Below are 144179 nucleotides of genomic sequence, written 5' to 3'. Positions count from 1 at the left end.
TATGGCTCTATACATTTCTTGAAAAGTACAGTAGCTTAGTTACAGTTTCTTTGCTGTTCATATTGTAGAGGATAATAGCCATAATTAGAAGCTATATTTTTAGGATTTTATTTGAGAGTTTAGATACCATGCTCATAGGTTTAATGTTTATTTCTTGGAACTGAATAGCTTTGCAGGTTTTGAGTATAATTTAAGTTTTATTTTATAAACTAGAAGTCTCGGATTAAGAAGTGAATCTCCATGAAGTTACATGTGCATTATGTTATCTGTAATCTATAGTTTATTTCTTAAAAAAGCCCAAACCATGAGTTAGATTCTTGGTTTATGAATACTCCTGATATTCTTGCATACCATGTCCTCTGAAAAGTATATCATATGGCTTTGATAAAGGAATGACATCTGACTCAAACGCGTTGGACTTTGTTGGGCTAAACTCTATTTTCCTTGGTATTTTGTTAGATCTCAAACTTGTTTTTGCCCTTCTCGAATATTAATTTAGTGTCTCAAATGCATGCTTATTTATTACGACAACAACAACAACCCAATATAATCCCATTAGTGGGGTCTGAAGAGGGTAGTGTGTACGCAAACCTTACCCTTACCCTGGAGTAAAGAGGCTATTTCCGATAGACCCTCGTCCCCCCTCCAAGAACTCCCCACCTTGCTCTTGGGGTGACTTGAACTCACAACCTCTTTGGTTGGAAGTGGAGGGTGCTCACCACTAGAGCAACCCACTCTTGTCAAACATCGTTTACGTAGATTACATATCTAATCTTTTTCTCTATTCTTTGTCTTGCATATGCACTTGGAGCAAAAATGGAGTCTCACCAATACTACCAAGCATGGAGTCATCACATCCCATATCATCCTCCTTAGAATGCACCGGATAGCAAGAAAAAGAAACAAGCGAAACGCTTGGGGGGTGTCTATGGCATCCTTTTCTTTTATTTGTATCTAATCTTTTAATGATTGTTGATCTATTTAACTGTTTGTTGTTTATCTCAACTGTGGATTTAATCATCTAGGTTCTCTGCTCTCTAGTATTTATATAATCTTTAGGCATTCAAGATCACTAATTTAGTAACCCTTTTCATCTATTTACCATTGGCAAATATATTTTCTACTAAGCTTAATACTATACCTCTAACATTTTTAAAAAGAAGTCAATTTATTAAATGACGCTTCTGAAAACTTTCGTCAAAGCCCATTTCTAATATTGTAAGTTTTGAAACAAGAAGTTTATTTCCAGCCATCTTTAACGAATATAATGTTTCTTTAACAGTTAGTTTCAATATTTACCTACAAAATTATTTTGTGTCAAATGGAGTTTATAAGTTGGTCCTTTTTTATTTTGACCAAATTCTAGGCTCAGAATGATTTTCAAATTTCACTACTAAACCCCATTAGTCTTTTAAAATAAAGAATTAGTTACTGTATACTCAATATGTTGTCCCTAGTCTAATTTAGTTAACCATTTTTCCTTCATTTTCTAAACAACAAAGTTTTCAATCAATTAACGTAAGTTTAGCCGGTTAAGCAGACCATAAAACATAGTTATTTTTAAGGATTACTTAGTTGAAATTGGTGTCCTAGTTTTCCATTAAATTAATTAGGTGGCGACTCTTTTTAATTAATTAAATCTTGGATTTACTAATATGTTATACTCTAATTTGACATGTGTTAAAATGGGGTATAACACATACAAGTAGAGAGAATACGGTAACACGAAGGCATGATAGCAAAGCAAGGCACATAATATCTTAAGGTCTACCCAGATCATAATTAATCACAGTGTAAGCATATGCTCGTCACCACATACGTGCGTCACCCCCAACAACATAGCAAGTATCGTAATCTACGGGAAAAATACCCTCAAACCAAGCTTAGGCAAAAAATTTACCTCAATGCGCGAGAATCAATACTCCAAAAAGCCCTTGCCTCATGAATCAACATCTGAACGGGTCAAACCTAGCAAAAAATAATTCAATAACATCAAAACACGGGTATAGAAATTAATTCCAAGTAATAAAGTTTCAATCTTTATCAAATTGCAAAAAGTCAACCAAGGCTCGTACCCCCGGAACGCGATAAAAGTCATAAATCCTGGTAACCCATTCCGACACGAGTCCAAATATACAAGTTTCATCCAAATCCGAATCCAAATCGGATTTCAAATCCCAAATAATCACTCTTTAAAATTTCTTACAAAAATTCCAATTTTCTCTCTTAGATTTCATCAACCGAAAATCAAAATCGATGATAGAATCATGAATAGCAATCAAATCCAACTTAAGAACAGTATCCAATACAAGTGGGTGAAAATCACCTAAAATATTGCCCCAATCCGAGCTCCCAATCTCACAATATGATAAAATCAATCCAAACCCTCGCTCTTAAACTATGCCCAGTGCTTTCGCACCTGCGACCAAATCTGCCGCTTTTGCGGCATTGCTTTTTCGACAAAATGCGTGACCTCTTCGAGTTTCATTTAATCCCAACCTCTCGCTCCTGCGAACCTTCCTCCGCTTATGCGATATCGTAGGTGCGACAAAAGAGCCCACTTTTGCGCAACTCGCCCAAGCCTGCCTACTCCGCTTCTGCACCTAACACTCCGTGTAACGACCCGGCCAGTCGTTTTGAGTGTATTAGCCTCGATCCCCTATTTACTGCTTTTCCCGTATCTATTCCTGCTTATGTGACTTACCGGGAGGTCTTGTTTTTGGTTTCAGAGTGTTTTGGGACACTTAGTTCATAAAACGGAGGCTTAAGTCTTAAGATTTTGACTGTAGTCGAAATTATGTGAAGACGACTCCGGAATGGAGTTCCGTCGGTTCCGTTAGCTCCGTTGGGTGATTTTGGACTTGGGAGCGTGTCCGGACTGTGAATTTGAGATCCGTAGCTAAGCTTGAAATGGCGAAAGTCGAATTTTTGACCGGGGGTTGACTTTTTGATATCGGGGTCGGATTGGAATTCCGAAAGGTAGAGTAGGTTCGTGGTGTCATTTATGACTTGTGTGAAAAATTTGGGGTCAATCGGACGTGATTTGATAGGTTTTGGCGTCGTTTGTAGAATTTAGAAATTTCAAAGTTCATTAGGCTTGAATCCGTGTGTAATTCGTATTTTTGGTGTTGTTCGAAGTGATTAGAGGATTTGACTAAGTTCGTAGCGGGTTATAAGACTTGTTGGTATGTTTGGTTGAGGTCCTGGGGACCTCGGGTCGATTTCGGGTGGTTAACGGATCAAAGTTTGATGCTGAAGGATAGATGAAGTGTTGTTCCTACTGGTGTAATCGCACCTGCAAGTGGGGAACCGCAGGCGCAGACACGCAGAAGCAAAGAGGAGGCCGCAGATGCGGGCAAGGCCAGGAAGGGCAGGGACCATAGGTGCGAAAAGTCTGGGCAGAAGGTTTAAAAAGCAAAGGTTCGCGATTTTAGTCTTATTTCACCATTTGAGACTCCGACTTAGGCGATTTTGGAGAAGATTTTCGAGGGGATTATTGAGGTAAGCTTCTTGTACTCATTTTTGTTCATAAATCTTGATTCCCCACTGATTTTTCCACCTAATTAGCGAGATTTTGAAGTGAAATTTGGGGGTTTAGGGCTTGAGAATTGGAAAGTGGATTTGGGGGATTTGGAGGACCAAATGATGTCGGATTTTGATGAATTTAGTATGGTTAGACTCGTGAGTGAATGGGCTTTCGGGTTTTGTGACTTTTATCTAATTTCGAGACATGGGCCCGGGAGACGGGTTTGAGCCGATTTCGGATTTTGGCTTATAGTTTCGTGTTTTTCTTGTGGAATTGATTCTTTTAGCCTATATTAATTATATCGTACTGCTTGTGGCTAGATTCAGAGCGTTTGGAGATTTATTCGAGGAGCAAAGGCATTGCGGAGTAGGATTTTGCGCGGTTTGAGGTAAGTAACAGTTTTAAATCTGGTCCTAAGTGTATGAAACCCCTGATTATTGGATTATGTGAGTATTTTTGGAGGTGACGCACATGCTAGGTGACGGGCGTGTGAGCGTGCACCATAGAAATTGGGACTTGGTCTATTCCGAGAAACTGTAAAGTTGAATAACTTGTTGCTAGCTATATTATAGAAATTTATAGAAATTTGTCTGCAAATCATGTAAGAAATCATGCTTAGGCTATGTGATGGTACTGTTGGGACCCGCAGAGGTCGCGTACCTGTGAATTATTTGCTAATTACTGTCTTGTACTCAGTCATGGTTTTACTTGCGCATCATATCTCAGTCTCTTCTTGATTCTTGTTGATACACTATGTTATTTTGTTTGGGCTGATCTTTATGATTTCTGAGAGCCCGTGAGACTAGAGAGGTACATGACTGAGTGAGGTCGAGGGCCTGGTTGTGAGGTATTGATACCGTAACACGTGAGTTTTCCGTGCGAATCATGATGTTTATACTTAGCACGTGAGTTGTCCGTGCGGATTCTGATATGATACTATAGCACGTGAGCTGTCCGTGCGGATCTTTATATGATACGATAACACGTGAGTTATTCATGCAGCACGTGAGTTGTCCGTGCGGATTATAGCGCTTGGACTGTAGGAGCCCCTCCAGAGTCTGCACACTCCCAGTGAGCGCATATACCTATTGAGTGTGAGTACTGAGGGTTGAGAGTCGAGTGGCTTGAGCTGTTGTGACGAGTTGAGTGACTGTCGCCCTGAGAGGATGTACTTGCCTTTTCATTTGTTGACGCACTTAGTTGCTATCTGTAATTGTCGTGAAATTTCTGAAAGATTGTATATCCGGATTTACCTGCACTGTAACTGTATAAAACTGATTTGATTTGAACTGCCAGATTTGAAAGCATGTCTATTCTTTACTGGAATTATTGAAAATGAACTGTATTTGTATAGCTCGTCACTACCTTCTCAATTCCTTATTTATTTCTGTTACTTGCTGAGTTGGTTGTACTCATGCTACACCCTGCACTTCATGTGCAGATCCAGGTGTGCTTGATCACAGAGGTCGTTGAGTCCGTAGACACTGTTTTTATTAGACTGAATATCTAGATGTTTATGACTTGGTGACACCCCGATGTTTGGGCTATCTTTCCGCATTTTTATTTTGAATTCAACTCCAATTATTGTAAAAATTTCTAGTATGAAAAAGCTTTGAATTATCCTTTTTATGAAATATTGAAGTATTTTGAAAGATCGGCTTGCCTTCCATCGATAGGCGCCATCACAACAGGTTAGAGTGTTGTGTCGTGACGCTCCGTATCTGCGATCTCGTAGGTGCGAACCTCTCCTACCCCAGCCATCCTTCGCACCTGCGCCCACCTGTCTGCACCTGCGCACCAAATCTTGCAGGTGCGAAAACACCAGACTAGAACTTCCAACTAGCTCCAAAATGATCCGAAATCCGTCCGAAACACACCCGAACCCCTAGGGACCTCGTCCAAACATTCCAACAAATTCCAAAACATAACATGGGGTGCTCGAGATCTAACTCACACAAAGTAACATCAAAACCATAAAATGCACCTCCATTCAAGCTTAATGAACTAATCAACTTCCAACTTTCAAAACTCATGCCAAACCATGTTTAACCAACTCGGAATAACTTCAAATTTTGTACGCAAGTACCAAATGACATAACGAACCTATTCCAAATGACTTTCAAAGCTCCAGGTTTGTACCATCAACAATTTGACATTGCACTTTCATGTTTTTTCTTGTACTAGACATTCACATGGCAATGAATGTTTATATACAATATTTAGAAAATAAAAAAGTAACATTTCTTGCAGGTGGCCTGATCAATCAAGTTCTTGCACTCGATAATTTTAACATGGACATTGGTCAATAACTTAGTACAAGCACAAGGTGGTGGTAAAGAACACATCTCAAAAGCCAATCACAGATCTCAAGTTAACGATTGAAAATCTTTCAGGATCATTGTGGGAACACCTATGAGCTTCCTTAGTGGATTAAAATACTATCACCTGGTTCAGAACTCATTTTTGTATATGTTCAAGGAGGTGCCCAAGCCTGGGATTCAATTAAGAGCTACTCCTAACTGAAAGATGCACGAGAAAAACCAATTATTATCCAATTTTCTTGAGGCTCTAATTTTTTATCAAGATAAATACCCTTTTCTTTTTTCATGTTTGAACCATTTGCAATTGTAACATGGCATTGAGAATGCTATTCTGAGATCAATGAACTTTATGAATTATTATTGGTTTAATCTTCGTTTTCGTTTGCTTTCTCTTGACTTGTAGCAAGCAAATGCATTTACTTAAGTTTCTACCACGACAAAAGTTGTTGTTTATCTATATCTGAGAGGTGCACAGAGGATTCTATCTCGGTGGTAAGATCCAAGCCTGAACGTCTAGATATCAAGTGATACAGTGCGCCTCATGTGTGCATCACGAGTGTTTAAGCCCGGGTTATTAGAATTTTTCTTATAATGAGTGACCCAATTAAGATTAATCCTAGTACTTTAATATTTAATAATGAACAATTTGCGTTCGCTAATTCAGTTACTTGATGTACATACCAGATTAAAGTTTAATCCTATAAATTGGTCATCTCCCTATCCATTAGAGTTACTGCCTCCATTTGCCTTTTCCATCACTCAAGCCGTGTAAAGTAAGATAATGCATGGAAAGTAACTTATTTATAAATAATGATTGTTGCTTTCTCTACTATTATAACAATATCTTCCGAATCAGGTATGCTTCTAATGACGTATTTATATGTGAGATTATTATGTTTACAATCTTGGTATGTATATTTTATTTATATAATCGTATATATATATATATTTATGCTTACAATTATGATTACATGTGGTATCAGAGTCATTCACTATGCAAAAAATAGAATGGTATATTTTTTATTGTTCCTGAAACATATCTTTTTGATTAAGTATGCCATTATTTCTGCACCACAAAACTTATATTTTTTAATAATGAAACAAAAATTTGAGAACTTCAAATATGATCACCAAAGAATATTACGACGATGATGTGAACGACGGCTTTAACAATTTGGTATAACTCTATGGGAATCTTATGGATATGTCTCACATAAATCCTAACTTACCAACCTCTAGCCATTAATCATAGACTTACCAAAACTAGCCAAGCACATACAAAAATTAAAAATCCAAATAAATAAGGATTCTTTCTCTCCAAAAATCACACGTAATGATCTCCTTTCTATTTTAAAGCGTGATCAGCAAGGTGATGAAATATATAAAAAAAAATACATATATATAAGATTCTAAAATATAAGCAAAAAGGGACATTGTTCACTTGGTATGGTTGAAATTCATTGAAAACATATAGATGTTTCAATATACAAAATTTAAGGAAGATTGGAGGCGATTTAGATTGATTTGGTATCAAAATTCGTAGTTAAAATCGAGTTCAAAAAATTTTTTTGCGACACATGTATCAAACATGTATGACGCATATATATCTCTCTCTCATACACACACGGATATAAATGTGATACATATTTGATACAAATATAATACATATGTGATACACCAATGATACACATATCATCTTTTTTCATGTTCATCTTCTACTTTGAATTTTCAATTCAAACCGCTTTAAAACTCTACGAAATCATCCCAAAACTGAGATTTAAACTCATTAAGATGTATCCAATCTATTCAAATAAAACTCACTTAAAAGAAAGTAAAAATTTAATATTTTTTGGCTACAAATAACTAATTGGCTAATGTTGATAATATTTTATGAATTGACTAATTTTTGTAAGGATGACATGACCGGTAATTTTTGTAGCCCTAGAATCTTACAGAAATGTCCAAAATAAGCTTAAACTTACCAATTTCTAGACATTAATTACAGACTTACTAAAACTAGCTAAGCGCAAACAAAAATTGAAAACCCGGATAAATAAGGATTCTTTCTCTTCAAGAATCACATGCAAAGATCTCCTTCCATATCTTTAAGCGTGGTCGGCAACTGTAACACCTAAATTTCGTTCCTGAAAAATAATAATCAAGACAAGAAATATAGCGACAAATATTATATTTGATTTCAAGTGATGGGGTTATAATCTCTAGAATATCTTAGATCTAAAGATATGTTGTCCTCTGATTCTTCTCCTCACAAACGATGGTTCAAGAACTTGAGAGCTTGATCTCGAACTTGACGGATTTCAGATTGTGGAATGTCACGAACAATTTGAAGATCGTCACGAACTGAAGGTTTGAAGCCGCCAGTCTATGATTTGAGTTCTCCTTTGGGAGTTGACCACAGACGAAGATTGCAGATATGAAGGGAGACCTTGATACTCTTCTTCAAAGCTAGTTTAGCCTTTCCTCCTAATTACTTGATGTCTCCTCCTAGTATTCTCCTTTGACCCCTTTATATAGGTGTGGGGTGGAGTAGCCTCCAAGAAAATCCTAGTGGATTATTGGGTTTGAGGCTCATGGGCCGACCCATTTGATAGAAGACCAACTATGGGCTAGCCTAATAGAATATTGGACCTTTATTTAAGTTAATTTAATTAGATTTAAATAATTGACCCGATCATACTAGCCCATAATATTTATTTTGACTAGTATATATTTAATTTTATGGATTTAAATTTAGTAAAATTTTAATTGTCTACAAATGCCCCCTGCTTCAGGCTTGTCGGGGTATAGACTTGTCGTAACTTGAAGACGAGGCTTGAAGTATCCCTGGAAGAAAGTAACTATTTTTTTGTGAGTGAACTTTTAAGTACTCTTGAGAGTTACTCCTTTACAATAGGCTCGTTGTCATATATACATGTGTCTTAGATTTTCTACTAAAAAAAAAAATCTATTGCCACGTGACTTTGAGATTTTTATGTAATCAACTTTCCTTCTTTACTGTACTCTCATAATATAGTATTGATCCCAATTTAAGAAAGTCAATAGGTAGCCTTTAATGAATTTCATATTCCTTTCCAAAAATTTCAAGTCAACCAGGAAATTTCCTTTTATTCAAGGAATCCTTCGCCTTCTTGCAAAAGAAAATACGAGACCTTGTTCTTTCTTTTTTTCCTTTTGAATTAGCTCATTCTTCTTTGACAAGTAACCCAATTCTATGAGCAACCAAGTAAGGAAAAGTTCAGCAACTTTTTCTCTATAAATTCAGCAACGGATGTTGTGTTTACTTTACATCAACGGTCTTCTAAATTCATAAGGAGAGGACTTGTTTTGAGTTTCTTGACTTCTTTATCGACACCATTGCCATAGTTTCGGCTAATATGTAACATGATGTTTGTGGCTGATTTACGTTCTTTCTTTCTATTTTTTCTTTTCATAATTTTGGCTTAATATTTTTTCTCTGTAATTTTTAGCTTTGCGTATTTGTGTAAAAGAATCCACATCCTGGCATAGGAGTGTCAGAAACACGAGCGGATTGATTCTCCTAAAACAACACACAAAGGGCTGCGACATATCCAAGAATTGGAGCAAAAATCCTTATGTACCATCTCAGGTAATGTTTTGAGTTTTCCTTTCAGGTGCTGTCATGTTTTGGTGTACTAATGTCGAAATTGCGATGTGGTTTGCTTGATTCTACTGATGCTAGATTCATAGGATTACAACATATCAAAATTTCACAGCCAAACTCCTTCTGGATCGTCTGGAACTAATCTTTGAAGTTGATGTACGCATCTGCCTGCTGATCTCGCAGCTTTGCACACCTTCAGAGAAAAAGTTGCATCATGGTGTAGGAGTGTTGAAAACATGGGCCTCATGATTTCCTCGACACTAGACATGGAGTTCTGAAATATATCAAAAATTTGAAGCCAAATTCGGTCTGTACTGTCTTAGGAGTATTTCTAAATCTTTGCTTCAGATTCTGCCACGCTCGATTTTTTCAGCTTTGCGCGCCTTCACTGGCAGATTCATATCTTGGTGCAGGAATATCGGAATCATGAGCAGTTTATAGTTATAAAAACTAGACTCCCTGAACTACGATTGATGTAAATATCATAACCAGATTGCTCCTAGATCGTCCCAGATACTATTTAGAAGTTAGGAGATGAATTCCGACCAGCTAGTTCCTTCAGCTTTGTGCGCCTTCACCAAACAATTAGTATCTTACTATAGGAATGTCGAAATCGCAAGCCGCTTGATTATGCTGATGCTAGCTAGACTCAAAGGAGTAAAACATATCAGTATTTCACATCCAAAAACCTTATGGATAGGATGAAATTAATTTTTGAATTTGATCAACGCATCTGGCCTGCTGATCTCACAGCTTTGTGCACTCTCAGTGAAAATGTCATATCTTGAGATAGGAGCATCCAAATCGCGAGTCGTTTGTGCCATTGAAAAGAAGACTCTGAGAGATGCAATATATACAAAGCTAGATATTCCACCCTCTTTGATCCAGTCACAGTAAATCTTTGAATCAAAGACCGAAATTGGGAGGATTATTCGGGAAGCATACTTCTTTTACTTTTTTTTGCAGGTTTGGCGAGAGAAAGGTTGGTGCCTCCTCATCCTTGTGGCTTTGGTGACAAAATTACATGGAGAACTTCTGTTTGTAACCTTTGGTTACAAAGACCGTGGAGAATCCCTCACCTTCAAGCTTTGGCACGATAACTCCTTCTTCCAACTTGGTGAAGAAGTTCATGGAGAGTTCTATCCTTTAAGATCTGATATGGAATAACCCCTTCTTGTAACTTGGTGAAGAAGTTCATGGAGCTTTCTATTTTTCAAGCTTTGAAGGAACAATCTGTGGAGTATTACATCCTTCATGATTCGACGGAGAAGTACATGTCACAATGATCACCATCCGTATTCAACCGTCGTGTTGCCAACACCGTGGGTTGCGCTTCATTTTCTTATCTTGCAGATTTATAAATAAGCGCAACTAGTCCATATCTGTCCAAGAAGACAAAAGTGATGTCCACATGATTGGCGGGGAACCACTTGGTGTCTCTTCTTTACAATTTCGTGACTTCGGCGAGATACTTGGTATGCCACCTCCCATGAAGAAGTATATTTCACGTCTCTCCTTACGGCTTGATGAAGAGACACATGATGCATCTCCTCCTTGCGACTTGACGAGAAGGAGGTATGGAGTGACCATATATCATCCTTGGCAGGCGAGCACGTAGCCCCATCCTTCAACCTTGTGGCAATGAATTATATGGAGTGCCTTAACCTTCAAGATTTTGGTGTCGAACGACATCTTCGTTCGGTTTGGAGAAGTCCATGGAGCGTCCTATGCTTCAAGTTTTGGTGTAGAACAACCCCTTCTTGCAACTTGATGAAGAACGTAATGGAGTGTCCTAACCTCCAAGCTGTAGCATAGAACAACATCTTCTTGCAATTTGCAGAAGAATTTTATGGAGCATTCCATCCTTCAAGCATTGGACTAGAACAAGCTCTTCTTCCATATTGGAGAAGAAGTGCATAAAACATTCTTTTCACAACTCGATGAAATGATACATATAGTGCTCCATCTTTCTAACTTTGGAAGAGAGCATCATCAACTTCTATTTGTCATCGTGATAAAGTAGATTTTTTTTAAATTTATGTGACTGAACTTAGAACAAAATTCTAAGTTGCCTACGTACCTCTGCAAAGAGGATCAAGTCATTATGCAGTTCAAAAGAAGTATAAGTTTTTTTTGTATGCAGTTTATACTCGTGCAGACAAGGAGTCAACTTGAAGACTTTGCTTAAATTTGAATAGCTTTACATCTTGAGCACTTGCTTAATTTGAAGAACTTTGCATCTTGAAGACTTTGCTCGAACTTGAAGAGCTGTGCAACGTGAAGGTTTTGCTCGAACTTGAAGATCTTTGCAACTTGAAGACATTGCTCGAATTTGAAGAGCTTTACATCTTGAAGAGTTTTCTCCATTTGAAGAGCTTCACAACTTGAAGTCTTTTCTCTAATTTGAAGGGCTTTGGAACTTGAAGTCTTTGCTTGATTTTGGTGAGATTTGCAACTTGAAGACATTGCTCAAATTTAGAGAGCTTTGCAAGTTGAAGATTTGGCTCGAATTTGAAGAGCTTTGCATTGAAGTCTTTTCTCTAATTTAAAGAGCTTTGCAAGTTGGAGATTTGGCTTGAATTTGAGGAGTTTCGTGACATACAGTTTAAGCTCGTGTATCAAGGAGCATCATAACTTGCGGTTTAGGCTCGTGCGTTGAGGAGCATTTTAACTTGCGGTTTAGGCTCATGCGTCAAGGAGTGCTGTAACATGCCTGGACTCTTCTGTTTCATCTTCGGATGAATACTTTCCCTCATTCTCAGCATCGTCTGCTTCCATTTCATCACGAGGCTCAAAGCCAGGAAAACTTTGTCCTCCACTTATAGCCATACTCAATTTAATATCATTAGAACGGGTGGCAACTTTTCAAAAGTTTTAGGCTTTATTCCTTGCAAGATGCAGCGAAGGCCCCAATGGATACCTTGGATGCACATTTCGATGCTAGAAGTTTTGCTAAGATATTCTTTGCAGTTGAGTCTTAAGCTCCTTCAGCACAATATAAAGTCAATAACTAGCTTCTCCTTCCCTTGGTGAGAGTTTGTAAGTTAAATCATGCTCACAATGCGCCTAGTGATAGAAGCGAATGAGAAATTCTTGATCCAGTTGCTCCCAACTATCGATTGAACCAGGTTCAAGATCTGTGTACCAAGCGAAAGCAATTTCTTTGAGAGATCGAACAAATTGCTTGACAAGGTGATCGCCATAAGTTCCAGTATTATTGCATGTCTCGACAAAGTGTGCAACATGTTGCTTGGGATTTCCTTTACTATCAAACTGTTGAAGCTTAGGTGATTGATATCCGCAAGGCATCTTCATGTTGTCAATCCTTATTCTTCAATTGGTCAAAACGAATTTGTCCATCAGAAGAGACTTGGAGCTCTTTGGTCATTATTGCTAGCTTTGCAGAGGACTCTCCTTTCTCTTGAATTTCTGGAAGCTTCATAGGTGCTTGGCTTGATTCTTCCTCTGTCATACTCTCTACCTTATTCATCAACTTGGGAAGTTTATCATCTTGATCTTTCATGTACTTTGTCAGGCCTTCAACTGCTTTTGTCAAATTTGTAAGTGGTTATTCTATGGTAGAAGCTTCAATCATCATCGTTTGCATGACCACCGCAGAGGACGAAGAATGATATGGATCATCACTTGGATAGAGAGATCCTGTGGAGTGACACGAGGAGAGATTGGAGCAAATTCTCTGCTCAAGACATCATCATATTTCTGCATGAAAGGATTATGGGACTGGTGATGGCGTTCTTTTGAAAGACTAAATCGCGCCAAAGTTCGTTCGACCACCTCAACGATGTTGTACCCTTCTTCTAGCATGTAGGAAGAGGATCTTACTTTTTTTTGGAGAAGATGAACAAAAAACATTTTTTGTGGACGACACACTTCAAGCACTTGTTGTCCTAGTATTTCATCTTTTTTGCTTTTGATTTGGCCAACAATCTCCATTGCAACTTCCAATCCGTTTTTGGAGTCAGATCTAGGTTTGTTTTTTATTGTAGCCATCTTGGTGTTCTTGAACTTCGAAGAGAAGAGATGAGAGGTAGAGATCGTCGGGCGTGCCAAAATTTGTAACACCTAAATTTTGTTCCTGAAAAATAATAATTAAAACAAGAAATATAGCGACAAATATTATATTCAATTTCAAGTGATGGAGTTACAATCTCCAGAATATATCAGATCTAAAGAGATGTAGTCCTCTTATTCTTCTCTTCACTAACGATGGTTCAAGAGCTTGAGAGCTTGATCTTGAACTTGATGAATTTTAGATTTGTGGAACGTCACGAACAATTGAAGATCGTCACGAACCAAGATTTGGTGTTAGTTATCACGAACGGAAGATTCGAAGCCGCCCGCCTATGATTTGAGTTCTCCTTTGGGATTTGACCACATACGAAGATTGCATATGTGAAGGGGGACCTTGATGCTATTCTTAAAACTTGTTTAGCCTTTCCTCCTGCTTACTTGAGGTCTCCTCCTAGCCTTCTCCTTTGACCCTTTATATAGGTGTGGGGTGGAGTAGCCTCCAAGAAAACCCTAGTGGGTTATTGGGCTTGAGGTTCATGGGCCGACCCATTTGATAGAAGACCAACTATGGGCTAGCTTGATAGAATATTGGACCTTACTTTAAATTAATTTAATTAGATTTAAATAATTGACCCGATCATACTAGCACATAATATTTATTTTGACTAGAATATATTTAATTTATGATAAAATTCAAATTTCTTATGGATTTAAATTTAGTAAAATTTTTATTGTCTACAGCAACATTAGATGCAAGACGGAAATTATTTTTTTATGGATGAGGTAGCAAAAAAGGTGTTAAAATAAAAAGAAAAAAAAATAAGATTCTAAAAACCTAAGCAAAAAGAACCTTTTTAATGGGTATGGTTGAAATTCAATGAAAATATAGAGATGAGTCAATATACAAAATTTGGAGGTGATTGGTATCAAAATTCGTAGTTAAAATCGAGTTATAAATTCTTTTTCTGCAATACATGTATCAAACATGTATCACCACAACATGTATCTCACATATATATATACATGGATATACATTTGATATATATTTGATACATATATAATACATATGTGATACACAGATTATATACAGTGTGATATACATATCATCTTTTTCCATGTTCGTCTTTTACTTCGAATATTCAATTTAAACCACCTCAAAACTCTATCAAATCATCCCATAATTGAGATTCAAGCTCCTCAAAATGTACCCCAATCTATTCCAAAAACATACTCAAAAGAAAGCAAAAAGTTGACTTTTTTTTGCTACAACTAGCTAATTGGCTAATACTGATATCTTTTGGCTAACATTGGTTAATTTTTATACTAATTTGCTTATGAGCTGACATAACTGGTAGTTTATCTTATTTGTTTGCTGGCACTTTAAAGAATGCTTAGGATCTTCGATCAGAAAGAAGACAATTATTATTGTTTACCTAAAGTGTCACGACCCAAATCGAAGGGTCGTGAAGGGCACCCGGTGCCTGACTCAACCGAGTACAGACGTAACATATATTTCTTATCACACCATCATAAGTAAATGGACCAGAAGGGCCATCATGAGATATTTGGAATAAAACATAAGGGAATATTAGACATAGGACGACTCAACATGATATAGAAACTTATACATGTGACATACGGGCCTATAAGGCCGACATGATCATTTGTACACTCAAAACATAGGCCGATAAAGCCATACAAGTATCCATATATTTGACATCTACCTACAAGCCTCTAAGAGTACATAAATGTCATAAAGGTTGGGACAGGGCCCCGCCATACCAAGCGATACATGTCCAAATCATACTGACCAAATAGGCAACTCCCGAGCAAGTGGAGTGCACCGACACCTTTCGCTGAGTTGATAGCCTACTAGGAGGACTGCCAACCTATCTATTAGGACGTACGGGCATGAAACGCAATGTCCCCAGGCAAAATAAATGTCAGTACAAATAAAATACCGAGTATGTAAGGCATGAAAGAAATATGGTGTAAAGAACTCAACATGTAAGTCTGAATATCTCTATGAATCGTGAAACATTTATAATGTCATGCATATGCGTGTAAATATCATACCATGCATATGTATATGAGTACATAACATCATCAAGTCTCTGAGGGCATCCCATCATATCATCTCGGCCTCTGTGGGCGAAATCATCAACATATACCAGCTGATCAGGTGGTGGTGCGTATATAACGCCGTAACCTTTTCCCATATCCCATGTACACATAATATGCGCAACGCCATCTGGTCATGGGTCAATGTATATGTATAAATGAATGCAACGCATAATAAACTAAGTCAATAAGATCTCTCGGATAAACTTTATCAACTTACGTATTTCTCTAAGACCCGTGAACAAATGATATAATAATAGGACGCATGGGGAATCAAGAACATAGGCACTCCTAGTACTTTTCTATGAATAGAGCCATTTATGAAAGTTGTGTGTTTGCTTGTTTCGTTTGTATCATATGGATCATGCTAAAAGTAAATAAGGGATAGCCTTAACCTACCTTTGTCGTTTACCTAACCACACGACGTCGGTTCAGCCGGTTAGTACTTCAATCTACAACAAACAATAAGGGACCATTGTTAAGCTTACGGAAGCTAGAACTCAACACAAATGAGCGACTAGCTCATCCACAAAATTTTGGACAGCACCTTCGCTTATTCTTTTCACTTTCCTCAAATCCACAAACAATACCAACATGTCCCGAATGTCAACAAACATATATATATATATATATATATATATATATATATATATATATATATATATATATATATATCAATATCTAACCTCATATTCATTACAATACATCACCAAAACAGTCCACACCATCTCACCCAACAACCAAGTTTCTAAGCCTTCTCTTCTTCCAAACACATCAACCACAATATAAATAGTATTCTTAAGTTATTTCTACTGATTTTCAGCCATAAAACGTCAAGAATTCAACTCCAAAACAGTCCAACAACTACAACACTTCAACATGAAGTTCAACTTACTTCACAATTTTCCTTTATCAAATCAATTAGATATACATAGATGATCTTAAATACATATAAGAGAAGTTAAACATTACCTTGGCAGCAAGAATACTCATCCAACTAAGCTTTACTTCAAGCTCAAATAAGCTCTTTACCCCAAATAACAAAGTAGAGGGATAACTAGGTGATCTTGATCTTCTAGGAAAGAAATCACCTTACCAGCTTGTGGATTTGGTCTTGAACCCTAGGATAACTTTGAGAGAGATCTTGGGCTGATATTTTGGAGCTCCTTCACGTTGCAATAGAGAGGGATTATGAATTGTTTTCTAAGTGAAATTGAGATATATCTATGTTTATATGGCCCTATTAATGGGCTTGGGAAGATGGGTCTTGGGCTGCCCCAAGACTTGCCCATCTCTATCCTTTTCCATTCCCTTTTAATTTGATCCACAAGCTCTAAGTAGGTGATGCACCTACTTGTCACCTACTTAATCAAGTAGGTGATTCATGTTGGTCCTTTATCCATTTTGAAACATGTGTCTCATCTTCATTAAATAATTTAGACATGAATCGAGTAGCTCAAGCAAGTAGGACAGAAAGTAAGTTGGTGAAGCAGGCACGTCGGATAAGCAAGCAACTCGTTTTTATTTGTCCAAAATCTCCTTTCTCACGTTTAAGTGCATTCGTCCTCAACCTAGTCGGTTGTATGTTGAACGAAAATACGGGAAGCAATATCGTTAGGTCACTTTATATACTTTTTCAAAGAGAATCTCATTTCCGAGCTTACATCAATTGACTTACGGCGTACTTTCACGTACAAAAATATGGGGTGTAACATCATTCCCTCTTTGGAACATTCGTCCTCGAATGTTGACTGATGCAGTTATCATTCTCAAAACCTATAGATCTTACAAATACTTTAATACTCTCCTTGCCATCTAGGCAATTGTTCTGTGAATAAATCCAAATGCCAGGGCATTCCCCCTTTAGGCCTCTTTCTCACACCACGACTTGTGGTCGGAATTCTTCCAATCTCGTAACTATTACTACCTTCAATCATGCAGTCTGTATGACTTTGTCCTTGTATGTGTGCCTATGCGACTCTTCTCTCAATCTTATGGCTTTACTATATCTAAGTAGGTCATACTATACCATAACTCTTACTTCGATTTATTGTTACTGAGGTCTGCTACCAAACTCCAGGTTACTCTCGTTGCTTATCCTATATGTATAAATCTAAGTCCTTTAATGCTTCCTCATTACTGTTCATCTTAAGAATGGCGGCCTAATCTTATCTCATACTTTGTAACTTTTATCCATCCATTGTTGATTCACCTCAAAGTTAATCTACAATCTACCACTGATAACTTGAAACCTCTTATGTAATACATTGATCAACTTCGTTAACTGTATTTTATAGCATCCCAATGTGATTCATCTTATAGGGGTATTTTAATCCCGTGCAATTCATGAAATCCATTTTCTTTATATCATTACTCAATCAAATGTCTAAATGTCATCCTCTTTTCTTTTACAATTACACCCTTATTCTACTACCATGGCAGCATTCCATCTCTTCTAAATGCTCCTAGTCTTAGACTCCTCTGAGTTCACTCATGTTAGAGCTTTCTATAACTTACGAAAACCATTAGCTCTCTTGTTTTGATGGGCTTAATCCCGAGGACTTACCTATTCTCACTCGCCTTTTCTTATCCTTACTCATGTCTTCCTAAAACCTTGTCTCTCTACTATACTTTAGCGTGCGACCTACATATATCTATTTATACTACTCGCAACCTCCTCTAACTTGCTTGCACCATAGATTTCCTTATGTTATTCTGGAATCTCAAGCAAGACATCACATTGTCTCTAACTCTTATTTACTCTCTTAACTAGACCTCTCGGTACCTAGAAACCATAGGCTGGTAGATATGTCACTGATGACACCGCTATCATTTCTTGATACTGAATCCCAGTGCTTCTAGCCTGCTATCTGAAGTACGAACTATTTACAACATTCTGCACGTGAGTATCTCGTACTTTCTTTAACTTTACCTTACATACCTTAAAATCTCGCATCGTATCTTCCATCTCTTTTATAACCTCCCTTCCACATAGGTATAATTCACATCTACAACTTGAAGCTCTACTATAATACTTGCACCTCTGGTGCATACACAATCTGATGGAAGCTTCATACTAACTTCCTATGAGGCTGGTACTCTTCTAACTAGCTTTATCGTAGAGCAGTTATAGAATATAACTGATGTACTATCTCTCTATTAAGAGTGATTCTACAATGGTTTCAATCATGATTTCTATAATTATCTAGGTCCAATAATCAGACTCGTAATTTACTTAGCTGATGTATCTCTTTAGTTTCCTCTTCTCTCCCAGCCTTTATGTAGGCTTAAGCTATCTTCCGATCTGTGGCTTAGGGTATTAGTTATTACTTTAACCTTTCATGGACGCTATGAAATATCCATGATATACTCTTCTAACAATTCAGTCCTTTGTCTATGACCCGGGCTCAATTCTTTCTTTTAACTTATATCGGAGTCTTCTACGACTGTATGAATGTCAATATATATGCTGCATGGATAATACTCCAAAATCTTAAATGCATTTATAACATAACTAACTCTGGGTCATTGATAAAATAATTCCTTTCGTTCCTTCTCAGCTTTCTTTAAACGTAAGCAATTACTTTTCCTGGTCATTCTGCTACAAGCTGCATGAATAATTGGCTTATCTTATTGCCCACAAATACTAGAATTTCCTGTAACTCATATGATCTCAAATGTCACTTTTGGATTTTTTTTCCACTTCCCATTCATTAGCCAAGGCAGGTGCCACTTTCTTATGGAGTGCATACAATGCTGTAGTGAGACTGTTTTTACATGACCATTTCTTCTTCAAGTTACTATGCTTAGGTTGAAGCCTTCTTCCTTATTTCTTCATCTAGTCTTTCATTGTAGTACTCTTAGGGAGGACCCTCTGTGTCACGACCCAAACCGATGGGCCGTGACGGGCACCCAGTATCTTAGTCAACCGAGTACCAACGTAACGTATCTTTCTTATTACATCATCATATACACGTGACATACGGGTCTAATAGGCCAACATCATCATTTATAAACTCAAAACATAGTCCGACAAGGCCGTACAATCTTTCACGTACACGCCATATGTCTACAAGTCTCTAAGAGTACATAAATGTCGGGACATGGCCCCTCCATACTAATCAGTACATGTTCTAATCATACTGACCACATAAGCAACTCCGGAATAAATGGAGTGCACCAACATCTTCCGCTGACCTGATCACCTACTTGGAGGACTCTCGACCTGTTTATCGAGACCTGCGGGCATGAAACGCAGCGTCTCCAGGAAAAAGGGACGTCAGTACAAATAATGTACCGAGTATGTAAGGAATAAAATTCAGTAAATAATAGACATGAGAGAAATATGGAGTAAAAGACTCGACATGTACGTCTTCATAGCTCTGTGAATCATTTTATTTTTATAATGTCATGCATATGCGTATAAATATCATACCATGCATAGGTATATGTGTTCATAACATCATCAAGCCACTAAGGGTATCCCATCATATCATTTCGGCCACTGTGGGCAAATCATAAACGTATACCAGGTGATCAGGTGGTGGTGCGTATATAACGCCATAACCTTTCCCATATCCCATATACATATATACATACATATATATGCATATATAATGTCGTTTGAATCATACATATCCCATATACAATATATATACGCGTATATAACACTATCTGGTCATGGGTCAATGCGCATGTATAAATGCATGAAATGCATATGAAATACGTTAATAAAATCTCTCGGTACGTCATAAGACCATTATGCCTCCGATTAATATCATGAAATAAATTTACCAACTAACGTATTTTTGAGATCCATGAAAAGATGATAAAATAATATGACACATGAGGAATCAAGAACATAAGCATCTCAAGTATTTCTATGAATAAAGTCATTTATGGAAGTTTTGCATTTGCTCGTTTTGTTCGTGTCGTATAGATCATGCGAAAAAGAAAGAAGGGATAGTCTTAACATACCTGGAGTAGGAAAAAATCCATATGATGTTCTTGGAAAAGGTTGCACCGTACTCCTTTAGAACCGCAAAATTTCACATTGCTACTGTGCTATGAAATCTCGTTGGTTGAAGAAATCACGTTGTAGTGTCTTTGTAGGAACTTGTAGGAATTGATTGTAGTGGTTGAGAATGAAATGTTGTTTGAATTATTTGGTTTCAAGATTAATGTCCGTTGAAGCCAAAATAATCGTTGGAAGTGTTGGTGTTTTGATTCAAGCATAATCTTCTTGATTTTTGATAAGTCTTTTACTAAGTGGGGGTGGGCCCCACTTGTGGCTTAGTTGGCCAAAGCATTTTCCATATTTTGCCACATTTCATGTGAATTCAAGAGTCATATTAATATAAAGTCCTTGGGCTGCCATGTTAATGGGGTTCAACTTTATCCAAAATCATGATTAATTAACCACTAATCTCTTGATTAACTTGATAATCTCTCACACTCCAATAATTATCTGATTATCCACATAATTAAGAATTATCTCAAATTACTTATAATAATACTCACTTTAAACACACCTTATACATCTTACTATCGTGGCCTTGTGGTACCTTGTATGGTACTAGTCCATAAATACCGGGTATTTTAGCTCGGGCCGTATTTTTTCCCAAAATTACCAAATTTTGACGGAACTTATTTTCTTTGATTAGCTTACCCTCTCACCTTCGCGAATTAACTTATCACTTGTTTGAAATAGCATAATGCTTATAATCTCAAAACAATTCTCATTCCCGAACTTACGTCGATTAACTTACGACGAAACCTTAACGTACGAAAATGCGGAATGTAACATCTCATTTTCGAGCTTATATCAATTTAGTTATGGCGTACTTCCATGTACGAAAATATGGGGTATAACATCATTCCCCCCTTTGGAACATTCGTCCTCGAATGTTGACTGATGCACTTATCATTCTTATAACCCATAGCTCTTGCGAATATTTTAATACTCTTCTTGCCATTTAGGCAACTGTCCTTTGAATAAATTCAAAGGCCAGGGCATTCCCCCCTTTAGGCCTCTTTCTCACACCATGGCCTGCGGTCGAAATTCTTCCAATCTCATAACTTTTGCTACCTTCCGTCATGCAGCCTGTACAACCTTTTCCTTGTATGTGCGCCTATGCGACTTTTTTCTCCTTTTTTTGCTCCGGCTTTTAACCAATCTTTTGGCCTCACTTTGTAAACATATACAAAGCTTGATAAGATGTCTCTCTGGACATGTATAGGTATACTGAAGTTCTTTGCTCGTTACTTTTGTCGAACTTACGAATATTGTTATACCTTACTTCATGGTCCCGGTTATCCACCCGTGTGACTTTACTGCATCTAGGTAGGTCATACTATACCATAACTCTTACCTTGGTTTTATTACTATCGAGGTCTGCTATCCAATTCCAAGTTACTCTCTCACTTCTTATCATAGATGTATAAATCCAAGTCCTTTAATGCTTCCTTATTATTGTTCATCTAAAGGGTGGAATCCTTATCTCCTCTCATACGTTGGAACTTTATCCATCTATTGTCGATTCACCTTAACGTTGATCCATAATCAACCACTGATAACTTGACCTCTTATGTAATACTGCCGCTAGGGCCCACGTTTCATCGGGGACATCTGGAGTAATTAGACTGATTCACCTAGGGGCGATACAATACTTCCATAACCGTATTTCATAGCATCCCAATGTGATTCATCTTATGGGGGGGGGGGGGTTCTAATACTGTACAATTCATGAAATCACTACTCAATCGAAGGTCCAAACATCATCCTTTATCTATCACAATTACACCCTCATTCTACACCAGTGTAGTATTCCATCTCTTCTAAATGCTATTAGTCTTAGACTCCTTTGAGTTCATTCAGGCTATAGTGAGCTTTGTATAACTTAGAGAAACCATCTGCTTTTCTTGTTTTCATGGGCTTAATTCTGAGGACTTATCTATTTTTGTCACCTTCTCACTTTCCCTTTTTTTTTATCCTTACTCCTGTCTTCTAGAACCTTGTCGCTTCACCATACAATAGCTCGCAACCTACTCATATCTATTTATACTACTCGCAACCTTCCTTCAACTTGCTTGCATCATAGGTTTCTTTATGTCATCCTGGAACATAAAGCGAGACATCATATCGTCTCTAACTCTTCTTTACTTTCTTAATTAGACCTCTCAATACTTAGAAACCATAGGTTGGAAGATATGCTACTGACGACGCCGCTACCATTCCTGGATACTGAATCCCAGCGCTTCTAACCTTCTATCTGTAGTATGGATTATTCGCAACTTTCTGCATTTGAGTATCTCGTACGTTATTCACCTTTACCTTACTTACCTAAAAATCTCGCATCACGTCTTCTATCTCTTTCATGACCTCGCTTTAACACATGTATAATTCACATCCACAACTTGAAGCTCTATTATAATACTTGCACCTCTGGTGCATACACAATCCGGTGGGAGCTTCATACTGACTTCTTATAAGGCTGGTACTTTTCTAACTGGCTTTATCGTAGAGCCGTTATAGAATATGGATAATGTACTATCTCTCTTGTATTTAAGAGTGATCATGCAATGTCCTCAATCACGAGGTCTAAAATTTTCTCGGTCCAATAATCAGACTCCTGATTTACTGAGTTGATGTAACTCTTTAGTTTCCTCTTTCTTCTGATAATCCTTTTTCTCTCCTACCGTGGCTAATGAACGGTGTACTTTCCGTTCATTAGCCACGGTAGGTGCCACTTCATTATGGAGTGCATACAATATTGTAGTGAGACTATTTTTACAAGACCATTTCCTCTTTAGGTCACTGTGCTTAGGTTGAAGCCTTCTTGCTTATTCCCTCAGCTAGTCTTTCATTGTAGTACTTAGGGAGGACCCTCTGACTCTTGCAAATCTGTAGGCTTATTACATTGTATACTCGACGGACCTTTTGATGTCCTTCCTTGCCTATAATTATCCGTAGTTACTTACTTCCACGCCCTTGTGCTTGTAGGGTTGTTCTGAACTGATATTTTGACTGTCTTCCCAGTGAGACTATCTTTGATTTCCATAACATTCATACGGAACCTTTAACTACCCCAACTCTTATCTGAATATTTCTTAAGGGTCACAATGTCGCATCTGTGAGACCGAATTCACCATATTGGGTTTTACTATGTTTATCTTACACGATCTGCTAACTCATCTATAACCTCCTGTTTAGTCATAACTAGGCTCTTTCTGAATCAATTAGTAACTACTCGTTGGCCCATTCTCATATCAATATTCCGCGTAATCTCTCTTGGGTTATTTCCTTTGTCTTAACTTACGTCTCGCACTGATTCCTTATCTATCAATAACATCTTGGGTAGGGACCCTTACTTCCTTTCCTTGACGTCGTGTTTGCATAATGTTCTGGAATCGTAGCATATCTGTAGGCTTTGAATAAGTGCAATCTCATCCCTTTTTCATTTTTTTATCGCATTCTTCCTTTTCCATTCCATAATTACTAGAACCCCTTAACTCTGACTTAATGCCACATCACTCCATATTCCCCTCTTTTAGGGGAGTGCTAATATTTAGTGCTACAATGATCTACGTATAAATGTTTTACCTCTTCATCTTTGGCGTCTTTTTACATCATCGATAACCCTCATTCGCCTTGCGGTAATCCTTCAGTACCAAGGGTAATAAATTTCCCTACTCACGAGGGAAAAACCTAGTGTAACTGGCAAATACGAGCCTTAAGCTTAACTTTACTCACCTTGCTTGCTTTAGGGAAGCGTCTTCCTGAATGACCTTTAAAGGGTATTCTTCTATCGTCCATTCTATTATCGCCAGAATGAAATATGAAATTCTCATGATGTCGACCATTATCGAATCATTCAGTCCCTAATTCATGTTTAGTTTATCTTATTCACCAGCCCATACTGATTTCTATTACTCTGGGGTTTAACTCTCCCTTCTGGTAGTCGTGTTGGAGTCACGAACTTATTTCTCGAAATGAGGATATGACTTTGTGGCCTATACTCTTTTATTGTCTCAAGGCCTGGCTCCTCTCGTCTTTTCCTTCACTTGACTATATACTCTGTAATACTGTCATGTTTTTTTTCATCTACAGTTGTCATCCACGCATCACATCTTACTCATAATGCTTCATTAACTCTATTCTCATTTCCTGCTAACATTTCTGTCTATCACTTTATTTTGAAAATTTCAACAGGACATTCTTTTGCTTTTAGCTCTTGCTCCATCTACTGGCTCTTCGGGTTGCCTAACATTTTTTTTACTAGGGACGGGAGCCATACTAAGGTAATATTTATCCCTTTCAAGGCTTTTAGTGCCTATCTTTGTAGTACTCATATCCAGCTGCACTATTTTAGAGTGCACCATCTGGGCCAAGGAGATCTATTAGCATATTTGTAATATCCTTCAGAAAGGTCAACTAATGCAAACAATTCATCCACCATTTTAGGTTACTCTAACCCCAACTGGATCCTAATATCCTGTCCCTTTCTTAAACTACACATGTTAGCCCCCAATAGGGTATAACTGAGATGGGTGTGGCCAATTCTACATACATCTGTTACTGTTAAAGGTATGTCACAATGCTTATATTTTTCTGCCGGAGTTGAAAATACCGATAATCTTCATTAACCGGGTACCTCGTACCCTTCTCATCTTGATCATTTTACTTGTTGAAGCTTGTATCTCTCTTCTGAATCTCTCATTGCCCTTCACCATAGAGGTGGATAGATATTTTTGCCTTAAGGCTCCTTATCAAGAAGCTTACACGTAAGGTACACACATGTTCTGCTGAAGACCTCACATTTATCCATCATAGGAATGATGCAAACTCGAGTTCCTCTAACTCAATTCTTCCACATCCGTATTCAATCTCTTACCAACTGGAGGTATCGTCATATTACGGATAAAATAGAAGCTAGGAGTTTGAATTCTTATAAATGAGCTCTACCACACGATCTAGAGTAAGAAGAAAGAGTGACAGTCCTAAATGCCCTGTAATCTCCTGCTTATAAGTGTGGTGCACGACACACCCATAAACAAGACTCTACTAGACATGGCTTGTAGACTCCCTAGGAAAGAACTTCTCTGATACAACTTTTGTCACGACCCAAACCGATGGGCCGCGATGGGCACCCGGTACCTTACTCAACCGAGTACCAACGTAACGTATCTTTCTTATTACATCATCATATACACGTGACATATGGGCCTAATAGGCCAACATCATCATTTATAAACTCAAAATATAGTCCGACAAGGCCGTACAATCTTTCACATACACGACATATGTCTACAAGTCTCTAAGAGTACATAAATATCATAACGGTTGGGACAGGGCCCCACCATACTAATCAGTACATGTTCTAATCATACTGACCACATAAGTAACTTCGGAACAAATGGAGTGCACCAACATCTTCCGCTGAGCTGATCGCCTACTCGGAGGACTCTCGACCTGTTTATTGAGACATGCGGGCATGAAACATAGCGTCCCCAAGCAAAAGGAACGTCAGTACAAATAATGTATCGAGTATGTAAGGAATGAAATTCAGTAAATAATAGACATGAGAAAAATATGGAGTAAAATACTCGACATGTACGTCTGCATAGCTCTGTGAATCATTTCATTTTTATAATGTCATGCATATGCATATAAATGTCATACCATGCATAGGTATATGTGTTCATAACATCATCAAGCCACTGAGGGCATCCCATCATATCATTTCGGCCACTGTGGGCAAAATCATCATTGTATACCAGCTGATCAGGTGGTGGTGCGTATATAACACCTTAACCTTTCCCATATCCCATATACATATATACATATATTATACATATATACATGTATATAACGCCATCTGGTCATGGGTCAATGTGCATGTATAAATGCATATGAAATACGTTAATAAAATCTCTCAGTACGTCATAAGACCATTATGCCTCTGATTAATATCATGAAATAAACTTTACCAACTTACGTATTTTTGAGACCCATGAACAGATGATAAAATAATATGACACATGGGGAATCAAGAACATAAGCATCTCTAATATTTCTATGAATAGAGTCATTTATGGAAGTTGTGAATTTGCTCATTTCGTTCGTGTCGTATAGATCATGCCAAAAAGAAAGAAGGGATAGCCTTAACATACCTGGAGTAGGGAAATATCTGTATGATATTCTTGAAAAAGGTTGCAGCGTACTCCTTTAGAACCGCAAAATTTCACGTTGCTACTGTGCTATGAAATCTTGTTGGTTGAAGAAATCACGTTGTAGTGTCTTTGTAGGAACTTGTAGGAATTGATTGTAGTGGTTGAGAATGAAATGTTGTTTGAATTGTTTGGTTTCAAGATTAACGTCCGTTGAAGCCAAAATAATAGTTGGAAGTATTGGTGTTTTGATTCAAGCATAATCTTCTTGATTTTTGATAAGTCTTTTACTAAGTGGGGGTGGGCCCCACTTGTGGTTTAGTTGGCCAAAGCATTTTCCATATTTTGCCACATTTCATGTGAATTCAAGAGTCATATTCATATAAAGTCCTTGGGCTGCCACGTTAATGGGGTTCAACTTTATCCAAAATCATGATTAATTAACCACTAATCTCTTGATTAACTTGATAATCTCTCACTATCCACTAATTATTCGATTATCCACATAATTAAGAATTATCTCAAATTACTTATAATAATACTCACTTTAAACACACCTTATGCACCTTACTATCGTGGCCATGTGGTACCTTGTATGGTACTAGTCCATAAATAACGGGTATTTTAGCTCGGGCCGTATTTTATCCCAAAATTACCAAACTTCGACGGAACTCATTTTCTTTGATTAGCTTACCCTCACACCTTCGAGAATTAACTTATCACTTGTTTGAAATAGTATAATGCTTATAATCTCAAAAAAATTCTCATTCCCGAACTTACGTCGATTAACTTACGACGAAACCTTAACGTACGAAAATGCGGAATGTAACATCTCATTTCCGAGCTTATGTCAATTTAGTTATTGTGTACTTCCATGTATGAAAACATGGGGTGTAACACTCTGATTCTTGTAAAGCTGCAAGCTTATTACATCGTATACTCGACGAACTTTTTTGATGTTCTTCCTCGCCTATAATTATCTTAAGTCACTTACCTCCATGTCCTTGTGCTTGTAGGGTTGCTTCTGAACTGATATTTTGACTGTCTTCCCAGTGGCACTCTTTTTTATTTCTGTAACACTAATACGGTACCTTTAACTACCCCAACTCCTATCTGAATATCTCTCAAGGATTACAATGTCATAACTGCGAGACTGAATTCACCATATTGGGTTTCACTATGTTTATCTTGCACGATCTGCTGATTTGTCTGTATCCTCTTGTCTAGCCATAATAGGCTCTTCCTGAATCAACTACTAACTACTTGTTGGTCCATTCTCATATCTATATTCCGCGTAATCTCTCTTGGGATATGTCCTTTTTCTTAACTTACCTCTCGAACTGGCTATTTATGTATCAAGTATTCATTCGTACTTATTTATCAATAACATCCTGGTCGGGAACCTTTACTGCCCCTCCATGCCATCGTGCTTGCATAATGTTCTGGAGTCGTAACCTATCTGTGGGATTTGAATAAGTGCAATCTCATCCCTTTCTCATTTTTATCGCATTCTTCCTTTACTATTCCATAGTTCCCTAAACCATATAACTCCTACTTAAATCCATATCACACCATCTTTCCTCCTCTCTTCATCTTTGGCGTCTTTTCACTATTCACTGACTCATACTCGCCTTGCGGTAATCCTTCTATATCAAGGATAATAAAATTTCTTACTCACGAGGGTAACACCTAGTGTAAGTGGCACACTTAGTCCCTTAAGCTTAACTCTGCTCACAAGGCTTGCTTTAGGGAAGCGTCTTCCTGAATGAACTTTAAAGGTTATTCTTTTGTTGTCCATTCTATTATTACCGGAACGCTATCTCTGAAATTCTCATGATGCCGACTATTATAAAAATTTTCGAAAATGTCAGCTAACGCTAACAATCCATCCACCATTTTGGGTTACTCTAACCCCAGCTGAATTCTGATATCCCGTCCTTCTCTTAAACTATATCCGTTGGCTCCCATGGAGCATAACTGAGATGGGTGTGCCAATTGTACATACCTCTATTACAATTGAAGCTAACTCAAAATGCTTATATTTCTCTGCCTGAATTGTAAATACTGATAATCTTCACTAATTGGGTACCTCGTACCCTTCTTCACCTTGCTTCTTTTACTTGTTGAAACTTGTATCTAGCTTTTAATTCTCTCATTGCTTTAAACCGTATGGGTGGATAGATATTCATTCCTTAGGGCTCCTTATCAAGAAGCTTACACGTCTTAGTATACACATGATCTACTGAAGACCTTACATTTACTCATCATAAGCTTGATGCAAACTCGAGGTCCTCTGACTCAACTCTTCAACAGCCACAGTCAATCTCTTACCAGCTATCTTTCTAGATATAGGTATCATTGTATTATGAATAAAATAGAATTTAGGAGTTTGAATTCTTACAACTGAGCTTTACTTTAAGCTCAAATAAGCTCTTTACCCCAAACAACAAAGTAGAGAGATAACTAGGTGATCTTGATCTTCCAAGAGAGAAATCACCGTACCAACTTGTGGATTTGGTCTTGAACCCTAGGATAAGTTTGAGAGAGATCTTGGGCTGATATTTTGGAGCTCCTTCACGTTGCAATAGAGAGAGAGGGATTATGAATTATTTTCTAAGTGAAATTGAGATATATCTATGTTTATATGGCCCCACTAATGGTCTTGGGAAGATGGGTCTTGGGCTGCCCCAAGACTTGCCCATCTCTATCCTTTTCCATTCCCTTTTAATTTGATCTACAAGCTCTAAGTAGGTGATGAACCTACTTGTCACCTACTTAATCAAATAGGTGATTCATGTTGGTCCTTTTTCCATTTTGAAACATGTATCTCATCCTCATTAAATAATTTAGACATGAATCGAGTAGCTCAAGCAAGTAGGACAGAAAGTAAGTTGGTGAAGCAGGCACGTCGAGTAAGCAAGAAACTCGTTTTTATTTGTCCAAAATCTCCTTTCTCACGTTTAAATGCATTCGTCCTCAACCTAGTCGTCTGTATGTTGAACGGAAGTACGGGATGTAATATCATTAGAACACTTTATATACTTTCAAAGAGAATCTCATTTCCGAGCTTACATCAATTGACTTACGGTGTACTTTCATGTACGAAAATATGGGGTATAACATAAAGAAAGTAAGGAATGAACAACAATAGAGAGGGATATCGGGGGCATCTCAGTCACGCCCCAACCTCGAAAAGCACGACCGGCGCTCAACCGAGTGAACCCGGTCGAGCAAGCCTGCTAGATACTTTCTACCCAACTCACTCATGGTCAAGAGAAGATATGATTTCATTAATTAGACAGTAGGAAGATCACATATACAATACTAAATCGCCTCATTGGTTACATCATTTTTAAGTTTCAAGATACACACATTCTTATGATTCGAGTCGAACAAGAGATCAGAACACAACATAATTTGTTTGACTTTTCTAGCACCCATGTACAACCCACATAGTGTCTACGGAGTCTCTAAAAGATACAAAAGAGTGTTGTGATAGTGCTGGCAACAAGGCCCCGGCTAAACCTCAAAACGTGATAATAATATGAACAAAAGAAACAATACATGACCCCGGGATGAAGTGGGGTTCACCAAGTTTGTTGGGAAGAGGATGTACCACTATCGCTGATCAACACTGTCTACTATGGAACCACCTGCATCCATTTAAAGATGCAGCTCCCCTGGCAAAAAGGGACGTTAGTATTGTCGAATAGTACTAATATGTAAAACTAAACACCATCTCAATAGAATGAATAATAATACAAGGGGCAAACAGTCATGAGTTCAATAAGAGCTTCAAACACTACTAAAACATCAAGTAAGGATCATATAAGTTCTCAAGTCAATTTCCATGTTATTAGGTTGGGTGATCTTTAGAGCCGAAATACCATAATTCACAATACCGCCGTATTCTTACACGGAGTCCGATCACGACCCGATCAGCTAGGTCGTCTCATTTGAGACATCACCATAACCACAATTTCAATTAACATTTCTAGCATAGTTACCACCATGTGTGCGGCATGGCGTCCGACCACGGCCCGATCAGCTAGGCCGTCTCACCTGAGACATTACCTTTTTCAGTCAATCATCTCACATCATACTTCTTTCATATCCTTTCGATTCATTGGCACTAGTGGCCATATAAAGTCATTCTTGGCACTTGGCCATATTTCATAATTCCAGTTCCCCTTTCCACATTCAAACATCATTATCAACAACAATAAGGCTTCCCATTCAAGATATTAAATTCACATATGAGCAATTTGGGAATCTTAGGCACATAGGGGCTTTTCATACAAGTTGGCATAACAACCTTTATTTCGATCTTGACTTTAAGTCTTAACATTTTTAACACATATTCCATGTTTTGAACACATTCTCAATGATAAGGTGATATGATGAAGCATTTACAATACATATTGAGCATATATCCTTCAACACAAGCACATTCGGAATAGCCAATTCTATTATGATCAATTTGGGACTTACACCAATTACATGAACACCGTGGGATTCAATTCTAAGAAGAAGGGGGTTTAGCCAATATACCTCAATTGAACTTCCCAAAACTTTTAAAACATTCCAGAATTCCTAGCAACTTCAATCTATTTTAGAAATATAATTAGGAAGATGATCATGATTCTAGCTCATTTGAGAATATTATCAAGCACTAGGTGTGCATTAAGTTTTTTAAGGCCCTTTTGTGAAAGATTCCATCATTCCCCAAGTACGTAGGATAAATAACTGTAGCTATATAGCGATGCAACCGAAATACCTACCCAGAAACTAGTGTCAACAAGTACGTGAGCTCTATAGAATAAATAAGTATAACGGTTTGAATAACGATACAATACTATTTGAAGTACATAAACATTAATAACAAAAGTAAAGGAAAGGACTCCAAGGCCTGCGGACGGAAACAACAGTGCTACCTTGAAATCACCAATAGGTACCTGTGCAACTCTCTATCAGTCATAATACCTGGATCTGCACATAAAGTGCAAAGTGTAGTATGAGTACAACCGACCTCATGTACTCCGCAAGTAGCAAGCCTAACCTCGGATTGAAGATAGTGACGAGATTGGCAAAGTCCTTTACACACTTTCAACAGTCAACAATAACAATAACATCATAATTTTAATAATAAAGGGAAACAACTCAAGAATAACAAGTTCAACATATTCACATTAACAGGAAATAGGCATGCTTTCTAGTCAAATCAGTTCAAGCATCAATTTCAAGATATAGAGTTTTAATTAGCATGAGGAAGATACGTCTCTGTGCCTGCATGACAAGTAACAATGCCAAAATCAATGAGTTGACTGTGAAATCATCAAATAAGTACAATCTCAGCACTATACCCGCCTAGCATAAAACCCCTCACTCACCACATACGAAGTTCCTGCACTCATTGGGTCCAAAGTCTATAGGTTATCACCTGACTCCGAAGGGTCTCATCCTAACCCAAGTATTGATCGGATCAAAACTGTAATGACCCGGCCGGTCATTTCGAGAGTTGTAGCCTCATTCCCCTATTTATTGATCCTTTTGTGCTTTATAGCTGTTATATGACTTATCAGGTTAGTTGGTTCGGGTCCAGAGGGATTTCAGAATGAATTGAGACACTTAGAGTCATAATGGAAAGCTTAAGTTGGAAAAGTTGACCGGATATTGACTTATGTGTAAACAACCCCGGATTTGCATTTTGATGGTTCTGTTAGCTCCGTTAGGTGATTTTGGACTTAGGAGCATGTCCGAATTGTGATTTGGAGGTATGTAGTTGAATTAGGCTTGAAATGACAAAAGTTGAATTTTTGGGAGGTTTGACCAGGAGTGGACTTTTTGATATCGGGGTCGGATTCCGATTCCGGAAGTTGGAGTAGGTCTCTGGTGTCATTTGTGACTTGTGTGAAAAAATTGGGGTCAATCAGACGTGATTTGATAGGTTTAGGCACCGATTGTAGAAATTTGGAAATTCAAAGTTCATTAGGCTTGAATCCATGTACGATGCATGTTTTTGATGTTGCTTGAGGTTATTTGAGGGTTCGACTAAGTTCGTATGATGTTTTAAGACTTGTTGGTATGTTTGATTGAGGTCCTGGAGGCCTCAGGTTGATTTCAGATGATTTTCAGAACGAGGTTTGAAGTTGAAGAGTTGTTGAAGATTTGCAACTGCTGGTGTAATCGCACCTGCGGATTGGGTACCGCAGATGCGAGCTCGCAGAAGCGAGAAAGGGACCGCAGAAATGGGCTGGGCACCGCAGAAGAGTGAAAGGCCGCAGATGCGGTCAAGTGAACCGCATAAGCGGTTTTGCTGGGTAGAATGAAAAACATAAGGGTTCACAATTTTCTTCTTTTTTCAAACATTTTGAGCTCGGACTAGGGCGATTTTTGAGAGGGTTTTTGAGGGGATTCTTGAGGTAAGTCCCTTGTGCTTGTTTTTGATTAATAACCTTGTATCCCCATTGATTTTCCACCTAGTTTGGGTGTTTTTGAGGTGTAATTTGGGAGTTTGAGGTTAGGGATTTGGAGAGTTGATTTGGGGGATTTAGGTGACAATTGGGTGTTGGATTTTGATAAAACTTGTATGGTTGGACTCGTAGTTGAATAGGTTTCGGATTTTTTGAGTTTTGTTGGATTCCGAAACATGGTCCCGGGGACGATTTTGAACCAATTTCGGATTTTTCGGGTCATTTGGAGACCGATTTGCAAGGCAAATGCGTATTGGAGTAGGGATTTTCTCGGATTGAGGTAAGTAACATTTCTATACATGGCTCTGAGGGTTCGAAACCCCGAAATATGTGTTATATGATTGGTGTTGAGGTGATGCACATGCCAAGTGACGGGCGTGCGGACGTGTACCGTGAGAATTGTGGCCTGGTTGATTCCATGGCACTGTATAGTGGACTTATCTTGTTGATGTCCGTGTTTTAATCATGTGATAAAGAAATTAAGCTATTAAACATGCTAGAGATCATGTCTAGGCTATATGCCGGTACTGTTGGGACCCATAGCGGTCGTTTCTTCCTGTTATCTTACTGATTTCATTGATATTTCGTACTTAGTCATATTTATTCATTTTACATCATATCTCAGTCTCTGTTGTTATTTATTGATACATCATATCATTGTTATCGGGCTAGTTTCATTGACATGGTGAGCCCGTGAGAGAGACTGGAGAGATTGATGACTGAGTGAGGCCGAGGGCCTGACTATGAGTGACATTTATGGGATCGGACTGTACGCCGCAGTGGTTATACTCATTTTTGATAGCGCTTAGGCTGAAGGATCCCCTCCGGAGTCTGCACACACCCTCAGTGAGCGCGATTGATTATATTGAGGGATGAATCTTCCTTGGACATGGATCTTGTCCGAAGCATTATATACCTGGGGATAGATCTTCCCCACAGGCTGGATTGGCCCTACTCAGTACTGGGTGACTGATGGTCAGTCGATGTATATATTCCGGATGGATCTTCCCTGGGCCGGGTTGGCCAGATACAATACTGAGTGATTGAGCAATTGAGAGTGTGAGCACATGAGGCTGTCAGCATGGTGCATCACATACAGCATGTGCATTGGCATGCAGAAGTAGAGAAGTTATATTCTTCTTATCATTCAGATTTGATCTATTTTACTATTTTGAGTTTATCTGTTGAACTTGAAAGCATGCCTACGTTTCTGCACTGTTATTTCTATATTGAACTGTGCCGGTTGAGTTCGTCACTACTTTAAGTCCAAAGTTTGGATTTGTTACTTATTGAGTTGGTTGTACTCGCGCTACACCCTGCACCTCATGTGAAGATTCAGGTGCTTCCGGTCACGGCGGCTGCTGAGTGTGGAGTCAGGATCTCGGGAGACTATCGAGGTAGCTGCATGACGTTCGCAGACCTTGACCCTCCGTTATCTTTATTGTATTTCAATTTTTACTCTTTAGACATTGTATTAGACTATCTTCCGTTGTAGATGCTCATGTACTCGGTGACATCTCGGTTTTGAGAGAGATAGTATTGGGTTGCGTATTTATTTCTATTTTTAAAGGTTTTCCTTAAATATTAACTGTTTCCGTATTTTTTTCAAAGCTTTTGGTTATGTTGGAATAGTTTAGTAATTGTCTTGCCTAGTTCCACGATAGGCACCATCATGATGGTTGGTTTTGGGTCGTGACAAGTTGGTATCAGAGACTAGGTTACATAAGTCTCACGAGTCATGAACAGGTTTAGTAGAGTCTTGCGGACCGGTACGGAGACATCTGTACTTATCTTCGAGAGGCTGCCGAGCCCTTAGGAAATTTCACATTCTTGTATTCTTATTGTGCGGATTTGTTGATTCTGATAACTAAACTTTTGTTATTCTATTCTCTCACAGAAGGTGAGGACACATACTATTGGGCAGGAGGGACAGCCAGCAGTACCACCAGCTAGGGCCGCGAGAGGCCGAGGTCACGGTAAAGACCGCGGTAGGGGCAAGGGTGCAGCTCGTACAACAGCTAGGGAAGCACCTGCAGACCCACCAGTCACTCCAGCTCAGGAGCAGGTACTAGATACAGTTGATCCAGTGGGGCCAGCTCAGGCATCAGCTGTGCCCATCGTGATTCCAGGCCTTCAGGAGGCCTTAGCTCAGATTCTGACCGTGTGTACCAGTCTTGCTCAGACGGTCTCTGTTCCGGCCGCAGCAACCACTTCTCAGGCCGGGGGTGGTACTCAGACTCCCGCCACCCGTACATGCGAGCATATGATGCAGGGACTCCAGGCCCCGGGGGCACTACCAGCCCAGCCGGCTGTAGCTGCTCAGGCCCCGATAGTCCCCGTTATGGCTGATGATGAGTAGAGGAGACTTGAGAGGTTTGGGAGACTTCGACCTCCATCATTTAGCGGTGCTGAGTCAGAGGATGCTCAGGGCTTTCTGGATAAGTGCGAGCGGATGCTTCAGACAACGAGTATTCTGGAGACCATTGGGGTCTCGTTCACTACTTTTCAGTTTTCTGGGGCCGCTTTCAGATGGTGGGAGGCTTATGAGATGCGCAGGCCGGTCGGTGCAGCACCACTTACATGGCATGAGTTCTCCGTTCTCTTCTTGGAGAAGTTCATGCTGCAGTCTCGCAGAGAGGAGCTGCGCAAACAGTTTGAGCAGCTCGTCACACAATTTGGTTGGTTCCCACCGATAGGGAGAGGATTAGGAGGTTCATTGATGGTCTCATATATCAGCTACGGTTGCTTATGACTCGGGAGAGGGTATCTGGTGCTACTTATGATGAGGTAGTCGACATTGCTCAGCAGATAGAGATGGTCCGTAGTCAGGAGCGGGGTGAGAGGGAGGCCAAGAGGCCTCGTGGGTCAGGAGGTTTTAGTGGTGTTCCTTCTGGAGGTCATTTCCACCATGGTAGGGGTCGTCCTTATAGGCATGCTCAGACGGCTAGTCCAGTTCACCGTGGTGCATCATCCGGCCATGGTTCGTACAGTACATATCAGGGCCAGTCATCTCTCAATGCCCTTCCAGCTCAGGGTTCATCCCATGCACCTTCAGTTCAGGACTCATCGGCAACGGGTTCTTCTAGCGAGTATTCTGGTGCTTGGGGCTCTCTTCAGTCCCCACCGCCATTCGTAGGGAGGGGTTGATTCGAGTGAGGACAAATGTTCTTAAGTGGGGGAGAATGAAACACCCTGTAAAATTTTGAAGTACTTAAGCGCTATTAAGAAAGTTGATGTGCGCTAATTATATTATTTTGTGTGCAGACGAGAACTATTAATGGGATGGATATCAATTGGATACAATAATAAGTGTACGAGTCATATTATAAGTGATTTGTGGGGTCTAGGGAGAGCCCTAAGTCCAAGTCAAGTTGGAAATTTCATGATAGACTAAAGTTCCAAATGAGTACGCACAAGACCAAACTTTGGACGAGCATATCTATATATATATAAGGTGTTATGTGATGGATGACCTATAAAATTAAAGGTCTTCGAGTCTAGTTTTTAACGCTTCAAACCGTTCGTCATTTGTTTCACTCTAGTTTCCAACGCTTCACACCGTTTGTCATTTAGACATTCTTACAAGAAGTTATGACCAAATTACCAAAGGCTGGCGGAGGAGCCTGCGGATGCGAAGCATCCGAGGCCGCGTCCGAAAGAGAGGCTGGCAGTGAAGTGCTGCCATAGCATCCAGGTCCACATCCGAGCTTCAAAGAGGAGTGAAGTGGGGATGCGAAGCATCCAGGGCCGCATCCGAATCCCAGAAATCTGGGCCTATAAATACAAGGTCAGGGAAGGGGGATATTTTGAGTATTTGGGGGTTAGGGTTCTTAAGGTGAATGGAAAATTTTGAGCTCAAATCAAGTCCAATCAACCAAGGTGACTGTTAATGATGTTTTGGGTTGATTATTACTCAATATACATGAGTTCTAACATCATTCTTACATCCAAATACAAGATTTCATCATCAAATCCTCAAGAACACAAAAATCACTAAAGTTGTGGTTTTTCAAGATTGATTGACTAGAGGTAATTCCAATGCTTCAAACTTGTTTATTATTAGTAGTTAGAAGTATTTGAAGCAATTGTTACAATTTTAATGGTTGAAAGATTGGATTATAAAACTCTAGTTCATGGCATGAATAGTACTTTTGAGAAAACAAGAGAGAAGGTGAATGGTAATCTTGGTGATGAAATTTATGAATACATTGAACCTATGGGATTTGTTACTAATATTGGTCTCATTGGATGTTGTTATTGTAGATTGAAGTTGATTAGTGTAGTGCATCATTGTAGTATCATTAAGGGAAGAATTTGAGGTATGTTGGCTAAACTCTTCTTTAAGAATTGGAATTCCCAATATCCTTGTAAGTCCGAGATGTTGATTATAAATGGAGTATTCCGATAAGTTCTGTGATGAAGATATATGTTCAATTCGTATTTCAAATGCTCTTATCATATTGCATTATAAATTGAGGATGTGTCCCAAACTATGGATTGTGTATGCACATGTTATAATTTCAAGTCATGACTTATGTGATAGTTATTATGCCAAGTTGTATAGAGATTGTGATTGTGATACACCTCCACCCGCATATATTGGGGTGAGGCAGCATGACCGCTTTGTGTAGGGATTATGGTATTGTGGGACTGCACCTCCACCCGCTTACTTTGGGGTGAGGCGGTACGACCGCTTTGTGTATAGTTTTGGTATTGTTGTGTCACCACCACCCGCATACATTGGGGTGAGGCGGCATAGCCGCTTTGTGTTGGTATTGGTATCATTGATGCATTTCCACCCGCATATATTGGGGTGAGGTGGCATAGCCGCTTTGTGTTGGTATTGGTATCGTTGATGCATTTCCACCCGCATACATTGGGGTGAGGCGGCATAGCCACTTTGTGTTGGTATTGGTATCGTTGATGCATTTCCACCCGCATACATTGGGGTGAGTTGGCATAGCCGCTTTGTGTTGGTATTGGTATCGTTGATGCATTTTCACCCGCATACATTGGGGTGAGGCGGCACAGCTGCTTTGTGTAGGTTCTTGGTACTGTGGTTATATATCCACCCGCATACATTGGGGTGAGGCTGCAGGGCCGCTTGATTAGAGTTGTGGTATTGTACGTACACCTCCACCTGCATACATCGGGTGAGGTGGCGGGGCCGCTTTGTGTGAAGATGGTTACATAGGATCTCATCTTAAATCCTATAAATGTTGTTGATAGCTTTTAATAAGCTTGCTATGGTTGAGACCGTTATCTATATTATTCTATTGCCGCACTGGTTCATCATAATTATCTTGTATTTCTAAATTGTTAAATTGGTGTTTAGTTTTCATACTAGTACTATTCGACGGTACTAACGTCCCTTTTGCCGGGGGCGCTGCATCTTTAAATAGATGCAGGTGGTTCCATAGTAGGAGACAGTGATCAGTGATAGTAGTACACCTTCTTCCCAGCTAACTTGGTGAGCCCCACTTTATTCTGGGGTCATGAATCCATTGTACTTTGTGTATTTTTGTTTGGGGTATAGCCGGGGCCTTGTTGCCGGCATTATCATTGTACTCTTCTTTATCCATAGAGGCTCCGTAGACATAGTGTGGGTTGTGTATTTTGTGCTGATAAAGTTAAACTATGCTATGTTTTGGTTGTATTACTTGTCCATTTGAGACTTTAAAAATGATGAAACTTATGGAAAGAAATTGGTAATTTCAGGCATGACAACTTTATTTTGCAATTAATGAAAATATATATTCTTTTTATTCATGAATGAGTTGGGTAGAAGGAAATCTAATAGGCTTGCTCGGCCTGGTTCACTCGGTGGAGCACCGGTTGCGCTCCTCGGTTTTGGAGCGTGACAAACTTGGTATCAGAGCCTAAGGTTTAAAAGTGTCCTAGGATGTCTCGGAGCCGTGTCTAGTAGATTCCTTATTATCGTGTGTTGTAGACCACATCTATAATTAGGATGCTACATGGGCATTTAGGAATAATACCCTTCTTTGATATTATTAATCGTGCGATGAAACTGGTTGTGAAATTGTTCTTCCTCTAACTCATACATTGAGTGAGCTTCAAGGTAAGTTTAAATGCTCTTTTGGTTTATTCCAAGTAATGTTGTCATGTGACATGACGAATGGGTAAAGTTCTGAATATTAAACAGATGGCACATGTATCATGTTGAATGAATGGTATGGCCATATGAGACAAGTATATATTACCATGAGCATACTTTATATGAGAAGAGTGCTAGAAGTGATTACCCACCTCCAAAGAGGCATTGACGTGATAAATGAGACCTAAGCTTAACTAGTACATGTGAATAGTGTGGGAGGATTCTAAAGAGGCAAACCATGTGTATGATTCTAAGATATAAATTTGTTACATAGGCATGTGATATATGAAAGGCATGGCCTGAAGAGTAATGATAAATGTGTAGTTCTCTCACGGGAGACAAGAAGTTATGAAAGGAGAGTTAAGTGAACCCACAATGAGAAGACCCTAGCACTATGAATATTATAAAAATCCAAGGAATGTGCGAAGTGGTGTTACACTCCAAAAAGGATATTGACACGAGGGATTTGGATCCCAGGCCTGTGTGGCTAAATAAGAGTAAAGAACTTATGAGGTTAATACCATGGGGACTTAAATCTCTCTAATAGTCAATCATATACAAGAGGACTAGAGATGTGAAACATGTGTCCGTCAAATTGCTAAATTCAAGACTGATGTCAAAATGTGAAACATTCACCCCAAGTGGGGAGGAAAGGACCATGGTGAGGCTACTTAAGTGCAATAAAACGAGAGTAGGGCCATGTAGCTATGATGTTTGGATATTTTGTTGAAGACATGTGTAGTCTAGAAAAGTGGTAAGGGATAACGTGATTCTTTGAAAGGAAATGCAAAAGATAAACCACTAGTACAAAAATAATGTGGAAGGTTAGGAAATGTAAATTCTTTGTACGTGGCAATATACATGACAAGGTCAACGATACTAGAAAATAAGAGTAAGGTTTGCAAAAGTTTTTTATACTTGTTAAAGAGTCAGGGACAATGGAACCCAAGGAAGTACTACAGATCAAATATGAAAGACTTGCGAGTTCTTAGAATGAGTTAATCACGGATTTGCGATTTAGCTAAAGTTCCAAGGCTTTAAGAAAGACAGAACGACTGGGAGAGATAAATGTGATGTTATAATAACCCGAGTGCATCTGGACTTGATGGAGATTCTTTTAAGAATCTTACAAGCAAGGAAGTGTTAAGTGGTACACAAATGAACACACTTTCCCACGGATATCCCAACAAGTGTCGAGAGGCAAACAGGATGAATTCCCAACTAAGGGAAAAGACCACGTAATGTATGGAAGAGCGCATGGCTATTCACTAACTAGGAAGAATGAGGCGAGAAGAATTGGAAGAAAAATCTATAAATTTAGATGTCCATGGTTATCTCAAAATAGTTCGTATCAGAATGGTGGACTCCCCTAGAGCACAAGTGTTAATAGAAGATATAAAGGATCAACTGTAATGCAGCCGACTTGAGTGTCACTGAATATCAACTAAAATATATAGAGGGAGTTCATGTCTACATATTACATTGGAAAGTGAGACTACTGGTGATGAAGTAGTGGTGTGATAAACCCAACAAACCAGGCACAATGATACTATGAGTTCATGGGAGGCAAACAAGTGTGTGGCACAATAAGGTTGTCAACTATGAATTTAGGGCAAAATGGGATGGGAGTGAATGCTCCAGTCACAAAGGAAATATAGTACCAACATATTGTCTAGACCAAAGGGGAAATGTTTGAAACAGATTGAAAGAGGATGAATAATTGTTACGAACCAAATATGTTTAACATGATAGCTCTTAGGTTGCAATACTAGAAAACACTAGTGGTGACTACAATACTGGGAATAAGGTGAGTTACTCATCGAGGTTGGAAACAGGTGGACTAAGTCCTACACTTATAAGGAAAACAAGAAGTCGTCGTTGAAGAATTTAGGAGGATCTCAAGTTTCAGAAAAGTGCATGTTCGAGCCAATGATGTTTTTTATTGAATATATATATGAAGGGTGTCGATATGTGTTTTGAGAAGTGTTTAGTAGTAAAGAGGAATCGTGAGAATGTTTCAAGGGAAGTAGAGTGGTTTCTTAAAATCCTATAAGACTTATGATGAGAGAAGAGGGTGGCTAAGAAAGATCTGAGCACGATGTTACTTCACATATTAAGGCAATGCCATGCAGGTTGATGTTATCAAGGTGTGTGCGCGAACTAGTAGATGTTATTCATTTGAAACAGATGGCCCCATAACAAAACTGACCTAGTAATGTCTTTTGTTGAGAAATTTGGAAAAACAAGTTGCAAGTACTAATAAGATTGTAACCATATCAAGGAAATTTCTGTAGAACTCAATTCCTAGGAGGTCATATGAAAGGGAAATCTGATATAGATGTTCCACTAATGATGAAATATGGCAAGATGATCATTTATGCCTCTAGGCAACTCAAGAATCATGAGAAAAACAATCCAACACATGACTTAGGACTTGCAGCTGTGATTTTACATTAAAGGTTTTGCGTCATTAATTGTATGGGGTCCAGGTGGACATATTCAGGGACCAAAGGATCCTTCAATATATTTGCAAAAAGAAGAAATTGAATCTAAGGTAGAGAAGATGGCATGAGTTACGTAAGGATTATGATATCAATATTCTATATCATCCGGGGAAGCCAATGTTGTGGCAGATGCTCTTACCCGAAAATCTATGGGTAGTTTGGCTCACTTGGAGGCATGTCAAAGGCCATTGGCCAAGGAAGTTCATCGATTGGCTAGTTTGGGAGTTCGTCTTGTGGACTCTAGTGAGGGAGGGGTAATTGTGCAAAATAGGGCTGAATCATCGCTTGTTGTGGAAGTCAAAGAGAAGCAATACAACGATCCATTATTGGTGCAATTGAAAGAGGGGATTCAAAAACATAAGATCATGGCCTTTTCTCTTGGCATGGATGATGGTACACTAAGGTACAAAGGGCGACTATGTTTTCCAAATGTGGATGGTCTTCGTGAAAGAATTTTGACTGAAGCTCACACTACTAGGTATTCCGTGCACCCAGGTTCTACAAATATATATCATGATCTTAAGGAAGTCTATTGGTGGAATGATATGAAGAGGAATGTGGCAGACTTTGTGGCAAGATGTTCGAATTGTCAGTAACTGAAGGCCGAACACCAAAGGCCCGGTGGGTTGGCACAGAACAAAGAAATTCCAATGTGAAAATGGGAAATGATTAATATGGACTTTGTGGTAGGATTACCGTGCACTCCGTGCAAGTGTGACTCAATTTGGGTGATTGTGGATCGACTCACGAAATCAGCACACTTTTTGCCGGTTAAGTCTACCGACACGGTGGAGCAGTATGCTCAGTTGTATATCAAAGAAATAGTCAGGTTGAATGGCACCCCAGTTTCCATCATTTCTGATCGAGGAGCACAATTCACTGCTAATATTTGGAGGAAATTTCAGCAAGGTTTGGGCACTCATGCAAATCATAGTACAACCTTTCACCCGCAGACTGACGGGCAGGTAGAGCAGACTATTCAGACGCTTGAGGATATGTTGCGCGCTTGTGTTATAGACTTCAAAAGTAGTTGGGATGATCATTTACCACTCATAGAATTTACATATAATAATAGATATCATGCTAGCATTCACATGGCACCGTTCGAGGCTTTATATGGTAGGAGATGTAGATCTCCCATTGGGTGGTTCGAAATTGGGGAAGCAGAGTTGATAGGGCTAGATCTTGTGCATCAGGCTATGGAAAAAGTTAAAATCATTAGGGAGCGGTTGAAGACTGCTCAGAGTCGTTAGAAGTCCTATTTGGATGTTCGTCGTAGAGATTTGAAATTCAAAGAAGATGATTGGGTATTTTTGAGAGTTTCCCCCATGAAGTGTGTATTGCGATTTGGTAAGAAAGTGAAATTGAGTCCGAGGTATGTCGGACCGTATAGAATCATTCAGAGGATCGGTGAGGTAGCATACAAGCTTGAGCTACCACTTGAGATGTCATTAGTACACCCGGTGTTTCATGTGTCTATGTTAAAGAAAGTAGTTGGAGACTCGACAATCATTGTTCCGGTTGAGACTATTGAGGTAAATGAAGAATTGACTTCTGAAGAGATTCCAGTTTCTATTATTGATCGGCAAGTCCGAAAGTTGAGAAATAAAGAAATTACATCTGTAAAAGTGTTATGGCGAAACCAACACGTGGAAGAGGCTACTTGGGAGGCCGAGGAGGAAATGAAGAAAATGTATCCTTATTTGTTTGAAGAGCCATGTAATATAAAGTTGTGATCTATGAAAAATATTCTAAGAGTTGCTTTCTATGAATTTTGTATCATTTGAACAATTGGCATTAAGGGTGTTCCTTTCCGGAAATATATTGCTTATGAGGCCATAGTTGGTGTTATTTTGTATGATTTTACATCATTGGATTATGTATATGTTGTTAGGATTGGTTTCTAGGGTTCTCTGATAGGTTTCTGGGGTTCTCTGGTAGGTGGACATGCCCAGTAAGTTGAAATTTTGGAAAGGAAGTATGAGATCGATGTAGTCATGAGTTCCTATGTATAATGGTTGGAGGTATAAGGATAACTCTATTTTTAGAAGTGACTTGTGAAACATTCGAGGACGAATGTTCTTAAGTGGGGGAGAATGTAACACCTCGTAAAATTTTGAAGTACTTAAGCGCTATTAAGAAAGTTGATGTGCGCTAATTATATTATTTTGTGTGCAGACGAGAACTATTAATGGGATGGATATCAATTGGATACAATAATAAGTGTACGAGTCATATTATAAGTGATTTGGGGTCTAGGGAGAGCCCTAAGTTCAAGTCAAGTTGGAAATTACATGATAGACTAAAGTTCCAAATGGGTACGCACAAGACCAAACTTTGGACGAGCATATATATATATATATATATATATATATATATATATATATATATATATATATATATATATATATATATATATATATGAGTTAGTTTTGTTAGAAGCTCATATCTCGGGATATATAAAGAGTTATATGGTGTACAACCTATCAAATTAAAGTTCTTTGAGTCTAGTTTCTAATGCTTCAAACCGTTTGTCATTTGGACATTCCTACAAGAAGTTATGACCAAATTACCAAAGGCTGGCGAAGGAGCCTGCGGATGCGAAGCATCCGAGGTCGCGTCCGAAAGAGAGGCTGGCAGTGAAGTGCTGCCATAGCGTGCAGGTCCGCATCCGAGCTTCAAAGAGGAGTGAAGTGGGGATGCGAAGCATCCAGGGTCGCATCCGAAACCCAGAAATCTGGGCCTATAAATACAAGGTCGGGGAAGGGGGATATTTTGAGTATTTGGGGGTTAGGGTTCTTGAGGTGAAGGGACGATTTTGAGCTCAAATCAAGTCCAATCAACCAAGGTGAGTTGTTAATGATATTTTGGGTTGATTATTACTCAATATACATGAGTTCTAACATCATTCTTACATCCAAATACAAGATTTCATCATCAAATCCTCAAGAACACAAAAATCACTAAAGTTGTGATTTTTCAAAATTGATCGACTAGAGGTAATTCCAATGCTTCAAACTCGTTTATTATTAGTAGTTAGAAGTATTTGAAGCAAATGTTACAAGTTTTAATGGTTGAAAGATTGGATTATAAAACTCTAGTTCATAGCATGAATAGTACTTTTGAGAAAATAAAAGAGAAGGTGAATGGTAATCTTGGTGATGAAATTTATGAATACATTGAACCTATGGGATTTGTTACTAATATTGGTCTCATTGGATGTTTTTATTGTAGATTGAAGTTGATTAGTGTAGTGCATCGTTGTAGTATCATTAAAGGAAGAATTTGAGGTATGTTGGCTAAACTCTTCTTTAAGAATTGGAATTCCCAATATCCTTGTAAGTCCGAGATGTTGATTATAAATGGAGTATTCCGATAAGTTCTATGATGAAGATATATGTTCAATTCGTGTTTCAAATGCTCTTATCATATTGCATTATAAATTGAGGATGTGTCCCAAACTATGGATTGTGTATCCACATGTTATAATTTTAAGTCGTGACTTATGTAAAAGTTATTATGCCAAGTTGTGTAGAGATTGTGATTGTGATACACCTTCACCCACATATATTGGGGTGAGGCGGCATGACCGCTTTGTGTAGGGATTATGGTATTGTGGGACTGCACCTCCACCCGCTTACATTGGGGTGAGGCGGTACGACCGCTTTGTGTATAGTTTTGGTATTGTTGTGGCACCACCACCCGCATACATTGGGGTGAGGCGGCATAGCCGCTTTGTGTTGGTATTGGTATCGTTGATGCATTTCCACCCGCATACATTGGGGTGAGGCGGCATAGCCGCTTTGTGTTGGTATTGGTATCGTTGATGCATTTCCACCCGCATACATTGGGGTGAGGCGACATAGCCGCTTTGTGTTGGTATTGGTATCGTTGATGCATTTCCACCCGCATATATTGGGGTGAGGTGGCATAGCTGCTTTGAGTTGGTATTGGTATCGTCGATGCATTTCCACCCGCATACATTGGGGTGAGGCGGCATAGCTGCTTTGTGTAGGTTCTTGGTACTGTGGTTATATATCTACCCGCATACATTGGGGTGAGGCGGCAGGGCCGCTTGAATAGAGTTGTGGTATTGTACGTACACCTCCACCTGCATGCATCGGGTGAGGCGGCGGGGTCGCTTTGTGTGAAGATGGTTACATAGGATCTCATCTTAAATCCTATAAATGTTGTTGATAGCTTTTAATAAGGTTGCTATGGTTGAGACAGTTATCTATATTATTTTATTGCCGCACTGATTCATCATAATTATCTTGTATTTCTAAATTCTTAAATTGGTGTTTAGTTTTTATACTAGTACTATTCGACGGTACTAACGTCCCTTTTGTCGGGGGTGCTGCATCTTTAAATGGATGCAGGTGGTTCCACAGCAGGAGACAGTGATCAGTGATAGCAGTACACCTTCTTCCCAGCTGACTTGGTGAGCCCCACTTCATTTCGGGGTCATGAATCCTTTGTACTTTGTGTATTTTTGTTTGGGGTATAGCCGGGGCCTTGTTGCTGGCATTATCATTGTACTCTTCTTTATCCATAGAGGCTCCGTAGACATAGTGTGGGTTGTGTATTTGGTGCTGAGAAAGTTAAACTATGCTATGTTTTGGTTGTATTATTTGTCGATTTGAGACTTTAAAAATGATGAAACTTATAGCAAGAAATTGGTAATTTCATGCATGACAACTTTATTTTGCAATTAATGAAAACATATATTCTTTTTATTCATGAATGAGTTGGGTAGAAGGAAATCTAATAGGCTTGATTGGCCGGGTTCACTCGGTGGAGCGCCGGTCGCGCTCCTCGGTTCTGGGGCGTTACAGTCCCCGCCTTACAGGAGGTTCAGCTGAGCAGAGGAGTCAGCCTATGACTTTACCACCTGTTACTTTACCACCCACTCAGCCAGCTCGGGGTGGGGCCTAGTCAGCTAGAGGTCACCCTAGAGGGGAAGGGCGATCATGTGGTGGTCAGGCCAGATACTGTTGCTTCAGATGCAGTGATCACAGGTATTGTCTCAGTTTGCCACAGGGATGCCTTTGTATTATTTGACCCTAGTTCCACATATTCATATGTATCATCGTATTTTGCTCATTATTTAGATATGCCCCATGAGTCCTTAGTTTTGTATGTTCATGTCTCTATGCCTGTGGGCGATACTATTGTTGTGGACTATGTATATCGGTCGTATGTGGTGGCTATTGGGGATGATGGGGGTATTGAGGATGCAGGGTCGGATTTGTGTTCCCAATGTGGATGGGCTACGTGAGTTGATTCTTGAGGAGGCCCACAGTTCGCGGTATTCCATTCATCCGGGTGTCGCGAAGATGTATCAGGACTTGAGGCAGCACTATTAGTGGAGGAGAATGAAGAAGGATATAGTGGGCTTTGTAGCTCGGTGCCTTAACTGTCAGCCGGTGAAGTATAAGCATCAGAGACCGGGTGAATTGCTTCAGAGGTTAGAGATTTCAGAGTGGAAGTGGGAGCGGATCGCCATGGATTTCGTAGTTGGGCTCCTACGGACTTCGAGAAAGTTCGATGTTATTTGGGTGATTGTGGATCGGCTGACAAGTCTGCGCACTTCATTCCAGTTGGTACTACTTATTCTTCGAAGCAGTTGGCTGAGATTTACATCCGAGAGATTGTCTGCCTTAACGGTGTGCCAGTGTCCATCCTTCAGACCTATGCCCACCAGTCCACACCTGCGCACCAAATCTTGCAGGTGCGAAAACACTAGACTAGAACTGCCAACTAGCTCCAAAATGATCCGAAATCCGACCGAAACACACCCGAGCCCCTAGGGACCTCGGCCAAATATACCAACCAGTTCCAAAGCATAGCACGAATCTTCTCGAGATCTAATCACACAAGGTAACATCAAAACCACAAAATCACACCTTAATTCAAGCTTAATGAACTAATCAACTTCATATTTTCAACACTCATGCCGAACCACGTTTAACCAACCCCGAATAACCTCAAATTTTGGACATAAGTAAATGATATAAAGAACCTATTCCAACTTCCAGAACAATAATTTGATCCTGATAGCCTCAAAGTCAACTGCCTGTCACACCTATGAACCTTCCAAATTTTCAAATTTTCAACTTCTGCCAAATAGGACCAAAGAACCTAGGAGCCTCCCAATCCAAATCCGAACATACGCCTAAGTCCAAAATCACCTTACAAACCTATTGGAACCATAAAATCACCAATCCGAGGTCGTTTACACAAAAGTTAAACCTTGGTCAACTCTTATAACTTAAGCTTCTAACCTTGAAACTAACTATTCTAATTCACTCCAAACCTTCCTAAAACCAAACCAACCATCCCCGCGATTCATAAAACAACAAAGAAACATACGGAAAGCATCGAATAGGGTAACGAGTCTCAAATACACAAAATGACCTACCAGGTCGTTAAATTCTCCCCCTCTTAAACAAATGTTCGTCCTAGGAAAAGTTTAGAATCATACCTGGGATATAAAAACTATGAGGATATCTGCTTTACATATCATACTCGGTCTCCCAAGTCGCCTCCTTGACCGATTGACCCCTCCACTGAACCATCACTGATGTAATATTCTTCAACCTCATCTTCCGAACCTACCTATCCAAAATGGCCACCGGCTCCTGTCCATAAGCCAGATTCTCATCCAACTGCATGAACTTAAATCCAACAAATGTGAGTAATCCACATAGTACTTCTGAAGCACGAAAACATGAAACACCAAGTGAACACTCGATAAGATGGGTGGCAAAACAAGTCTGTAGACCACATCACCAACTCTCCACAATGCCTCAAATGGACCAATATATCGAGGGCTCAACTTACTTTTCTTCACAAATTTCATCATGCCCTTCATAGGCGAAACTCATAGAAGAACCTTCTCACTCTCCATGAAAGCTACATCCCAAACCGTTCTATCAGCATAACTCTTCTGCCTGGACTGCGGTGTACAAAACTGCTGCTGAATCAATTTTACCTTCTCCAAAGCATCACGAACCAAATTTATGCCCAACAATCTAGCCTCACCTGACTCAAATCAACCAATCAGAAAACAACATTGCCTCCCATATAATGCCTCATACAGAGCTATTTGAATGCTCGACTGATAGTTGTTGTTGTAGGCAAACTCCTCTAATGAAAGAAACTGATCCCACTGGCCTCCGAAATCTATGACACAGGCTCTTAACATATCCTCTAAAATATGAATGGTCCGCTCGAACTGTCTGTCCATCTGAGGGTAAAATGCGGTACTTCACTCAATCTGCGTGCTCAACTCACGGTGAACAACTCTCTAGAAAAGTGAAGTAAACTAAGTGCCATGATCCGAGAAGATAGACACAGGCACGCCATGCAAGTGGACAATCTCCTTGATTTAGATCTTAGCGAGCTGATCATAAGTGTAGGAAGTCATAACTGCAATGAAATGCGCAGACTTGGTCAGTGTGTCCATAATGACCCAAACAACGTCAAATCTCCTCAATGTTCATGGAAAACCTACCACAAAGTCCATAGTTATGTTGTCCCACTTCCACTCCGATATCTCAATCTTCTGAAGCAACCCACCAGGTCTCTGATGCTCATACTTGACCTGCTGTAATTCAAACACTGAGCAACATATCCAACAGTGTCTTTCTTCATCCTCCACCACCAATAATGCTGCTTCAAATTACGGCACATCTTCGGAGCACCCGGATGAATAGAATACCACGAATGATGATCCTCCTTTAGAATAATCTCTCTCAACCCATCTATATTAGGAACACAAATCGGGCTCTGTAGCCGCAATACATCATCATCTCAAATATACACCTCCCATTTGTTTCCTTAAGGACAAACAAATGGGGATCATCACACTGACAAGCCTTAATGCACTCAAACAAGGATGACAGAGATACAACACATGCAAGAACCCTGCTAGGATCCGATATATCCAATCTCATGAACCTGTTGGTCAAATCCAGAACATCCAAAGCTAAGGGCCTTTCCCAATTGGAATGAATGCTAAACTCCCCATACTCTTTGCCTTTTTACTCAAGGCTTCTGCTACCACATTGGCCTTCCCCGGATGATGAAGAATAGTGATATCAAAGTCCTTCATTAGCTCCAACCACCTCCGCTACCTCAAGTTCAAATCCTTTTGCTTGAATAGGTGATGAAGACTCCGATGATCCGTATACACCTCACAAGATATGCTATATAAGTAATACCTCAGAATCTTGAGTGCGTGTACAATAGCTTCAAACTCCAAATCATGCACTGGATATTTCTTCTCGTGTGGCTTCAATTGGCGCGACACGTAGGCAATCACCGTACCGTCCTGCATCTACACACACCCAATGACAACCTGCAAAGCATCACAATAAACTGTATATAACCTCGACCCTAAAGGCAAAACCAACACATAAGCCGTGGTCAAGGTTGTTTTAATCTTCTGAAAGCTCTCCTCGCACTCATCTAACCACCTGAATGAAGCACCATTCTGAGTCAACTTAGTTAATGGAGCTGCAATAGATGAAAATCCCTCTACGAAGCGACGGTAGTATCAAGTCAAACCTAAGAAGCTCCTGATCTCTATTAGAGATGGAAGGTCTGGGCCAACTCTTAACTGCCTCAATATTTTTCTAATCCACCTTGATCCCATCACTATATACCACATGACCCAAGAATTCCATTAAGTACAACCAAAACCCGAACTTGGAGAACTTAGCATATAGCCTCTTCTCCCTCAAAGTCTGAAGCATGGTTCTCAAATGTTGCTTATGCTCCTCCCTATTACGGAAATACACCAATATGTCATCAATGGTTATAATGACAAACCAATCCAAATAAGGCTGAAACACATTGTTCACCAAATGCATGGAAGTTGATGGGGCATTAGTCAACCCAAACCACATCACCAAAATATCATAATGGCCATAACGAGTCCGAAAAATAGTCTTAGGGATGTCTGAAGCCCTAATCTTCAACCGGTGATACCCCGATCTCAAATTATCTTCAAGAACACCCTAGCACCCTGGAGCTGATCAAATAAGTCATCAATGCATAACAATGGATACTTGTTCTTGATAGTCACCTTGTTCAGCTACCGATAGTCAATACACATTCTCATGGACCCATGGTTCTTCTTACCAAACAACATCGGTGCACCCCAAGGTAAAATACTAGGCCTGATGAACCCCTTTTAATCGACTCTTGCAACTGTTTCTTTAATTCCTTCAACTATGCTGGAGCCATACGATATATAGGAATAGAGATAGGTTGCGTTCCCGGTGCCAAATCAATACCGAAATCAATATCCCTATCAGGTGGCATGCCTGGTAGGTCTGCTGGAAGCACATCTAGAAATTTCCTCACTACTGAAACTAACTCAACAGTAGGAGTATCAGAACTAACATCCCTGACAAAGGATAAATAAGCCAAACATCCATTCTCAACCATCTATTGAGCCTTCAAAATTGAGATCACTCTACTAGGACAGTTATCTATGGTTGAGACAGTTATCTATATTATTCTATTGCCGCACTGGTTCATCATAATTATCTTGTATTTCTAAATTCTTAAATTGGTGTTTAGTTTTTATACTAGTACTATTCGACGGTACTAACGTCCCTTTTGTTGGGGGTGCTGCATCTTTAAATGGATGCAGGTGATTCCACAGCAGGAGACAGTGATCAGTGATAGCAGTACACCTTCTTCCCAGCTGACTTAGTGAGCCCCACTTCATTTCGGGTCATGAATCCTTTGTACTTTGTGTATTTTTGTTTGGGGTATAGCCGGGGCCTTGTTGCTGGCATTATCATTGTACTCTTCTTTATCCATAGAGGCTCGGTAGACATAGTGTGGGTTGTGTATTTGGTGCTGAGAAAGTTAAATTATGCTATGTTTTGGTTCTATTATTTGTCCATTTGAGACTTTAAAAATGATGAAACTTATAGCAAGAAATTGGTAATTTCATGCATGACAACTTTATTTTGCAATTAATGAAAACATATATTCTTTTTATTCATGAATGAGTTGGGTAGAAGGAAATCTAATAGGCTTGATCGGCCGGGTTCACTCGGTGGAGCACCGGTCGCGCTCCTCAGTTCTGGGGCGTTACAGTCCCCGCCTTACAGGAGGTTCAGCTGAGCAGAGGAGTCAGCCTATGACTTCACCACCTGTTACTTTACCACCCACTTAGCCAGTTCGGGGTGGGGCCTAGTCAGCTAGAGGTCACCTTAGAGGGGAAGGGCGATCATGTGGTGGTCAGGCTCGATTCTATGTTATTCCTGCCAGACCAGATACTGTTGCTTTAGATGCAGTGATCACAGGTATTGTCTCAGTTTGCCACAGGGATGCCTTTGTATTATTTGACCCTAGTTCCACATATTCATATGTATCATCGTATTTTGCTCATTATTTAGATATGACCCATGAGTCCTTAGTTTCATATGTTCATGTCTCTATGCCCGTGGGTGATACTATTGTTGTGGACCGTGTATATCGATCGTATGTGGTGGCTATTGGGGATGATGGGGGTATTGAGGATGCAGGGTCGGATTTGTGTTCCCAATGTGGATAGGCTATGTGAGTTGATTCTTAAGGAGGCCCACAGTTCGCGGTATTCCATTCATTCGGGTGTCGCGAAGATGTATCAGGACTTGAGGCAGCACTATTAGTGGAGGAGAATGAAGAAGGATATAGTGGGCTTTGTAGCTCGGTGCCTTAACTGTCAGCAGGTGAAGTATAAGCATCAGAGACCGGGTGGATTGCTTCAGAGGTTAGAGATTTCAGAGTGGAAGTGGGAGCGGATCGCCATGGATTTCGTAGTTGGGCTCCTACGGACTTCGAGAAAGTTCGATGTTATTTGGGTGATTGTGGATCGGCTGACCAAGTCTGCGCACTTCATTCCAATTGGTACTACTTATTCTTCGAAGCAGTTGGCTGAGATTTACATCCGAGAGATTGTCCGCCTTAACGGTGTGCCAGTGTCCATCATTTCAGATCGAGGCACGCAGTTTACATCATAGTTCTGGAGAGCAGTACAACGAGAGTTGGGCACCCAGGTTGAGTTGAGCATAATATTTCACCCTCAGATGGACGGACAGTCTGACCGCACTATTCAGATATTGGAGGACATGCTACGCGCTTGTGTCATTGATTTTGGGGGTTCTTAGGATCAGTTTCTGCCACTCGCGGAGTTTGCCTACAACAACAGCTACCAGTCGAGCATTCAAATGGCTCTGTATGAGGCTTTGTATGGGAGACGATGTAGATCTTCGGTGGGTTAGTTCGAGCTAGGGGAGGCTAGATTATTGGGTACTGTATTGGTTCAAGATGCATTGGACAAGGTTAAGTTGATTCAGGAGCGGCTTCGCATGGTGCAGTCCAGACATAAGAGTTATGCCGACAGGAAGGTCCGTGATGTTGCTTACATGGTTGGGGAGAAGTCCTACTGAAGGTTTCACCCATGAAGGATGTTATGAGGTTCGGAAAGAAGGAGAAGTTGAGCCCTTGGTACATTGGGCCGTTTGAGGTGCTTCGGAGGATTGGGAAGGTAGCTTACGAGCTTTCCTTGCCACCTAGTTTGTCGGGTGTGCATCCAGTATTTCATGTTTCTATGCTCTGGAAGTATGTTGGCGATCCGTCTCATGTTTTGGATTTCAACACGGTTCAGTTGGATGGTGATTTGACTTATGATGTGAAGCTGGTGGCCATTTTGGATTGGCAGGTTCGGAAGTTGAGGTCAAAGGATATAGCTTCAGTGAAGGTGTAGTGGAGAGGTCAACATGTAGAGGAGGCTACTTGGGAGACAGAGCGGGAGATGCGGAGTAGATATCCACGCCTATTTGAGACTCCAGGTATGTTTCTAGACCCATTCGAGGATGAACGTTTGTTTAAGAGTTGTAGCCCTGTTCCCCCATTTATTGCTTCTTTTGTGCTTTATAGCTGTTATATGACATATCAGGTTAGTTGGTTCGGGTCCGGAGAGAGTTCGAAATGAATTGAGACACTTAGTCTTATAATGGAAAGCTTAAGTTGAAAAAGTTGACCGGATGTTGACTTACATATAAAAAACCCCGGATTTGCATTTTGATGGTTCTGTTAGCTCCGTTAGGTGATTTTGGACTTAGGAGCATGTCCGAATTGTGATTTGGAGGTCTGTAGTTGAATTAGTCTTGAAATGGCAAAACTTGAATTTTTGGGAAGTTGACCGGGAGTGGACTTTTTGATATCGGGGTCAGATTCTGATTCCGGAAGTTGGAGTAGGTCCGTGGTGTTATTTGTGACTTGTGTGCAAAAAATGGGGTCAATCGGACTTGATTTGATAGGTTTAGGTGCCGGTTGTAGAAATTTGGAAATTTAAAGTTCATTAGGCTTGAATCCATGTGCGATTCATATTTTTGATGTTGTTTGAGGTGATTTGAGGGTTCGACTAAGTTTGTATGATATTTTAAGACTTGTTGGTATGTTTGGTTGAGGTCCCAGGGGCCTCGGGTTGATTTCAGATGATTTTCGGAATGAGGTTTGAAGTTGAAGAGTTGTTGAAGATTTGCAACTGCTGGTGTAATCGCACCTGCGGATTGGGAACCGCAGATGTGAGCTCGCAAAAGAGAGAAAGGGGCCGCAGAAGTGGTCAAGAAGGAAGCTGGCAGAGGTCGCAAGTGCGAGGTCTTTTCCGCACCTGCGTGTCCACGGATGTGGGTATTGGATTGCAGAAGCGCATGGGCGCTTGGTGAGGCAGCTTCGTAGAAGCGGACGACCCAACGCAGAAGCGTGAAAGGCCGCATATGCGGTCAAGTGAACCGCATAAGTGGTTTTGCTGAGCAGAATTAAAAACATAAGGGTTCGCGATTTTCTTCATTTTTCAAATATTTTGAGCTCGGACTACGGCGAATTTTGAGAAGGTTTTCGAGGGGATTCTTGAGGTAAGTCCCTTGTGCTTGTTTTTGATCAATAATCTTGTATCCCCCTTGATTTTCCACCTAGTTTGGGTGTTTTTGAGGTGTAATTTGGGAGTTTGAGGCTCGGGATTTGGAGAGTTGATTTGGGGGATTTGGGTGACGATTGGGTGTTGGATTGTGATAAAAATTGTATGGTTGGACTCGTGGTTGAATAGGCTTTCGGATTTTTTGAGTTTTGTTGGATTCCGAGACATGGGCCCGGGGGCGGTTTTGAACCAATTTCGGATTTTTGAGTTATAACTTAGTAATTTCGTGGTAAATTGACTCCTTTAGCCCGTGTTGATTGGATTGTACTGTTTGTGGCTAGATTCGGGTCATTTGAAGACCGATTTGCGAGGCAAAGGCATATTGGAGTAGGGATTTTCTCGGATTGAGGTAAGTAACAATTCTAAACTTGGCTCTGAGGGTTCGAAACTCCAAAATATGTGTTATATGATTGGTGTTGAGGTGACGCACATGCCAAGTGACGGGCGTGTGACCATGCACCGTGAGAATTGTGGCCTGGTTGATTCCATGGCACTGTATAGTGGGCTTATGTCTTTGGTGTCCGTGTTTTCATCATGTGATAAAGTAATTAAGCTGTTAAACATGCTAGAGACCATATCTAGGCTATATGCCTGTACTGTTGGGACCCATAGTGGTCGTTTCTTGCTGTTATCTTACTGATTTCATTGATATTTCATACTTAGTCATATTCATTCATTTCACATCATATCTAAGTCTCTATTGTTATTTATTGATGCATCATATCTTTGTTTTCGGGCTAGTTTCATTGACATGGTGAGCCCATGAGAGAGACTGGAGAGATTGATGACTGAGTGAGGCCAAGGGCCTGACTATGAGTGACATTTATGGGATCGGGCTACATGCCGCAACGGTTATACTGATTTATGATAGCGCTTGGGCTGAAGGAGCCCCTCTGGAGTCTGCACACACCCCCAGTGAGCGTGGTTGATTATATTGAGGGATGGATCTTCCTTGGACATGGATCTTGTCCGAAGCATTATATACCTGGGGATGGATCTTCCCCACGGGCTGGATTAGCCCTACTTAATACTGGGTGATCGATGGTCAGTCGATGTATATATATTCCTGGATGGATCTTCCATGGGCCGGGTTGGCCATATACAATACTGAGTGATTGAGCAAATGAGAGTGTGAGTACATGAGGCTGACAACATGGTGCATCATATACAACATGTGCATTGGCATGTCCGAGTAGAGAAGTTATATTATTCTTATCATTCATATTTGATCTATTTTACTGTTTTGAGTTTATCTGCTGAACTTAAAGGCATGCCTACGTTTCTGCACTGTTACTTCTATATTGAACTGTGCCGGTTGAGTTCGTCACTACTTTCAGTCCAAAGTTTGGATTTGTTACTTATTGAGTTGGTTGTACTCACGCTACACCCTACACCTCGTGTGCAAATCCAGGTGCTTCCGGTCACGGTGGCTGCTGAGTATGGAGTCAGGATCTCGGAGACTATCGAGGTAGCTGCATGACGTTCGCAGACCTTGACACTCCTTCGTTATCTTTACTTGTATTTCAGTTTTTACTCTGTAGACATTGTATTAGACTATCTTCCGTTGTAGATGCTCATGTACTCGGTGATACCCCGATTTTGGGAGAGATTGTATTGGGTTGCGTATTTATTTCTGTTTTCAAAGGTTTTCCTTAAATATTAACTGCTTCCGTATTTTTTTCAAAGCTTTTGGTTATGTTGGAATAATTGAGTAATTGGCTTGCCTAGTTCCACGATAGGCGCCATCACGACGGTTGGTTTTGGGTCGTGGCAAAAAGTCAACGTCATAACACAATCCAATGGCCTGGCGCACGCGTTACCTCAATAACAATACCACTCTGCCCAATAAGGGGGCCTTGCATACGCGTCACCTTAATACCAATATCATTACATCTCTATGGCCCCAATGTAGTTATTTAATCCGCTCAAATTACAATATATTAATAGTGCACAGTATCATAAATTAATATACCACACGAATCATACCTACGTGCCACAAATCCACTCAAACCCGTAGTACTCAAGGAAACCAAAAACTTCTGAGATAACATGTAAGAAGTATACAGAAATAGTAAAATTAAAATACAGATGTAATATCATAACAAAAAAGTATGACTAGATCAAGGCAAACGGCTCAATATAGCAAAATAGCGCAAACATGTCTCAAATGGGCAAGCACATAGCATAGATATAATTTTTAATATGGATAATAGTCCAAGTTGTCATATAAATAGAGAAAATATGGTAACACAAAGGCATGATAAAGCAAGGCATATAATAGCCTAAGGTCTACCCAGATCATGAATAATCACAGTGTACACATATACGCTCGTCACCATTAACGTGCGTCACTATCAACACATAGCAAGCATCGTAGTCCACGAGAAAAATACCCTCAAGTCAAGATTAGATAAGATAATTACCTCAATGCGTGAGAATCGATACTCAAAAAAGCCATTGCCTCTTGAATCAGCCTCCGAACGTGTCAAATCTAGCCAAAAACCACTCAATAACATCAAATACAACTATAGAAATCTATTCCAAGCAATAAAGCTCCAATCTTTATCAAATTGTAAAAAGTCAACCAAAAAGTCAACTGGACCCGTACCTTGGAACCCGACAAAAGTCACAAATCCTGATGATCCATTCCAACATGAGTTCAAATATATAAGTTTTATCCAAATCCGATTTCAAATTGGGTTTCAAATCCCAAATAATCACTCTCCAAAATTTCTTTACAAAAATCCCAATTTTCTCCCTCAAATTTCACCAACCAAATCAAAATTGATGATAGAATCATGAATAGCAATCAAATCCAAGTTAAGAACACTTACCCAATACAAGTGGGTAGAAATCGTCTCAAATATTGCCCCAATACGAGCTCCCAATCTCAAAATATGATAAAATAAAACCAAACCCTCGCTCTTAAACTCTGCCCAGTGCTTTCGCACATGCAACTGCAGCTTTTGCGGCCTTTTTGACAAAATGCCCGCCTCTGCGAATTTCACTTAATCTCAGATCTCTCACTCCTGCGGACCTTCCTATGCTTCAGCAATATTGCTGGTGCGACAAAAGAGCCCGTTACTGCAACTCGCCCAAGCCTGCCTACTCCTGCGCCCAACAATTCGTATCTACGATCTCGCAGATATACAAACATTTTCGCATCTACGAACTTCTCCTGCCCCAACCATCCTTCAGACCTACGCCCACCAGTCCACACCTGTGCACCAAATCTCGCAGGTGCGAAAACACTAGACTAGAACTGCCAACTAGCTCCAAAATGATCCGAAATCCGACCGAAACACACCCGAGCCCCTAGGGACCTCGGCCAAATATACCAACCAGTTCCAAAGCATAGCACGAATCTTCTCGAGATCTAATCACACAAAGTAATATCAAAACCACAAAATACACCTTAATTCAAGCTTAAAGAACTAATCAACTTCATATTTTCAACACTCATGCGGAACCACGTTTAACCAACCCCGAATAACCTCAAATTTTGGACATAAGTAAATGATATAAAGAACCTATTCCAACTTCCAGAACAATAATTTGATCCTGATAGCCTCAAAGTCAACTGCCTGTCACACCTATGAACCTTCCAAATTTTCAAATTTCCAACTTCCGCCAAATAGGACCAAAGAACCTAGGAGCCTCCCAATCCAAATCCGAACATACGCCTAAGTCCAAAATTACCTTACAAACCTATTGGAACCATAAAATCACCAATCCGAGGTCGTTTACACAAAAGTTAAACCTTGGTCAACTCTTATAACTTAAGCTTCTAACCTTGAAACTAACTATTCTAATTCACTCCAAACCTTCTTGAAACCAAACCAACCATCCCCGCGATTCATAAAACAACAAAGAAACATACGGAAAGCATCGAATAGGGTAACGAGTCTCAAATACACAAAATGACCTACCAGGTCGTTAAATTCTCCCCCTCTTAAACAAACATTCGTCCTAGGAAAAGTTTAGAATCATACCTGGGATATAAAAACTATGAGGATATCTGCTTTACATATCATACTCGGTCTCCCAAGTCGCCTCCTTGACCGATTGACCCCTCCACTAAACCATCACTGATGTAATATTCTTCGACCTCATCTTCCGAACCTACCTATCCAAAATGGCCACCGGCTCCTGCCCATAAGCCAGATTCTCATCCAACTGCATGAACTTAAATCCAACACATGTGAGTAATCCACATAGTACTTCTGAAGCACGAAAACATGAAACACCAGGTGAACATTCGATAAGATGGGTGGCAAAACAAGTCTGTAGACCACATCACCAACTCTCCACAATGCCTCAAATGGACCAATATATCGAGGGCTCAACTTACCTTTCTTCACAAATTTCATCATGCCCTTCATAGGCGAAACTCATAGAAGAACCTTCTCACTCTCCATGAAAGCTACATCCCAAACCGTTCTATCAGCATAACTCTTCTGCCTGGACTGCGGTGTACAAAACTGCTGCTGAATCAATTTTACCTTCTCCAAAGCATCACGAACCAAATTTATGCCCAACAATCTAGCCTCACCCGACTCAAATCAACCAATCAGAAAACAACATTGCCTCCCATATAATGCCTCATACAGAGCTATTTGAATGCTCGACTGATAGTTGTTGTTGTAGGCAAACTCCTCTAATGAAAGAAATTGATCCCACTGGCCTCCGAAATCTATGACACAGGCTCTTAACATATCCTCTAAAATATGAATGGTCCGCTCGAACTGTCTGTCCATCTGAGGGTAAAATGCGGTACTTCACTCAATCTGCGTGCTCAACTCACGGTGAACAACTCTCTAGAAAAGTGAAGTAAACTAAGTGCCATGATCCGAGAAGATAGACACAGGCACGCCATGCAAGTGGACAATCTCCTTGATTTAGATCTTAGCGAGCTGATCATAAGTGTAGGAAGTCATAACTGCAATGAAATGCGCAGACTTGGTCAGTGTGTCCATAATGACCCAAACAACGTCAAATCTCCTCAATGTTCATGGAAAACCTACCACAAAGTCCATAGTTATGTTGTCCCACTTCCACTCCGATATCTCAATCTTCTGAAGCAACCCACCAGGTCTCTGATGCTCATACTTGACCTGCTGTAATTCAAACACTGAGCAACATATCCAACAGTGTCTTTCTTCATCCTCCACCACCAATAATGTTGCTTCAAATTACGGCACATCTTCGGAGCACCCGGATGAATAGAATACCACGAACGATGAGCCTCCTTTAGAATAATCTCTCTCAACCCATCTATATTAGGAACACAAATCCGGCTCTGTAGCCGCAATACATCATCATCTCAAATATACACCTCCCATTTGTTTCCTTAAGGACAAACAAATGGGGATCATCACACTGACAAGCCTTAATGCACTCAAACAAGGATGACAGAGATACAACACATGCAAGAACCCTGCTAGGATCCGATATATCCAATCTCATGAACCTGTTGGTCAAATCCAGAACATCCAAAGCTAAGGGCCTTTCCCAATTGGAATGAATGCTAAACTCCCCATACTCTTTGCCTTTTTACTCAAGGCTTCTGCTACCACATTGGCCTTCCCTGGATGATGAAGAATAGTGATATCAAAGTCCTTCATTAGCTCCAACCACCTCCGCTGCCTCAAGTTCAAATCCTTTTGCTTGAATAGGTGATGAAGACTCCGATGATCCGTACACACCTCACAAGATATGCTATATAAGTAATACCTCAGAATCTTGAGTGCGTGTACAATAGCTTCAAACTCCAAATCATGCACTGGATAGTTCTTCTCGTGTGGCTTCAATTGGCGCGACACGTAGGCAATCACCGTACTGTCCTGCATCCACACACACCCAATGCCAACCTGCAAAGCATCATAATAAACTGTATATAACCTCGACCCTAAAGGCAAAACCAACACATAAGCTGTGGTCAAGGTTGTTTTAATCTTCTGAAAGCTCTCCTCGCACTTATCTAACCACCTGAATGGAGCACCATTCTGAGTCAACTTAGTTAATGGAGCTGCAATAGATAAAAATCCCTCTACGAAGCGATGGTAGTAACAAGTCAAACCTAAGAAGCTCCTGATCTCTATTAGAGATGGAAGGTCTGGCCAACTCTTAACTGCCTCAATATTTTTCTAATCCACCTTGATCCCATCACTATATACCACATGACCCAAGAATTCCATTAAGTACAACCAAAACCCGAACTTGGAGAACTTAGCATATAGCCTCTTCTCCCTCAAAGTCTGAAGCATGGTTCTCAAATGCTGCTTATGCTCCTCCCTATTACGGAAATACACCAATATGTCATCAATGGTTATAATGACAAACCAATCCAAATAAGGCTGAAACACATTGTTCACCAAATGCATGGAAGTTGCTGGGGCATTAGTCAACACAAACAACATCACCAAAATATCATAATGGCCATAACGAGTTCGGAAAATAGTCTTAGGGATGTCCGAAGCCCTAATCTTCAACCGGTGATACCCCGATCTCAAATTATCTTCAAGAACACCCTAGCACCCTGGAGCTGATCAAATAAGTCATCAATGCATGACAATGGATACTTGTTCTTGATGGTCACCTTGTTCAGCTACCGATAGTCAATACACATTCTCATGGACCCATGGTTCTTCTTACCAAACAACATCGGCGCACCCCAAGGTAAAATACTAGGCCTGATGAACCCCTTATCAATCGACTCTTGCAATTGTTTCTTCAATTCCTTCAACTATGCTGGAGCCATACGATATATAGGAATAGAGATAGGTTGCGTTCCCGGTGCCAAATCAATACCGAAATCAATATCCCTATCAGGTGGCATGCCTGGTAGGTCTGCTGGAAGCACATCTAGAAATTTCCTCACTACTGAAACTAACTCAACAGTAGGAGTATCAGAACTAACATCCCTGACAAAGGATAAATAAGCCAAACATCCATTCTCAACCATCTATTGAGCCTTCAAAATTGAGATCACTCTACTAGGAGTGCAACCAAGAGAATACTTCCACTCCAACCTCGGCAACCACAACATCACCAATGTCACGGTCTTAGCGTGATAATCCAGAATAACATGGTACGGAGATAACCAATCTATACCCAAGATCACATCAGAATCCACCATATCTAATAATAGAAATTCTAGTCTAGTCTCAAAACAACAAATAGTGACCACACAGGACCTTTAAACTCGATCCACCATAATAGAATCACCAACAGGTATAGACACATATACAGAAGCATCAAGAGAACTGCAAGGCATATTCCGACAAGAAGCAAAGTATGATGACACATATGAATAAGTGGAATCCGGATCAAATAATACATAAAACATCCTTGTGGAATAAAAAAACAATACATGTAAACACTACATTAGAAGCAACAACCTCGGTCCTCCCTAGGAAAGCATAGCATCTGGCCCGACCTCCTCCTCTAGGACTACCACATCCTAGATGACCTCCACCTCGAGTTGGCTAAGCGGGTGGTGTAGCAACTGGTGCAGGAACCATAGTCTGACCTCCTTACTGCACTGGACCTCTATGAAAACGAGGGCAATACTTCCTGACATACCCCAACTCTCCACACTCATAGCAACCTCTGACTGGGAATGACTGCGGGGCCTGACTCAGACCTTGTGAACCAGAATAGCCACTAGAAGAACCGGGTACTGATGAACCCTAAAAGATGGAGTGCGTTGAGAAATCTGTGCTAGAAGTGCACTGAATAACGACTGCACAGAAGCTCCTCGACTGGGTCACCACTGAAACTCCCTGAATGTCGGGACCTCTTGTCCCTACCCTGCATTATCTCTTTTGTCTCAATGCTAATGCGCTCAATATGCCATGTTATCTCCACAACCTAGTGAAATGGAGTCTCGATTTCTACCTCCCTAGTCATAGCAATGCGAATACCATACTGAAGACCATAAATGAATCTCCTCACCCACTCCTCCTCCTAGATCAAAATAGTAGCATGACGGGAAAGATCTGTGAACCTCATCTCATACTCAGTGACTGACATCGGACCCTGCTGAAGGTACTCAAGCTGTCTCCCAAGCTCCTCTCTCCTAGTGCGGGGTATGAAATTCTCCAAAACGACCCTGGAGAACTGAGTCCAAGTAAGAGGAGGTGTTCTTACTGGTCTTCCCATCTCATAAACCTGCCACCACCTCTTGGCTAGACCCTGCATATAGAAGGCAGTGAAATCAACTTTATTAGACTCGACTAGTCCCAAATTGCGCAGAATCTCATGACAACGATCCAAAAATCCATGAGCATCCTCTAAAGGTGTACCATCAAAGTGCGGAGGATGCAACATGGTGAACTTATCCAATCTCGTAAGCTCATCGGCTGACATCGCGAGCCTATCAGGCTGCGTGACAATAATAGGCTGAACTCCCCCAACTAGTAACACTGCAGGAGTCTGATAACCATGGGCCACCTGCTATGGGGTATGGGTAGCTGGAGTGTGCGCTCCGCCCCCTGCCTGGGAAATAGCTACTATAGTAGGAAATGCCTCGGCCTGAACCACACTCTCGAACAACCCAACCATACAGACCAAAACATCTTGAACAACTGGTGAAACAAATAGGCCCTGGGGAACCAGAGCTGGTACCTCTGACTCATCATAGTCCTAAACATGCTCCTCAATAGGAGCTATTGGTGGCTCCACTGCAGCTGCACGAGTAGGGCGTGCTCCGCCTCTACTCTGCCTCGACCTCGGCCTCTCACGGCCCTAGCCTAGTGTACCAGTGCCTGCTCAGCTGCACCTAATGATAGTTCCTTACCATTTGTAAGGGAATAGAAGGGTAAGGATGTAAGGCCCCGTAAAATTTTTCTTAAACACTCGGATTCCGTGATGCCAAAGTAGGCGTAGAGGTTAATAATAGTAGAAATTCTTCGCGGCGCAGTTCGGACTTTTTGGATTGAACAGTGGGCTGGGAGTTGAAGGAAAATGTTGGGCAGAAGTACGCATTTCTGCGGCCGCAGAACCACTCTGCGGACCGCAAACTGGTCGCAGAGTGGGGTAGTTTTCTGGGGTATTTTTGATGTCAATTTCACGGTCATTATGCGACTGCATAACCATTTCGCGAGCCGCACATTGGTCGCATAATCATCCTTAGAATTTTTCGGAGGGAGCCGCATGGTGACCGCAGACGAGGTCAGTTTCTTTCCAGTTCTGGCACCCATTTTCGCGGTCATTTCACGGACCGCATAACCACTATGCGGTTGCATATGCGACCGCAGAACCCGTTCAGGAGCTTCATTTTTGGATTTTTTAAACCCGACCCTATTCCGTTGAAACACCTACCTTGGACCATTTTGATCATATTTTTTGATATTTTTAGAGTGAGAGAGAGGGTCCTAGAGGGAGAAGTGATCTTCATCATATTTCTCTTCAATTATCACTTAAAACCTTGAAGATTATCAAGAGAGGCACCTAGGTCTTCTTCCTAAGAGGTAAGATTCTATCACCTAAACTCTTAATTTCAAAATGTAACTAGAATCGGCCATTAGTAAGGTAATTCATGGGGATGGGAGTGCTTACCTTGCATGCATGTATTCTTGAAGTATGTGAAAAGATTGTGAGCTAAAAATGATAGAGAATGGGTTGGGGAATGATGGAATCTTCCACAAAAAGGGCCTTAAAATATTGATGCACACCTAATGTTTGATAATATGCTCAAATGAGCTAAAACCATGTTCATCTTCCTAATTTTAGTTCAATTTTGTTATATTGCTAAAATAGATTGGGGTTGCTAATATTCCGGAACATCTTATAGTTTTAAGAAGCTCAATTGAGGTATGTTGGCTAAACCCCCTTCTTCTTAGAATCGAATCCCATGGTGTTCATGTAATTGGAGCAAGTCCTTGATCATTGTTGAATTGGATATTCCTAATATGGCGGTGTTGAAGGATGTTTGTTCAATGTTTATTCTAAATGCTTCATCATGTCATCTTGCCATTTGAGAATATGTTTAAAATGTGAAATATGTGATAGGAATGTTAAAACTTCATGTCAAGATCTAAATAAAGGTTGTTATGCCAAATTGTATGAAAAGCCTCCATGTGCCTAAGATTCCCAAACTGCTCATATGTGAATTTAATGTCTTGAATGGGAAGCCTTACTGTTGTTGATAATGGTAATGATATTGAATTTGGAAAAGGGGTCGGGAATTATGGAATACGGCCAAGTGCCAAGAATGACTTTGTAATCGTAATCACTAGTGCCAATGAATTGAAAGTATATGAAAGAAGTACGATGTGAGATGCTTGACTGAAAAAGGTAATGTCTCGAATGAGATGGCCTAGCCGATCGGGCCGAGATCGGACTCCGTGTAAGAACACGGTGGTATTGTGGATGAAATTGTGAAAATGGTTGATGTCTCACATGAGATGGCATAGCCTATCGGGATGTGATCGGACGCCATGCCGCACACATGATGGTACTATTCTAGAAATTATAACGAGATTGTGGTAATGTCTCAAATGAGATGGCCTAGCCGATCGGGTCGAGATCGGACACCGTGTAAGAATACGGAGGTATTGTGAATTGTGGAATATCGGTACTAAAGATCACCCAACCTAATAATATGAAAATTGACTTGAAAACATATATGATCCTTAACTTGTTGTTCTAATATTATTTGAAGCCCTTATTGAATTCTTGACTGTTCCTCTTGTATTATTATTCATTCTATTGAGTTGGTGTTTACCTTTACATACTAGTGCTATTCGACGGTACTAACGTCCCTTTTGCCGGAGGTGCTGCATCTTTAAATGGATGCAGGTGGTTAGATAGCAGATATTGTTGATCACAGATAGTGCTGCATCCTCTTCTCAGCGGACTCGGTGAGCCCCATTTCATTCTGGGGTCATGTATTGTATCTTTTATTTTTATTGTGGTCACTTTTGAGGTATAGCCGGGGCCTTGTTGCCGACACCATCTTTACTCTCTTTTGTATCTTTAGAGGCTCCGTAGATACTATGTGGGTTGTATATGGGTGTTGGGAATATTAAACAAGTTATGTTGTATTTGATCACTTTTTCCACTTGAACTATAAGAAATGTGTATTTTGAGACTTAAAGGCGCATTGGCTAATGAAATGATTTAGGATTGTATGAATGAGCTTCCTACTGTATAATTAATGGAATCACGTCTTTTCTTGATCATGGGTGAATTGGGTAGAAAGTATCTAACAGGCTTGCTCGGCCGGGTTCACCCGGTCGAGCGCCGGTCGCACCTCCCGAGGTTGGGGCATGACAAAGGATTCAGACTTAAGGATAAAAAAATTCATACATTAAAGAACGAAAGAAGTGAAGTTTCCTACCATCCCTGTAGCCTCTTGAGGATAAGTACAGACGTCTTCGTACCGATCTGTAAGACTCTATTAGACTTGCTCATGACTCGTGAGACCTAAGCAACCTAGTGCTCTGATACCAACTTGTCACGATCCCAAATCCCACCAAAACCGTGACGACGCCTAATACTGATTGCTAGGCAAGCCAACATTCAATATATAGAAATAAACTTCAATAACAATAAGGAATAGTCTCAAAAGTGAAATAGGATAAATATTTTATCAATATAGCGTTACAACTGAAATACCATCCAGAACATAATATCAACGAGTACATGAGTTCTATAGAATAAATAAGTAGAATGATCTGAATAATGATATGATACTGTCCTAAGTACATAAATAGTAATAACAAAAGTAAAGGAAAGGACTCCAAGGCTTGCGGACGGAAACAACAATGCTACCTTGAAATCACCAATGGGTACCAGTGCAACTCTCTATCACTCAACTCTATCAGCAACAGTTGGATCTGTACATAAAGTGCAGAGTATTGTATGAGTACAACCGACCCCATGTACGCAGTAAGTAGCAAGCCTAACCTCGGATTGGAGATAGTGACGAGATTGGCAAAGTCCGCTACCCACTTTAAACAGTCAATGTTGTTACTCAATTTTGCCCTCATAATTTTTCACTCAGCCTTTGTGAGTTATTATATCTTATAATATTTGTTTTTATATATTTTAAGTACTATTTATAGGATATTTCCCTAACTTGTTTAAAATATCAATTTATCATTTCATTATTACTTTATAGCATTTGTAAGATTATTATGGAGGATTTATACAAATAATTTTTCATTACATATTATAAGTATTTTTGATTACTTTTAGCATTTTATAAGTGATAAATAATTTACTTATTATTTCTTAAAATTATTTATAATCGATCAATCAGTTAAAATGCCTTATTTGTACTTATTAGTATTTTATATCATTTTATAAGTATTTTTTTTATATTCCCTATAATTCTATTATATTTTTATCTAAATTATGCATTATTTGCAATAATAGCCTGTATCCTCCATAACTAATTATATTTTTACATTTTTTTTCAAAATAATACTTTCTATTTATTAATCGTAATTTATTATTTTAGTTTTAATGTTTACAAAATAGCATTTTTACATGTTTATTTTATTTCAATTACATGTTTTTTGAAAATTAGCACAAATAATGGCTAAATCATAGAACAAAGAAGGTCCAAAATACCAAGCCTAAATCCAGGTGACCCAATCACCCTTGAGCTAAAACCGGACAACCCAACTGCCTCCTGCCCTATCCATAACCCGTTATACCCGACCCGGTCTATTTAAAATCCCAGCCATTGATCTTAAATGATCAACTGCTCATAATCATCTCATCCCCTTCGTTATATCCCCACAATCCCGAACCCTAACCCATTCTCACTATGAGCACGTAATTTTTGCCCTATATGAAAATTGCTCCTAAATACTTCAAAATGGCTTTTTAATCATCTGTCTTTTAATAGATTTTTTAGGAATTTTTCATCTAGTTGCTTGTTTGCATTTACTTGCATCTTTGTTGATGTATTTGCATTTTTACATAATTGAAAACATTTTAAACCATAAAATTATCAATAAATATTTGTTGTCTCTCAAACATTGCATTTTTTAGATTTTATTTGCAATTTTAGTATTAAAATACATGTTAATTAAATTTTTAAACACAAAAAATCAAAAAACATTATTAGCCATTTTTTATTTTTCTGCATTCTAGGTTTAATTAATTAGTTCCATCAATTAATTTTCAACATTAATTAGTTTAAATATTAGGTAAAATAGATAAATAGGTTAATTATGCAAAATCCAATCAACTTAGAAATTGAACTTAAAATTGGCTAATTTTGAAATTTGATGAATAGAAGAAAGGAAAAGGGGGCTGTTGATCTTTAAAATCGAACTAGGCCACTCCTTTTTCAGGACCAAACCCACACCCAGCTAGTCTCTGACTCAGTCCAGACCCCTCTTATTTTCAAGAACTTGAAACAACGTAGTTTGAAGACAAAACTACGCCGTTTTTCCATTCTTCCCTTTTCAATAAAATAAACCCTCCAAGAACGGATTTTTATCCCATAACAAATTATCCCCAATCCCCTCCGCCTAAATTAAAAATCCAGGGCAGCCGGAAATTTTTTACCACCGTTGACCACTGGCTAGAAATCGTCTCTGCCGGCCGATATCAACCAAATCGCCTCGAACTAACCTCATTCTTTTTCTTTCTTATTCCCCTACACCATCATGACAAGATCGAACCTTGTTTCTCTTTGCTCATTGCCTAAATCGAATACTCGAACCGTACTGCCCCTTTTTGATTTTACCCTAACCAATAGCCGCATGACCTGAAGACTTACATCAGCAGATAGATCTCGTTGAGATCCATCTAGTGATGGTGGTCTTCTTCCATTTCATGGAAAGTCCTCACCGGTTGACCTCCCGTTGATCGACCAAAATACCGTTGAACCATGTTCCTTTCCAGAATCTTTTCCATGAACTTTGAGTTCCTAAAGCTTCTGACCAATGAAGTACTTAATGGATTTCAAACCCCACATTGGTACTCATCGGTGAAAAGTTCTTGATGTCAAAGCACCGGATTTACATGCTTTTTACCTCATCTCCTCTCATCCAATCTTTGAGAGTCTTTGCATCAAGTAGATTTATTTAGGTAGAAACCTGAGATAGATCTCTTGGGGTGAAGACCCTTGGTGATCGGGTAAAATAATTTTTCGGTCACAGCTTGTTCATCGACTTTGATTACTACTCCTTTCCCACCCTTTCCTTTTGTTCTTGTTTCCTTTTTCTTTCGTTTAATTGCATGTAACTCTTAAGTTAGCCGCATGCTAATTAGTTTTAATTTGCATGTAAATTTGTTCAATTATGAAATCTTGTTTGTATTAATCTATCAATTTGAACATACATTAAGTTTAGTGTTGATGCTCATACTTCACCTGCCGACAATTTAGGCAACGAGCTACATATTCCACTATGTCCTTCTTCATCCGCCTCCACCAATAGTGCTGCCTCAAATCCTGATACATCTTCGCGGCACCTGGATAAATGGAGTACCGCGAACTGTGAGCCTCCTGGAGGATCAACTCACGCAAACCATCTACATTAGGCACACATAGCCTGCCCTGCATCCGTAATATACCGTCATCTCCAATAGTGACTTCCTTGGCATCACCGTGCTGAACCATGTCCTTAAGTACTAGTATATGGGGGTCATCATACTGACGCTCCCTAATACGATCGTAGAGAGAAGACTGAGAAACCACACATGCCAACACTCTGCTCGACTAGGAAACATCCAATCTGACAAACTGGTTGGCCAAGCCCTGAACATCCAAGGCTAAAGGCCTCTCTGCTACTGGTAGATATGCTAAACTACCCAAACTCTCCACCTTGCGAATCAAGGTATCGGCCACCACATTAGCCTTCTCAATATGATAGAGAATGGTGATGTCATAATCCTTAAGCAACTCCAACCACCTCCGCTGCCGCAAGTTAAGATCCTTCTGTTTAAACAGATGCTGTAGACTCCGGTGATCAGTGAAAATCTCACAAGGAACACCATATAAATAGTGCTGCCAGATCTTTAAGGCATAAACAATAGCTGCTAACTCAAGGTCGTTGACATGATAATTCTTCTCATGCACCTTTAACTGCCTGGACGCGTAGGCAATTACCCTACCGTCCTACATCAACACCGCGCCGAGACCAATGCGCGATGTATCATAATACACCGTATAGGACCCCGATTCAGTAGGCAATACAAACACTGGGGCTGTAGTCAAAGCAGTCTTGAGCTTTTGAAAGCTCTCCTCACATTCCTCGGTCCACCTAAATGGAGCACCCTTCTAGGTCAATCTAGTCAAATATGCTGCAATAGACGAAAAGCCCTCTACACATCGACGGTAATACCCCGCCAAGCCAAGAAAACTCCGGATCTCCGTAGCTGAGGATGGTGTGGGCCAACTTTGCATTGCTTCAATAGTTTTTGGGTCTACCTTGATCCCCTCACTCGATACTGCATGACCCAAAAATGCCACTGAGTCTAGCCATAACTCACACTTTGAAAATTTTGCATATAATTTCTTCTCTCTCAAGGTCTGAAGCACAGTCCTCAGGTGCTGCTCATGATCCTCCTGACTTCGGGAGTACACCAGAATGTCGTCAATAAATACGATGACAAAGGAGTCAAGATAGGGCTGAAATACACTATTCATCAAGTGCATAAATGATGTTAGGACGTTGGTTAGCCCAAAAGACATCACAAGGAACTCGTAATGACCATACCGAGTCTTGAAAGCAGTCTTCGGGATATCTGGCTCCCGAATCTTCAACTGATGATAGCTTGAACGTAAGTCGATCTTAGAGAACACTCTGGCACCTTGAAGCTAATCAAATAGGTCATCAATACGTGGCAATGGATACATGTTCTTCACCGTAACCCTGTTCAACTGGCGGTAATCGATACACATTCGTATAGAACCATCCTTCTTCTTCATAAATAAGACAAGAGCACCCCAAGGTGATACACTGGGCCGAATGAAGCCCTTATCGAGAAACTCTTGCAACTGTTCCTTTAACTCTTTCAACTCTGTTAGGGCCATCCGATGAGGTGGAATATAAATGGGTTGAGTGCCCGGTAACAAATCAATGCCAAAGTCAATATCTCTGTCGGGCGGCATGCCCGGAAGATCTGCCGGAAATACGTCTGCAAAATCCCTAACTACCGGAACTGATTCGACGGTAGGAGTATCAACACTAACATCTCTCACATAGGCTAGATACGCATCACACCCCTTCTCAACCATTCGCTGAGCTTTAAAAAATGAAACAACCCTGCTAGGAACATGATCCAAGGTACCTCTCCACTCTAGTCGCGGTAGACCTGGCATAGCCAACGTCACCGTCTTGGAATGACAATCAAGGATAGCGTGATAGGGCGACAACCAGTCCATACCCAAAATAACATCAAAATCCACCATACTGAGCAATAATAAATTGGCTCTGGTATCAAAACCACTAAGAACAGTCAAACACGACCGATACACACGGTCAACAATAATGGAATCACCAACAGGTGTAGATACATAAACAGGTGAACTCAGAGAATCATGGGATATACCCAAATACGAAGCAAAATAAGATGACACATAGGAATAAGTGGAGCTTGGATCAAATAAGACTGATGCATCTCTATGATAGACCGGAACAATACATGTGATAATAGAATCTGATGCAACTGCCTCTATCCTAGTAGGAAGGGCATAATATCTGGCCTGGCCTCCCCCTCTAGGGCGACCTCTACCTGACGGACCTCCACCTCTAGCTGGCTGAGCAGGTTGGGTGGTAGCTAGTGCTGTAATCATAGCCTGAGGACCCAGTGGAGCACGCGGTGCATGAAAAACCTGTAGAGGTGCACCCCTCCTGAATCTGGGGCAATCCCTCACCAAATGATGAGTGTCGCCACACTCAAAACAAGCTCTCAGAGGACGTGGCTGATGCGACTGGCTCGGGCCTGATCGACTAGACTGACCACTAGAAGCACCCCATATAAGAGCTATGCTAGACACTGGTGGTGCAAAATAAGGATCCTGGGGCCTAGTAGTGGCCGGAGCACCGCTGGCGGCTGGAGGTGCTAAATGGACAGGGAGACCCATATAACCCCTGCCCTGACGAGCTGCCGCTAGGGCACGAGTACTACTTTAAGTGCCAGACTCTCGAGACCTCTTGGCCTCTCTCTCCTCTCTGTCCCGAGTCAGCATGCCCTCTAATATCCTAGCAATCCCCACTTCATACTAATACGCAATATCCATCTCCAACTTTCGGGCCATGCCCAATCTGAAGCTGGGGTTGAGCCCCTCAATAAACCAACGAACCTGCTCTCGAATAGTACCAACCAAGGCTGGTGCATGCCTGGCCAGATGACTGAATCAGACCGCATACTCTAACACGGTCATAGCACCCTGTCGCAAATGCTCAAACTCCGAGAAACATACTCCCTCTGGAATATATCTAAGAACTGAGTCCAAGTGAGTGAAACTACCTCAGCCGGACTATCTAACTCGTATGCGCGCCACCACTGATAGGCCGCTCCTCTAAGCTGGAATGTAGTGAAAGAAACCCCACTAGTCTCTGCAACACCCATAGTACGGAGGATACGGTGGCACTCCTCAAGAAAACCCTGGGCATCCTCTGACGCCAATCCACTGAAAGTATGAGGGTGGTACCTCTTGTACCTCTCGAGCCTGAGCTACTCTGCCTCGGAAGCTGCTGCCCTAACCTCGGGCTGAAATGGAGCTACCGGCTGCATCAGTATGATCTCTGGAACCTGGTCGACCTGAACCCGCTGCTCTAGGGTGCCGGCGACGGGAGTCTATGCTCCTCCCCCGGCCTGAGATGTGGTAGGAGCAAGAGGTATCAATCCTGCCTGAGCCAAGGTGTTGAACATGCTCAGAAACTGGGCTAGAGTATCCTGAAGAGCTGGTGTAGTAACAGGCATCTCAGGTGCCTGCCCTCTAACTGGAGCTACTGGTGGCTTCTCTATGGTAGCTCGTGCGGGTGCTCTGGCTGCACCACGTGGACGTCCTCGGCCTCTACCCCGGCCCCGGCCTCTCGCAGCTCTAGCAGGGGGTGCGGGTGTCTGATCGTCTGATCCAGCTGTACGTGTCCGCACCATCTGTGAGAGAATAGAAAGACAGAACTTTAGAGTCCGAAGACAAATTCTCGCACGATAAGGAATCAAAGAAAGTGAAGCTTTTCCTAACAGTTCCATAGCCTCCCGAAGATATGTACAGACGTCTCCACGAGAATCTACTCATAACACCTATGAACCTAGAGCTCTAATACCAACTGTCACGACCACATTTTTCCCTCCGTAGGATGTCGCGATGGCACCTAGTCTCTAAGACTAGGTAAGCCTAACAATTTGTAGAATCAATGAATAATAAACTGAACTCCAATCTCAACACATGAAATATAAATATAAAACGGCCATTCAATAATTACAACACCTAAACCCGGTGGAAATAAGTCACAAGCTTGTAAGAGCAAATACTAGGTGTCTCTATACATCAGAGTCTAAAGAAAAATAAGGAAAACAACATAGTAAGGATAGAGGGGGACTCCGAGGTGTGGGCAAATATACCTTGAAGTCTCCACATGCGGTCCAACTCGCTGGTATCTGGTCTGGTGGGAAGAACCTGGATCTGCACAAAACGATATGCATAAGTGTAGTATGAGTACACCACAACAGTACCCAGTAAGTGCCAAGCCTAACCTCGGTAGAGTAGTGACGAGGTCAGGTCAGGGCCCTACTGGTTTAAAAGAAAAGTAAGGCAGAAGATATAATAATATTTTGAAATGACTGAGAGTTTAAACAATAAGAAGTTTCAGAAAATATTAGCACAGTAAATAGAGGTAAACAATAGGGGCACTCCCGAGGTACCGCCTCGTAGTCCCAAATATAAATATGCATGACAGGGGGATCTCCCGAGGTACCGCCTCATAGTCCCAAAGTAAATATGCAAGACAGAGGGATCTGCCGAGTAAACGCCTCGTAGTCCCAAAGTAAATATGCAGTACAAGGGGATCTCCCGAGTAAATGCCTCGTAGTCCCAAAGTAAATACGTAGTACAGGGGGATCTCCTTGTACTCACCCTTGTTTACTTGCCTTCTATGTGAGAATGGCTCTATTGGCATGTGAGTCGTCAGTGCTATTTTTAAATGTAATAAGGGCACATGATGCCAAGTGTTAGGGTTCAGGTATTGAGACCCGTGAGTTGTGATTTGTCCGAGGTTCTGTACCTCATGGGGTTTGATGACTAAAATCTGATGTAAAAGAGGTTGTAGTTGCTGAGTTATTACTTGTCCTTGCTGTATTTGTGTTCCATTCACTTTTCTGTGTCATTTTTATGCTATTCCGTTGATACTTGTTGTTTCATTTCTTATTGCCATTACTGTATTGTGAGCCATATTGCATAGTCTTTATGTAGATATCATATTTCTGCTGCTCATATACTTATACTTGTACAGTTTATTAGACCAGTGGGTATCTTGACAGTTCCTCGTCACTACTCCACCGAGGTTAGTCTTGATACTTACTGGGCACCGCTCTGGTGTGCTCATTCTACACTCCTACACATTTTTGTGCAGATCCAGGTATTTGTTCAATAGTAGCTGTGCGGGTCGTTGCTGTGGAGACTCAAGGTAAACCTGCTGCTGCGTTCGCAGGCTTTAGAGTCACCTTCAAGTTTTCGTTTAACACTGTTTAATCTTATTTATGGACAGTTGTATTTAGAAATTTTTTGGCAAACACTCTGTAGAGCTTATGACTTGTACTACCGGTTTTGGGAATTGTAAATTTTAAGAGATTTCTATTTCAAATTGTTGGATGTTATTTAGATAATGTTGTTGTTTCAATTAGTGTTAGGCTTACCTAGTCCCTAAGACTAGGTGCCATTAGGACACTCAACCGGAGGGGAATTTGGGTCGTGACACGAACGCTGCTTCGCTTATGCGATTGCGCATCTGCAATCAACTTCATCGCAGATGCAATGACACCAGTGGCTGCCAAACCAGCTTTTAGTAAAATTTCCAAACAATCTGTTAACCACCCGGAATCCACCCGGGGCCCGATGGACCTCAACCAAATATACAAATATTCCTAAAATACAATACGAACTTAGTCGAGGCATCAAACCACGTCGAACCACATCGAAATTACGAATCGCGCCTCCAATCGAATTATGAGTTTTCAAATCTTCCAACTTCTATAATTTGCGCCGAATCATATCAAATCAATCCAGAATGACTTCAAATTTTGCAATCAAGTTACAATCATGATATGAACCTATTCCAAGGCTCAGAACTCCAAACGGACATTGATAACATAAAAACCCACTTCAAACTAAACTTAGGAAATTCTAAAACCATCAAAATGCCAACTTTTCACAATAAGCGACGTAATGCTCCCGGGCTACCCGATACTCAACTCGAACATACGCCTAAGTCCAAAATACCATACGAACCTATTGGAACCTTCAAATCCCAATTCCGAGGTTGTTTAATCAAAAGTCAAACCTTAGTCGGTTCTTCCAACTGAATGCTTCCGAAATTAAAATTTTCTTTCCAAGTCAACTCTGAACTTCCCGAAATTCAATTCCGACCGCAGGTACAAGTCATAATACCTGAAGTAAAGCTACTCGAGACCTCAAACTGCTGAACGATGCGCTAGAAATCAAAATGTCTGGTCGCGTCGTTACATTCTCCCCCCACTTAAACATACGTTCATCCTCGAACGTGCTAAGGACTGCTCTGGAGTTGTCCAAAAATCACTGTTTAACACCTCATGTACTTACCCATGCCACCATAACCCAATTGAGCACATTAGCTCGAGACAGACTGAAGACCCTCCCTATAACCTTAGCTAACAAGCTTTAGAACCAAATTCCAACATCTGAAAATTTCCACAAGACCCGATTCTAACATACGAACACCGCATCAATCACCAGACATTGTACCCAGCATGACCATGGTCCTCCGCTTAAATCACACCATGCACCACATAAGTCGCTTGACCATAATAATATCCTCCGACCACAATAAACGCAATTCCACAAACCCGGTGCCCGCAATACACCTCATAACACATATAAACCCTGATCCAACTCTCGTAATACTACCACAACGGAAGAGATGTGTAGAAACTAATAACCACATGCTGAATCAACAAATCATGGAGTCTCTCCTCCTGACAAGAACCATTACCTCATTCTAAAGTGAATAACGATATTTGCTCTTTAATATACCCTACATAACTCCGATCGCACTGATCCCAGGCCCAATAACCCCGTATCACCCAGTACAAGCTGCTCAGGCAATAAGCCATCTCACACACTGCCCAGGATTTCATATGACGCCATCAATGCACCAACAAGCTACAACTTGAATATGACACATAAAGAAGAACAAACTCTGGAAAAGAACTACCCAGCCCACGTAACGAATAAAACGACTGAATAGATGCTATGAACCTACCTCAGGTGTGAAAAACAAGGCACACAAAATAAGTGTAAGGAACTATGCTCAACATCTCACTGTTGCGGTGTGCAACCCAATCCAATATGACACTGTTGCGGCATGCAACCGAATCCAAACATGAAAATGTTGCGGCGTGCAACCCAATCCACACAACATGCTCGTGGCAGCGTGCCACCTGATCCAAACAATATACCCGTGGTAGCGTGTCACCCGATCCACACATAACAATCAAGAAGAAAATGCACATCAAGTTGTAATGCTTATCCTTACGAAACGCCCGAATATCGACCACAAGCACGCCAAATGCATAATACACTGGTAGCACCATACGCTACAAAACCCAAGCACAACTAAGGTGCGATAAATGACCTTCATCTCGAAAGCCATTCTGCTCATAAAACACCACAAGCTACACGGGACCTCAACACATGTGCGAATAATCAAGCCAACTCACAGCCCACGTGGCACAATAGAGGTTAAACAGAATAGCTAACGACGGGAATAACATCCAATGCCCGACGACTCCTCCGTAAGCAATGTTATGATGAACGAACACATCCGACCTGACGTAGAGCACACATTCATATTAGACCCATCAACGGACGTCAAACCGATTTTGATCACACCATACTGGGGCAATAACCTTCCAAGGGTCCACAATGGCCCCATTCATGACACATACGAGCAGCCGTCCACTCCGGATCAAACTCCCACAATTCACAACCAAAGGAATAGAGCGTCTTCCAGACATAAACTCTCACATTAACTATAGTACCAAAAATCTCCATACTTGGTTTCAATCTTTGACAATCAAGTGACTAACATGTCACACTTATACAAATGTCCCCGTGGGGTATGCTCCCACGACCTTTCGCCCAGGTAGCAAAGTCCGCACATCCATTCCACCAACCGTACTAATTCTGTAAAGCAAATCAAGAATCCGCAGATCAATACACAAAGCCTCTTACATAGAACGCCGTTCTCAGGTGATACTAAAGAAAATGCCAGCTTACTATGAACATCTGAATTCTCCCCTACTTATCCGAGCTCGTGACATTCTTGTCAACACCGAACCGCAACCTTGATCCTCAACTTTCAAATTCCCTTTCCGCTCACTGCACCTATCATGTCGCTATGCGAGAATACAAGAATTTATCATAACCCCTGAACTACTAGTAGAATAAATACTTCATTGGCTAGAAACCTTTCACTTAGCTCATTTCAGAAGAACCAATGCAACACTCAACTGAATTCCCAAACCATAGAAAATACAAACCTCAAGTCATGATCTAAACCGCCATGACTCTTCCGGAATCCATTTACACCACAAGGCCATTTGAATCAAATACCTCCCAAATCAATCAAGTTATGGTGGCTGTCGAGTCCGCACGTACAACCACAAAGCACATGTATAACTTCACACGCCGAGGGAACTGATCATTGCCACAATCATACTGATTTAACCATTAATAACTGAACCAACTTCTTCTAATTCACCCTTGACTTGCCTTAGAAATAATAGTAGCTCCATTCAAGAATCATAACGAAACTATCACGACCCAAACCGATGGGCCGCGACGGGCTCCCGGTACCTTACTCAACCGAGTACCAACATAACGTATCTTTTAGTGTCATACTATCATAGATAACTGAGTCGGAGAGGCTACCATGAGATAAGTAGAATACAATATGTAATACCAACTTATATATATATGACACACGGGCCTATAAGACCAAAATAACCACTCGTACACTGAACATAGGCCGACAAGGCCATACAATCTTTTACGCACATGACATCTGTCCACAAGCCTCTCAGAATACATAATTGTCATAAAGGTCGGGATAAAGCCCCGCCATACCAAACAATACACGTCTAAATCATACTGACCAAACAAGCAACTCCGGAGCAAATGGAGCGCACCAACACCTTTCGCTGAGTTGATACCCTACTTGGAGGACTCTTGACTTGTCTATCGGGACCTGCGGGTATGAAACGCAGCGTCCCCCGGCAAAGGGATGTCAATACAGTAATAATAGATATTAGAGAAACATGGAGTAAAAGACTCGACATGTATGTCTGAATAACTCTGTGAATCAGTAATATTTATAATGTCATGCATATACGTATAAATGTCATACCATGCATAGATATATGCATACATAACATCATCAAGCCTCTAAAGGTATCACATCATATCATTTCGGCCACTGTGGGCAAATCATCAATGTATACCAGCTGATCAGGTGGTGGTGCGTATATAACGCTGTAACCTTTTCCCAAATCCCATATACATATAATATACGAGTATATAACGCCATCTGGTCATGAGTCAATGTACATGTAAAAATTAATAAAATGCATATGAAATACGTTAATAAGATTTCTCAGAATGTCATAAGATCAATATACATTTGATTAATATCGTGAAATAAACTTTATCAACATACGTATTTTCTGAGACCCATGAACAGATGATAGAATAATAAGACACATGGGGAATCAAGAATATAGACACCCCCTAGTATTTCTAGGAATAGAGTCATTTATGAAAGTTGCGTATTTTGCTCGTTTCATTTGTATCATTTGGAACATGCCAAAAAGAAAGAAGGGAAAGCTTTAACATACCTGAGCCGATTCTCTTGACAATCCCTCTAACACACATCAATTGCGATAACACCTAACATCTGATCGAAGTAGAGAAAAATTCGTATGATATTCTTTGAGAAAGATTGCATCGTACTCCCTTAGAATCGCAAATTCCCATTGCCATAACTTTACGTAGTCTCGTATGGTTTTTGTAGCAAAATTCACGTTGCTAACATGCTTAATAAGTCTCGTAGGAATTCTTGTTAAAGTAACTCACGTTACTTTCATATATGTTCTTTGATGAAATCTTGCTGAAAATTGTTACTTAGAGATGGGATGTAAGCATCTCTATTCTATATATTAAAGAAGCCTTTTTTGTGAATTTGAGAGGCTTTTATGGCTTAGCCAAGAGTCCCTCTAAAGGTGCCACCTAATAATGTAAGATAAGAGTCATTAATTAGCTTTTGAATCCCATTTCCCTTACTGCCACATTGACACCTTAAGCTTATCCAATAATCTCATGGTTAACTTGTTAATTTTTTTCAATTAACTAATAATTAACCAATTACCCACATAATTAAAAATTATCTCAAATTACTTAAAATACTACTCACTTGACACACTTTACGTACCCTACCATTATCGTCATGTGGTACCTTGAATGGATTTAGTCCATAAATACCGGGTATTATAGCTCGGACCGTATTTATCCCAAAATATCAAATTTCGACGAAACTCATTTCTTTCGATTCACTTACCCTCTCACCTACACGAATTTACTTATTACTTGTTTGAAATAGCGTAATACTTGTAATCCCAAAATAATTTCATTCCCGAACTTACGTCGATTAACTTACGGCGAAACTTTAACGTACGAAAATGCGAGATGTAACATCTCATTTCCGAGCTTCTATCAATTTACTTATGGCGTACTTTTACGTACGAAAATATAGGGTGTAACATCATTCCCCCTTTTTAACATTCGTCCTTGAATGTTGACTGATGCACTTATTATTTCCATAACTTATGTCTTCTGAATACTTTAGTACTCTCCTTGCCATCTAGGAAACTGTTCTGTGAATAATCCCAAAGGCCAAGGCATTCCCCCCTTTAGACCTCTTTATCATACCACGACTTGTGGTCAGAATCCTTCCAATCTCATAATTGTTGCTACCTTCTATCATGCAGCTTGTACGACTCTGACCTTGTAAGTGCGCCTATGCGACTTTTCTCTCCTTTTTTCTCCGGCTTTTAGCCAATCTCTGGGCCTCACTTTATAAACATATACAGAATTATGACAAGTTGTCCCTCTGGGCGTCTATGGGTATACTGAAGTTTTTTGCTCGGTACTTTATTGAACTTATTGTTATACCTTATTTCATAGCTCCATTTAACCATCCGTATAAATTTACTGCATCTAGGTAGGTCATACTATACCATAACTCTTACTTCGATTTATTGTTACTGAGGTCTGCTACCAAACTTCAGGTTACTTTCGTTGCTTATCCCATATGCATAAATCTAAGTCCTTTAATGCTTCTTCACTACTGTTCATCTTAAGAATGACGGCCTAATCTCATCTCATACTTTATAACTTTTATCCATCCATTGTTGATTCACCTCAATATTAATCTATAATCTACCACTGATAACTTGACCTTCTATGTAATACTGCCGCTAGGGCTCACGTCTCATCGGGGAACATTTGAAATGATTAGACTGATCCACCTGGGGCGATTCCATGCTTTCATAACCGTATTTCATAGCATCCCGATGTGATTCACCTTATGAGGGTATTTTAATCCTGTACAATTCATGAAATCAAATCATCATTCAATCGAAGGCTAAAACATCATCCTTTATCTATCACAATTACACCCTCATTCTACTACCATGACAGCATTCCATCTCTTCTAGATGCTATTAGTCTTGACTCCTTTGAGTTCATTCAGGTTATACTGAGCTTTCTATAACTTAGAGAAATTATCAGCTCTCTTGTTTTCATGGGCTTAATCCTGAGGACTTATCCATTCTCGTCACCTTCTCCCTCGCCCTTTCTTATCCTTACTCATGTCTTCCTAAATCCTTGTCTCTTTACCATACTTTAGCTTGCGACCTACACATATCTATTTGTATTACTCGCAACCTTCCTTCAACTTACTTGCATCATAGGTTTCCTTTTCTCATACTGGAACATCAAGCGAGACATCACATCATCTCTAACTCTTCTTTACTCTCTTAATTAGACTTCTCGATACTTAGAAACCATAGGTTGGAAGATATGACACGGATGACGCCGCTTCCATTCCTGGATACCGATTCCCAGCGCTTCTAACCTTCTATCTGTAGTATGGATTATTCGCAACCTTCTGCATTTGAGTATCTCGTACGTTGTTCACCTTTACCTTACTTACCTTAAAATCTCGCATCACATCTTCTATCTCTTTCATGACCTCGCTTTAACACAGGTATAATTCACATCCACAACTTGAAGCTCTATTATAATACTTGCACCTTTGGTGCATACACAATCCAGTAAGAGCTTCATACTGACTTCTTAGGCGGATGGTACTCTTCTGACTGGCTTTATCGTAGAGCCGTTATAGAATATGGCTATTATACTATCTCTCTTGTACCTCTGATATTTAGGAGTAATCCTGCAATGTTCTCAATCGCGAGGTCTAGAATTTTCTGGGTCCAATAATCAGACTCCTGATTTACTTAGTTGGTGTAACTCTTTAGTTTCCTCTTCCCTTTGATCAACCTTTATGTAGTCTTAAGCTATCTTCCGATCTGCGGCTCATGGTATGAGTTATTACTTTAGCCTTTCATAGACACTATGGAATATCCGTGATACCATCATCTAACAATTCAATTCTTTGTCTATTACCTGGACTCAATTCTATCTTTTAACTTATACCAGAGTCTTCTACAACTGTATGATTGTCAACATACATGCTGCATGGATAATACTCCGAAATCTTGAGTGCGTTCATAACGTAACTAACTCTGGATCATTAATCGAATAATTCTTTTCGTTCTATCTCAGCTTTCTTTAAACGTAAGCTATTACTTTTCCTGGTCTTTCTACCCCCTTGTTGCGTGCATTCTTAGCTTATCTTAGTTTCCATGCATGTCAGAATTTTGTGAAATTCATATGGTCTCGAATATTACTTTTGGTTTCATTTCTCGCTCATTAGGCACGCTAGGTGCCACTTCCTTATGGAGTGCATACAATGTTGTTGTGAGACTGTTATTACAAGACCATTTCCTCTTTTGGTCACTGTGCTTAGGTTGAAGCCTTCTTCCTTATTTCCTCAGCTAGTCTTTCGTTGTATTATTTAGGAAGACCTTCTGGCTCTTGTAAAGTTACAAGCTTATCACATCGTATCCTTGACAGAATTTTTGATGTTCTTCCCTGCCTATAATTATTCGTAGTTACTTATTTTCACGCCCTTGTGCTTGTAGGGTTGCTTCTGAACTAATATTTTGACTGTCTTCCCAGTGGAATTCTCTTTTATTTACCTTTAACTACCACAACTCCTATTTGAATATATCTCAAGGATCACGATGTCATATCCATGAGACTGAATTCCCCATGTTGGGGTTCACTATGTTCGTCTTGCATAATCTGTTGATTTGTCTGTGTCCTCTTTTTTAGCCATAACTAGGGTCTTCCTGAATCAACTACTAACTACTTGTTGGCCCATTCTCATATCAATATTCCGCGTAATATTTCTTGGGTTATTTCCTTTGTCTTAACTTACGTCTCGCACTGGTTTCTTATTTATCAATAACATCTCGAGTAGGAACCCTTACTTCCTCTCCTTGATGTCGTGCTTGCATAATGTTCTGGAATCATAGCATATCTGTAGGATTTGAATGAGTGCAATCTCATCCCCTTCTCATTTTTATCGCATTCTTCCTTTACCATTCCATAGTTACTAGAACCACTTAATTCTGACTTAATGCCACATCACACCATATTCCCCCTTTAGGGGAGCACTAAGATTTAGTGCCATGATGATCTACGTATATATGTTTTACCTTTTCATCTTTGGCATCTTTTCACATCATTGATGATCCTTACTCGCCTCGCGGTAATCCTTCTGTACCAAGGATAACGAAATTCCTCACTCGCGAGGGTGACACTTAGTTTAACTGGCACATACAGTCACTTAAGCTTAACTTTTCTCACCTTGCTTGCTTTAGGGAAGCGTCTTCCTGAATGACCTTTAAAGGGTATTCTTCTATCGTCCATTCTATTATCATCGGGACGCAATCTGTGAAATTCTCATGATGCGGACTATTACTCAGTCCCTAGTTCATGTTTAGTTTATCTTGTTCATCAGTCCATGCTGATTTCTTATTACTCCGGGGTCTAATTTTTCCTTTTGGTAATCACGTTGGAGTCACGAACTTATTTCTCGAAATGAGGATATCACTTTATGGCCTATACTCTTTTGTTGTCTCAAGGTCTATTACCCCTCGTCCTTTCCTTCACTTGACTATAGACTCTGTAATACTGTCATCTTTTTGATCTACCGTTGTCATCCATGTATCACATCTTACTCATAATGCTTCATTAACTCTCTTCTTATTTCCCGCTAACCTTTATGTCTATCACTTTATTCTAAAAACTAGAACAAGAAATTCTTTTGCTTTTAGCTCCCCTTTACTCCATCCAGTGGCTCTTCGGGTTGCTTAACATTCTCGCTCTACTAGGGACGGGAGTCACACTAAGATAAGGATTCCAGTGCCTATCTTTGTAGTACTCATATCTAGTTATACTATTTTAGAGTGCACCATCTGGGCGTCTCACAAGGAGATCTATTAGCACATTTACAATATCCTTCGGAAATATTAGCTAACGCTAACAATCCATTCACCATTATGGGTTACCCTAACCCCAACTAGATCCTGATATCCTGCCTTCTCTTATACTACTCAAAAGGCTTATCTTCCTCTGCGATAACTTTCATTAGCTGGGTAGCTCATACCCTTTTTCATCTTGCTTCTTTTACTTGCTGAAACTTATATCTACCTTCCGATTCTCTTATTCTTTTTTACCGTAAGAGTGGATAGACATTCTTGCCTTAGGGATCCTTATCAAGAAGTTTACACATCTTAGTATACATATGATCTTCTGAATACCTCATATTTATCCCTCATAAGCATGATGTAAAAATTGAGTTCCTCTGACTCAACTTCCATAGCCACATCCAATCTCTTACCAACCATCTTTCTAGATGTAGGCATCGTCGTATTCTGAATAAGATAGAGTTTAGGAAATTGAGTTTTTACAACTGAGCTCTACCACACGATATAGAGTAAAAAGAAAGAGTGACAGTCCTAAATGCCCTGTAGCCTCCTGCTTATAAGTTTGGTCCACAACACACCCATAAACAAGACACTACTAGATACAGCTTGTAGACTCCCTAGGACAGAACTGCTCTGATACCACTTTTGTCACGACCCAAACCGATGGGCCACGACGGGCACCCGGTACCTTACTCAACCGAGTACCAACATAACGTATATTTTCGTATCATACTATCATAGATAACTGAGCCGGAGAGGCTACCGTGAGATAAGTAGAATACAACATGTAATACTAACTTATACATAAGACATACGGGCCTATAAGACCAAAATAATCACTCGTACACTGAACATAGGCCGACAAGACAATACAATCTTTTACGTACATGACATCTGTCTACAAGCCTCTAAGAATACATAATTGTCATAAATGTTGGGACAGATCACCGCCATACCAAACAATACATGTCTAAATCATACTGACCAAACAAGCAACTCCGGAGCAAATGGAGCGCACCAACACCTTCCGCTGAGCTGATAGCCCACTTAGAGGACTCTTGACCTATCTATTTGGACCTGCGGGCATGAAACGCAGCGTCCCCCGGCAAAGGGACGTCAGTACAAATAATGTACCGAGTATGCAAGGAATGAAAATCAGTAACAATAGACATGAGAGAAACATGGAGTAAAAGACTCGACATGTATGTCTGAATAACTCTGTGAATCATTAATATTTACAATGTCATGCATATGCGTATAAATATCATACCATGCATAGGTATATGCGTCCATAATATCATCAAGCCTCTGAGGGCATCCCATAATATCATTTCGGCCACTGTGGACAAATCATCAACGTATACCAGCTGATCTGGTGGTGGTGCGTATATAACGCCGTAACCTTTTCCCAACTCCCATATACATATAATATACGAGTATATAATGCCATCTGGTCATGGGTCAATGTACATGTATAAATGAATGAAATGCATATGAAATACGTTAATAAGATTTCTCAGAATGTCATAAGATCAATATGCATTTGATTAATATCGTGAAATAAGCTTTATCAACTTACGTATTTTCTGAAACCCATGAACAGATGATAGAATAATAAGACACATGGGTAATCAAGAAAATAGACACCCCAAGTATTTCTAGGAATAGAGTCATTTATGAAAGTTGCGTATTTTGCTCGTTTCATTTGTATCATTTGGATCATGCCAAAAAGAAAGAAGGGATAGCTTTAACATACCTGAGCCGATTCTCTTGACAATCCCTCTAACACACGTCAATTGCGACAACACCTAACGGCTGATCGAAGTAGAGAAAAATCCGTGTGATATTCTTTGATAAAGTTTGCACTGTACTCCCTTGCATACATCGGGTGAGGCGGCGGGGCCACTTTGTGTGAAGATGGTTATATAGGACCTCATCTTAAATCTTATAAATGTTGTTGTTAGCTTTTAATAAGCTTGCTATGGTTGAGACAGTTATATATATTATTCTATTGCCGCACTGGTTCATCATAATTATCTTGTATTCCTAAATTCTTAAATTGGTGTTTAGTTTTCATACTAGTACTATTCGACGGTACTAACGTCCCTTTTGCCGGGGGTGCTGCATCTTTAAATGGATGCAGGTGGTTCCACAGCAGGAGACATTAATCAGTGATAGAAGTACACCATCTTCCCAGCTGACTTGGTGAGCTCCACTTCATCCCGGGGTCATGTATCTTTTGTTCTTTATGTATTATGGTTGAGGTATAGCCGGGGCCTTATTGCCGGCATTATCATTGTACTCTTCTTTATCTATAGAGGCTCTGTAGATATAATATGGATTGTGTATTGGTACTGGGAAAGACAAACTATGCTATGTTGTGGTTGTATTACTTGTCCATTTGAGACTTTAAAAATGGTGAAACTTAAATTGGTAATTGCAGCCAAGACCACTTTATTGTTTAATTAAGGAAAATATATATTCTCTTTATTCATGAATGAGTTTGGGTAGAAGAAATCTAACAGGCTTGCTCGGTCGGGTTCACTCGGTTGAGCGCCGGTCGCGCTCCACGGTTTTGGGGCGTGATAGAATTACCCCTGATGTTTTCTTTTCTTAGTCATAAATAATCCACCAATGCACCGATAACCAGAAGCTACACAAGCAGACAACCACGCGATCCAATCGTATACGGTGGGCTCCCCCACTTAGCTTTAGGCTACAATAACATAAATCTAGAACCCACAAAGATTCCTCCTTCTTAATCACCATGATCTCGCACCGTTAACCCGCCAAATTCTCGAAACCTCCTATTAAACTTTTCATAAAACATCCCGAATTATTAGCCACAATTGCCTGTTCGACCTCTCGCTGGATAGTAAGTAGAACTCTTCGTAGAAACTTCATCAAAATCACGCAACCACCAATCTGCTTACAGGAGATAGCCCACCTGTGGAATTCTCTACCGACATCTCCCAACGACGTTGCACGGGGTACAACTACTATGAAATCAGTAAACCCCTCCTGAGCCCATGCTCATCCACCAGCTGTAAAAGTCTGTTCATTCTCCATTGACATTGTCACGCCCCAAACTCGAGGAGCGTGACCGACGCTCAATCGAGTAAACCCAGTCAAGCAAGCCTAATTTACATTAACCTCTCATCATTACTCATGCATGATTTACCATAACATAATTAGATCTTGACTTTCATATTGAATACATTTGGCTCAATGGCCTAAAATTCTGCTCACGATGGGTACATAGCTTTATAAATATCTGTAAATGATGTGAACATAGATATATGACAAAACTCAAAATCTTAAGTACATAACCCACAATGTACATGGAGTTTCTATGACAATAGATGCCTATATACATAAAATGAACTAGACCCAAACACCCACTAGAACTATAGCGGGCTCACCATAAGCTGAGTAGTGAAGAAGATCCCTATCAAAGATCCATATCATCCTGTAGAAGTATACCTGCATCTATTAAAAGATGTAGCTCCCCCGGCAAAAGGGACATGAGTACATGTGGAATAGTACTCGTATGTAAGGCAGTTACATAATATAGTATAATTGTAACAACATGTACAAACAAGTCCAATGAAAGTGGCACCTTCCTCTCTTATTTTTCACATATACATTTCATAGACCGTCCTTAGTGTTCACATATCATATTATACACTTATGCGTCTCATAGACCGTTCACAATATTACCTATACGATACACCTATTCAAATGGTTGGAAATACAACATGAATATGATGAATCATGGTAACAATAAAAGGGCTTAGATAGCCATCAACGTCGAGCCAATTTACTAAGAGCTTCCATTAATCATTTATTGATATTAAGTCGGGGATCCTCTATAACCACCTTCACACAAAGCGGCCCTGCCGCCTCACCCTAACATATACGGGTGGAGGTGTATCACAATACCATAATCCCTACACAAAGCGGTCGTGCCGCCTCACCCCAATATATGCGGGTGGAGGTGTATCACAATACCACAATCCCTACACAAAGCGGCCCTTCCGCCTCACCCCAATATATGCGGGTGGAGGTATATCACAATACCACAATCCCTACACAAAGCGGCCTTGCCGCCTCACCCCAATGTATGCGGGTGGAGGTGTAATCCCAATCACAATACCATATATAAACTCAAAGCAACATAGTTTGTCATTACATTTAAGGTCGTAATTTCTCATATCATCGGAATACTTCATGTTCATGCTCTTCATGGAGAAACACAACTCATTACATTAGCACATGCATGGTAAATCAATAAGTCGATTTCAATGGCACATGGGCCCAATTTCATTTCTTAAGGTTCATCATCATTTAGCATATGACATCTCCCTTTCACCTCGTTATTCACTCACTTGACATCTTGAGGCCATTAGCTAAATTCATGGCTCTTGGGGACTTAACGTCGAAGTCATTTACATTAATTATTTTAGTAGCATACATACTATGATTGAAACCATAGGGATATACAACACCTCATAATTCTCATTTTGGCAAACGGCCACATTTCATGTTCATACCATCACTTACTTGTACTTGCCATGGGTGATCATAGGACATCAAGAACATTTAAAACAATTAGGAACACCATAGCCTCTCCTCATGAGGGCGTAGGATCTTATAACACATTGGAAACATAAGTACAAATACGTTCATCTCATAACCTTTCACACCATATATCACTTCACAATTACTTTCAACTGCTTACAACATCATTATTTCATTGGCTCCCTTGGCCATACATATTATTCTTCATTTATGGCACTGTGGCCGTATATCATATTCCACACTTTCATTTCTTTACTTTCAAGGATTATCATTATAAACATCATCATATAGAATACTCCTGAAATACCTTTCCCCAAAAAGGGCAATATACAATTTCAACTTATGAATATGTGAGAACTCAAAACCTATTGGAAATACCTACCAAGTATAGCATTAGTTAGAACAACCATATTTGGACATGACTTGAGTACATAAGCTTTTGGATAATTCTATTTTCGGAGTCAATTTGGAATAGTTGAATCAAGGCTCATTTTATAATATTTCACACATCATTTCATTTCATTGGCACTATTGGCCACAAGTATAACTTTCATTCTTGGCACGGTGTCCACACCTTATATTCCCAACTCACTAATTTCACTTTCAATCAACTTTATAGATTATCGACAATAAAGAATCTCTAATCACGACTTTTAGTACACTTATGAGCAATTAAGAGTCTTAAGCACATTGAGACTTCTTACACAATTTGGCATAATAGACTTCACTTGAAACACTACTTGGAGTCATAACATTTTTATACCCAACTCATACTTTGAACACATTCCTGAAGGAAAACATCATATAATAATAGCATCCAGAACACATTTTGAACATATACCTTTCGACATAAAGCTCATTCGGAATAGTCAAGTTTATAAGGGATAACCCGGAATATAGGAATTAGGAACTTGAGCCAACCATACTTGAAACTTATGGGAACATTATGGAATTCGATTCTAAGAGAGTAGTTTAGCCAACATACCTCGCTTTGAGCTTTCCTTAAATTACTACAACGTTCTGAAAATTCTAGCAATCCCAATCTATTTTGAGACATAACAAAAATTTAACCATAATTAGGAAGATATTCATGGTCTCAGATCATTTGAACATTTTATCAAACACTACGTGTGCAAATTTAACTACAAGGTTCTTCTACAAGATTTCCTTCACTCCTCAACCCAATCTTTACCCATTTGAGCTCAAAAATCTTCCCACAAACCTTATTGGTACATGCATGTATAAATAATACTCTCATACCCAAGAATCATACTACTAATCAACCATCTTCTACCCAAATTCGAAATTGAAAACTAGGGTATGGAACCTTACCTCTTAGATGAAGAACTTGTGAGATTTCCTTGTTGGATTTCAAAGCTTGGACAAGATCTTGATGAACAAAGCACGTGAGCTTCTTCCTCTCTCTAGAACACTCTCACTTCTCTTTAAAATAATCAGATAATAGCCTCAAAATAAGCCCCAAATGCTATTTATCAAAATGTGGTCGGGTTATAAAAATAGGAAAATGGACTCACCGCACTCAGGTCTACGGTCACACAATGGACCGCACAATGGGTATGCGGGTCGCACAATAGACCGCAATACTGGTGCCCAGAACTTGGCTGCACTGGTCAGGTCTGCGACCATTTTGCGGTCCGCAGGCCAGTTTTGCGGTTTGCATAATGATTCTGTGGTCGCACATCTGACCGCAGAATCACATTCTTCCAGCCTTTGGTAATTTGGTCATAACGTCTTGTAGGAGTGTCCAAATGACGAACAGTTAGAAGCGTTATAAACTAGACTCGAAGATCTTTCATTTGATAGGTTGTTCATTACATAAATATTTATATGTATGAGATATGCTCGTCCAAAGTTTGGTCTTGTGCGTACTCATTTGGAACTTTAGTCTATCATGTAATTTCTAACTTGACTTAGACTTAGGGCTCTCTTTAGACCCCACACCACTTATAATATGCCTCGTACACTTATTATCATATCCAATTGATATCTATCATATTAATAGTCCTCGTCTGGATACAAAATAATATAATTAGCGCACATCAACTTTCTTAATAGCGCTTAAGTACTTCAAAATTTTCCAGGGTGTTACAGATATCAAATGAAAGTCCGACAATACATTCCAAACTCGAAGTCACATCGCATCCCATAACGATAATCAATCTTTTACACCCCTCTTCATTCCAAGCAAACTCCTTTCTGTCATATTAATTCTTCCTTAGTGCAGTAGTCACCGTCCCAAATGGTATTTACGGACTTGGTCATTGTCCACCATGATTCCCAAATCGCTCTAAATATTTCTCAAGGCATGTGGCTATCCTACCACAGAATCCATATGATACTCTGCCACTCCCACTTCGGTTAAACCATCTCCTTTAAGAAACTTCTCGACCTCTGCTTTTCATACTTGACCTGCTAGCAATTCAACCAACGCGAGACACCTTCCACCATGTCCTTCCTCATCCTTTGCTACCCAAATGCTGCCTCAAATCAAAATCCATCTCTGTAGCGCCTGAACTAATAAATTGCTACCAGCTCTAAGCCTCCTCAAAGATCATCTTTCTCGAGCCATTAGCATTAGAACATCGATTGGATTATGAAACCGCTACACATCGCCATCTCTGACAACCGCTTCTCAGGCACCATTTCACAACACCCGGCCCCGAAGGCAAATCAAAGAAGACCATAACACCGGCGAACCTTAATACATTTAAACAAGGATGACAACACCACATCACAAATAAAAATTCCACCACGCTCGAAAATATCAAGTCTCGTTACTCTATCAACCCAAACCTGAACATCCATAGTCTGATTCCCCTTACCATTACGCCAACACTGTGCGATAACAACGCATGAACATCATAGCAACCTGTGCATAGCCTCAAAACCATAGGAAATACAGATACTGAGCCGGAACGATAGAACATCCTTCTGTAAGGCGACGATAATAGCACGCCCGAACACACAGGGAAAAACATCCTGCACCACATCTACAGTACCACCACAACTCCTCGACGCCCAATCGATAACAAGCGCTTCACGTCACATAAGATTGAGCAGGAAGAAAATAAAAGCATAAACCTCAAAGGAATCAAATCGCATGATGAGGAATCAAGAAGGGAAGTGCTCCTAACAGCCCTGTAGCCTCTCGAAGATAAGTACAGACGTCTCCGTACCGATCCGCAAGACTCTACTAGACTTGCTCATGACTCATGAGACCCAAGTGAACCTAACGCTCTGATACCAAGTTGCCACAACCCAAAAATCACTATAGGCCGTGATGGCGCCCAACGTCACCGTCAGGCAAGCCAATTGTGAACTACCAATTTAATTATGAACTGTATTATTTCTGAAATCGTAACTCTTTATTAGATGAATAAATTAACGCATAAAAATCATGTAAATTTACAATTTTTAATAGAATAGATAATATAAGTGTGTAAATGCTAAGCAAAATCACAAACAACTCCTAGAACATCCCAAAACCTGGTGTCACAAGTGCATGAGCATTTACTAAGGAGTACAATAACAATACAATATCTGTCTGGAATATTAATAAGACATGATGGAGACTTTGGTACGATGGAGACTCTGTGGGCTGCGATACGTAGCCTGGAATGCAGCTCACCATAAAGTCTCCCCAACAGTTGCGCCTACGCACCAAGATAACCACCAATTGAACCTGTCAGATCCTGCACGTTAAGTGCAGAAGTAAAGTATGAGTACATAAATCAACGCGTACCCAATAAGTATCTAGCTTAACCCCGGAGAAGTAGTGGCGAAGGGTTGACATCGACACTTACTAGAGGTCCAATAAAGTAATATAATAAATCATAAGCATATATGAAGCACACAGCAATAATGGGGTAAATCTGTATGTTACATAATCTTTCAAATATTTCTTTTTAAAGTATGAATTTCTCAATCTTGTATTCTACCATTACAACTCAGAAAATGTCAACTTCCAAATATCAAATGAATAAGGAATACCATATAAAATGTCGGGTCTCAGTGGAAAGATAATTTCGTGAATGTTCGGACTGCTAGCGATATGACGCACGATTATGCCGAGGTCATTCAGCCCGATCCAGAACTGTGTGTACATTGCCGAGGGTCGAGCGGCATGAACCATAGATGCTTCTATTATACTGTCGAGGCGTTCGGCCAGTTCCACAAGAAAGGAAGGAAATCATCGAATTACGAGACATGTGCTTACAATACAATACATGGGTATGAAGCGAATTTATCCTTTACCGTTTCTCAAATAACTTGCAAACAACTCAAGGTAATAAAGCTCGGCCTAATATATATGTATATATTTCTAAATCAATTCGATAATAATTTCAATTAATGGAGCTAGCAGAATGGATTCAAGTATTTCAAATATTACATGGTTTGTCCTAAGTCTGAAGTTCCATAACCAGCTCCAATGCCGCACTAACTCTTCAATTCAAAGCTAAACGATCCGAAACTAGTCAAACAATGTGCAAAACAATCAAAATATACTCCAATGTGTATAACTTAACAATTTAAAATAATTCTCAACTCCGCTCAAAAAGTCAACAAAGTCAACCCTCAGGGCCCACATTTCGGAACCCGACAAAAATTCACGAAATCCAAACACCCATTCCGATACGAGTTCAACCTTACCAAAATTAACAAGTTCCGACAACAAATCGTCCTAAAAAATCTCCAATTTACACTTTTGGAAGATTTCACAATTTTTCTCAATTTCTTCTATTAAATTCAAAATAAATGATGAATATAACCATGGATTTATGAGATATAATCACTTTCGGATATAGAACAATTACCCAAGTCGAAGTTGTGAAGAACTCCTCCAAAATCGCCCAAAACCGAGCTCCAAAAATCAAAAACGAAATGAGGAAAAAGACCAAGTTCGATCCCCTTAATAATCTGCCCAGTTTCGCTTCTGCAGAAAGATTAGCGCATCTGTGACGTCGCTTCTGTGATGCCATCATTGCTTCTGTGAAGCCCATTGCCCAGTCGCACTCTCGCACCTGCAAAAATAATTTCGCTTCTGCGCCATCACAGGTGCGAGTCGCATTTGCGCATCTGCGAAGCCAGGCGCTTCTGCGCTGAAGATTTCCCTTCTGCGATCCATGCCTTGTCCCTTCCAAGTCTCTTCTGCGTTGCCAATCACGCAGGTGCAGGAAATGCTTCGCACCTGCGACCTCTGCCAGTCCTTCAAAATTTTGCTTCTGCGAACGCTGCTTCACTTATGCGATTGCGCATCTGCGATCAACTTCATCGCAAATGTGATGACACCAGTGGCTGCCAAAAACCAGCTTTTACACAAAATTCCAAACAATCCGTTAACCACCCGGAATCCACCCGAGGCCCACTGGACCTCAACAAAATATACCAATAAGTCCCAAAATAAGATACAAACTTAGTTGAGGCTTCAAACCACGTCGAACCACATCAAAATTACGAATCGCACCTCGAATCAAATTATGAGTTTTCAAATCTTCCAACTTCTATAATTTGCATCGAGCCGTATCAAATCAATCCGGAATGACTTCGTATTTTGTGTACAAGTCACAAATTATGATACGAACTTATTCCAAGGCTTGGAACCTCAAAAGGACATCGATAACATAAAAAATCCACTTTAAACCAAACTTAGAAAATTCTAAACCTTCAAAATGCCTACTTTCCACAATAAGTGCTGTAATTCTCCTGGGCGATCCGATACTCAGTCTGAACATACGCCTAAGTCTGAAATCACCATACGAACCTATTGGAATCTTCAAATCCCAATTCTGAGGTCGTTTACTCAAAAGTTAAACCTTAGTTGATTCTTCCAACTTAAAGCTTCTGAAATTAGAATTTTCTTTCAAAGTCAACTCCGAACTTCCCGAAATTCAACTTCGACCGTATGTACAAGTCATAATACCTGAAGTGAAGCTACTTGAGGCCTCGAACTGCCAAATGATGCGTTAGAGTTCAAAATGACCGGTCGGGTCATTACAGATATTGTTAGACCGAGCTTCATTACTTAGATATTTGGCAGAATATATAATTATTGATGGAAAATTTATGTTCCTTTATGGGCTTAACTTAGGGTTGTAAACACATAGTTCGCGGTCTGAAGAGTTTCCCTATTCCTGTGGATCGGGCCAAACGCGTCGGCAATATTTATATATAATGAGATGCATCCATGGATCGGGCCTTACGACCTCGGTAGTGTATGCACACGATTGTTATGGATCAAGCCGTACGACCTCGGCATAACTTGAGAAATTATACTCGATATATCCTTCATGACTTGAGAAATTATAATTTCTTATTGGCCCTTACTTGTTGAGATTAGCATATAATATTTAGGGACTTTTAACTTATTATTCTTGTTAAAGAATCACTTATTTATTGCCTCTTATTCTATTGTTACCGTTGTATTTCATGCCTATTTATAATTCTCGCACTTTATATATATTGACCACTAATAAGTGTCGATGTCGACCTCTTATCTACTTTTTTGAGGTTAGACTAGATATTTACTGGGTACACATTATTTACGTACTAACGCTACACTTCTGCACAAATTGTGCAGGTTCTGAGGTAGGTACATCTGGTGTTCGTCCAGGCACACATCTAAATTACCCGAAGGCCTAGTGGTGAGCTGCTTTCCATGACCCGTTCTGCAGCACCCGGAGCCTCCTCTTGTTATATTTATTATTTCTATCTATTCTGCTTCAGAATGTAGTTGTAGGGAGTTTTGTATATTCTACTAGATGCTCGTGTACTTGTGACACCGGGTTTTGGAAATTTCTAGTAGAAATTCATGGTTTTTGTCTATAAATTTCACTACTTCACCCTTATGTTTATTTTATGCTTTATATTACTACGGTCATTTACCCTTAGTTCTTTATTAAATAAAAATCAATGTCCTTAAAAATATGAAAAATAAAAAACAATTAAATAGATAGTTCACTGTTGGCTTGCCTAGTGGTGACGTTGGGCGCCATCACAACCTATAGTGGGAATTGGGTCGTGACAACTTGGTATCAGAGAACTAGGTTCACATAGGTCTCAAAAGTCATGAGTGGGCCTAATAGAGTCTTGCGGATCTGTGGGAGACGTCCGTACTTATCTTCGAGAGGCTATAGGGTGTTAGAAAACTTCTCTCTCTTCATCTCCTTTCCAACAGTTGATGTTATGCTAAGTATCTTTCTATTATTCTATCATAGATGGTGAGAACGCGTGCGGCAGATGTACCCGACAGTGGAGGAGTTGTTGACCCTATTGCTAGAGGCCGAGGGAGGGCTCCAGCTCCTGCTAGAGGATGAGGGCATCCTAGAGTTGCTCCAGTTCTACCACCAGCGGATCCAGTGGAGGATCATGTCATTGAGGAGCAGGGTGAGGCACCTGCAACTGAGCCCCCCTTCCCCCGGACAGATTTCATGTCCGCACATGGATTTCAGGAAGTCATGGGCCGTATGATGTGGTTCATAGACTCTATGATGCAGGCTGGTTTATTTCCAGTAGACCCAATAACATCTCAGGCGGGAGGGGGAGCACATACCCCTACCGCTCAGGCTCCAGGGCACGTTGTTGCCGTATATCAGACCCCACGTGCACTACATGCGGGCGTGGCTCAGCCAGTACAGCGGCTATACTAGAGCCCAGACCAGCTGCGACCATTGAGCCGCATAAGATGTTGGATAGATGGACAAGGCTACATCCTCCTGCCTTTGGCTGTTAGTGACATGAGTACCCCCAGGACTTTATTTATCGTTGCAGAGATAGGATGCATAACATGAGAGTATTGGAGTCCAACGGGGTGGACTTCACCACTTTTCAGTTGGAGGGCAGGGCCCGTAGATGGTGGCAGTCCTATCTTCTTAGCAGACCAGCAGGTTTGCCTCCCTTGACTTGGGACCAGTTCACACGTCTCTTTCTGAAGAGATATATCCACCCATCTCAGAGAGAAGAGCTACCGGGTCAGTTCGAGCGGCTCCAGCGGGGTCAGATGTCTGTGACCGATTATGAGGCGAGGCTCTCTAAGTTGTCTTGCCATGCACAAGTGAGTTAGGTGCCATCATGATTGGTTGGAATTTTTAGTCGTAACAAGTTGGTATCAGAGCCCTAGGTTCATAGGTTTTACGAGTATGAGAAAGTTTAGTAGAGTCTTGCAGATAGGTACGGAGACATCTGTACTTATCTTCTAGTGGCTACCGAACTGTTAGGAAGAACTTCACTTTCTTGCATTCTTGTCGTGCGGATTTATTAGTTCCATGTTTGAAACCATACTCTTTTATTCTCTCACAAATGGTGATGACACGTGCAGCAAGATCAGGCGGACGGGCAGAGTACCACCAGTTAGGGCTGTGAAAGGCCGGGGCCCGAGGTGGGGCTCACACTACAGCAAGGGGCACCAGTAGAGCCACGAGTCGCTTTAGTCGAAGAGCAGGTTTCAGATACTGTTAAGCCGGTGGGACCAGCTTAGACACCGGTGGTACCTACTATGATACCTGGTCTTCAGGAGGCTTTGTCTTAGATCTTGAGTGTGTGATGAGCCTAGCTTAGGCAGTTACAATACTTGTTGCACCAGCTACATCATAGGTTGGGGGAGGAGCCCAGACACCCACCACCCGTTCTCCAGATCGGCTAGCTCAGGGTCATCAGACACCAGGGGTGTTACCAGTTCAGCGAGTTCTTGCTACTCGGGCCGAGGTTGGTCCACCTATGACAGATGCGAAGCAGAGGAGGTTGGAGCAATTTAGGAAGCTTGATCTCCCGAGGTAAGTGGAGGAGAGTTAGATGATGCTCAGGATTTTCATGACCGGTGTCATCAGATTATTTGCACAATAGGTATTGTGGATCTTAGTGGAGTTGCTTTCTCTACTTTTTAGCTGACAGGGTAGCCTGCAAATGGTTGCGGTATTATGAGTTAGGTACGCTAGCTGGCACAGCACAACTTATGTGGAATGAGTTCTCAGTTCTCTTCTTAGAGAAGTTAGTGCCATAAACTCGTAGAGAGGAGTTGCGTAGGGAGTTCGAGTAGCTATGCGAGGGGGATATGACTGTGACTCAGTACAAGATGAAGTTTGCAGATTTGGACTGACATGCACTATGGTTGGTTCCCACTGATAGAGAGAGGATTAGTAGGTTCATTGATGGCCTCAACTATGGGTTACGTTACAGTTTGGCTTGAGAGGCCGATATGGAGCCAGGTTTGATCAGGTGGTCGAGATTGCTAGACACTTGGATCAAGTTCACAGGCTTGAGCGTGAGGAGTGGGAGGCCAAGAGGCCTCGTGGTTCAGATGGTTTTAGTAGTGCCTCAAATGGAGGCCAGTCACACAACAACAGAGGTTATCTTTTTAGGCGTGCTCAGGCAGCTCATCATGTTCCTCATGGTTCTTCAATTAGACATAGTTATTACAGTGCTCACCCAGTATAGTCATCATTAATGCATTGCCGGCACATAGTTCCTACTGTGCTCCATCTGGTCAGGGTTCTATGGGAAATTACTTGAGTTATCAGTGTCCTCCGAGGCGAGGTTGTTATGAGTTTTGGGACTTGAGTCATCTTAAGAGGGACTGCCCCAAACTTCTTTGAAGGGTTCCATAGCAGAGCTCAGAGCCTATGATTTCAACATTGGCAGCTTCACTACCCTCACAGCCAGCTATGGGTAGGACTCAGGCAGTTCGAGGTTGCCCTAGAGGGGGAGGTCGATCAGGTGGTGGTCAGGCTTGTTGCTATGTATTTCTAGCCAGGTTAGAGACAGTTGCTTCCGACGATGTGATTACATGTATTTTAGTGTGCCACATAGAAACTTCGGTGTTATTTGACCCTGGTTCCACTTATTCATACGTGTCATAATATTTTGCTCGTTATTTGAATATGCCTCATGATTCTTCAGTGTTACTAGCATGGTAGATTTTGACGTGATTTCGGGCATGGATTAGTTGTTGCCATATCATGCTATTATGGATTGTCACGTTAAGATGGTGACGTTAGCTATGACGGGGTTGCCGAGGTTGGAGTGAAGAGGCTCCCTGAATCATGTTCCTAGTAGAGTGATTTCATATTTGAAGGCTCAATGGATGGTTGAGAAGGGATATCTGGCGAGTTTGGCCTTTGTGAGGAATGTTAGTGCTGATACTCCTACCGTTGAGTCAGTTCCGATAGTAAGAGATTTCCCAGATGTGTTTCCTGCAGACTTACTAAGCATGCCACCCGACAAGGACATTGATTTTGGTATCGATCTAGTGCTAGGCACTCAACCCATCTTTATTTCACTGTACTTCATGGAACCTATAGAGTTGAAGGATTTGAAGGAACAACTTTGGGAGTTTCTTGATAAGGTTTCATCAGGCCTGGTGTATCGCCTTGGGGTGCACCGATTATATTTATGAAGAAGAAGGATGGCTCTATGAGGATGTGTATTGATTAAAGGCAGCTGAACAAACTTACAGTCAAGAACAAGTGCCCAATATTGCATATTGATAACTTGTTTGATCAGCTTCAGGGTGCTAAGGTGTTCTCGAAGATTGATCTGAGATCGGGGTATCATTAGTTGAAGATCTGGCCTTCAGATATTCTGAAGACGACATTCAGGATCCGTTATGGTCACTATGAGTTTCTGGTGATGCCATTTGGGCTGACCAATGCCCCAACAACTTTTATGCACTTGATGAACAATATATTCAAGCCATATCTTGATTCCTTCATCATATTTTTCGTTGATGATATATTGGTGTATTCACATAGCCAAGAGGATCATGAGCAACATTTGAGGATTGTGCTCCAGACCTTGAGGGAGAAGAAACTATATGCTAAGTTATCCAAGTATGAGTTTTGGCTTAATTCGCTGGCATTTTTGGGCCATGTGGTGTCTAGTGAGCGGATTAAGGTGGATTCGAAGAAAGTAGATGCAGTGTAAAGTTGGCCCAGACCATCTTCAGCTACAGAGATCCATAGTTTTCTTGGCTTGGCGGGTTATTATCGTCATTTTGTGGAGGGGTTTTCATCGATTACAGCCCCTATGACCAGACTGACCCAGAAGGGTGCTCCATTCCAGGTGGTCTGATGAGTGTGAGGAGAGATTTCAGAAGCTCAAGAATGCCTTGACCACATCTCCAGTTCTAGTTTTGCCTTCAGCATCGGGTTCTTACATAATTTATTGCGATGCTTCGCGGATTATCATTTGTTGTGTATTGATGTAGAAGGGTATAGTGATTGCTTATGTTTTGTGTTTTTTGAAGCCCCACGAGAAAAACTACCCAGTACATGATTTAGAGTTGGCAGCCATTGTTCACGCGCTGAAGATTTGGAGGCACTATCTTTACGGCATATCTTGCGAGGTATTCACAGATCACAGGAGTCTCCAGCACTTATTCAAGCAAAATGATCTGAACTTGAGGTAGAGGAGGTGGTTAGAGTTGCTAAAGGACTATGATATCACCATTATTTATCATCCCGGGAAGGCAGTTGGACTATGATATCACCATTGTTCCGGTTGGGGAGTGGCCATTAGCATTGGATGTTCAGGCTTTGGCCTATCATGATCATGAGGTCAGACATTTCGGAGCCTAGCCGGGTTCTTGCTTGCATGGTTTCACAGATTTTTTTGTTTGAGCGCATCAAGGCGCGTTAGTATGATGATCCCCACTTACTTGTCTTGAAGGACACGATACAACACGAATAATACCAAGGAGGTTACTATTGGAAATGATGGGGTGTTGAGGATACATGGTCGAATCTGTGTTCCAAATGTAGATGGGTTGTGAGAGGTGATACTTGAAGTGGCCCACAGTTAGCGGTATTTCATTCATCTGGTGGTCGCGAAGATGTATCATGATTTGAGGCAGCACTACTGATGGAGAAGAACTAAGAAAGATATTGTGGAGTATGTGGCTCGGTGTTTGAACTGTCAGCAGGTGAAGTACGAGCATCAGAGACTGGGTGGTTTGCTCGAGAGGCTTGACATTCCAGATTGGAAGTGGGAGCGTATCGCCATGGATTTTGTAGTTGGACTTCCACGGACCTTGAGGAAGTTCAATGTAGTGTGGGTCATTCTGGACAGACAGACCAAGTCTGCACACTTCATTCCAGTCATGACTACCTACTCTTCAAATCAGTTGGCTCGGATCGAGGCACGCAGTTCACATCATATTTTTGGAGGAGCGGTGCAGCGGGACTTGGGCACATAGGTAGATCAGAGTATTAACATTTCATCCCTAGATTGATGGGCAGTTCGAGCGCACTTTTCAAATCTTGGAGGACATGTTACGTGCCTGTGTCGTCGACTTCGGAGGTTCATGACATCAGTTTCATCCGTTAGCAGAGTTCGCCTACAACAACAGCTATCAATCGAGTATCCAGATGGCTCTTTATGAGGCCTTATATGGGAGGCAATGCCGTTCTCCAGTTTTTTGGTTTGAGCCTTGAGAGGCTAGGTTGTTGGGCACTGAATTGGTCTGTGATGATTTGGAGAAGGTGGAGTTGATTCAGAACTGGCTTCATACAACATAGTCCAGGCTGAAGAGTTATGCTGACAGAAAAACTCGCGATGTTGCATATATGGTGGGTAAGAAGGTTCTACTCAGAATTTCTCCCATGAAGGGTGTGATGAGGATCGAGAAGAAGGCCAAGTTGAGCCCTTGGTATATTTGCCCTTTTGAGGTACTTGAAAGAGTGGGAGAGGTGGCCTACATATTTGCATTGACACCTAGTCTATCAGGTGTTCACCTAGTATTTCATGTTTCTATGCTCAAGAAGTATTATGGTGATCCGTCACATGTTTTGGACTTCATTACGGTACTGCTAGATGTGGATCTGACTTATGATATGGAGCCGGTGGCCATTTTGTAATGGGCAAAGTTGAGATCAAAGAATATAGCATCGATAAAGGTTCACTGGAGAGGCCAGCTAGTCGAGAAGGCTACATGGGAGACCAAGCAGAAGATGTAGAGAAGATATCCTCACCTATTTGAGACTCAATGTATGATTCTAGACCCGTTCGAGGATGAATGTTTGTTTAAAAAGAGGAGAATGTAATGACTCGGCCGGTCATTTTGTATACTTTAGCCCTGTTTCCTCTATTTGATGCTTTATTTATGTGTATTTGATGTTTCGTAACTTGCCGGGGTGATTGTTCTTCGCGTTCGCGAGTTGGTGAACGGGTTTCTGATGACTTTGGAGGGAAGTGGCCTTTGTGATCACGTAAGGGATGACGCATTTGCGTAGAATGGAGGCCAGCTGGGGAAATCAGGCTTTAAGCCTTCGCGTTCGCGGGAGAGGGGACGCGTTCGCGTAGGCATGATAGTGTTGGTCATCGCGTTCGCGACTAGGATGTCGCATTCATATAGAATGTTTTTGGCAACTGGAGGATTTTGTTCGTCGTGATCGCGAAGGCATTTCCTCGATCGCGAAGGGTATGCCTGGGCAAACCATAAGTACTCTATTTTGTTTAGGGATTTAGTCATTTAAACATATTTTGAGTTGTGGAGCTTGGTTTGGAGGTGATATTTAGAGAGCTTTTCATCACAATTGAACAGGTAAGTGATCTTTACCCACTTTTGGTATTAGATATTGGTTACGCATTGATTATTACACCTAATTAAAGAGAATATAAGGTGGAATTTGGGGGTTTTCTGACTATGTTATTGGAGAGCGAGATTTGATGATTTGAGGGTCGATTTGTGGGTGGAATTGTATGAAACACATATATTTAGACTCGTATTAGAATGGATGTTTGGAATTAGTGAGTTTGGTCGTGTTCCGAGGTGCGGGCCCAGGGTTTACTTTCTGGGTTGACTTTTGATTTTGGTTAAAGACCTTAGCTTTATCAATTGGAATCACTTCCTATGGCTTTAATTGATTATATTAAGTTATTTTGGATAGATTCGAGCCGTCCGGAGGTTGATTCACACAGGAAGGGCTTGTTAGAGGAGTGATTTGGCTTGCTTGAAGTAAGTATCTTACCTAAACATGCTTGAGGCACTAGTTGCCTGAGTTATTTGTGATAGCTACGTGCTATGGGTGCGAATATGTGTGGGGTTTGAGCCCATGTGCGAGCACCGTGGTATTTATCCATGCTCGGGGTAATGCTTAAGTTATGATATGCCTTGAATTGACTGTTAAGCTTTAAGCTATGATGCTTCTCATATTTGTAACCCTGTATGCATGTTTGATGTTACATAGAGGGTAATATCCCGATTGAACTTGATAATTGCTATTTCCGTGATGAATGTTACATCTCGTGTTTTCGTATGTTAAAGTTTCGTCTTCAGTTAATTGACGTAGACTCGAGGATGAGATTATCTTGAGGTTAACGTATTTATGCTATTTATAACAAGCGACAAGTAAGTGCCATGAAGGATAAAGGGTACACGAATCAAAGAAAATGAGGTTCGTTGAAGGTTGTCGATCTGGGATAAAGTACGGTCCGAGCTATAATACCCGATATTTATGGACTAGTACCATACAAGGTACCATATGACCGTGATAGTATGATGTATAAAGTATATTAAAAATGAGTAGTATTTTAAGTAATTTGAGATAATTCTTAATTGTGTGGGTAATTGCTTAATTACCGGGTAACAGAATATTACCTAATTAATTAATAAATTAGTGAATAAAGATTAAAATCCCCACCCCACCCCCACATGGTAGCAAGACACTTCTAAAGACATGACTCTTAGTCATTGTTGATTAGGTGGCAAACAAATGTGTTAGTTACAAAGACACTTCATCTCTAACATCTTCAATACAAAATACCTTACAATCAGATACTAATTTCATTTCTAATATTTTGAATACAAAGACTACAATCACACGTTATCAATTCCTAACAAGTTTTCAACAAAACTTCTTGCAACCAAACAATTCCAACGGGAATTATTAGCACCTTAGCAACATAAAATTTTGCGGTTCTAAAAGAGTACGGTGCAACCTTTTCCAAGAACATCATACGGATTTTTCCGTACTCCAAGTATGATAAGGCTAAACCCTCCTTTCTTTTGGCATGATCCATACGATATAAACGAAACGAGCAAATGCACAACTTTCATAAATGACTCTATTCATAGGAGTATTAGAGGTGCCTATGTTCTTGAATTCCCATGTATCTTATTATCACATCTTCTGTTCATGGGTCCCAAAAAAATACGTAGTTGATAAAGTTTATCCGAAAGATATATTGAGCTTAGTAACATATTTTTTTTATGCATTTCATTCATTTATATATGTACATTGACCCATGACCAGATGGCGTAATATACGCGTATATATATGTACTTATATGTATAGGGGATATGGGAAAAGGTTACGGCGTTATATACGCACCACCACCTGATCAACTGGTATATGTTGACGATATTTCCCACAGTGGTCGAGATGATATGATGGGATGCCCTCAGAGGCTTGACGATGTTATGTACACCTATACCTATGTATGATACGATATTTATACGAACGTGCATGACATTATAAATGTTTCGGAATTTACAAAGTTATTTAGACTTACAGGCAAAATTCTTTATTCCGTGTTTCATCTATGTCTTCTATGTACTGATTTTCATGCCTTACATGCTCAGTATATTATTCGTACTGATGCCCTATTTCCCGGGGCCTGCGTTTCATGCCTGCAGGTGCAGGTAGGCAAGGTGATGGTCCCTCTTCTTAGGATTCTTGATCAGCGAAAGTTGGCGTGCTCCACTTGATCCGTAGCTGTTTTTGATTTTGGTACGATATGCTTGTATACATATATGGGTATGACGTGGCCCAGTCCCATCCTTGTACAATTGTATTTTTTATTAGAGGTCTGTAGACAGTTATGTATAGTTGGATAGTATGTGGCCTTGTCGGCTTCCAGTTTTGGGTATATAGTTGTCTATAGTAGCCTTGCCGGCTTGCCCACTGTATTTTGCATGTATATGTACATATGTATTTTGGATAGGTTTCCCTCACGTAAGTTATTCATGATTATATCTTAAATGCATGCTTAAAGATATTCGACATGTAGAACTTGGGCACCCGTCGCGGCCCATCGGTTTGGGTCGTGACAATGAAATTGCCGATTTGAGCTATGATAGCACCCTTTGCACATGCATACACATTAGTATGTCATTTATACCAGCCAAGAGTATGAAATCTGATATTTATTTATCATATACATGTATTCTTATATATTTGATTCCTTTGTGATATAATTTAGACTAGTAGCATGTGACCATGCCGGGCGGATTGTATTGTTATGCTTGTGACCATGCTGGGCAGATTGTGTTGTTATCCTTGTGACCATGCTGGACGGATTGTGTTGTTATGTTTGTGACCACACCAGACAAATTATGTTGCTATGCTTGTGACCACACCGGGCGGATTTTGATATTATGCTTGCGACCATGCCGGGCGGATCTATGATATTGAGCCTATGACCACACCATTCAGAGTATGATTATTGCACGTTACTACGTCGTACAATGTGTGGATATGGATCCATCCCCCTAAAGTTACCCTTTCATGTTCCTTCTTGATGGTGTACACACAGATTTGAGGAAAATTGATCAGTTGTTTGGTACGAAAATAGAAATATGGAGGAAAAGCTGGCCAGTATGTGTTTTGGTTATTGTATTTCATCTTTACTTGCAATTTTCTTGGTTATTTACCTGCTTTTACTTATATATCATCTTTATATGCTTGATTATTGACTGAGCATAGTACTTGAGAAATTGTGTCCATTAGGATTGCTATTTATGTGTCTTATGACTTGATCATGTTATTGTTCAATACTCGTTGAATTTATGAATTATACAGGTTAGCGAGTATCATTTATAATTCTTGCTGCTTTTACCTCGCCGAGGTTAGTTATGATACTTGCTGAGTACATGGGGTCGGTTGTATTCATACTACACTCTTCACTTAATTGTGTAGATCCAGGTGTCGGATCCAGTAATCGGTAGCCGAGGTGTATAGCTGAGTTGATCACCGAGAGATGAGGTAGATTTGCTCTCTCGACTGCAGTCTTGGCATCTCTTTCCATATTTTACTGTTGTCTATATTTCAGACAGTATTGTCATTTAGCTTTCAGACTTGTATTTTCCGTTTTAGAGCTCATGACTATGTATTTATCAGTTTTGGGGGATTTATCATGTTTTGTCATTATTATGCTATATTAAGGTTTTAGACTTATGTTAGTTCTGTCATTTCTGCTATTATGGTTCATTATTGTTATGTCCGACATGCCTAGCAAATGAGGCACCATCACTGGTTTGGGTTTTGGGTCGTGACATTCTTAAATTTGTATCCTCCTCCGACACAAGTACTTCTCGGAACCCTTGATGCTCTTGTGAACTCTGACATGCCGGAGAATCCGAGGTTCTCGCTGCTCAGATGCATTCACTCGATTGTTACTAGATTTTGGCTTCTCTTTCTCACTCTCGAATTTTCTTTGTTTGATTTTAAGTATCTCAGCAGAAATCATGTGATACCCTGAAATTGATTTCAATAACTTACAACTATTTCGCATGTTGTCATCTATTTCTTTTTGCTTGAATTCATCTGCTTAAAGAAGACTAATAACGTGTGACCTCGAATCAATTTAGGTTTAACCTAACTATTTTGCTAAGAGTTGAGGCATACAGATCCTTAAACTTAATGTTATTCTTATGTGACTAGCCAATTTTCATTAGTAAAGACTTTGAATTGCTGCCTAACATTAAGTCAGGATCTTCCTACATTGTGACCATATGCATGTTTCTACTCGGAACTCCTTTGATCCTTTTTTTGGCACCTCTAGTATCATGCCTAAGTTCTGCTATCCTTGAACACATCCATCTCAATTGCCTGACAATATGTATTTGTGTTAGAACCCTCTCTTACGTGTTTTTGCATGTTCCTATACATTGTAGAACTTGCCTGATGCACTAGAAATCATGCCCATAGGGATTCTTTTACCTTATTTGCCCCTTGCATGTTGGGATTCAACTTACCTGTCTAATGAATGCTGCTAGCATCAGAATCGATTCCATGTATATTTGTCATCATGATTACTGCCCTTTCCTGTTAGCTAAAGCTATGTCTGTGGGTCTGTTTCTTTGTTTCTAATGTCTAAACTCTTTAGCATGCTAACAAACTTCTCTCATGACAAGTTTGTGTTTGTTCTTTAATTGGCTTCAATAGGAAGCATTTCCATAGGGATGCTATTACTCCTCCTTAGCAAGGTCTCATATGCTCACGCTACTGCTTCGAGTCCAGTTCTCTCTTGAACTTATGTGTCAACAAGGTTACCATATAGTAGCATGCATTTGACTAATATGTTTACGTATAATTAGCTTCAATAGAAAGCATGTCTTAGGGATTCTGCGATTAACCCATTTAGACTTAGTGTGATCCTGCATTGCTGTCATTGGCCGTTGAATCATTTCCTTGGTGCTGTATGCCTCTTGTGTGCTTTGGGTCTTGATTGAGACCATCATATTCTGGGTTGAGTGGAGTGGTTCAAGTCAAGATTATTGAGTGGGGTGGCCTATTTTGGTTGGCATTGGGCTTGTCCGATTTTACTGGGCCTTGGGAACCCCTTTGGAGAAGCAAGAAGTGAGAGAATATCACCTCTAGCCCTCCGTAAAAAATTAATGACAATCTATAGCCATAAATTATAATATATATTTTATAGCCGAAAATTAATTTTAACGGTTAGCTACCGAAATTGACAAACCCAACTATCACGGAAACACAGAGAAATCTATCTAGTTCGTATTCAACTAGTATGCGTCTCTCCCACAATCTTTTTTCCTCTTGTTCTTTTTCCGTTTACCTTAGTCTTTTCAGTTTAAAAAGAATAAAATTGGGAGTAATGTACGGCTCATACATTTCGTGGTGATCTTTAATGAGGTTTCAGATGGTGAAAAAAGAATGAAAAGTTCAAAGGACCTACTTATTTACTTCATCTATTTTTTGTTCCACAATTAATCTCATTAATGTTTCTGTGAAGATGCTAGGCCATACAATCTAATGCATTCCTCTTCTTCAAAACCATGCATCCATTTATCAATTGGTAGCCTTTACCTCTTTCCATTTAACTAAAGTTAAAAAAATTAATGAGAAATTTGAAGAATATCTTATATAATCCTGAAGGGAGGTTTTCAAACTCATGGCTGAGTAAGCTCTTGGCACAATTTGTCTCCCTTCGTATTCACATGAACATACGCAGTCTATCAAATTTATATACAATAAACTGTCATTATATAAAAAATATACTAAATAGATTGTCACTATACAAAATATATACAAAATAGACTGTCACTATACAAAAATATACTACGTAGACTATCACTATACAATTTATATAGAGACTGTCACTATACAAAATAGACTGTCACTATACAAAAAATATACAAAATAGACTGTCACTATAAAAAAAATATACAAAATAGAATGTCACTATAAAAAAAAATATACAAAATAGACTGTCACTATACAAAAAATATACAAAATAGAATGTCACTATACAAAAAATATACAAAATAGACTGTCACTATACAAAAAATATATAAAATAGATATTTCCGGCTATTAGATGTAATATGTTTGGGCAGGAGGGACATTTCGTGTCAATAGGGAAAAATATGGGTTATTATAATTTTGAGGGGCTATAGAGGGTTATTTTCTCCAAGAAGTCGCCATGCTTATATTTGGGCCTAATGACCTGGGCTTGTTCTTGTTTATTTTATCCTTTTATTCCATTGGACCTGTAATTATTTGCTTCTTTCGGGCTGTAATATTTTATGTAACAACTGCTGGGGATTTAGTGAAATGGGGCATGGGGTTTCATTTATGTTTAAGAGTAGAAAACATGCCTATAGGTCTCTAAATTCCTATGTGCTACTTGTTAATTAGATATCATACCTATAGGATTTGCGTTTTTTAACATATTCTCTCTTCTGTTTAATCTTCTTTAGAAACCATGCTTATAGGACTCTTATTGATATGAATTGTGTTTATCGCATAGACATCCAACCTATAGGATCTAACAATCTAACTCTGTCACATAGGAACCATGCCTATAGGGTTAAATCTATTTCTAATATATTCGTTTGTTTCATCACTACACCTAGAAATCATGCTCCTAGGATTTCATACACGAACTTTCACCCCTGATTTACTAAAAATATAATGTCTATAGGATTGTAATCAGATAACTCATATTACTTGACTATTTTATCACTTAACTAATATTTGCTCGCAAATTCTGCTATCACATAGAAATCATACCTATAGGGTTTAATCATAAAACTCTATTCTTGTATGCTATAAACTATTTTTATGATCTAGAATTTCGCTATAGCTACTATGACACGCTCACATAGGGATCACACCTATAGGATTAATATCTTTACTTAAGCAACTCATATTATTCACTACCATTAACCTGCCGTTTACAACTATCACTTAAAGATCAAGTCTACAGGAATAAGTCAACTAATATGATTGTGGTCGCTTAATTAGCTTAAGAGGAATCCGTTCATCATATCGTTTACATGAGTCACCTAGAAATCATGCCTATAGGGATATAATCTATCGTGTTAACCTGTCATATAGCTAAATTATACTTGCCTTGCCTAATTTCTGCGTGATTCCCTTAAAATCAGGTATAAGTAGTAACAACCCGCGTAGTTATACTTTATCTGCCTGTCTCCACATAACGAGTCTATATGGGAGGTAAACTTAAGCCCCTACATGTTATTTGCTTTCTTTTAAGTCCTAGTTGTTCGTACCTATTTGGCACTTAATTTTAAATTTTGAGCAGCCTTAGGCTTTTGAGTCTAGAATCATCCCTATAGTTGTCCAATGCCTCCTGGACTATCGGAAAGGGACGGTAGGCACCCATAAGATACGATTTAGAATTGAGTTAGTGTGCTTTATATAAACAACTTAAAGATAATAATTTAATAGCTGGAGATTATAGTCTGTGCTTGATGGATAATATGAGTAACAATTACACCCGGGTTGCGAAGTAGTATTTATGTTGCACAGGATGATCCTTTAGGCTTAAAATTTAGGACCCCCTTTTCATTTAGTTAATCATGTCGGCTGGTCCAGCATGTGTGGCTCTATTGTTTAAAGAAGTTTAGGATTTGCTTAGATTAATTCATTTCTTCTTTAACTTAATTGTTTTTAAGGTTTGTTTATCTTTAGTTTTGTAATAAAAGGTTTGTTAATATAACATAACTTAGTCAATGAATTTTCCTTTACTCCATCTCCAGTTTTATCTTTACCTCTCCTTTTCTTCTTCTAACATCATCCTAATTTTGTTGATCAATAGTAGTTTGGACTTGTTTAATCATTTTGTTTCACTTAGGATAATTAGTAATTTTTTGGTCTGTTAAACCACTAATTTCCTTCTAACAATAATTAGAAATAACTTTGTATGTTACAAAATATAATAATCAATTAATTTGCATGTCCACCTAGAATAACTTAGTTAATAACCTGATAACCACATATAGCTTGAAATTGGGCCAGGAACCACAGTTGTGGACCTCGAAGAGTGTCTAACACATTATCTTCGATAAAGTTTGAGTCTTTAGTGATGTTAACTAGTTAAATAAGATTTATTTGCAAATAGGTACTCTAGCGCACCTTAAAAATCGTTAGGTGGCGACTCTTCTCTTTTAATGCTCATTTAAAAGAGTTGTCACATATCGAACCCGCTTTCGCGAGAAATAGGGTGCGACAACATGGCTGAGAATACTTAGGCTCTTACCATATTGGGTTTTTGCTTGTGTGGGACTATTAATTGAGTTATTTTATTTAATTTCTTTCATGTACCTCCTTTTCCCTGTCCCTTTACTTGTTTAAAATTATGCACACCATGTACCTCCCTTTCCCGTCCCTTTATTTGTTTAAAATTATACAGATCATGTACCTCCCTTCTCCATTCCCATTATTTGCCAATTTCATGTTTTATTTGGGATTAATGCTAACTATTTTTCTTTTCCTTCTTTTTCCTTTCTTTATTATTTATTGTCTTATTAAATCTTGTCTTTATATGCTTCCTCGTCATGTAAAATTATTTGGCAATGTGTTATCACTTTCATGAGCATGCTTTCAACATCATATTCTACCCGCGCCCATTATCAATATCGCGGCTCCTGATAGTGTTTGCGCTTTCCAAAAATACCCTTGAATTGGGAAAGGCTTACTAGTAAAAGACTAGTCGATCAACGGTGCAATTGACGATCCCGTGCCTTCCCCTCTAAAGTTGTCCGCTTGAGAGTACCGGTTAGACCTTTACAAATCCACTCTGATCGAAACTCTACATCCATCATGTTAAACCTATGATGGATAAATACCATTGGTGTAAGCGATAAAACGAATTGATTGACTATTGAGTGCAAGCACGTAAATAAATGACTATGGGTAGTTCAGGTGTACTTAAAGTCAACTACAACTAAAAGGCATGCCGATCTTGCCACCAACAAACCTTTGACTTTGACAGTGAAAAGCAGAAAATTGGCACACAGTAGTTTAGAGTAGAAGGAGTGAAAGCCATTTGACTGTGCCCTTCTTGGTAGGTAAGGTGGCAATGAGGAAAGAAAGGACAACACCTAGAACATGCGTGAGACACAATCTACTCATTAATCTATTTCATTCTAATACCCCACTAGAAAGAGATCACAATTTTATTTTATAATACCTCGGGAGCTAATGAAACTATTTTAGTAAAATTTAATTCTCTCAATTCCCGGGCGATTGCACCAAAAATAGCAGGAAGAAGTATTAAGTCCATTTAGATAAACCTTGTCCAACGTCCAATGGGATCTCTATAATTCCGAGTGACCCTCACATACTATGTGCATTATTTGGAGAAAATATACCAATATGTTGACTGTTATCGCTTAATTAATCAAATTAGGAGGGTGTAAGGTAACTCTCTTTCAATGTAGAAAAATGAAGCATGCCACTCCTAAATTAGGTATGGTCCAAAGTGTTCCATCCAAGTTGATTCATTGGTGGAATGACTTTCCCCAATGTGACAGAAACCATACGAGACGGGTGTTGGGGTAACTTTCCATCTTTGATAGAGATTCAGCTATGCAAAGAACTGATTGGGGGCAGCGACCATGTTTTGGGATGAGAAAAGGGCCGTCTTTAGATTTAGAAAACTGGAGATGACCCTACTATTGAAAGAAATTGGAGGTTTTGCCAAGATTCCTTGGGATAGTCCCAGTTTGCTGATACTAGAGAACCGTACACCCTGCGATTTTCTGAAAATATTTGGGATAAAAAATGAACTTGGTTGCTTGAAGAGGTCTTGAATCTCTTTCATTTTTCTGTATGAGCGATATGGGCATAGCAAGTCGTACCGGTTGTTTCACGAGGAGTTAGCCATTACTTCTGTTAGTTGGATCCACCGAAGGGTTTACGCTTTCATGGCATGTTTTTTGGGGCTTGTAATATTTTCGATGCAAGGAGAAAAGATCCATACTCGACTAGCCTTGGTAGCCAGGACCATGATGGAAGGGATCGAGGGAGAAACCTATACTATTGTCCCTATGATATTAGCAGAGATGTATAGAGCCCTTGACCGCTGCAAGCATAGGGCGGGTTATTTTGAGGGAAGCAACCTCTTACTGTAAGTGTGGCTGATGAAACACTTTCAGAAAGGTGATTACCGTCAAGAGGTCCTTCGTAGGCCAATGAATGATTATATTGCCAACTATCATCCAAAGAAAATGACTTTCGCTCTGGAAAGGTTCGCAAGGCCCACTAATGCTAAGGGGACATCTTTTTGACAATCTGACTGAGGAGGAAGTACAATAGATGTTCGAGTGGTTCCCTCGATAGCATAAACTTTCTTAGGGGATTGCACTTGATTGAGTTGGGCCTTTGCTAGTTGAGTCACTGTACTGGTCAATTCGGCAATGGCTTGCCCATGGTCTTGCAACTCTTTATGGGAATGGATCATATTCGGATCACCTTGTGGGACATTGGTCCGGGATTACCAAGCCGATGACGTCTCGCCATCTCATCTAGAATGTCACACGCCTCCGCATAAGGCGTAGTCATAAAGTGTCCATCGGCTAGTTATTTCACTGCACATTGGTTGGTTGTGTTAATCCCATGATAAAAGATTTGTTGCAACATGTTTTCCGTCATATCGTTGTCGGGACATTCCTTAACCATTGTTTTATAATGCTCCGAAATTTCATGTAGTGGCTCATTCGGTTCTTGTTTGAATGTCAAGATCTCATCTTGAAGTGTAGCCATGTGCCCAAGAGAGAAAATCTTAGCAATGAACTTGGCCGCCAACTTATCCCAAGTGTATATTAAATGGTTCTACAAATGTTCCAACCAATCTAAGGTTTTCCTCCATAGAGAGAAGGGAAAAAACCTTAGCCTCAATTCATCCTCAGAAATATTAGTTTACTTGCTCCCCCTACATGTATCCGCAAAGCCTTTCAAATATTTGTAAGCATTTTGGGTTGGTGCACCGGTGAAAAAACCCCGTTGCTCAAGTAAAGTGAGCATCACGTTAGTGATTTAAAAGTTGCCCACCCTAATACGGAGAAGGACTATTGCACTAGCATAACCTTCGTTAGACAATATTCGGTGTTGAGCCACTTGTGGTGGACGTGGTGGAGGTGGGGGTGGAACGGGCACGTTGTATTGTGGTACCCGGCCTCTCCGATTAGCTTGTGACACTTGAGGTACCTCATCGAGTTGTTCCTCCTCGCCGTCCAAGTCCCCTAAAGGCATATTTTCGAGCTCATTGTATGCTATGATTGTACCTAAGATTTCTTAAACAAGTTAGTAACACAGAAGAGAAAGAAGATATTCCAAAAACACACTCATATATATAGCTAACACCGTTTTAACTCTCCGGCAACAATGCCAAAAATTGATCCACTCCCAATCCACACTCAACAATGAGTGGAAGAGATCGTTAGAAGAATAGTACCCAACTATGAGTCGGGGTCGATTTTCTTAGGGAGCTAAGTGTGGGTGTTAGAGTGTACACCTGATGCGTGTAGAAGAAATAGCTTAAATATGCTTCCAAACAAGATGGTTTTGCAAATTACTTCTATAAACTATACTATCAATGATTAACTAGAGAAATAAAACTAGAAATTGATTAATTGTTTTTGGTTGTTTTCAAATAGGTAAAAGGCCTAGGGATGTAACCTTCGCCTAGGTGTTAGTCTAATGGGTTAATTACGTTAAAACTTATTTTAGTGATTGGGGTGTATTATAGCTCTCAACTCTAAGTTACCCACTCGATACCTCTCGGTCATAGAGTGATTTTGCCCAATTTAGCTTTCTCAAGCCCAAATGGGTATCAAGCCAAATAGTTCATATGATCTCAAGTCGGATTTTCCCTATCTCTAGTTCAAACCCTTTTAATTAGGCTAGTCAAATCCTTAACTAGACCAATTTTTTGTTAGCCAAGTTTTCCTAGACTAGGTCCCTCTTTCTCAAGTAAAGACCAAGTAAAAAAGGCATGAATCAATGTTTGCAACCATTAATTCTTAAATTAAAGCATGAACAAGGCTAAATGACAAACATCCAATCATAAACAAGAATTAGCTTAATTACCTATTGTAACACCCCGGACAAATGATTTAAGTTTTTAAAGTGCGCCAACGGTATCTGAGAATAACGTATTTGAGTATTAAAGGAGACCTATGGGATAGAGCCACATCATGTTGAATTGATAATGTATGTTTAAGGTGTGTTGGAACATACTAAGGAGTTTTGGGAATGGCAAGAACTTGTGTGGAACAAGTTGGACACATTAAGTGGAAATGATGTTTCAATTGGCACAAGACCCAACTTAAAATGAATAGAACTCCCTCAATATAATGACTTAGGTGGTGCTATACCTATCAAATTAAAGCCCTTTGAATCTAGTCTCCAACGCATCAAACCGTTCGTCATTTAGATATGTATACACAAAGTTATGGCTATTTTACTGGACCTATGTTATATGCGCGGCCAAATCCGCGGCCGCGCATATTTGAGAATTTCTGCCTCAAATCCACGGCCAAATCCGCGGCCGCGCACGTAGAAACCCATTAAATACTCCAAGACCGGGTAGAGAGAGAAATAAGTCATTTATTTAAGCTAGGGCTTGTATATCAAGGGGAATCCGCCCAACACCTCCCTCCCATGAACCAAGGTAATATTTTTGGAGTAATTTTGAGTTGATTACTACTCCTAAACACTTGTATTAACAAGGATTAATCTTGAAGATCCATAGATTTCCATTTAAATTCCCAAATTGGTCAAGAACACTACAAGTTGGGATTTTCATGAGTCTCACTAAAAGAGGTATGTCTACCATCTCTAACTAATATATGGGGATTATTTATGTATGGAATATGTGTTATAACTTAGGGTATGGTGATTGGAAGCCATAAGTTCCCAATTTAAATACATAACCATTGTAGAGATGGAAAGATGAATATTTGATGGAATTTTTGTTGATTGGGTGTGGATGGATGGTCATGTATGTGATGTTGGAAGTTAAGAATTATTTAAGAATGATGGTGTGATAAATTATTGGTAAATGGTAGTAGTTGGATGAACTAATTCTATGGTTAAGATATGTAGAGATTCATGCCTACTAGGTGTTTGATAAAATACATAAATGGCCTAAATTATGGAATTTGTTACTAATATTGGTCCCATTGAATTATGTTGATGTAGATTGAAGTTGTAAGTGTAGTTGGTGGTTTTAATATCACTAAAGAGCTCCATCAAGGTATGTTGGCTAAACTCTTCTCTTAGAATTGAATCCCACGATATTCATATAAATTATGTAAGTCCCGAGTGATTTATTATGAAATTGTCTATTCCAAGTAAGATTGGGTTGAAAGATATATGTTAAACAAGCATCCCAAATGCTCTATTCATGTTATGTTACCAATTGAGGATGTGTTTAAATATGGTCTGTGCATTAATAATGTTTCGACTTTAAGTCAAGTTAAAATGAAGGCTATTATGCCAAATTTTGTGAAATATCTCTATGTGCATTAGACTCTAAATTGCTCACATGTGTACTACACACTTTGATTTGAATTGTGTTTGTTGTTGATGATGAGGATGATATTTGAAATTGATAATGTGAGCATGAAATACTGAATATGGCCAACGTGCCAAGAATGATCTTATAATTATGGCCACTAGTGCCAATGAAATGAAAAGATGTGAAAGTATTATGAAATGTGATGATTGATATAAACAGGTTGATATCTCAAATAAGACAGCCTAGCCGATCGGGTCGTGATCGGACACCATGCCGCACACATGGTGGTGATTGTGCTGCAAATTGTAATTGAAATTGTGATTGTGGACGATGTCCCTAATGGATAGCCTAGCCGATCGGGTCGTGATCGGACTCCGTGTTAAAAACGGTGGTATTAATATTGCGAAAAATTGTGGTTGATGTCTCTACTGAGATAGCCTAGCCGATCGGGTCGTGTTCGGACTCCGTGCTAAGAGTGCGGTGGTACTGGTTTTGTGAATAATGGTATTGTGAATAGTGGTATTGGTATGGTGAATAATGATACTGGTATTGTGGACAATGGTATATCGATACTAAATATCTCCCAATGTGAGATATGGAAATTAATTTGAACACTGTCTTGATCCTAAATTGAGGTTTGATATTAATTAAGGCTTTCATTGATATTATGATAATTTATTTGTATTATTTGTCATTCTATTGAGAGGGTGTTTAGTTATACATACTAATGCTATTCGACAGTACTAACGTCCCTTTTTCCGGGGACGCTGCATCTTTCAATGGATGCAGGTGGTTCCACAGTAGGAGATATTGGTCAGTGATAGCAGTGCACCTTCTTCCCAGCTGACTTGGTGAGCCCCACTTCATTCCGGGGTCATGAATCTTTTGTACTTTGTGTGTTCTGTTTGAGGTATAGTCGGGGCCTTGTTGCCGCCATTATCATTGTACTCTTCTTTATCTATAGAGGCTCCGTAGACATAGTCTGGGTTGTGTAATGGTGCTAGGAAAGACAAACTATGCTATGTTGTGGTTGTATTACTTGTCCATTTGAGACTTTAAAAATGGTGAAACTTATGGTAAGAAATTGGTAATTGCAGACATGACCACTTTATTGTTTAATTAAGGAAAACATATATTCTCTTTATTCATGAATGAGTTTGGGTAGAAGGAATCTAACAGGCTTGCTCGGTCAGGTTCACTCGGTTGAGTGCTGGTCGCGCTCCTCGGTTTTGGGGCGTGACAAACTTGGTATCAGAGCCTAAGTTTTAAAGTGTCCTAGGATGTCTCGGAGCCGTGTCTAGTAGAGTCCTTATTATCGGTGTGTTGTCGACCACATCTATAAGTTGGATGCTACTTGGACATTTTGGAATAATACCCTTCTTTGATATTTTGAATCGTGCGATAAAACTAATTGGGAAATTGTTCTTCCTCTAACTCGTGCGTTGAAGTTCAAGGTAAGTTTAAATGCTCTTTTAGTTTATTCCAAGTAATGTTGTCATGTGACATGACGAATGGGTAAAGGCGTAAATATTAAATAGATGGCACATGTATCATGTTGAATGAATGGTATGGCCATATGAGACAAGTATATAGTACCATGAGCATACTTTATATGAGAAGAGTGCTAGAAGTGATTACCCACCTCCAAAGAGGCATTGACGTGATAAATGAGACCTAAGCTTAACTAGTACATGTGAATAGTGTGGGAACCATGTGTATGATTCTAAGATGTAAATTTGTTACATAGGCACGTGATATATGAAAGGCATGGCCTGGAGAGTAATGATAAATGTGTAGTTCTCTCACGGGAGACAAGAAGTTATGAAAGGAGAGTTAAGTGAACCCACAATGAGAAGACCCTAGCACTATGAATGTTATAAAAATCCTAGGAATGTGTGAAGTGGTGTTACACTCCAAAAAGGATATTGACGCGAGGGATTTGGATCCCAAGCCTATGTGGCTGAATAAGAGTAGAGGACTTATGAGGTTAATACCATGGGGACTTAAATCTTCCTAATAGTCAATCATATACAGGGGGACTAGAGATGTGGGACTTGTGTTCCTCAAATTGCTAAACTCAAAAGTTGTGTCGAAATGTGAAACATTCACCCCAAGTGGGGAGGGAAGGTCCATGGTGAGGCTACTTAAGTTCAATAAAACGAGAGTTGGGCCGTGTAACTATGATGTTTGGATATTTTGTTGAAGACATGTGTAGTCTATAAAAGTCATAAGAGGTAACATGATTCTCTAAGAGGATATGCAGATGATAAACCACTAGTACGAAAATAATGTGGAAGGTTAAAAAATGTAAATTCTTCGTACGTGACAATAGACATGACAGGGTCAACAATACTAGAAACTAAGAGTAAGCTTTGCAAAAAAAAGGTTTTTATACTTGTTAGAAAGTCAGGGACAATGGAACCCAAGGAAGTACTACATGTCAAATGTTAAAGGCTTGCGAGTTCTTAGAATGAGTTAATCACGCATTTGCGATTTAGCTAAAATTCCAAGGCTTTAAGAAAGAAAGAACGAGTTGGGGAGGGGGGGGGGAGGGGATAAATATGATGTTATAATAACCCAAGAGTGCATCGGGACTTGATGGAGAGTCTCTTAAGAATCTTACAAGCAAAGAAGTTTTAAGTGATACACGAATGAATACACTTTCCCACGGATATCCCCACAAGTGTCAAGAGGCGAGAAGAATTGGAAGAAAATCTATAAATTGAGATGGTCATGGTTATCGCAAAATAGTTCGTATCAGAAAGTGGACTCGCTTATAGCCCAAGTGTCAATAAAAGATATAAAGGATCAACTATAATGCAGCTGACTTGAGTGACACTGAATATCGACTAAAAGATTTAGAGGGAGTTCATGTCTAAATATTACATTGGTAAGTGAGAATACTGGTAATGAAGTGGTGGTGTTATAAACTCAACAAACCAGGCACAATGATACTACTAGTTCATGGGAGGCAGATAAGTGTGTAGCACAATGAGGTTGTCAACTATGAATTAAGGGAAAAATAGGGTGGGAGTGAATGCTCCAGTCACAAAGGAAGTATAGTACCAACATATTGTCTAGACTAAAGGGAAAATGTTTGAAACAGATTGAGAGAGGATGAACACTTGTTACGAACCAAACATGTTTAACATGATAGCTCTTAGGCTGCAATACCAGGAAACAATATTGGTGACTACAATACTGGGAATAAGGTGAGTTACTCATCGAGGATGGAATCAGGTGGACTAAGTACTACACTTATAAGGAAAAAACAAGAAGTCGTCGTTGAAGAATATAGGAGGATCTCAAGTTTCAGAAAAGGCCTTGTTCGGGCTAAATATATATATGAAAGGTGTCGATATGTGTTTCAGGAAGTGTTTAGCAGTAAAGAGGAATCGTGAGAATGTTCACAAGGGAAGTAGAGTGGTTTCTTAAAATCCTATAAGACTTATAATGAGGAAAGAGGGTGGCTAAGAAAGATCTGAGTACGATGTTACTTCACATATTGAGGCAATGCCATGCAAGTTGATGTTATCAGGGTGTACGGACAAGCTAGTAGATGTTATTCATTTGAAACAGACGGTCCCATAAGAAAACTGACCTAGTAATGTCTTTTGTTGAGAAATTTGGAAAAACAAGTTGCAAGTACTAATAATATTGTAACCGTATCAAGGAAAGTTTTGTAGAACTCAATTCCTAGGAGGTCATATGAAAGAGAAATCGGATATAAATGTTCCACTAATGATGGAATATGGCAAGATAAGATGATCATTTATGCCTCTAGGTGAGTCAAGAATCATGAAAAAAATAATCCAACACATGACTTAGGACTTGCGGCTGTGATGTTTACATTAAAGATTTGGCGTGATTAATTGTATGGGGTCCAGGTGGACATATTCATGGACCAAAAGGTCCTTCAATATATTTGCAAATAGAAAAAATTGAATCTAAGGTAGAGAAGGTGGCTTGAGTTACGTAAGGATTACGGCATCAATATTCTATATCATCCAGGGAAGCCAATGTTGTGGCAGATACTCTTAGCCAGAAATCTATGGATAGTTTGGTTCACTTGGAGGCATGTCAAAGGCCATTGGCTAAGGAAGTTCACCGATTGACTAGTTTGGGAGTTCGTCTTGCGGATTCTAGTGGGGGGAGGGCGGGTAATTGTGCAAAATAGGGCTGAATCATCACTTGTTGTGGAAGTCAAAGAGAAACAATACAACGATCCATTGTTGGTGCAATTGAAAGAGGGGATTCATAAACATAAGACCATGGCCTCTTCTCTTGGCATGGATGATGGTACACTAAGGTACCAAGGGCGACTATGTGTTCCAAATGTAGATGGTCTCCGTGAAAGAATTATGACTGAAGCTCAGACTTCTAGGTATTCCGTACACCCAGGTTCTACAAAAATGTATCATGATCTTAAGGAAGTCTATTGGTGGAATAACATGAAGGGGAATGTGGCGGACTTTGTGGCAAGATGTTCGAATTGTCAGCAAGTGAAGGCCGAACACCAAAGGCCCGGTGGGTTGGCACAGAACATAGAAATTCCAATGTGGAAGTGGGAAATGATTAATATGGACTTTGTGGTAGGATTACCTCGTACCCCTCGTAAGTTTGACTCGATTTGGGTGATTGTGGATAGACTCACGAAGTCAGCACACTTTTTGCCGGTTAAGTCTACCGACATAGCGGAGCAGTATGCTCAGTTATATATCAAAGAAATAGTCAGGTTGCATGGCATCCCAGTTTCCATCACTTCTGATCGGGGGAGGGGGGGCACAATTCAATGCTAATTTTTGGAAAAAATTTCAGCAAGGCTTGGGTACTCAGGTGAATCTTAGTATAGCCTTTCACCCGCAGACTGATGGGTAGGCAGAGCAGACTATTTAGACGCTTGAGGATATGTTGCATGCTTGTGTTCTATACTTCAAAGGTAGTTGGGATGATCATTTACCACTCATAGAATTTGCCTACAACAATAGTTATCATGCTAGCATTCAAATGGCACCGTTCTAGGCTTTATATGGTAGGAGATGTAGATCTCCCATTGGATGGTTCGAAATTGGGGAAGCAGAGTTGATAGGGCTAGACCTCGTGCATCAGGCCATGGAAAAATTTAAAATTATTAAGGAGCAGTTGTAGACTGCTCAGAGTCGTCAGAAATCCTATTCGGATGTTCGTCGTAGGGATTTGGAGTTCAAAGAAGATGATTGGATATTCTTGAAAGTTTCCCCCATGAAGGGTGTAATGAGATTTGGTAAGAAAGGGAAATTGAGTCCGAGGTATGTCGGACCATACAAAATCATTCAAAGGATAGGTGAGGTAGCGTACAAGCTTGAGCTACCGCCTGAAATATCATTAGTGCACCCGGTGTTTCATGTGTCTATGTTGAAGAAAGTAGTTAGAGACCCGACATTCATTGTTCCGGTTGAGACTATTGAGGTTAATGAAGAATTGACTTATGAAGAGATTCCAGTTTCTATTATTGATCGGCAAGTCGAAAGTTGAGAAATAAAGAAATTGCCTCCGTGAAAGTGCTATGGCGGAACCAACGGGTTGAAGAGGCTACTTGGGAGGCCGAGGAAGAAATGAAGAAAAAGTACCCTTATTTGTTTGAATAGCTATGTAATCGTTCCCTATTAATTACGTATCATTTATACAGCTTAATGTAAAGGTGTTCCTTTTTGGTAGCATACTGCTCGTGAGGCCACGGTTGGCATTGTTTTAATGTTATGTTGCGTCATTGGTTCATGTATATGTATTTAGGACTGGTTTTGTTGATTCTCTGACAGGTGGTTAGGCCCAATTGCAGAGGATACTCTGCCGAAATTTCTGAAAAATTTGGGAGTTAGCCAAATTTTGGGACCTTAAGGAAGCTGAAATGTTGGAAGAATATCTAAGATCTATATGAAGTCAAGAACGATTAAAGATAATGGTTAAGGTGAAAGGAGGATAATACTGAGCTTAATAATGACTTGTAAAACATTCGAGGACGAATGTTCTTAAGTGGGGGAGAATTTAACACCCCGGACAAATGATTTAAGTTTTTAAAGTGCGCCAACGGTATCTGAGAATAACGTATTTGAGTATTAAAGGAGACCTATGGGATAGAGCCACATCATGTTGAATTGATAATGTATGTTTAAGGTGTGTTAGAGCATTCTAAGGAGTTTTGGCAATGGCAAGAACTTGTGTGGAACAAGTTGGACACATTAAGTGGAAAGAATGTTTCAATTGGCTCTTGAGCATACTTGCGGTATGGCTCCAAATGTTCCTTTTCGCACATCTGGCAGACTTGGCTGGATGTACCCAGCTTGGGGCATTTTTTTCTCTTTTCCCCCTTTTTTCCACAACCATAACATATCTCAAGACTCATGTAACAGATCCCTAAGTGGCGCTTCTTACAAACCAGACATTCTGGCATGTTGGCACAAACAACCCTCTTTCCTTGCCTATGTGCTTGCGCCGCATGATTTGGGGTGTCGTGGGGAAATTCTCATGAAGGGGAACAAGGATTTGTCCCCTAGCAACTAGCACCTCCAATACCTCCAAGTCTTGACCCATTCTCCTAATGAACTCTTGTGCAGTATCCCCTAGATTCAATGGCAGGGTCACTCCCTCCTTACCGCCTCGAACTCGTGGACTAATCATCTGAAAAGAAGACACAATAGGGGAATTAGCTTCCTACCTTGAGCTCTATGGGACGATCTAGAATATCACATAATGGTGATATTCCTAAATTCCCTAGTAGCCTCCTAATTATAGATATGGTCGACTTCACACTAATAAGAAGGAATATACTAGACACGGCTTCGAGACATCCTAAGACACTTTAAAATCTTAGGCTCTGATACAAAGCTTATCACGCCCCAACCTCGGGGAGCAGGACCGGTGCTCAACCGAGGTAACCCGGTCAAGCAAGACTACTTGGTGCCTACTATCTAACCTTGACCATGAATAGTTTAAGAAGGAATTACATGAGATAGTCTACCAAGAAGATGTAAATGCACAACATTGATCTCTTTTAATTAAGGGGTTTCATTGATAGATAGCAAAATGATACTAGTCCATAGTTTATAAGTAGAAGAAAATGGCAAAACGAATGTTTATAGTTCCCCCATACATACATAACCCATAATATGTCTACGAAGCCTCTAAATTGACATGAGAAAAATATGGAAGTGCCGATGACAAGGCCTCGGCTATACCTCAAAATAAAGTACAAAGATAAAATACAACATAAGGGCCTCAATTTAGAGAAGGGCTCACCAAAACCAACTGAAGGGGGCGTACGCTCCTATCGAGAATTAGCGCCATCTGCTGAGGTACCATAGTAATTTGTAATTGAAACATGAATTTAAATCATAAGCATTTGATATATCAATCATACTTGAAACATTTTCCCAAAGGAGAGCATAATATAATGGTGGAAATTGGAACTTGACTTGAGTACATAAGCATTTGGGTAAAAATCAATCATTAGAAGCAATTCGGAACAATAGGCATAGCAGCTTGAACAAACCATGCTTGGAATTTACGAACAATTCATGGAATCCGATTCTATGGAAGGAGTTTGGCCAACATACCTCAATTAAGCTTGTTAGTGAGCCTACAATCCCTCACTACTCTTACACCTTCAAGCTACATCAACATAATTCAATTGGACTAATATTAGTAAGAATTTATATACTTTAGGTCATTTTATGCTTTTTATAGGTGGTTCACCACATAAATCCTTATATTTTGGGAGTTGACTCGTTTGAAGTTGGGCTTCGTGCGAATTCATTTTAAACTTTAGCCCATTATATAGTTCCCTGCTTGGGCTAGTTCTAGGGCTCTCCTTAGACCCTAAACCACTTCCAATACACCTCCTACATTTAATATCATGATCATATAAGTTGGTTTTATTCCATAATCTCTTAAGGAAGGCAAAATGAAAATTAAGCGACTCATGAGCGTGCTTTAAGGCCTTAGACTTATAGAAAATTTTGAGGGGCCTTACAATTACACCTCATGTAGTACAAGCTGCTCAACCAACAAGTCACATCAACTTTCATATGGAACCTCAACCAACATAGTTTGCACCATATAATCAATAACCCAACTATGACAATTCTTTGAAAAAGAAACTCATCAACCAATGACTCCCTGATTATACAACAATTCCATGAGTCGCCATACAACTTATTCCACCTATCCATTATACAATCATTAAGTAAAGCTCAACTCGTGTACCCAAACCTTCTATCATAACTTCCAAAACCACATGATGAGTTACCACTTAATCCAATCCTATTATATAATTATCCCATTTAACTATAACTCTTCCGGATGACACACCCATATTGTACCTTAAGCTGTATAAGCAAATCTGACCCATTATAGAAGACATATATGCAACTGCTCTACTAGTAAACACCTAACTGATCCCACATTCTTCTGAAGAACTAATAAACTTTCCATAAGCTAATGATGAACCATTCTATCTTCCACTCATGGACACATTAGAAATCTCTAACTCACTTGCCCTAACTACGGATATACACATGCAACCCGTTATCAATAGAATCACCAACTGCACCACTCCTAATTAGCTATAACCTTATGGAACTCAATGCATTGGATATACAAATCCACGAGTCTCTAAAATCCTTACTCAACTTGTTCACTATCCCAACACACAACAATGGTGCCAATAATGTTGAACCATACTCCTCAAACCAAGATCTTCGAGAAGGATATAGAACTACACCTAAGCAGATCACATTGCATCAAAAACCACAAACCACAACCTCTAAAAAGAAAAAATCTCCTACAGTCACCCATCAAAACATACATATGACCATCTATCTAAATATCAACACACTTCCATTGTTCACAACTCCATTCTCACTTTGACAAATCATATCCCTATACCTTAAAAGTGCAAGATTCCTGTTACACCCCATATTTTCGTATGTAAAAGTGCGTCGTAAGTAAACTAATGTAAGACAGAAAATGAGATCATCTTTGGAAGTATATAAAGTAAGTTATCATGTTACCTCAGAGGTTACAAATATTGAGGATGATGAACAACAAGTACAAAGAGGGTTGGAAGGTTCAGAAGCTAAGGAATTGAAGAAAATAATATTTGTCGAAAGTCAACAAGTTGGGAATGTTATAACCCGTACCCTTGGGGTGACACTGTTACGCCCCAAAATCGAGGGACGCGTGACCGGCGTTCAACCGAGTGAACCCTGCCGAGCAATCCTGTTAGATACTTTCTACCCAATTAATCCATTATCAAGAGAAGACGTGATTTCATTAATTATACAGTAGGAGTCTCATTCATACAATCCTAAATGATTTCATTAGTCATTGCGCCTTTTAGTCTCAAAATACATATTTCTTATAGTTCAAGGGGAACAAGTGATCATCCACAACATAACTTGTTTAACATTCCCAGCACCCATATACAACCCACAGAGTGTCTACTGAGCCTCTAAAGATACAAAAGAGAGTAAGATGGTGCCGGCAACAAGGCCCCGACTATACCTCAAAAACTGACCATAATATATACAAAAGATACAATACATGACTCCGGAATGAAATGGGGCTCACCGAGTCCGCTGAGAAGAGGATGCAGCACTATCTGAGATCCGTGTTGTCTACTATGTAACCACCTGCATCCATTTAAAGATGCAGTGCCCCCGACAAAAGGGACGTTAGTACCATTGAATAGCACTAATATGTATAGCTAAATACCAACTCAATAGAATGAATAATAAAATAAGAGGAACAATCAAGAATTCAATAAGGGCTTCAAATAAATAATAAAAAAACAAGTTAAGGATCATATACATTTTCAAGACAATTTTCATATTACTAGGTTGGGTGACCTTTAGTATCGATGTTCCACAATTCACAATACCTTCGTATTCTTACACGGAGTCTGATCTCGGCCCAATCGGCTAGGCCCCCTCATCTGAGACATCACCACAATTTCATTATAATTTTCCAGCACAATATCACCATGTGTGCGGCATGACGTCCGATCACAACCCGATCGGCTAGGCCATCTCATTTGAGACATTACCACAACTTCATTCATAATATCACCGTGTTCTTACGATTACAAGGTCATTTTTGGCACTTGGCCGTATTTCATAGTTCCAGACCCCCTTTTCCCACATTCAATATCATTATGCGCTCATACAAAGAAGACCGAGAAACCACGCAAGCAAGCACCTGACTAGGCTCCGAAAAATCCAACCTCACGAACATCTAATGCTAGTAGTCTTTCACCAACTGGAATATATGCAAAGCTACCCATATTCTCTGCCTTTCTACTCAAGGCATCGGCCACCACATTAGCCTTCCCGGGATGATACAAAATTGTTATATCATAGTCTTTTAACATCTCTTACCACTTCTGTTGCCTCAAATTCAGATCCTTATGCATAAACAAGTGTTGTAAGCTCCGATGATCTGTAAATACCTCACATGACATGCCGTAGAGGTAATGCCTCAAAATCATCAATGCATGACCAATGGCTGCCAACTCTAAATCATGAACGGGGTAGTTCTTCTCATGGGGCTTCAACTGGCGCGAAGTATAAACAATCACCCTACCCTCTTGCATCAACACACACCCAATACCAATCTGAGAAGCATCACAATATCCGATGTTGATGGAAAAACTAGAACTAGAGTTGTGGCCAAGGCAGTCTTGAGCTTCTGAAAGCTCTCCTCACACTCATCAGACCACCTGAATGGGGCACCCTTCTGGGTTAATCTGGTCAAAGGTGCTGCAATGGACGAGAAATCCTCCACAAAACGATGATAATATCTTGCCAAACCAAGATAACTCCGAATCTCAGTAGCTAAAGACGGTATGGGCCAATTCTGAACTGCCTCAATCTTCTTCGAATCTACCTTGATCCCCTCACTAGATATCACGTGCCCCAAGAACACCACAGAATCAAGCCAGAACTCACACTTGGAGAATTTAGCTTAATGCTTCCTCTCCCTCAATGTTTGGAGTACAATCCTCAGATGCTGCTCATGCTCCTCTTGGCTGCGGGAGTACACCAGGATATCATCAATGAATACTATAACAAAAGAATCAAGATATGGCTGGAATACAATGTCCATCAAATGCATAAATGTTGTTAGGGTATTGGTCTGCCCGAATGACATCACAAGAAACTTGTAGTGACCATAGCGGGTCCTGAATGCCGTCTTTAGAATATCGGAATCCCGAATCTTCAACTAGTGATACCCATACCTCAAATCAATCCTTGAAAACACTCTACCACCATGTAGCTGGTCAAATAAGTCATCAATGCGTAGTGAAATGTACATGTTCTTGATTGTTACTTTGTTCAAATGTCTGTTGTTGACGGCCAATTTTGACCCTCCCTTTTAAAATTAACTTATTCATGCTTAACAATTTACAATAAATACTTCAAAAGTATTTTCTATTAATGAATATCTATTTTATAAAATTAATTAAGTATTAGTTTCAAAATTAATCATGTATTAATGATATTGTGTAATTACAAATTTATTTACTATAATAAAAAAAAACTTTTGTATATACATTACATAGGTTTTATAGTTTGACAAAATTACTCCTTAATTTCCAGTGAATTAGGTTACTACGTTAATATTTTGAAATAAATGCTATAATTCAAAATATGTATCATTTATAGATAATTAATTAAAATAATTAACAACATTTAGTAATTATAATTTTACCCTATTTTTTTAATTTAAAATTGTTAAATTTATTTAAATTGATTTTAAATGGGTTAAAAAATCAAAAGGCTACAATTGCAATTCCTTAACTAAATACAAAATGGCTATTAGTTAAATTATTTTAGCCCAAATACCAAGCCCAATTCGGATTTGACCCAGTCCAAATACCCCATCTCATTCCAAGTTGGCAATCCATACCACTCCTTGCGAACCAATGAGATCGTGCCACGTCACCCTCCTTTATCACTCACAAAACAAACACACATGCATCTGAACCCTTGATCCATCTGATAAAGGGCTCCTATCTAATCCTTGATTTTCCTTTGATTTTTAAAACATTCGCCCAAAGACCCCATCTCCACCATTCAAACCTCATAATCCAATGGCCATTAAAATTCTTTCTAAAAAATCCTAAATGCCCAAAATTCCAGGGCCGTTGATCACCAGATCCAACGGCCTGTATCCTATCTCCTAAGATTAACCTTAGAGATGCCCCAATACCCCCAAAACCTTAAATCATTTGTCACATGCCCAGCCGCCCTTCTTTCCCCTTCCTATCTCTTTTCTCTCGTCTGTCCTAGCTCCATCAATTAACAGACCTTGCACAAATTAGTGCAAGGTCATGAAATTAACCTCAAATCATCTCATTTGTCCCCCATATCCATGATTCTCGCTGAATCTTTGCCTGTTTCATCATCGAAATTCAAATCTCCCAAATCCAAACCCTAACCCTAGAGATGAAACTTCAAATCGCCCTTGACCCTTTAAATCTATGACATGCATGGTTGTTCATTTTGTTCCTATGCTCCTGATCTCGTCATTCTTTGCATTTTCACCATTCAATTTCAAAAGCCTTAATTGAAGAAGTCAGACCAAAAGATGAAACTTCAACTCGCCAGATTTTCTTTCGTCCTTTCCAATCGAAACAAACATGAGATGTTAGCTGACTTCATCATTGATATTCAACACCCAGAGGTCAAATGAAATGACCTCTAGGTATTAGGGTTTTGATCGATGGTCTCTTATGCTTCAACGTTCAGCCTTCCATATCTCTCAGGTAAAATCGGCACTGAATTCCCCTCTATTCTCTCTGATTTTACCCGACTATGCTCACAATATCAACTCATCATCACTTTTCACTATTTTAGTTTGAAATCTGAAACTCTAAGGCCTTAAATGGAACTATAAATAGGGCCTTTAATGTTGTCATATAAAACAACCTAACACTGAACACACATACAGTCACAAACACTAAGCACACAAAGACACTATGAAAATTAGGGTTTGTGGTCTTAGCTTTCTTATTGTTTCCCCTCTCTTTTGTCGAGTTCTTTTGCTGGTTCAAGCTCGAAGGTTCTGGGATCTTGGGCAACAAAAGAATTCATTTGGTCTGCTGCCCTTAAGAAGGTCAACATCTTTCTCTCCCTTTTTTTTTCATCTCTTTGAATGATTTAAATATGTCGAGTTAAGTTCTGTAGATTATAATTATGTTGTATATGTTTGACATGTTTGATATTTATGCTTTGTTAGTTTGACAAACTTTTATGGCCAGCTTATTCTGTTATGATTCTCTAAAGTGATAATCGATTAAGTCATTGATAAGTGTTTATCTTTGTTATGAGTTTTCCTACAGTCTCCATCCTGAATTCTTACATGTTTATGTTCAATACAAACTTCATAGTTCTCAGTGACTTGCAGTAAACTCATCTATGTCTTATTGCACTGCTGTAATTTTGTGAGTTTTGGAAGCTTAGTTTACTACATGATAGTTATGACTGAAATGAAACATGAACTAAGATGACTCATATCTCCTTGCCTTTTAACCTTGAGCCTAAACTTGAAGTATCTCTGCTTGTGTTTGTCCAACTATTTTACTGACTTACTACTATAGTCTTTTACTTTGTTTTAGCTATCATTATTGTTGAACCAATCATGTTCATCTAAACGTCATGCCTTTCCCTTCACTGATGATTATATTGAAACTTCATCTTGTTTCCATGCACCTTATTTTCCTTATGGTTGATTTCATTATTTGGTAACCTTAACTGATATACTCCTGAAAATTAAATATGTCCATGTCACTTAAGTTGAAAGAATTTAAGTTATTAGGCACTTTCCTTCTCTACATCTGTATCTACTAACTCTGAGGATGATAACTGGGCTATCACTATGACCTTTTCATGATCATACTCAGCTGTTATAGGAAACTATCTTATTTGCATCAAACTGTCTCCTTATCGTGAACCCTTATATTGTATATATTATGTTAAGGTTAAGCTATCTTCCCCTTAGTGTGAGTCATGATTTTGCTTGGATAAAGTCAACTGATAATTGCTGCATAACTAAGTTCGTTTGTCCCATAATCATGTTGAGATCTTCATATACATGTGCAATTCAAAACTTGTGCAGTACATCTCTGTCATTAATCTTTTGAGCCCCTGTTGATTTTGTAAAGTTTGCATGCATCTATATTAACTTATCTTCCATGGAGAAATGACTTAGACACTATGTTATAATCAAGTGACCCTTTTAGGAGTTGAAGCATGAGCACTTCACACCTTTATGCCGAACTAGATTTATGTTTGAGTTTGAACTTGTTTTGATGCAATGTTTTCCATCTCCGTTCTTTACTAATATGTTGATTTGGTTCTATAATTTGTTCTGTAATGCGTAAAGTTCCTCTACCTATATGAGATCACTACCTCTTTTATTTTGCCCATGAACAATTGACTGAATGTTGCTAGCCTCCTTGCTTAACTCTGTAACACCATATCTACCTTGAGTTATGCTCAGCTCTCCTCCTTATTGTTAACCTGAAGTTGATCTTGACTCTCAAACATTATGAAGCCTATTTGTTGATATTATCTGAACACATTAACTTGCTAATACTGTTAGAAGCATGACCCTTTTGAGACCTTAGGGGGTGCCATGTTTGAACCTATGAAATTGTAGTCATGATGGGAGCTTAATCTATGGGACCAGACCGTGCATCAAGCTATGGAGAAGGTTAAGATCATTAAGGAATGTTTGAAAACTACCTAGAGTCGTCAGAAGTCCTATTCGGATGTGCGTCGCATGGATTTGGAGTTCAAAGAGGATGATTGGGTATTCTTGAAGGTTTCACCCATGAAGGATATAATGCGGTTCGGTAAGAAAGGAAAATTGAGTCTGACGTATGTCGGACCGTACAAAATCATTTAGAGGATTGGCCAGGTGGCTTACAGGCTTGAGCTACCTCCAAAGATGTCCTTAGTGCACCAGGTGTTTCATGTGTCTATGTTGAAGCAGGTAGTTGGAGACCCGACACTCATTGTTCTGACTGAGACTATTGAGGTTAATGAAGAATTGACTTATGAAGAAATTTCAATTGCCATTCTTGATAGGCAAGTCCGTAAGCTGAGAAATAAAGAAATTTCCTCCGTGAAACTACTATGGCAAAACCAACAGGTCTAAGAGGCCACCAAGGAGGCCGAGGAAAAAATGAAGAAGAAGTACCCTCATTGATTTGAATGTATTTAAGAAGTTGTGTTCTATGAAAATGTTAAAAGTTTACCTTCTATGAATTATGCTTCACTTGCACAATTGATATTAAGGGTGTTCCTTTTTGGTAATATATTTCATATGAGGCCACGGTTGGTGTTGGTTTCATGTTATGTGGCGTCGTTTGATTTTGTATATGTTGTTAGGATTGGTTTCTGGGATTCTCTGACAGGTGGATAGGCCAGTTATAGGGGACACTCTGGAAAAAATTTCAAAAATTTGGAACTGCTGGTGTATGAAGTAATAGTTGAGCCACATTGGATACTAACGGCGGATTTTGACCCTCATTTGAGGACGAATGATCTTAAGCAGGGGAGAATATAAGGCCCCGTAAAATATCACCTAGAACCCGGGGCTTCGTGGTGCCGAGGTGGGCTAATGTGTTTGAGGATTGTAGAAATTCTTCATGGCGAGCTTGCGATACGCGGTACGGACTTTTCGGGTTGTACAATGCATTGGGGAGTTGGGGAAAAATTATTGCAGAATAGGGCAATTCTGCGGTCCATTATGCGACCGCAGAACTACTCTGCGTGCTGTAGATGTGCCGCGGAGTAAAGCAGAGAAATGGGCCAACTTTGGAGGTCGTTTTACGGTCAACTATGCAACCTCATAATTGTTTCACGGGCCGCACATCCGTCACAGAACCAACAGGAGAAGACTTCGGAAGGAAGTTCTACAGTCTATTATGTGACCGCAGAATTGATCTGCGGACCGCGGATCAGTCACAGACCTGCCCAGTTCTTGGGGCTATTTATGCGGTCACCTTTGCGGCCCGCATAGTCATTTTGTGGTACGGTCTGCGACCGCAGACCCGACTTCGTAAGTTTAAGTTTTGGAAAATTTCACCCGACAACATTTTTATAAATTAACCCTGGGGGTTATTTTAGAAGGTTCGAACTGATATTTTAGAGAGAGGAAAGTGGTCTAGAGTAATAGGAGGGATCCCTAACCTAGTTGTTCATCAATCCCTACTCAATACTTGGAGAATTCACAAGGAAAACTCATAAGGTCTTTATCCAAGAGGTAAGGTTCCATACCCTAGTCTTCAATTTCGAGTTTGGGGTAGAAGATGGATAATGGAGAGTGTGATTCTTAGGTATGGGGATGTTATCTCTGCATGCATGTACCAACAAAGTTGTGGGAAGGTTGTTGAGCCTAAAAGTGTAGGTATTGGGTTGTGGGATGAAGGAATCCACCATAGGAGGACCTTGAAATCATAATGCCCACCTAGTGTTTGATAAAATGCTCAAATGAGCTGAAACCCCGAGTATCTTCCTAATTATGGTTCAATTTTGTTATGTTTCTAAATAGATTGAAGTTTCTAGGATTTCCAGAACATTGTAGTAATTTAAGGGAGCTCAAAGCGAGGTATGTTGGCTAAACTCCTCTTGTAGAATCGAAGCTCATGATGTCCTCGCAAGTTGTAATTATGATTCGCTCAAGCTTGTAATCATATGCTGAGTTGTTCCTTATAAATTTGACTATTCCGAATAAACTCTGTGTCGAAAGATATATGTTCAAAATGTGTTCCGAATGCTCTTATCATATTGTGCTATCCTTCGAGATTATATTCAAATGTGACCATGTGTCGAAATATTATGATTTCAATTATGTCTCAATTGCTAATTATTATGCCAAATTGTGGAAGAAAACTCGATGTGCCTAAGACTCTTATTTGCTCATGTGTACTAAAAGTCGTGATTAGAGATGCTTTGTTGTTGATAATCCATGATGAAGTTTGATAGTGAAAGAGGTTATCATGAAATATGAAATACGGTCGTCGTGCCAAGAATGATATTACATGTGTGGCCACTAGTGCCAATTAAATGAAAAGATAAGCAAAAGACTATGAAATTAGCTGAAATTCCATTATATAATAATTATTTGGGAGTATCTTTAGTCACCAAGGAAGGGTAGGTTGAAATAACCTAACTCCGAAACTACACGTGCCGGTAAAGGAGTGGATTGCGATTATTCTCCTTATTTGGGATGAGATTGATGTTGTCACGACCCAGAATTTCCATCTCCGGGGCCGTGATGGCGCCTAATATTTCACTTGCTAGGCAAGCCAACGTTAGAGGATATTTAAGCCAATTTTTAATCAATTCAATTAAGTAAGACTAATTAAGCCGAAGAGAAACTAAAATGGAATACAAATGACATAGAACCAATAATATCTAAGTACAACCCAAATATGGAGTCACAAGTTCACGAGCTACAAAATAGGGATCGAAATAAATACACCTATCTCGAATGAAAAGAACAGTAAATAGGTGTGATGGAAGGGGACATCAAGGTCTACGGATGCCAGCAGATCTACCTCGAGTCTCCGATTCCCAATCCGAGCTGCTACGCCTCACGGAAAGCTGGGACCAGTACCCAAATCTGCACAAGAAATGCAGAGTGTAATATGAGTACAACCGGCCCAATGTACTCCGTAAGTGTTGAGCCTAACCTTGACGAGGTAGTGACGAGACTATGACAGGACACCCACGTAAATAAACTTGTACAGACGGAAATATACATACAAAATAACAACAAATAAAGAATTAACAAGTACCAGTGGGAAGGGGACAGGCGAAAGGGGTACAAGATACGGTAACTACAGCAGGGAATAATAACAAGAATCAGCCAATAAGCCTTCAATCAACAAAATGAACAAGCATAATGAATAAAACTGCAGGGCATCATCGTTCGTGCTTTTATTCTCAGCCTCACCATGAAACAATAATAAGGGCACGGTCATCACGCTTCGTGCTTATACTCTTAATATCACCATAAAATGATAAATATGGCACGGCATCACCCTTCGTGCTTTTACTCTCAATTTCATCACGAATAATAGATACAACACGGCATCACCCTTCATGCATTAACTCTCAAATATGTTACGGCATCACCTTTCGTGCATTAACACTCAAATACGGCACGGCATCACCCTTCGTGCATTAACACTCTCCCTTACCATGTAACAATGAACATATAAAAATAGGGAGATGGAATAAGCAATATCAAGTCTTACGTCAACAATTGTTGCACAATACCGATCTCAACTTCAGAAATAATACTCAATTATCACAGATAGCTCATAAGTACAGAAAGAACGATCAATTTATCAATTAACTAGTCTAAGCATGGATATCAGGATCAAAGAAAGAGATAAATTACAAGAAACAAGTCCCACCCGCATGCTTTAACCCAATAACAACACATAAGTACTCGTCACCTCACATATACGTTGTATCCAACATTTAAACAAGTAGAAAATAGGAAAACAAATCCTAATCCTTCAAGTCAAGGTTAACCACGACACTTACCTCACTCCAAAAGTCGACTCAAAGCTCTACCAGAGCCTTTTCCCTAGGTTCCGTCTCCAAACCACTCGTATCTAACCACAATTGACTCAATAATGTCAAATATTGCTAAAAGAATCAATTACAATGCATAAATTTAGGATTTCCACATTGTTCTCAAAAAAGTAAAAAATCAACCGGGGAAATGGAAGTGGACTTCAAGGTCTGCGGACGCCAGCAGATCTACCTCGAGTCTCCGAATGCCAATCCGAGCTGCTACACCTCACGGACAACTGGGACCAGTACCAAAATCTGCACAAGAAGTACATAGTGTAGTATGAGTACAACCGACCCAATGTATGCCGTAGGTGTCAAGCCTAACCTCGACGAGGTAGTGACGAGGCTATGACAGGACACCCACATAAATAAACATGTACAGAGGAAATATACGTACAAAATAACAACAAATAAAGAATTAACAAGTACTAGTGGGAAGGGGACATGCGAAAGGGTACAAGATACGGTAACTACAGCAGGGAATAATAACAAGAATCAGTCAATAAGCCTTAAATCAACAAAATGAACATGCATAATAAATAAAACTGCACGACATCACCATTCGTGCTTTTATTCTCAGCCTCACCATGAAACAATAATAAGCGCATGGCATCACCCTTCGTGCTTATACTCTCAATCTCACCATAAAATGATAAATACGACACGACATCACCCTTCGTGCTTTTACTCTCAATTTCATCATGAACAATAGATACAGCACGACATCACCTTTCATGCATTAACTCTCAAATATGGCACGGCATCACCCTCCATGCATTAATACTCAAATAAGATACGACATCACCCTTCGTGCATTAACACTCTCCCTTACCATGTAACAATGAGCATATAAAAATAGGGAGATGTAATAAGCAATATCAAGTCTTACGTCAACAATAGTTCCACAATACCGATCTCAACTTCAGAAACAAAACTCAATTATCACAGATATCTCATAAGTACAGAAATAATGATCAATTTATCAATTAACTAATCTAAGCATGGATATTAGGATCAAAGAAAGAGATAAATTACAAGAACCAAGTCCCACCCACATGCTTTAACCCAATAACAACTCGTAAGTACTCTTCACCTCACATATACGTTGTATCCAACATTTAAACAAGTAGCAAATAGGCAAACAAGTCCTAATCCCTCAAGTCAAGGTTAACCACGACACTTACCTCACTCCAAAAGTCGACTCAAAGCTCTACCAGAGCCTTTTCCCTAGGTTCCGTCTCCAAACCACTCGTATCTAACCACAATTGACTCAATAATGTCAAATATTGCTAAAAGAATCAATTACAATGCATAAATTTAGGATTTCCACATTGTTCTCAAAAAAGTAAAAAATCAACCCCTGGCCCGCTTGGTCAAAACCTGAGGTTCGGACCAAAATCCATTTTCCCATTCACCCTCGAGCCCGATTATATAATTAGTTTCGGAATCCGACCTCAATTTGAGGTCTAAATCCCTAATTTGCAAATACCCTCATATCTTCATAAATCCTAATTTTCTACCATGAAAGAACAAAGATTATGGCTAGAAATTATTGGGTGATGTTAGAAATGGAATAAAATGAGTTAAAGTGTACAAACCTATGAATTGTTATTGAGTTTTCCCTTCAAAATCGCCTCTAGGCCGAGCTCTAATGAAGAGTTTATGAAAAATGGAAGAAATCCCGGTTTGGGACTATTTTAAATCACTCGCGTAAGGTGTTCATCGCGTTTGCATGAAAAATGATGCATTCACGAAGAGCATGGCCTAACTGGCTTACGCGATCACGAGTAACTCCACGTGTTCGCGAATGTCTAGCCCGCCTCACCTCTGCGTTCACGAGACTGGGCTCGCGTTCATGTAGAGTTACCTCAACTCCCCTGCCCAGCCAATCTAATGCTACGCATTCGCATGTGACTTGTCACATTCGCGTAGAGCAGTCCCCCCAATGCTCCGCATTCGCGACCAAGGTTTCGCGTTCGCGTAGAACAAGTTCAAAAGTTCTGTAGGCTATCCAAAACACACCCGAGCCCTCGGAGATCCAAACCAAATATTCACACAAGTCCAAAAACTTGATACGAACTCGCTCGCGTGATCAAAATACCAAAATAATGCCTAGAACTATAAATCGGGCACCAAAATCAAATGAAATTTACATGAAAAGTTTAGAATTTATATTTTAACAACCGGACGTCCGAATCACGTCAAATCACATCTGTTTTGCACCAAATTTTGCAGACAAGTCATAACTATCGTAATAGACCTATACAAAATTTCCGAAACCAAAATCCGGACACCGTATCAACAAAGTCAAACATCAGTCCAATTTATAAATTCTTTAAACTTCAAATTTTCAACAAATTGAAATAACTCAAGCTAAGGACCTCCGAATTTGATTTTGGGCATACACCCAAGTCCCAAATCACGATACGGATCCACCGGCACCGTCAAAACACGGATCCGGATTCGTTTGCTCAAAATATTGATCGAAGTCAACTAAAATAGATTTTTAAGGCAAAATTTCAGATTTTATCAATTTTTAACATAAAAGCCTTTCGGAAAAATACCTTTACTGCACACGCAAATCAAAAAATACTTAAGGAATCTATCGGAGGCTTCGAAACACAAAATTATGATTTAAAACTCTAGATGACCTATTGGGTCTCCACATATGTGATGAGATTATTCCCCTTAATTGGGATGAGATGATTCCTAGAAAAGGGTGATGTCAATCCACACGGCATTGTGGTGCGACGACCTAGCCGATCGGGTCGAGATCGGATGCCATGCCGTATACATGGTGGTTATTATGCTTGAGATAGTGATTGAGATTGTGATTGTCATTGGATGTCTTTGGGTGAGACGGCCTAGCCGATCGGGCCGTGATCGGACTCCGTGATAAAGACACGGTGGCATATTGGTACTAAAGATCTCCCAACCTAAAATAATATAATTTACTTGAAAACTTATTTTGCTCCTAACTTGATGTTTTGGTATTGTTTGAGGCTTCCACTGATCCTATGATTATTTCCCCTTGTATTGTAACTTGTTCAATTGAGAGGGTGTTTAGTCTTACATACTAGTACTATTCCATATGTACTAACGTTTCTTTTTTCGGGGTCGCTGCATATTTAATGGATGCAGGTAGTTCCACAGCAGGCGGCATTGATCAGTGATAGCGGTACACCCTGTTCCCAACTGATTTGGTGAGCCCCACTTCATTTCGGGGTCTTGTATCTTTTGCTTCTCATGTATTGTATTTTGAGGTATAGCGGGGGCCTTGTTTCCGATACTATCATAGTACTCTTTTGTATCCGTTAGAGGCTCCGTAGACATAGTGTTGAGTTGTACCTTGGTTATGGGAAAGTTAAACTAAAGATGTTGTAATTGTACCACATGTTCCACTTCAAACTATGAAAGTGAATGTAATATTTTGGGAAACTTATAATTGACGTGACTAATGGTAATGAATTGGTGTTGTCCACATGATCTTCTCATTGTTTTCTTAATGAAATATATTTTCTTGTCATTCATGGGTAAGTTCGGGTAGAAGGCACTGTACAGACTTGCTTGACTGGGACATCTTGGTTGAGCACCGATCATGCTCCCCGAGGTCGGAGCGTGACACCATGATGGTCTTTTGTTGCTCTCTCAAGATCCTTACCGTTTTCGTAACGTGCTCGTTCTCAGCGTCATCAAGAGTTGTCCCGTACATGTTTGGATATTGCCTGCCATGGATCGGAGTTTCTACATCCCCCTCGTTGTGGGTGTCAGTGATTGAATCCTCATGTTGAGGCAGATTTTCGTGTGCTTTAACGTTGTGTGTGATGTTAACATCATTAGCTTTCATTTTTTCGATTTTGCTATAAAACAAAGAATCAAACAAGTTAGCAATAGATGCAAGGATTAACTCAATTACGCAGTTGTCTAAGCCTTACGGTGGGCGCCAAACTGTTTACCCATAAAATGGTACAGTTGAATTTGTTGTGTGATTTATAGACAAGCGAATTGATTTGATCCCAAAATGATAAATAAATTAAATGAAATGTAAGACTTATCGTTGAAATCGAAAGGAATAACAAATCCAGTTCCGAGAGCAAGGCTTCCAAAGACAGTGATAAGAGCAGTACTACACCGAAAATAGAGTTGTATTATTTAGCTTGAGAATATAATGTAGCATAAGTGTTTCTAGAGATTTCGTGTGTTATAATGGTTTTTCAAGTCCTTTTTTATAGCTATACCTAGGGAACAAGGTCCTAGGATCAAGCCCCTCTTAAATGACAATAATGGGAACCATTGATGAATGTGTAATGGCAGGCCTTGAATGCCAAAATTCTCTGCAACGGCTACATATTTAATAGTGAGGAATATTCTTTATTAAATGTCATCTGGTAACAAATATTAGTTTGCTTCTGTTGACTGTGTTCCCTTCAGGATCTACCTGATACAAACCGAAGCTGCTATCCTCGGTCTTGATTTTTACTCCCTTCATCTTCCATCTCCCTCCGGTTCCACATGTCAAGTAATCATTTAAGAATTTAGTATAAACTAATTTTACCCTATACACCTACACTGGCACGCCTAGTTCCATGGTCACGAACTTAACACTCGAACCAATAAATTCCTTGTAAATATTGGAAAAGAAATTGTTACTATGGGATTCTCCCTATAAATATGGGAATGATTTAGATGCTATTAGGAGAATACTTTTTTTTCATTTTTATAGTATTACTTGGAAATACTTTTAAATGGTTTGTTTGTTTGGGGTGGGGGGTGGGGGCTAAGATTTACAATTTATATTAATTAGTTCTTTATGTTGTGAGGTCATATCAACGTACTCCATCAAAAATTGTAAGTTAGAGCTAAAAATTAGCAATACCACTCCAAACAATCAAAGAAATATATTGACATCTTTCTATATAAACCTTGAAGTCTTCATCAATTTGATCATCATTCAAAATAAGAAATTAAGATCCATCAATTTAAAATCTCAAATAAGGAAGATGGCCATCAAGTCTAGATCAGTATTTTTTCTGGTGCTTCTCATTTCATTCATTGCACTAACATTCTTTGCAGAAATTTCCGAGGCAAAGTACATTGGTTATGGTCCAATAAGAGAAGGTAATAGAACCCCATGCTCACGCAGGGGAAGAACCGGGGGTAACTGCCATCCTGGAATACCAGCAAATCCATATAGTCGTGGATGTGAAGCTATCAATCGCTGCCGACAAGATCCACCACCTGCTGAAGCTCTGCTGATAGCAGACCCACCACATGCTAAAGTTGTGTTGCTAGATTGATGAGTATAAATAAAAACAACCTGAGTCGTATGGCTAATTCATGCATGCATGTGATGTTTTGCTATATTTGGTCGATATTTCCACCTTCCTAGCACACTCAGTTGTAAAATTACATCTTAATATTATTGGGATCAAAATAGTTTCAAAATTATTAAGTTATAACAATAACAAAAATAAAATTATTAAGTCATTAACAGAGTTATGAAATAAATATGAAAGCGAAAAAGTCTCAAAATAGCATCATTAATACATAAACCAAGATAGGGTCTAAACGCGACCACAACTGTCTCACGATACGTCTAAAACTCAGTGTCACAACATCACGAGCATCTAACAAGAGTAAATGGTCTCAACTAACAACAACATATCTATATGGAAATAAGTAAGTAGACAGAGAATAGATAAAATAAGGGAGGGGGAGGCTCCACGTGCTGCATATCGAACATATAGGGCAGCTCACCACGAATTCTCCAATGCAAGATCCTATCTAGCTGGATGGGTACGACTAATTCTTGCCTTAGAGTTTGGATAAAGATATGCAGAAGTATAGTATGAGTACAAAATTACACTACTCAGTAAGTATCAAGTCCAGCCTCAAAAAGATAGTGACGAGGAATCGACACTGACACTTACTAAAGTTCAATAAGCAAGTAAAAGCATAAATAGAACAAGGAATTAAGCATGATATCATCCAATTACTACTAAAGTAAAGGAATAGTAAGATCCGGTATTTAGACATGCTTCTCAGGCAAAGAAAATACAGAACAATATCAATTATCCCTATTACATTCAAATCATGATATAAATCAGTCAATGTAAATATATAAGAGCTAATGCATGAGTCTAGGATGAATATGCATGCTCATGATTAAATCTCAATATCTCACTTTACCAATCGATATGCCCGTCACCGACCAGGTGTTCAAACCAAGCACCAATATGCGTGTCTGCGCTTACAGGGCCCAAAGTAACATGGTTAATCACCTGACTCCGAGGATCGGATCCATATCTAAGCGTTGTTGTGGCGTGCAACCCGATTTATTCATAATCAATAATCCATAATCCATATCCATATCCGCTCACAATGTACGTAGTGGCAAAATTCTCAACTTTTTCAATATCCAACTCTCCAACTCATGTATGTTGATATGAGATGATATGATAAAAACGTACTAAGACATATGATTATTAACAAGAATAAGAGACAACTATTTCTAATCATGTAATTCAACTTTCCATAAAAGTTCAGTATGCTCATTTAATAAATATCAAACACGAGCAACAAAAGCCAATAATCACAAAATCATAGGTCAAGTAAGGCTAGAATATGGCTACGGACAAAACAACAAGCCAAAGCCCTAAGCATGATTTCTAATCATAGATAAGCTTCATCACATAGTTATAGAATCAATGGGACATGGATAGACACTTCATATAGTCCAATTAAGGCGTAATATGAGCCTAACTCTGTCAGGCTACGGTCATAACCTAATTATGCATATACGCTCGACACCTCGCATATACGAAGCATCTAAATCAAGTAACGAGTAGCAAATAAATAATATATAGTGATAATTCCCTCATATAAGTATAGACAAGAGACTTACCTCCACCTAGTTAAACCTTTAGCTTTCTAAAATATCTTTTTCTCTCAAATTCACCTCCAAATGACTCGAACCTAGTCAAATAGTACTCAAATGAGCCAAAAATGCTATAGAAATTGTCACACCCCAAACTCGGGGAGCGCGACCAGCGCTCAACCGAGTAAACCCGGCTGAGCAAGCCTGTTAGATTTCATTCTACCCAAACTCATTCATGAAATAATTGGAGATGTACTCCATTAATCAAACACTGATAAGATTTCATTAACAACTTCCATTTTCATTCCCATTAGTAGCTTCCTTCATAATTTCCAAAATATTTCGAGTTTATAGAATTAATGAAAAATATGATTTTCAAATACCAACATTTCTAGTTCAATTCTCAACTTCAACCACAACCCACAACCTATCTACGGAGCCTCTAATACAGTAGAAGAGTAATATGAAAATATCGGCAACAAGGTCCCGACTATACTTCAAAACACAGTATGGTTAAGAGATGTAGAGATTCATGCCTACTAAGTGTTTGATAAAATGCCTAAATGGCCTAAATTATGGAATTTGTTACTAATATTAGTCCCATTGAATTATGTTGATGTAGATTGAAGTTGTAAGAGTGGTTGGTGGTTTTAATATCACTAAAGAGCTCCATCAAGGTATGTTGGCTAAACTCTTCTCTTAGAATTAAATCCTACGATATTCAGGTAAATTATGTAAGTCCAGAGTGATTCATTATGAAACTGACTATTCCGGGTAAGATTGGGTTGAAAGATATATGTTCAACAAGCATCCCAAATGCTTTATACATGTTATGTTACTAATTGAGGATGTGTTAAAATATGGGTTGTGCATTAATAATATTTCGACTTTAAGTCAAGTTCAAATGAAGGTTAATATGCCAAACTTTGTGAAATATCTCTATGTGCCTTAGACTCTAAATTGCTCACATGTGTACTACACACCTTGATTTGAATTGTATTTGTTGTTGATGATGATAATGATATTTGAAATTGATGAGGTGGGCATGAAACACTGAATATGGCCAACGTGCCAAGAATAATCTTATAATTATGGTCATTAGTGCCAATGAAATGAAATGATGTGAGAAAAGTTATGAAATGAGTCTCGACTCAAATGTTTTAAAATGACTTCGAAAATAGAATTGCCTAAAAGCTTTCGTACTCAAGTCATGCCATAAGTGACTGTTTTAACAAATACTATGCTTTGTGAGTATTTCCAATGTGTTTTGCATTCTTACATATTCATGAGTGGAAATTGTGTATTTCCCCTTGTGGGGGAAAATGTGTCAAGAATAAATAGTGTGTTATTTGCTGATGATTTAAACTTGCGCATCAATTGCCAATCGTTTTACTCCACTTCTCGGAAAGAAATCTATAGTGCTTAAATTGATCATTTCAAATGACCTTAAAGTTGTGATTTCTGAAATATTATATGTATGTTGATATTTATGATGATGATACATGAAAGAGAAGAAATAAAAGTGTGGAATAACAAATATTTCCACCGTGCCTTGAATAAAGAATCTTGTGGATGGCCAAAAGAGCCAAGAAAATATTGTTGTTATTATTGGTTGAAAATACTAGTGGAGATTTATACAATGTGGAAGATGATGAGGTAAATACATTTGTACCTATGTTATTTTTGTGAATTATTCCCCTTATTTGGGATGAGATTGATGTGATAAAATTATTCCTCTTAATTGGGATAAGATTGATTGATATAAGAGGGTTGATGTCTCGAATAAGACAGCCTAGCCGACCGGGTCGTGATCGGACATCATGCCGGTGTTGGTGATTGTGCTGGAAATTGTAATTGAAATTGAGATTTTGGTTGATGTCTTCAAATAAGACGGCCTAGCCGATCGGGTCGTGATCGGACTCCGTACTAAATTTACGGTGGTATTAGTATTGATGGTAATTGTGATTGATGTCCCTAATAGATAGCCTAGCCGATCAGGTCGTGATCGGACGTCGTGTTAAAGACGGTGGTATTGATATTGAGAGAAATTGTGGTTGATGTCTCTAATGAGATAGCCTAGCCGATCGGGTCGTGATCGGACTCCGTACTAAGAGTACGTGGGTACTGGTTTTGTAAATAATGGTATTGTGAATAATGCTATTATGAATAATGGTATTGTGGACAATGGTATATTGATATTAAAAATCTCCCAATGTGAGATATGGAAATCTATTTGAACAGTGTCTTGATCCTAAATTAAGGTTTGATGTTGATTAAAGCTTTCTTTGATATCATGATAATCTTGTTGTATTATTTGTCATTCTATTGAGAGGGTGTTTAGTTATACATACTAGTGCTATTCGACAGTATTAATGTCCCTTTTGCCGAGGGCACTGCATCTTTCAATGGATGCAGGTGGTTCCACAGCAGGAGACATTGATCAGACATAGCAGTGCACCTTCTTCCCAGCTGACTTGGTGAGCCCCACTTCATTCCGGGGTCATATATCTTTTGTACCTTGTGTATTCCGTTTGAGGTATAGCCGGGGCCTTGTTGCCGGCATTATCATTGTACTCTTCTTTATCCATAGAGGCTCTGTAGACATAGTGTGGGTTGTGTATTGGTGCTGGGAAAGACAAAATATTTTATGTTGTAGTTGTATTACTTGTCCATTCGAGACATTAAAAATGATGAAGCTATTGGAAATGAATTGGTATTATAGACATGAACACCATTTTATCTAATTAATGAAAATATGTATTATCTCCATTCGTAGATGAGTTTGGGTAGAATAAAATCTAACAGGCTTGCTCGGTCGGGTTCACTCGGTTGAGCGCTGGTCGCGCTTCTCGGTTCTGGGGCGTGACAATATATGACCCCGAAATGAAGTGGGGCTCACCAAATCAGCTGAAAAGAGTGCACTGCTATCACTGATCAATGTCGTCTATTGTAGAACTACCTGCATCCATTAAAGATGCAGCGCCCCCGGCAAAAGGGACGTTAGTACCGTCGAATAGCACTAGTATGTATAGCTAAAAGTCCTCTTTGAAAATAGAATGCCAATATAAGAAAGGCAACACATAGAAATAGCAAGTCATAATCAACAATATCCAAATATTCAGTTAAAATATAAAAAATTTCAAAATACAAACTTCATATACAATTTTGGTTGGGAGATCATTAGCACCGATATACCATTGTTCACAATACCAATGTTCACAATACCAATGTTCACAATACTAGTGTTCACAATACCAATGTTCATAATACCAGTATTCACAATACCAATGCCACCATACTTTTAGCACGGAGTCCAATCACGA

This window comes from Nicotiana tabacum, chromosome 12, assembly GCF_000715075.1.
Source record: "Nicotiana tabacum cultivar K326 chromosome 12, ASM71507v2, whole genome shotgun sequence".
NCBI classification, from domain to species: Eukaryota; Viridiplantae; Streptophyta; class Magnoliopsida; order Solanales; family Solanaceae; genus Nicotiana; species Nicotiana tabacum.
The sequence above is the reverse complement of the archived record's forward strand: the minus strand, read 5'-3'. Positions refer to the sequence as shown.